We start from the raw sequence: 108,094 nt of genomic DNA, 5'->3' as shown, positions 1-108,094 counted from the left end.
GCACAAAGGAAGAGGCCTGTCACTGCTCCCGTTGCATCCAGCAAACTCAGTGCTATTGGATACTGTCACTGTTATAGTGCGACTCCAGTGAGATTCCTGGATTCACTGAATGGGCCCATGAACTTTAAGCTGTATTTGGGCCTGAAGAAAGTGGTGGGTTTTATCTAAACTCTACATAAACAAGCGCACTCATCACCCAATCATGAGAACCGTGTATTGAACCAGGAAGAGTCATAATCTAGGGCATCTTAAATATATCACAGATAAATAAATCCTAAACCACCTTATCTTTGCAAGTTACAGAAATTCCGATCTCTTAATACTTGCCACAGTTGTTTCCATATAATCTTCTACACCCGCTTATTCATGTGTATTGTCCCTGAGTATATCTAAGAGAATTACTTCGAGATTAATCTGCTAATACCAGCAACTATAAGAAAAGCAAGAAGAGAGAATCGAGAGGAAAAGAGGAGGAGAAAAATCTGATTTTTTTTCTTAATCTGGATGTGGTGGAAAGAGAGAAAATGAAGATAATTTGCTGGGATTTTCTTTGTATAGATGTTGTGCGATTATTTAGTAAGGGTGATTTCTTTTGGATGTTTCCAAAACAATGGGAAAAAAGAGAGAAGAAAAACAGGGTTGAGAGAATTAATTTTGAAAAGAATTTTCATTATAAACTTGCCCACTAAAGAAAGACATTCAAGTTCAGACACCTGGAAGCCTATTATCTCAGTATATTTATACGTATGTATTCCCTTAAAACCATCAAATTTATTCATTCATAAATTAAAATATACCGGTATTGTCTTGGTATAACTACTATCAGGATAATCTGGCATTTAAATTGTTGACCCTACTACTTCCACATAATCACTGACATGAACTTCTAATGTGTAATCTATCTATCAACACTATAACACCTGAGTTTTATTCTTTTGTTCTCGTTCTGGAGGAGAAAAAATAAAAAATAAAAGTATGTTTGTGGCTCGAGAGAGAGGGAAATGGGAGAGAAAGCCCATAATGGAAGAGTGCATGCATACTATACTGTATTACCTTATGACCGTGTGCGTTTGTAGGCGTGGCTGCGAGTGAGAGAGACGCCCATATCTTTTGTGGTGTCGTGGGACCAAGACCAGGCAGAACACAACAGCAACTGAAGAGAACAGGAGCGTTCAAGGCAAGAAGACAAGCCAACAAAACCCGGGCTTACCCCTTTTTTTCCGCGTATAAACAGACCACAACGCAGTCGCACACCCAAGTCACGTTTTCTCAATCTCAACCAACAAAAAATCACAGCACCCTACAACAACAACAATGACTGTTAATGCACCGACTCACTGCGCTCTTCCACCGATTCGCACCCTACCAACTCGCTCCTCTCTTTCTTTCTTTAAACGGAGACAGCCCATTTTCTTAAACGAAGCTCCAAACCCGAGAATCGTTTTAGTTCGCTGCGATAAGCTTAATTCGGATGGGCTAGGACCCATGAGATCCGTTGTGGAGACCGAATCTGTGTCGGGTAACTCATCAGCGTCATCGGCTATTGATTTCCTCACATTGTGCCATCGATTGAAGGTATGAACGAGAGTGGAAAAAGGGTTGCTTTTCTTTTCTCAGAATAGGCGATAAATGGAAAAGTTTTCACCTTTTTCTTGTTAGCTATGAATGGGATTTCATTTTCCAGTTTAGAGCAGATGATTGTTGTTTTTATGTGAGTAATTGATTTAACAAATTATGTTTTTAGGTTAGGAATTATTTTTGAAGGAATATAATTTGCTGAAGCTTATAGGCTTTGGAATTTGGAATGCCAAATCGCTACTAACTTTTAGAAGGAAGGTGAATAAAACAAGAATCGGATGATCTTGTTCTTGTAATCGATGCATGCTCGAATGAATTTGTCGATTTTGTTGCGGCAAAGGAGGGTAATTTTCGAGTTGCCTTCTAGTTGATGAATTTGCTAGGATTGGATTGGTTAGTGTATGAAGGTTAATGCAAATATTGGATAGCTTTGTGTTTGTTACTGTAGATAGGACTTAAATAGAAGAGGCATTTAAGGGTATCCCATTTTACTATTAACTCCATTTTCATATGTCGCACTAAGTTTTCCATCCAATGAGGTTTTGCGGATCATGCTCTGGCTAGGTCTGGAGGGTTTACCAGACCATTGTTGTGTTTAAAGGATTATAGTGAGCTTTGCATGATGCAAATTGAGTGGCCCCTGTACTTGTAATTGAAATATCGACTATAAATTCTCGGCTGTAACAATGTAATTTATCTGGTATAATTGGTGTCTCTGCTACACGTGATCATCATATATTCAAGTGGCTTATTATGGTACAGAAAAGCCCGCTGAAGCCCTGCTTGTTTCTCCTATTCACAACTCTGAACTCTGAAAGAGGTTGGAGCCTGTATTTAGTTTCCTTAGTTTTTCCAATACCATGGGTGTGTACATGCTTATATATTTATGCGTTCTATATATTATGCTTGTTCATTTTTTCCAGTGGATTTCTCTTTGCTTTGATCACGAGCAAAATATTTGGTTCTTGTTAAAAAAAACATGTTCTTTTCTTTTTCCTCCATGTAAAGCCTGATCTGATGTAGATAAAGGTCTAAATTACATTTTAGAAATGTCTAATCTTGCTCTTTACTCAGACCACAAAACGCAAGGGATGGATCAACCATGGGATAAAGGGTCCTGAATCAATTGCTGACCATATGTACCGCATGTCATTGATGGCGCTGATTGTTGGGGACCTCCCTGGTGTGAATCGAGAAAGGTTTAACTGTTTATACCATGAAGGCTTGTGCATTTCTTTCTTTTTATGAGCCTTCAGGATAGTCAATGTCTATTCTCTTTTATTATTTCCGTACATATAAAATGCAATTAGTAATATTAATTAATTTGATTGCAAAGGTGGTGGTTTGCATTTATCTAATAAGCTCATATTATTTGTTTGTCTGGTCTTCAATTGGTGTTTATTATATAAGTATTAAACTACTTCATTGTAGTCTATACCATTTGTAACTTTTGTAAAGGCATTGATCTCATGACTCACCAGCTACTTGCAAGTTCTGTTCTTTCTGCAAGCTGGAAGATCAGTAATTTAGTTTAATACAAAAGTTTGTGAACATCAATGAGCAAAAATTAATTGTTGCTCATACAGTTGACACCTCATTCTACCAGCAATTGCAAATGGAAATGGGCAAGTTTGGTTGGCCCAGATTTATTTAGCATATGAACCGTACTTCATCTTAAAAGCCTTGTAGAGCTGGTCAGCAGGCCGGCTGTAAGAAACATGCCTGTTACATAATCATGTAATCCAAATTGGTAGACAAATCAGCGGAACATACCAATCTCTAAACGATTTACTACAGAAATTTTATGATTAACCTACAAATGATTCAATGCCATACTAAGATACAGGGGGAGATTCTTAGGCTTTTGCTCAAGCAGGAAAGTGTTGGGCTATCAATCAGAAAATAGAAACCAGAAATTCAATTTTCTATTAGACTATATCATTTCTTAAGTCTGTTGAAGTGAATAAATGCAGGCTGGCGTTGTATATCTGATTAACTCTACTTGTCGATACTGTATCTAATGCTAATGTAACTTACAGGCCTTTAAAAAGGCTTTGTGGTAAATTTACCAATTAAATTTGTTTTTCGGGATAATTGGATGCCTCATTTTTCAGCCAAGTTAGAGTGGTAGAAAAAGATAGTGGAACCGCTGCACTGCCTAGATATATTGGAATTTTGGTGTCAGTGTTTCTCAATTTGTAATGTACTATTAGAAAGAATGGAGAAGGGGAAAAATAGTTATTTCAGAGTATTTTTCCTGATTATGCTTTTGGAAGTACAATTTGCTTTATTTATTTTTTATTTCATGGAAGATTAGATTTCCTTTGGTGAAAGGGGCAGAATGATTAGTTTTTCAATTGAGTTAAAATATTTATTGGGTGATATCATGATTTTTATTTGTAAAGCTGATAAAATTGGTAATTGACATATTGTTTCACTTGTCCTTTGTCTCGGGGGGTTGCTTGTGATTTTTTTCATTATCTTATTGTAACAGGTGTATAAAGATTGCGATTGTGCATGATATTGCTGAAGGTATTCTACTAAATTCTTCTAATTGACCAATATAGTTGATAAATGATATGTTATTTCCATGCGTGATTTCACATGTAGGCATGGTTACAGGTTCATTTATGCTCAAATGGAAATTTACATGCTTCTTTCGGAATGTGCAGAGCATGGATTTTTCTTCTTTTTTTTGGAGGGGGGGTGGAGTCATTAGTATCTTGCCTAAGCAAAATCATGTCTTGAATCTGTGCTGATCGTTAACCTTGAAAAATAACTCCTTCCTGCATAAATGGCTCAAGAATCTACTTGAACTGCTCCAGCCATTGCACGTCATGAATAGATTGCCAAGTCAGGAAAAAAGTGGACCAAATTTTAGAATAATAGATCTCTCACAGAGAGTAAATTTTTTGCTAAAAATTAGAAGAGCAGACTCAACGTTTGAGTTTCATGAGCACATTTAATCTAGTTCTTTTGTCACTATTTGACTCTTGTCAGGCCACAAAAGTGAAACATATAAGTTGATGCTCCAAAACCATAATAGTCCACAGAGCATAACCATGCTTACACATAATGAGTGAGAAAACAATGTGTGTCTGCAAATATTGGGTTGCAGTCAGAAATAAGAACCGTGTATCTTTTATAATTGTAGAGGGAAGAAGAACCAACAATAGGTACGACATGGATTGATCTTTGTATTCCATGTTTGTAATTGTACTCTTTTTATATATCAAATTGAGTTTATTGTGTTTTACTTTTGCTAAATATGCAAATATATTTTTTGGGGGTTTTGAATTTTGAGTTGGGGTTTGGACATAGCTATTGTTGGAGATATAACACCATCAGATGGTGTGCCTAAACAAGAAAAGAGTAGAATGGAGCAAGCGGCTTTAAATGAAATGTGCGAAGTTCTTGGTGGAGGAATGAGGGGTACACAACTAATCACCGGCTCTTGTTATCTTGACTTGTAGTTGATTCAGCTTTGAATTTTCTGGAATTAAATATTCTCATTTTTCAGCTGAAGAGATCAAAGAGTTATGGGCGGAGTATGAAAACAATGCTTCCTTGGAGGCCAACCTTGTCAAAGACTTTGACAAAGTATGTGGTGAAATTTGAATTTTTGAATGATGTTATAAAGAAACCAAAAATTTGTTATCAATTGATTTTTTTGTTATTGAAATATGCGGTGAAACTCATTGTAACACAGGACAGTTGTCAAATAAATGTGTTTGTCATGTGCGCTGTATATTCATATCTACTTTGACAATTTTTTTTGAAAAGCTGCAGGAAAGCTGTCTATGATGGCCAAGCTTTAAAGTAGTTTGGTTTCTGCCCAGGGACTTCTTCCATCCATTGACGTTGTGATCCTCATTTTGTGTTCATGTTCACTGGTTGCTGTTGAAATGTTTTTAATTCTCTTTCTATTGGTAGATATATGCTTGTACATGTATATATTCACTAGGAAAGCTACCTAATGTTAATGCTATAAAGGGCTTCTACTGTAATCATCTTCAATGCATTGAACCGACAAAGTTCTATGCTCTCCCGAAGCAAAAATCCCCTAACCACATCGATGGTTTTCTTGTAGCACTTGATTCGCATTTATACATGTATATCCTATGTTCAATAATTTGTTAATAATCAAAGGTCCCATGTCTTTTGTGCAGGTTGAGATGATTTTGCAAGCTTTGGAATATGAAATGGGTAGGTTATCTGACGAATTGATATGTTCCGCTTCCATGGCTTTTCTCATTCAAAATTATTATGTTTTTGCAGAACACGGGAAGGTGTTGGATGAGTTTTTCCTTTCGACAGCAGGTAGAATCTGCTACTTCATCTGAAACTGTGTGCAACTGGAGCTTTTTGATTATTTAGTTTTACTGTGATAAAAATTTTGTTTATAATTTTCATGCATCCCTTCTATCTGTAGGGAAATTTCAAACTGAGATAGGAAAGAACTGGGCAGCTGAGATTGCCTCAAGAAGAAAATCTACACCGGCCAAAAAGCAAAACTGATCCCTGGTCCATCCACCTTTTTCATCCCCTCTAAGGTTGAGACAGTTCCTTTGGTATCCGATGTCTCTCTTACCTTTATACGCTTTTGTTGCACTGCCTGGTTACGGTCCTTGAATATGAAAGGATAACTGATAACAAGAGGTTAACGAAGTGGTTCCTTCCCGAGTCACGGCAGGGCTCATCGTAGGCAACTAACGACCAAAGAATTATAATTCCAGGATTTAGTGTAACCACTGTTGTGTCCAGTAATGCTCAAGTGTCGAAGGAAAGTGTTATTATTATTATTATTATTATTTAGTGAACTTCAATAATGGGGTACGTTTATGTCCTCTGACCAACCAAGGCAGCGAGAAGCACTCTTCTAATGGTAGCTTGTGATACATATATGATTGTGTCCTTGAACAAACATCGGCAAGCTTCTGTGTGGTAATAAAATCATATGTATCGCATTATCAACCACGTAGTTACAGGCACTCGTGATTCTGCATTCTGCCTCGAGCTCATGGCTCATGCCCATGTTCATGTCTGCGTGGATTCCATGGCCATCATCACAATGTTATTTGGGTTTTTAGTAGGAGACCGGTCCTTGTGATGGCGGTGTTTTTAAGGTACGAGGGGGCTTGCTCGTGCAGCAAAGGTTTAGTGCTCGTTTAACATTGAGATTTAACTTGTTTTTCATTAAAATTTATTTTTTTTACTTTAGTACTTTGAATTAAAAACAATCTTTACTACACTAAGCTCTCCGAACAAGATGAACGCGTGGAAAGTCAGTCAAAAGACTCAATACCTTGTTGACTACGAGCAATAGGCCCATCATGGGTCAGTCTCTTTCTGCAGTTCATCAAGATCTGCTCTTTATTTTGGAGTTAAATGTTGGTTTATGATAGCGTTTTAATCAGAGTTTTTAAAAACTTTATTTTTTAAAATTAGTTTTTTAATATTTTTAAATTGTGCTAATATTAAAAATAAATTTAAAAAATAAAAAATATATATTATTTTAATTTATTTATAAGTAAAAAAATTACTATATATAACACCATCTAAAATAGTTAGAAAATTATTTTAGCTAGTTCTTTAAAAAATTAGATTACATTTCTTAAATATAAAAAGTTGTGAATATTTTTTTATTATTCAAATTATATATCATGAATGCACAAGTATTTTCAAAATAACAAGCACACACATGATTTTTCTTATAACTTCAAACAAATAAATTACCCAACACACATGAATCAAATAATCAAAAATAAAAAGCAACTTTGAATCATACCATCCACCGATCAAGATTGTAACCCTTTCCTAGAAACTAAAGAAACAGACAAGATTTTTATTGCAAAGTGTATGATCACATGCCCAGTCAACACAAACAAATCATTAAATCATCACTTCTAGCTATCAAAATTTGAACTTAAACAAAAAGACAAGCTTCCTCTGCCAAACACCATGCCAAGCTTCTAATACATGGCTCCGCACTGTCTCAGCAGCTTAAAAAACCAGATAGATGGCAAGTAATAAGAGTTTGGGATCAAGAGGTTTGTTTTCCTTGTGGTCTTAGGTTCGAGTTTTGTGGTTGCTAATATGATGGCCACTGGAGACTTATATGGTCGTTAATTTCAGGACCGTGAGATTAGTCAAAATACACGCAAGCTGGCTTGTAACCCATGTTAGGAAAAGAAAACCAACCCTGATAAAATATCGTCAACAAATAGGGAAAACAAAGAGAAAGAAGCAGGAAAGTAAAAAAAAATTCCTGCTCGACAACATTCTTTAGGAACCAAACAAATCAAACCCAGCAGCAGCAGCAGTTTGAGTAATTAACCTTTTAACACAAAGCAATACTTCTCTGTTACTCAACCATAGATCATCTTCCCAATCAATAAAAGAAGAAAAATCTAAAATTTTGAAAACACCCTCCCTTCCCTTTTACTTTCCATTTAGCAAGCAAAAATTAACAAAGAGCAGCATCACCATACTAACGAACCAGTAAAGAAAACTGCAAAAAGATTATAACTTTCACTTCCTCTCACTTCTCATTTCCTTTTCATCTTTGAATCACCAATCCAAAACTGATATTAAAGCAACCCAATTGATTTAAAGACATAGATATATGGTAGAGAATCAAAAGAATAGAAAACCAACCTTTGTTCATGAGGAACCAAGGGACACCAAAGACAAGAGTGATGATGGCCATGCCAGCCATGACATGCTTTGTGTCCCCACTATGCAAGTACGATTTACTCTTGACTTGAATCCTTACTGTTGGCCTTGTGTTTTTGCCTCGCTTCCCATTTTCTTCATGCTAAAACAAAGAGACAAGCTTCCTTTGCCAAGCTTCGAGGTAAGAAACGAGTGTACTAGGTACTTCCTCTTACCTTCTCCACCCCTATTTGGTCTACCAGGTACCCTGGAACTAAGCCTTCTTTTGCCCGCAAACTGCGTTGCCCAATCTTCTATCTCAGCCAAGGAGTGCTAGCTCGCTATATGTAGCGAGCACTGTTCACAAAGCTAGAATAAAAGGTGTTTTAAAGAGCATGAATGCTATGGAAAAAAACTATACTTGCTATTATAGCCAAGGAGCCATGATAAAGACTTAAAGAGTATGGTTGTGGACGCTCTAAATCGTTTTGGAGAGAGTAAGACATTTGATTATTTTGCCAATTCCATCATAGAGGCCCTAAAAAGGGAGTGGTTTTTCTAGGCAAACAGAACACACTTCGACACTATCTTCTTCTTCCTATGCACTCCAACATTAAACAGTGCTGTGATGCATCCCTTTTGGGTTGCTCCGAGGTCATCGTAGTTAAATACTTGCACCGGTTGAATTATTTCATTTCTTCTTTTCTTTTTTCTCTTGTGGGAAGCATGTGTGAGCCATTCTTGGGACCATCCAAAGTTCCAAGCCTATAAACAGATTCAATTTGGGCTCTGCACAACCAGCTTGATCAAAGTCTTTGTTAAAAGTTCATCGGGGCCAATGTAGCAGTACTTCAATCAATCCAGAATTGAATCATTCTAGAGGGTGAACCCGATAAAGATTAGGTTAACCATTCATAGGCAATAAAATCTTGAATTCCGAACAACCACTCCAGGCGAGGATTTTCATGGTTATGGAGTGTACAAGTCATTTATACAGGGAGAATTCAATACAATTGAAGCTATGAAATAAATGGACAATCAGCCATTCATGTTCATACAACACAGATTTCGAGCACATCACATGTCGTCCCTAAATTTAACCAAGCCCAATTGCTTGCAAGGATCTTTTTTTTCTCTTAATTATCAGTAACCTAGAGTGATACATTTTTGAGATTTTATTTTATTATGACCTTCTCTAAATTTGAACTCGATGCATGCTTCCTTACAGGTTAAATTCACACCAAGATTCTAGGCTACCATTCTACAAGTAGTGTTTGAGTGCATGACATGCTGTCTTAAATTTTGACCAAACCCAATTGGTTCTAACATTTGAAAACATACAAAGCTATCTTTTTCCTATGCAGGGAATCATTCAAGATGTTCACACATTTATATACGAGAAATAGAATTCATAGTTAATAATTGAGTAATTGAGATAGACTCTAGCTCTAGGCTACCAAACATTAATTACTAATATTTATGGTTCACCAACAGCGATTCAATGGCCTGACTCTCTAACTTTTACGCGTAGTTTGCTGGGTTTCTCCGTGCTGTCAAAGTGCATGCCTGGATCAAGGACCCAGTACGCGTGCAGTCAAATTTACGGTCTGCTTGCGCTTCTTTCTTCGACCTCCACCGACACCTCAAAGCATCGGTGTTTTAAAAATATTTTTGGAAAATATTATTTTTTTAATTTAAATTAAATTTTTGTATGATTTTAAATTGTTTTGATGTTAAAAATAAAATTTTAAAAGTAAAAAAATATTATTTTAAGTAAAAAAACACTTTAAAAAATATATAAAAAATAAAACCAATTCATGGATAAGTATAATATGATTGGTTCTAGTATCGTCTCACAATAATGTAGGATTTCTTCGAGAGTCAAAATGTAAAAACATTAAGAGCTGAATTAGTATTATATTTGCTGTTGTTTTTTAAATGATTATTTACTTTAAAACATATTAAAATAATAATTTTTTTAAATATTTTTTTCACTAAAAAAAACATACACAGTCTAGACAAATTGAATTTTATTTTATTTAAAAAAAAAAGAAAGATGAAACTTTGAAGTTTCACGGGTTGGCATAGATATGTCAAATATGATTGGACAAAAAAGGCCCGCCACCACCTCTTAAGATTTTTTGTCCTTTCGGTCGGGCAGTGTGTGTTTGGGAGACCCTCTTCTTCCATCCTGATGTTAGCATATTTCCTCTTCTTTATTAAAATTTCTCTGCCTTCCAGCTTCCACTCACTTCCTTTACCTACAGCTTCAGCTTGAAGTGGATAAAGCTGCCAATAGTCTCTACTGGCTATTTCACCCGTGCGCTGCATATTGAGTCATGTTTTTCAGTAATAAAAAAAAAAGTTCAACATACTCGATATTATACTCCGAGCATCTCCTCGAACTCATCAGAGGGTATTTCTAAGTTAATAAATAATATACAAGATCAATCAGTGTTGATTTGTTCCTTTAATTGGAGAAAATTAAAATGAAACAACGCTTGTCATCACCATGTTGAATCAAAGAAGCAAATAATTCAATAATTTTGTATGAGAATGTTTGTTTTTGTATTTTAAAAATATATTTTTTAATTTTTTTTATTTCAAATTATTTTTTTGAAGTGTTTTTATATCATTTAGATGCGCTATATTAAAAATAAAAAAAATATTATTTTAATATTTTTTTTTAAAAAAACTTTAAAAATCAACCGCTACTGCAATACAAATTAAAATTTAAAAGAACCTTGAGAGATAACTCAACTGGTCAGACCTTGAGTTTGCTTCCTAATAATCACGAATTCGAGCCCTCTCAAGACCACCGAAGATTTACATAATCGTTAACTTCAGGGACTGTGGGATCAGTCGAGCTATACGCAAGCTAACACAGACACCCATATTAATAATAAAAAAAAATTAAAAGAAAAGTCTAAGTAGACAACATATTACATATCATTAAGGATTAGTTTATAGGATCAAACAAGGCTTGAAGGCGAAATCATTATCTGTGGGGAAGGTGGGTTTTTTTCCTCTTCCATCTATCAAACCTGTCGTTTTAACATCAAGAACGGAATAACTTTATGATATACAAAGACCCGAAAAAAAGAGAGTCCACGGTTCGTAGAGAGCAACATTTAGCAATGAAAGAAGACCTTTCACTTCACCTTGAACAATTCTTTTTGCTTTTCTTCTCCTTCCAATGCGATGAATGAGCTCATTCCGTATGTTATCTCTCAGAATTCAGTTTTATTAGGGTTTTTAAAAATAATGGAAAACAAGATTTATAAATGTACAAGCCAAAACATAGATCATTTACTCAAGATTAATATAAAAAATCTAATTGCAGATGAATTTAAAGACAGACATCTTTATATTTTTTTAAAAATTCACGTGTTCATACGGTGTATCTTGGACTTGACGTTACCACAAAGACAGTGCTTTGCATCAATGGACCCTTAATAATAATATTATCATGACGGCGACGATAATGCTCTGATTTCCTCGCTAATAAGAAGTTAAAACTATTTTTTTTTCAATTATCTTAAGAAAATGTTTTTCATGTTATTTTAAAGAACTTAATGTTTTCTTTTTAAATATTAATATCAAAATTCGAAGCGTGTATGCACGCGCCCCCATAACAAGCAGCGCAACCACTTACGTTACGAAGATTTTAAAAATATCTTAACGTTTACTATTCATGCTAAAAAAACCTGCCTCAGTATTCTTCTGCTTTGAGGGTCTCTATCATCGCTGCTTCTTGTTCCTCATTTGAACTTCCTATGTAGGGAAGACAGAGATTAAGAGTGCTAGAGAGTTTTGCTGCAACGCAAATGACCCGAAGAAGTTGAGGAATTGTACCTTTTTTTGTTTTTTTTTTAGTTTTTCGGGCTTTTGGCACGCGGTTTCTTGTTTGTAGAAAAACCAACGGTGCAAGTGTTGCTGCATTTTCTCATTGAATGTAGAGGATCTTATTGGTGTTGCTGGAGTCAGTTTACTGATCAAAGTCTGAATCTTTTTTATTTTACACTAAATCTAGTAACATGGGCGTTGCTTAAAAGGTTGCTCTAGTGATGTGGTTTGGTTTGGTTTGTGATATATGTGATCTGGGTTTTAGCTGGAAAGAGACTGGAGTTCTGGGTTTAGCTGAATAGCCCAGGCGATCAGGTTCTGGCTCCAAAGTGGTTGTTGTGAATGTTTGGTGACTTTTCAGGCTTTAGTTGGTTAAGTTCGGTGATTTGAATCTCTCTTGGTTTTAAAGTTTGTAAATTTTGGAAGTTCTTCTTGAAATTGATCTGTGAGTTTTGTTAAAAAAACCCTTCTGTACTTGAATTGAGAAAACATAGTGAAAAATTAATGGAGGTTTAAAATTTTGTGATGTTAATTATTGCATGACTTGTAATTCAAAATCACTTGATTTGGATCTGAAGTAATGGCAACTGTATCTCCATCCCCAAATTCACCCCCCCTGGCTGTTTCATCACCTTCAAACAGTACACCACCCCCGCCATCCACTACTAGCTCATCGCCGCCAGCCTCCTCTCCTCCTCCTCCTACTTCCCCATCTTCACAGCCCAATGCCAATCCACCAAACCCAAGAAACCCTTCAACTCCACCCCCGCCACCTCAACCCGCTCCTCCCGCTCTTTCAAATCCTCCTCCTGCCACACCACTAACCCCTCCACCCACGACATCGCAATCTCCACCTTTATCCGGTAGTGCACCCAACTCCAATTCTCCTCCACCACCATCAGCAACTCCGCCTGTGAGCTCACCCCCACCCCCACCACCACCCTCATCTAATCCACCTTCAATTTCACCTCCACCACCACTGGTGAATCCACCTACAAGTTCCCCTCCACCACCATCATCAATACCACCACCTCAAAGTTTACCACCACCACCATCATCAATACCACCACCTCAAAGTTTACCACCACCATCAACACCGCCACTTCAGAGTTCACCTCCACCACCACCCTCATCAAGGCCACCTCAAAATTCACCACCACCGCCTCCTCCAACCCCATCACAACTGCCTACCAATCCTCCCCCACCACCAGCATCTGTCTCACCTCCTCGAAGATCACCTCCACCGCCAGCATCGACTCCACCTGAGAATTCACCACCTCCACCAGCATCAATAGCCCCTCTTCCCAGTAATGTGCCGCCACCTCCTATGCTTACTCCTCCAACTGCAACTGCTCCTCTACCACCACCTGTCCCATCATATTCTACTCCACCAGCATTGTCACCACCAACAATAAGATTGTCTCCACCTCCACCCTCACTTGTTTCCCCGCCATCACCCACGAACAATACTGCCCCTAATTCACCCGAGAGTTCAAACTCCACAGGTAATGGGGGCATTGGTATTGGAGGTATAGTGGCTATTGGTGCAGCAATAGGAATTATAATGCTCATCCTCGTTGGATTGGCTCTCTGGTGCATGAGGAAGCAGCGAAAAGAGATTTCTGGACTGAATGGTGTTTATGTTATGCCATCTTCTTTGGGCTCTTCTCCAAGATCAGGTATATATTTCAAACAGCATTTCGCCATTTCTTCTTTAACATGTTATGACTTTTTGCAACAGTATCACTCATATTCAATAAGTACTGCTTTTGGTAACTCTGCCAAGAGGTTTTTTCTCTGTCACGTCCAAAACTTTCATTGGTGTTTTTTCTCATAATTTGATATAACCTTTGCAATTTGTACTGCGTCTGATTTGCAATCAAATTTTTCTAGAGCATATCTTCTGGTTAATAGTCTAACAAATACAAAGGGTTATATGTAAATCATATGGTCATTTCGATCTTAAAACTTAAAAGAATACAAATAATTGGTTAATTTATTGTCAGCTCACCTATCAAGACGGTAATCTATTCCTAGCAGACTTGCATTTAATGAGATTATTGTTAAGCACTTTGAATGATATTGTTGACAAGAACTCTAAGGTTTAAATTTGTCTCCTCAGGTTCAACTTTCACAAAGACTCAGTCTACAGCTCCCCTAATAGCAAGTGGTTCTAGCAGTGATTGTTTTTCTTTGCCACCTGAATCAAGTGGGTTAGGTAATTCAGGGCCTTTGTTTGCGTTTGAAGAGCTAGTCAAGGCGACAAATGGGTTTTCATCCCAAAACCTTTTGGGAGAAGGTGGATTTGGTACTGTATATAAAGGTTACCTACCAGATGGGAGAGACGTGGCAGTGAAACAGCTGAAAATTGGTGGAGGGCAAGGTGAGCGAGAATTTAAAGCTGAAGTCGAGATTATTAGTCGTATACACCATCGCCATTTGGTTTCACTTGTGGGCTACTGCATATCTGAGACCCGAAGATTGCTCGTATATGATTATGTCCCTAACAATACCCTTCATTTCCATCTTCATGGTAAAGCTATGTCTTATAACTGAGATTTGGCATGTCAGTTCATCAAAATGGTTCATCAGTCATGCATGTTGGTCTTTCTTTCTGTAGAGGTGGGTAGGCCAGCTCTGGACTGGGCAACACGTGTTAAGATTGCTGCTGGTGCAGCTCGGGGGTTAGCTTATCTCCATGAAGATTGTAAGTATTTCAAGTCTGGATTTTAGTAGCTGGATAATGTTCACTCTCACTTCCAAAATGAGTTCAAGACATTATTCACCTGTTTTTTATTCTTTATCTACACATGGCAACTGTTTTCTTAAGCTATCCACTGGTACCTGCTCTTCATTTTCAAATGTTATGATCCAACATTCACTAATAAAAAACAAAGATCTAATAACTGAAGGATTTTACAATATTCTCATCCTAAAAGCATAAGCAAAATTTCATCTTAATCAAGATTAGTATGAGCATACCAGTTTTAGTACTAATGTTCCTAGAGTTAAGAACATGCTGATAAGAACTCATCCATGTGATCATTGATAGATGCACTGGTTTCTTACACTAAAATATTGTATGAAAACACTTAATCGACTGCAGATGGTGTAGTAGGTATTATTCATTTGATTTACTATTATATGTTTAGGTCACCCTCGGATTATTCACAGGGATATTAAGTCGTCAAACATTCTTTTAGATATCAACTTCGAAGCTAAGGTATGCATGGTTTTTAGCTTCTGATTATTCACAGTTTTCCCTTTACCATTTATTGATGATTAGTTTCAAGTAGATTGTTGTTTAAATGCTTCTAGATTTTACTTTGCAGGTTTCAGACTTTGGGCTTGCCAAATTAGCTCTCGATACAAACACTCATGTAACAACGCGTGTTATGGGAACCTTTGGGTAATAACTCATCTATTATTTGCTTAAATACCTGCCACTACAGGGCTACTTAGAGGCACCCCTACTCTCTCTCTCTTATTTTTTTCTGGAGGGAGGGCTTCAGTCAGTTGGGAGTTGATGGGAATACTGTTTTTGAAGTACAGCTGTGTGTTATTTTCTTTTCCAGTGGAATGAACATATATCAGCCATGTCTATGTGCATTGCATCTAATGTTTAATTGATTGCTCAGATACATGGCCCCTGAATACGCATCAAGTGGCAAATTAACAGATAAATCTGATGTGTTCTCTTATGGAGTTGTGCTTCTGGAGCTAATCACTGGACGGAAGCCTGTGGATGCATCGCAGCCCGTGGGAGACGAGAGTCTTGTTGAATGGGTAAATTGTTTGTGCACCCTGACTGTTCAGCTGATGAAAGAAAGTCTCATTCAGTTTTCATGAATTGTTGATTGTTCATTGAAGCATGCATTATAGATACATCCAATAACCTAGTTACAAGTATTAAGGGCTTGAATGACAATTTTATTGACAGATCAATTACTCTCTGTATTGACCTTGTGCTTAGCTTTCTTTGTCTGCTGAGCAGATCTATCCTATAGATGTGCCTTTTATTTCAGCATGCATAAATGATAAACTCAATCAGATCATTTTTCCTGAAGTTGCTACTTATCTGTGATATGTTGATATGGCTTAGTTTGAGTAAAAAGTTTTTATGGTTTCTGACTGCTTAGCTTTGATACCAGTAGATGTTGCTGAAACTGTCACATTTTTTAGAACATTAGTTACAAGAGTAATAGAAACAGGGCTACTAGATCTGTTTCGAAGAGAGTTTGTTTTAAACTTCTTATATATACCCGTAGTGGTTTAATTTAAGGAACAGGTGTGCTTATTTTAGAATTAGGTTGTTTGGAAGATTTGCTTGATGAGTGGATGCTGTTCCTTAGTATATGCACGGTGGGGGGGAGGGGTTCTGTGGACTGTGGCCTCTAATCATGTATAGATTTTTAACTGATGAAAATAACTCAGTACATCGAAAATTGAAAGCCATCCCAGATCTAGGACTAATTTTTCTGAACCTTGAATTAAATTCAGTACATGATCATGATATTCCTCAGTGCATGAATGATAAAAAATGGGTAACTGATAAAACAAATGCACAGAGTTGAAACAATGGTATGTCTTTAAAAATTGTCTTGACGTCGTTTCGTCTTCTCTGTTCTTTTTGGTGGAGAATACATAATCCTGCTTTTTGTAGTTTTCTTTTGTTCTCTTTTCAATAATGTAATCTCCTTTTGTATCTACATAAAGAAAAAGAAAGGGAAAAAAAATGCACGTGTTCAAAGAAATAGATCTATATGTTAAGCTAGTATTTGATCCTCCACAATTTTGTTCTCGAAATCTTCTCACCCAAAGCGTACCTTTTCTTTCAGGCTCGACCTTTGCTAAATCATGCACTAGAAAATGAGGAATTTGAAAGCTTGGCAGATCCACGGCTTGAAAAGAATTACATTGAAAGTGAAATGTTCCAGATGATTGAGGCTGCTGCAGTCTGTGTGCGGCATTCAGCTACTAAGAGGCCACGGATGGGACAGGTAATTGCAATTTGATCGCAGAACTAGATGAAAAATCTTGCTTTTATCATTAAATGTTCAGATTTGGAGATGGTGGGATGCATTTCTTTAAGCCTGCATATGCTTCTCAGGTTGTTAGAGCTTTCCATACCTTGGCAAATGCTGATCTAACCAATGGAATGAGAGTAGGAGAAAGTGAGTTATTTAACTCTGCACAACAATCTGAAGAAATCAGACTATTTCGAAGGATGGCATTTGGTAGTCAAAATTACAGTACAGATTTTTTTAGCCCGGATACTTAAAGAGCACATGGTAAATAGTGTTAGAGATGAATTCTTCGACAAACAGCAGCAGGACTCATGAATTTCGAGATGGAGCCTATACAAGCTCAAGATGTACAGGATGGTCTCTGAAATTAACTCTCTGCTGTAGGGATTGGATTTCAAGCCCTTAATACTGGTAGCTGGGTTAAATTGGTTTTCCCACATCATAGCTGGGTTAAAAAAATATATCATAGTGCTGAACAGTAAAACTAAGTTTTTTTAGAGTGTTCAGGTAATTCGTTTTAGAAGAATAAATGCACACCCATAATTTCTTAGCGGAAAAGGAAATGTTACATACTTCTTACATACAACCATCCAAGATAAAGGACCACAAAAAAATTCCGACAGAGAGATAATGTTAAACTTACGAACCATGTAAAGTGAATGGAACCAAGTTCGGATAACTCGAGGGAAAAGCTTGTGAAGAAAGCCATCGCATAGACAGTGACTAATTTTTGTTAATTTCAATTCTTGAGTAGGGGAGAGAATCTTGAAGACACTTCAAAACACTCAAGGCAAGGCTTGAGGTCATACAAGCAACCATCTAATTCCCAAGAAAAGTATGTTTCAAGCAACAACATCTGGACGCCCTATGTTTCCCTTTACGTCCAATATTCTATTGTATGCAATGACCCAAACTAAAAGCTATGGCTGCATTTCAGGAAATGCAGCATGTAATCTTTTAATTCATGACTAATTGCCTCCCTTTTTTTAGCTTTGCCACATATCATTCTGTTTGCTTTACCCTTTCTGATTACCCTCCAATGAGGACAAGGAACGTATTCCTTATCAAGACATACCTTCATCAACCATTCTTCTTCATCAACATCATCCCCTTCCTTCTCCCATCTTTGACATCCATGGAAGATCTGAACATGCTGGCCGCAGATTGTGTAGTCATATCTTGTTGCTGCCAATGCTTGATACTACAATCGATCATATTCGTCTTGCTCAAACTTCCCCGCAAAGTCATTCAGAAGACCAGAGCATATGCTAAGAAGAAGCTTTGGCACAGAAAGAAAGAGAAGATATTAGAATCGGTCAGGGGTAGGTTCCAGGATAGTTTTGATAAATTTCTAGAAGGGTCTATAGAAATCCAAGTAGATGACTTCCATGGAGGGCATGATTGTGAGAGCTGCATTGAGGAAGTTGAGGAAGTCTTAGAAGGTTTTTCTCAGAAGGGGGAGTTTGCTTTCGGAAGCTTTTGGGGTAGGGTTGGATCAGGGACCTCTCCAGCATGTATAGTAGCTGTGCAGGAATTTGATTTAAGTTTTGCACAGTTTGAAGTGGTTGAAACAATCAGTACATCTTTCAGGCATTCATATTAATCAAGCAAAAAAGTAAGTTCCATTTCCAATTTATTGTATATATCCGTAGTAGTTCCACTTGATTAGAAATTTACATCCAAGTCATTCTTTACTCATCATTAGGCTATTTTGCTCTTACATGAACAATGAGACTAGAATGCCAATATCGGCAAAATACAATTTCAGTACCCTTAATCATAAAGGATAAATGTGGTGATTTTCTAAGAAGGTTCCAAGCTGCATTGGGCATATGCAATAATTTTCCACAATTAATGTCGTGGGGGTGTATTGGAATGAGAATCATTTCAGATGGGGTTTGATTAATTGTTGGTTTTAAGAACTGGCTTGATTTCCTGAATAGTTTTTGCTTGTCAACTACTGACCACAAAATGCTCTGAATTCTCTCAGAAATATGAACATTCAACGGGAGAAATAAGTTTCAACCCATGCTACCCAGGACAGTCCATTCAATAAAACAACGAGGATATATTTAATCTAGTTTCTGCACACTAAGATTAAATCTTTCTTTCTGTTGAATTTTAAGCAAGCCATATCCATAGTCGTTGTCATTTTTCTTTCATCTTCAATCTTAAATGACAACATGGAGAACAAATATAGTTAGCAAGTGCTAGAATAAACATTTTAACAAGCAGGCTAAATCAGAAAGGGATGCCAAAGGCTAATAAGCCCAATGAAAAGGTACGAGGCTAATAAGGAATAATGCAGAGGGAATATTCACATATATGGATTTGGAAAAAGATAAATAAAAAGGCTATACTTATAAGATGGGATATTACGTTTTTTTAAGATCTATTTTTCTACCTGGGCTACAGCCCACCTCAGTCTTCTATGCTCCTCCGCCCCTGATGAAAATAGTCTTGTTAATACATGGACATAGACATTGGGAACTGCAATGTCCATTAATGTGTCGTTAGCATCATTGATGGTTTGAGATGATCCTATGACCTTTTCTTTTATTTATTTCTTTTTTTTCCATTTGATTTTTCTTGTAATTTCTTGTATGTGTAAATGTAATATTTTTTAAGGTCTGGTCATGGGATTCCTGTGAACAAGATGGAAGGAGGAGAAGAGACCTGAATCCCACTTGAAACAACTATCAACACAACTTGTGGATTGTATGATGTTATATTTATTGTAGTGGTTGGTATTATTTGCAAAACGAAATAACATGAAAATAACATTTTATCTACTAGTTTCCAAGATTTTCTTCACTAATTTTTCTGCTACACATGACATTAATGGCGGCATCACCAATCCATCAAAGTACGGAAACCGGATGCGATATCATTCGAGGTCCAGGGTCCGCAATTGAGAAAGCAATTCGGCCTCTGAATGCACGAAACTAGATCCAATGATCCACGGGCAAAAGGGTAGTTGTTAGTCTGTAAATGGATTGCTATGAATAAGACCATGGGATACAAACTCTACAACTGAAAATATATAGAACTATGTTTATGGCAATGTACGATGTTTTTTTTAAAAAAATCCATGTTGGATAAGAGAACAATATCTCACTTCTATATGCTTCTTATGGATCTGGATTATCTTCTCCTCTAGAAATTCAAGTGGAGATAATTGGTTTTTATCAAAAGTTGCTGGGTGATATGGATAATGCAGTTTCCGGTGAAAGTGTGGCTTTTTTTTAATGCATCTTGAATAAGAGGCTTTCTTATCATTTGAAGCAATAAATGATTGCTGATGTTACTCCTGAATTTAAGAAAGTCATGTTTTCTCTAAAAAGTAACAAGGCACCTGGCCCTGATGCATTCTCAGCTGATTTATTTAAGAAATCTTGGAATATTGTCGGTGAAGACGTTGTTGCAGCTGTATCTAATATCTTTCAACAAAGAAAGTTGCTTAAAGCAGTAAATTCCACAGTTATTACTCTTGTGCCAAAAAGGCCTATATCTTGCTGCACAGTTTTTTATAAATGCATCACTAAGATACTAGCCAATAGGCTAAGAGTTTTCCTTCCTTATCTTTTTAGTTTAAACCAGTCTGCATTTATATATGGCAGGAGAATAGGAGATAACATATTGATTGCTCAGGAAGTGGTGAAAGGCTATCTTAGGAAAAATAGGCCTCCCAGTTGTGCTCTCAAATTGACTTGATGAAAGCTTTTGACTCCGTACATTGGGATTTTCTGTTTAATTTCGTAGAAGCTATTAATATCCCTGCTAAATTCATTGCTCGGATCAAGGCTGTGTTACAACTCCATCTTTCTCTATTGTGGTTAATGGAAGCTTGCACAGATATTTTTTCTGGCAGTAAAGGATTGAGGCAAGGAGATCCATTGTCTCCGTACTTGTTAGTATTTGCCATGGAGATTCTTTCTTGCCTACTAAATAGATCAGCTATGGGAGGCCAACTGTCTAACCATCCCAAATGTAAAAAGAACAATCTTACTTATTTGTGTTTTGCATATGATTTAATGATCTTTACAACAGGAACAGTGGATTCTCTTGAAAAAGTTGCAGACATACTTCATCAATTCTATTGTTTGTCTAGATTAAAGCGCAATCCTTTGAAGAGTGAATTTTCTGTGCTGAGGTAGATGCTTCTCTTTCTCATTCTATGCTGGTTGTTACTGGGTTCAAGATTGGTAAACTGCCTGTAAAATATTTGGGGTGTTCCGTTAATTACGAAAAAGCTGGCTTACACAGATTGCAAGCCTTTACTGGACAGAATATCTTCAAGACTTCAGAAATGGGCAAAAAAAAAATCTTTCATTTGCTGGAAGATTACAGTTAATATCATCTGTCATCTTTAGCATTCAGAACTATCGGTGTTGTTGCCAGCATGAGTAATGAAGGTTACAGAGCAGCAGTGTAATGCTTTTCTATGGAAGGTTAAAGAGGGGCCTGCCAGAGGAGCTAAAGTTGCTTGAAGCAAAGTTACGTTGCCCAAGCACGAGGGTGGATTGGGGGTAAAAAAGATCAAAGAATGGAATGTTGCCTTCATTTTTAGATGTATTTGGATTTGTTTATGAAGGCAGGATCTCTATGGTAGCGCGGGTGACTGTTAATAGATTGAAAGGGAGAAGCTTTTGGGGTTTGAAAATAACAGGGGACTCCACTTGGTATTGGAAAAGGCTTCTCAAGTTCAGAAAGTTTGTTTGGGATCAAAGTCACTACATTGTGGGAGATGGAAAAACTACTCAACTGTGGTGGCATCCAGATGGTGTGCTTGTTAAATCCTATGGATAGAGGATACTGTTCGAATCTGGAATTCTATTTAATGCTAAGTTGTTAGCAGTCTTGAGAGATGGCAATTGGGTATGGCCTAGTTTCTTTTCTGAAGCTTTGCTTAGACTACAAATGGCTATATGTGGGTGCTATTTATCCTGATCGTTTGTCTGAGGATAAGGTGCTTTGGGGAACTATACAAGGCACAGATACTTGAGGAAGCTCATCTGAATCCTAGTTTTTCTTATATTTGTAATCAGTGGATGTTGTTATAGCTAGTTGACATAAAAGATGTACATGCTGATGGCCTAAACTTTGTAGTAGGATGAATTCCTACTTGTCTCTTTTTGGATAAATTAAATCTTCATTTATCATATAAAAAAAAAAGGCATGGTGTTTTATTTTCTCCTTTTTTTGAGATATTGATGTCGGTTTCTTGCACATACTGATGATGGCCGATGGCATGCATTTATCCGTATAACTTACATCCACAGCAGCCACTCGATCCTGGTTTTGTATATTTTTTCAGTAACAAAACAACCGTATGATGTAAATTATGCCCGTTAATCGATATTCTGTTCTGATGATCCCTGCTTTCTGCAGAAATTGACTGAACGGGCTCTCAAGAGTTGAATACAAAATGCTAATCAAATGCGAGAGATGGAAAGAGAATCTACAGTAACGGTTTAAATTGATAAAGAAAACATAATATGGATCAAATTGACTCATTTAAAACTCAAACCTGAACCACTGAGACTAGGGCCAAAACTTTTGTGCTCCTAACTCATCTTGAAATCAAACCAGGGAGATAAGAAAGTTCATTTACAAGCTCCGCTCCCGCTGTGGTGTTTCATAGGGAAAGAACAGGCAATTTTATTGCCATATTTTTTGCCAAGGAAACAACATTATGCCCAAGAGCACCAAGATGGAGAAGAGAAATGGCAATATTTCCGAGAATTTCAAGCTCCGATCACTGATTATTGCAAATGTTCAACCAAGAATAAGAGGGTGTTTGGCCGCCTGCTGTTTTAACTTTCTGACTGCAATTAAAAGCAAGACATCCGCTGTGTGCTTCAGGAGATTCAACAAATTTACCAAGCCCAGAGAAACAGAGACGGGAAAATAAAAACCTACTCCATGAGTTGTAGTCAATTAAAAAGAATCCATGTTTATTAAGAAGCACCAACAAATAATGAACTGAATAGAGCTACAAATTACAATAACAGAGAAAGTTTATTCTTATAAACAGCAATACATTCCAAATCTACTACGAATTCCCTTGTTTCCTACATACATTGTAAAATAATACAAGTCGGTATAAACATTATATTTCTTTTAAAAAGTACAACAAACAAAATTTAAATTCCTTTTGGCATAATTTTCCTGTTCCACGTATGGTACAGCTGAAAGATGCTTCCAGAAAAAAAGTCACCAAAAATTCCTAATTTGCAGGGCAAACCTTCTGGTCAAGTAGAAGCCTCAGAAGTCATAGACAGCGGGGACTCGGATTTTGAGCAGATGACCACAACCCAGAAACATTGACAGATACCCTCCAAGAATAATTAGCCATTATCGTGGCTGATTCTTGTTCTTGCGTCTTAACTTATTCGCTCGTGCTGCCAAGCGTGCTGAGAAACCTACTGATGTTGGTGGCCGCAATAACCTTTGTCGCATCATATCACAGTACTCAGGATCATCTTCGTGTTTCCCACTCTCTAACCTTTGTATCATCTGGTGGTACATGGGAAAGAACCTTGTTTCAATTGCTGAATATGCATAGAAAGGCAACAGTGCTGCGATTATCACAAATATGATTGTAAACCAGTACGAAGCAGCTGGGGCGAGGGCTTCTGTGAAGAGTTTGTAAGCAGTTTTTGACATTGATGGAGACAGGGACCCAAATGCCAAGAAGAAAATGTACAACATACAAAGACAATATATAATTAGGCCACGCTGTATTTTGGTGAAGTAACAAACAGACAGTGCCATCTGCAAGTTCACAGCCCACACAATGCAAGTATACATAGTGCCTCCTAAAACTTCCATCCCAACAGTTTTTCCATCACGGGTGAAGGCTTGGTGCTGCAGTGCACTTGTGCAGAAGAAGAAAACGACCATTGCAGTGTAGAACCCATTACCCAGCCAATGAAGTACTCGGCGCCAGCCAAAGAGGAGATTTTTCACACCTTCTTGGTATAGTAGAGGATACTGAAATATGAAAGAAGTCAAAAAATGACCAAAATTTGACCAAGATGTTTACTTCTACTTTACTAACCATTTAATGACCATAATTGAGTCTGCAAAGTAAGTGAGCGAGATACCTTGAGACAGCTTGCAGCAGATACATCCTGTTCAAAGATACCCAAAGCAGCAACTGGAAGAGCCGTGAAGAAGACATTATAAAATGACAAAAACCAATCGCTGTATACAGACTGTGCGGAAAATGATGTATATGCCTCATATAGCCAAATGGAGAAACCAAAGGCAATGTTCTTGTAGAAGAAGTAGCATATCTGCGTATGGAAAAAAAAATCAGTGATAATCATGAAAAGGAATAAACTCATGATCGCATGCGACGTGCATCAATAATCATTAAAGTTATATAAGGCTACTACTGAAAATGTTGAAGCCAAGTCCAATTCCAAATGTACAAATGGCCTTACCATTGATGAGAGCCTCCTGTAACACCAGTGCCCATGTACGAGTAGCAAACGCTCCAAATACCGAAACTGAGCAATTGCGACATCACTTGCCATGGCAGCCTGAGTTGAAAACAGGCATAAAATAGGGTTAAAAGTCAGTAAATTACAAGCAGGTAGAGAAATATTTACAACAATTAAAATGGATGTAAGCTTTTCTGTGGAGAGGACCTGCATGCCTTCAACACCACTGATTCCAACTCCAATATCTGCTTCTTGAAGCATACCCACGTCATTGGCACCATCACCAATTGCTAATGTTGTTTTCCTGGTTCCAATTTTGACTAGTCTCGTAACCTGTATTTTACAATTTAAAACAATTATTCCTTCAAGAAAAGCATATAGAAGGTCTTCAGTATCTAATAACAAATGCGCCTACAGAAGAGAAAAACTACAGAAAGAATGATAACCCACCAGTGCTTTCTGTTTTGGTGATGAACGGCAACAAATCACAGAAGCACAACTCATAGCAAGATCTAGAAACAAATGCTTCATATCATCCTCCAATGCGTAAGCAAGTGATTTTCCATCAATTATCAATGCAAATATCTCAGCGGTTCCACTTGGTCCAGTAAGCAGAGCCTTTCCATCAGTTATTTGACGAAGAACATTTTCCCTTGATGCCTGGAAAATGAACATGTATCCCATCAATATCACATATAGATTCATAATAATTTAAGGTGCATCTTCAACTTCAACATCCCCTTGTTCCCACCAAGATGACACCCAGAGAAAAGGAAAATAAATCCCTATCACAAGTAAGTAATCTGAAGTGGATTGAAATCCATGATGAATTAAAGCAGTCTTTACCTTAGCAATGGTATCCTTGTCTCCTGTTTTTTCCAATGATAGGATCTCTGGATTCTCCAAATTGATTATGATCTGCTTCATTCCTTGTCTAAGCAAACAACAGGAGAAGCTGCATGTTCAAATTTTGAAGTCAGACACCTCCACGTATGATACAAACTGTAAAGTCCATCTTAAAAGCATCAAAACAAACACCCGTTTCAAAATAACATACCCAATATTGATGGCAGTCTCCATTTTGTCTCCAGTCAAAACCCAGATCTTAATTCCAGCTTGAGCAAGTTTGTCTATGCAGGCAGGAACCTAATGGGTACAATAGAAAAATAAATTCAAAATCTCTAAAGAGGCTAGTTTATTTCAAAACATTTTAGGTTTTCTTACTCACCCCTTCTTGGAGTTTGTCCTCAACAGCAGTTGCACCAAGAAGAATTAGATTCCTCTCAACCTTCTCTGCCACTTCATCAATCAATGATTCCCGATCTGCATTAACTGAATTCTTAGCCTCGGTGAATTTCTGGTTAAAAATTCTGTACTCTTCTTCATCAAGTTCACGATAGGCAAGTATGAGGGTCCTCAGGCCAGAATCAGCATAGTCATTCACGTGATTCCTGGTTTCCTCTTCAAACTTCCTACCACTCTTAGCAAGCCTTTCAAACATGACACTGCATAGGATAAAGGTTAATTTAATTAATAAGCAATAGATTAAAAGATAAGGAATTTGCCAGTGTGAAGGGTATCAAGGTAGTTGATCACAAACCTGTCAGCTCCTTTACTAAGTAATAGTAATTTTCCCTCCTCATTTCTTACTATCACAGACATTCGCTTTCTTGCACTGTTAAACTCCAAAACATTCAAAACTGTATACACCCTTTCAACTTTCCTACCAGTCTCTGGATTGTACTCACGCACTGCAACGCTTGTTTGTGTCCTTTTGTAGAATTCAAAACCAATTTCTCTTGCAGCAATCACAAATGCTGCCTCATCTGGTGATTCAGCTTCGTATGAAATCTTCCCTGTTTCTTCATCCACATCAGGTATGGCGGTGTGACAGATTGCCAACAAGCGGAAGAATTTTTCGATGATGTGAGCTTGGGGTTCATGGACCCACTTCCCATCCATAATCCTTTCATCTTTAAAATTAAAGCCTTTAACATGTGGTTTTGTACTGGAAGAATCCTTGCTCTGATCCCAACCATTCACACTTTCACCTTCTCTCATAGCCATTCCCCGTTCAGCCTCTGTAACCCCATGGCCATAAGCAGTCCCCGCAACAGAACACTTGATGAACTCCATGGAATTGCATGTCAATGTTCCGGTCTTATCAGAAAGTATTGTGTCCACTTGCCCAAGTTCCTCATTCAAATTTGAGGTGCGAGAATGTGCTGGCCTGTCAGATGGCTCATAGTACAAATTGATATCGTTGTTGATGAAACTGCTCTGAAAAACTTTGACGACTTCTATTGACACGTACAAGGAGATTGGGATGAAGTAATTGTACAACATGAGAGCAGTCAGAAAGTGATAAAGTGATGCCATGACCACTCTTTTAGGGTCAAAGTAAATCGTAGACTCATCTGGTTTGAGATACCACCTTTTCATCCTCTGGCCATCCAAGTCATTGTCAGTTGCAACTCCAAAAACAAGAGATCCAATAAATGCCATCATAAATAGAACAAAGAACAAGAAGTAAACAATTTTATCCATCTGCTTCTCAAATTTGCTTCTCTTCGAAGGGGGGGCTGTAGAATTTTGCATAACCTTAGTGTCATGTCCAGTGAAGATAACTGCCCCATATATATACTCCGTATTTCTGAGTTTTGAGTCTCTGAGGAGAAGCCGTTGAGGAGACAGGGGATACAGGTTCTGTTCAAAGTCCAGAGTTCCAACGAATGAGTACAAATTTGTATTTGGATCCTCACATTTGATAAGAGCCTTGAAATCCCGATAGTAAGAGTCCTCGTGCATGAATGCAGTTGACTCCAATGCCTGTTTCAGTTTCAAATTTGTCTCTCCATCTAGATTCATGGTCTCAACATAGCAGATTCCATCATCATAAGTTGATGAGAGCAAGAGGAGATCTGCTGGGAAGTATTCATCCTTCTTCACCTTCACTATATCTCCCACCCTCAGATTTTTCCATCCAGTGGATTTGAAAGTACCATCACCCTGGTGCAGTCTAGTTTTTCTACTGTTCATCTCAATATCCTGAGAAGGCATTCCGAAAGCAAAAGTATAGATCAGATATGAGAAATTTCAATAGAAGATGGATGATCAGCATAATTATCATTTTCGATATAGACATCTCTAATAACATGCATGAGAACATGGAAGCATTTAAAAAGTTGCAGGTAAAACATATACAATATAAACAGGACTGCTATTTGGGAAAAGGAGTTTCGATGCTAAACAGTGTAGCACAAATTACCCTGTGAGAGAGCAGAAGGCTCATCCTGTATGTGATGTTTCACTACTTTTACAAATTACACAAAGTCTGGGAAAAGATGACATGAATCTTTAAAAATGAGCTAAAGTTCCGGTCCATCTCTCCCCAGACATATTGAAGATATAATTTATCAACTATCTCCAATTCTTAATTTTTTGAAAAAGAAAGGTCTTTTTTTTTTCTCTAAAGACTCCGTCAGTAACATGTCAAAACTTTCATTTAGTTTATCACTGTCATCTAAAACCTTATTAAACTTCTAGGCAAAAGATTTCCCAGATATGTCAAGCAAAGAAAACTAAAAATTCCAAATGAAGTATCAAAATTATCCCAAAATTTCATCATCAAATCATACAAATACCATTCAACCAGTACAGTAATTTGAAACAAATGAAAATTTCCAGTAGTAGTATCAAAATTATCCCAAGATTTCATCATCAAATCATACAAATACCATTCAACCAGTACAGTAATTTGAAACAAATGAAAATTTCCAGTAGTAGTATCAAAATTATCCCAAGATTTCATCATCAAATCATACAAATACCATTCAATCAGTACAGTAATCTGAAACTTCTCTCTATGAGAACAAGTCAAGAAGACATTACTGAAACACATCAAACCATAATCAATAAACATATCAAACTTAGAAAACAGATGAAATATAAAAATCATACCTGCTGAGCTCTCTTCCAATCTTCAATACCTTCTTTAACCATGGTAGCTCCAACAACAACAATAAGGGGGAAGATAGCACTGACAGCTGTGTAAGGTGCAAGAGGAGTGAAGGCCAGGACACCCACAACCAAGAAATAGAAGTTAGCCACTCTTCTGAACTGCTCAAACAATGATTTGGGCAAGAAAGTAGCAACATTATACTTGGTAGTACTAACATAGTTGCTACTATATTTCCTAATCTTTGCCTCAAAACAGTCTGGTTCATTGCAGTGAACTACCCTTGAAAATCCAGGTGACCCCATCTGGGACTGATCACCCTTTAAAGATGTCTTTCCACATGCAAACGAGTACAGTTTGCTCAATCTCAACCTCTTCCTTTTCCCACCACCAGCCATTTCTCTCCTCCTCTAACAAAGAACAGAACTTTTTGGTTCTATAGTTAGGAGTGCTAAAAATGCCGCTCCTTTGAATGAAAACTGGAATGCCCAGAAGCAGAAATCACACCAAAATCAAAATCCCAGTTGGAATTCGAGCCTAAAAGCTCAAAAATTCAATAACCCAATAACACAAAGATGAAAATTGAACAAGAAAAGAAAGAAAAGGCAAGGAACTTTGAGAGATTGACGCGGCTAAAAACAGAGGATTGGACAAAAGTAGAGACACCTTTAAAAGCTATGATCACATGGATTCTTGGATGTGATCTCCACCCTTGAAGAAGAACACAAAGGTAAGACAGTACAAGGGTAGTTTGTTTTGAAGGACACAGAGGTATATCAGATTGAGTGCGTCCTAAAACAAACCACTCTCTTTAATATAGATAGAGAAAAAATTGTCGAGGTGGATGGTGGCGGTCTTACATTGAATTAGTATTTATTATAAAAAAAAAATTATTGCATTGGATTGTTTTCTTCTTCTTTTTTCTTGGAAAGGGAAAGCAACAAGAAGCAGGAGATGAGAGATGGCGCATCCTGTACGCTTTGAACGTAGACTTTGATTAAAATGGATGACCCCCTTTTTTTTTTTCTTTTTTCTTTTTTGACTTCGTTTTTTTGCTGTTGCCTTTCCTTCTTCTTTTTTAACATTAATTGTTTTGTTACCCAGTTGCTTTGATTGTTGTTCATTTACTTTCATTTAAAGTGTGTTTGAAAATTATGTTTTTTTATTGTGTTTTTTTATATATTAATTGATATTTTTTAATAATTTTTATGGTTTTGATACATTTTCAAATAAAAAATAAATTTAAAAGACTCACTGCATAATAATATCAAAAACAATATTAATACAGAAAGTATTTGTATACATGATAGTATTTGTGAATACTTCAAAAATATAAATAGTTTAAATAAAACTTTTTTGAAAGATTTAGCATCCACCCTTGTTTAACTTTAAAAAAATAATAATCCTTTTTATTATGTAAGAAACGCGCATTAGACCTCCTTCTAGATGAATGAAGTTGGTCAAAATGCTCAGCTTGGAAATTTAGTGCCGGAGAGTGACAAACCGTTAAAGAATATAATAAACGAGAGGAGTAGTGGCTCTGAGATTTGAAGACCTGACCTGGGGCATTGTTTTTTATTTTATTTTATTTTTTTGTCCTTTGTTGTAGAAGACCATGGATTTTTAAAATTCGTGGTAAATCCTTGCGCTGACTCGAGAAATTCTAGAAGGGAAGCTTTACATGTTAGTGTAAGATTAATAATTGCATCTTTTGAACTGTGGAGGTGATGGCGAGCTAGTGCTGAGAATAGCGATTTCCGCGAAACACGTTTTTTCTGATTTGGCATTTTTGCCCTTTTTCCCTCTCTCCTTCCTTTGCCCTTTGCATAAAAGACAGTTTAGAAACATGATGTCTAAAAATTTAATTATTTTTGTTAAAAATTAATTTTTTTATATTTTTTAAATCGTTTTAATGCGCTGATTTTAAAAATAATTTTTAAAAAATAAAAAAAACATCATTTTAATACATTTTATCATGAAAAACATTTTAAAAAATAATTGCAACCACACTCTCAAACAACCCAATTCAATACTCAATATTTCATGTGTAAGTCAACGTGACTCACACAAAAGAAAAGAAAAAAGATTTTACATTATCCAATTCAATACTCAATAATTTTATTTTATGGGAGCTGGCATAATAATTCTCTAACCACTAAATTAGAAAAAAAAAACACAAGATAATAGTGGTGATTATTTTTTGTTCGGTTCGGTTTTTATAAAAAAAAAAGCAATCAAACCAAATTTTTTATTAAAAAAAACCGAAACCGGTTCAAACCGACCGGTTTCGGTTCGGTTCAGTTTTTTAGGACAAAAACCAGTTCAAACCGGATTGGCTCGGTTTTTTCCGGTTTGGATTCGGTTCGGTTTTTTTGGTTTTAGGCTTATAAAACCGGACCGGACCGGCCGGTTTTTTTAAAATTTTAATCGGTTTTTTTTCACAGTTCGGCTTTTTTTATTATTTTTTTCCTGTTTTCTTGATTTTTTGATTTTTTTGTTCACTCTTACTAGACAAATTGTTAAATTTGTTTTTGGATAGACGATCTTTCGAGTGCTATTTTATATAGTAGTATTAAATTAATTTATGAGATAATGGGAGTAAATCAGGGAAGGAAGAAAAGAACGAAGAAAGAAAATCGGAAATGAGATCTTCAAATGAATTTTGGTTATCTGTCTAATATGAGAGGAAAAGGAAAACATATCATATCAGAAAAAAATAAATTAATCAAATAGGGACGGTTTTTCAATGAGGTTAAGGTGTTATTTAGCATTTCAATCCAGCTGTAATTTTAAAATATTTTAATATTTTAATTTTAAATTATTATTTTTAATATTTTTTAATCATTTTGATTTATTGATTTCAAAAATAAATTTTAAAAATATTTATTACACTCTCCAACATATATTCATAATTAATTGTGTACTTGTTTGATGTTTATTTTGTTGTTTTGTTGGATTACCGTTGGCATCGTCATGGTGGCGACAAAAACAGGCGTGAAAAAAAGACAGAAAAATATTTCAAATCAATTGCCATGGATTTTTTTACTAAGGAATTGGTGCCATGAATTATTTTTTTTCTATATAATTTGGTTTATTTTCCTATTACCGTTCTGAATTCTTGCCAATATTTTATTTATCTCTGTTAGCTGTAATTAAAAAAAAAAATGCTAGTGGGGATTCTATAGTTAAAAACAGATCATGAAGTGACCAACAACTATGACGATTAAAGGTTCTTGTGTTATTGAAAATGAAAAGCAACAATTCATTTGTTTAAGAAACCCACAGTAAAAAAAGTGAATACTAACCCATCATCTCATTCATGCATTTGATAGATTGACGAGCTCAGATCTTATTTATTTTTAAATTTAATATTTTTTAGTCCAGCTGCATACTAAATTTAAATATCCATAAATATGGTATTTTATTTTACCTAATACCTTTAAGTTTATCTACGCACTCAACACAAGTGTATGTGGGGTTGACATATTGCCAACCCAACATATTTACATTCAGCTATACGTTAGATCCAAGTACATATAGGTTTTGATAAAGTGCTACACTCAACACCTTTCGACTTAAGTCTAAATACCTGTGAGTCTAGTAAGGTATAAATAATTGATTATAGAATTATAATAAATATTTTGATTTTTATATTAAGATAATTGATTTTTAAATATTTAAAATTTATATTATTTTTTTAATTACTTTCTATTCATGTTTAATATTTTATATATATATATATAGATTATTACTGACGAGATTACAGATAGACCGAGTCCATCGATATATTTTAAAAAATTAAAAAAAAAATTATTGTAAATGTTATTGTAACTCACAAACAGAATTATATACAATTATCCTATTGGTGATATGATAAACAATAGTACCAAGGAAATTCCTAACAGATTAAAGCGAGTAATTATGTTTTAGAGTGTGTTTGGTATTGCGGTTGCTGTTGTGGTTGTGGTTTGAAAAAAGTTATTTTATAAAAAGTACTTTTAATTGAGGTTGGTTTGAAAAAATAGGTGTTTGGTTAAAACTGTGGTTGAAATTGAGGTTGAACAAAAAGTAGTTTAATGTGTTTGGTTAAAAAAATGCTTTTCAAATTGAGGTTATAAAATAATTAAAAAAATATTTTTAATTTAAATATTGAAGATTTAACTATTATTATTACATCATGAAATAAATAATATTGATATCAAATATTTTTTTATTATTCCATTAAACTATATGCAATGTCATCACATACAAAATCTATCCAACAATGACTATATTTTTCATGGTTTCTTAAGCATGCAACAACAAAAACTGAATTTTTTGTTACGTCATCAAACGATATCCTTCTAATTTTTTGAATAAAACACAATTAAAATAAAAATAAAAACTGAATTTTTTTAACTGGGTCGGACCCGGCAAGAACATAATTGGAATTGCGATCAAATTTCACAAATGCTATGTTATCATGCGATATCCTTCTAATTTATGTAGTGTTATAAATAATATTAAATACTAGTTTTTCAAGTAAAACTCAATTTTTTTTAAAAAAAATTTACAATTTCATTACGTACAAAATTCATTCGACAAGAACGATAGTTTTCATGATTTTTTGAGCGTGCAATAAAATTAGGTAAAATATTATCAGGAATAAAATTGAGATTACAATACGAGTAAATTTAATTCACCTTAAACTATTTTTTTTAACAAACAAAAAAATATATTGTTCACGTTCACGTGAATAGTGCGAGTGAAATCAATTAATTACACTGGTTTTTTTTTTTAAAAAAATTTCATGTGAACAATGCGAGTGAATTAATTTGCATTGTTTTTCGAAATTAAAAAAAAAAATACTGTTCACGTTAATACGTGAACAGTGTTACAGTGGAGCATGGCTCCACTGTTGGTGTTAATGTTTAGACGAGAAGCAGCAAAATGCTGCTTCTCAAAAACCTGTGGCACACCACAGTTATCAGTGGATCCCATGATAAAAAAACTGCTCTTTTAATTTTACCAAACACTAAAAGTTGTGGTTGCGGATGAACCTCACCCGCAACCACAATAAGAAACACCCACTTAGTATGCATAGTCTGTCTGTTAAGCTATCGGTCAATTTAGTAATGATGAGATCAAAAATTACCGATGAATTTTTTTTAACAGATGGTTTTTATTTATGATTCTATTAGTAAAATAATTATTAATATAAATATCAACAAAAATTTTATTGATAAAATTATTAGATTTGATAGCAAGATATTCGCATTAAAAAGTATTTATTATTTATTCGGCGAGATGATCGCTAATGCAGAGTGAATCTAGAAACCTTTTTTTCTTTTTGCAATATCCACACCCTTTTCCTCCTTTTTTTTCCCCGTGTCTTCGTGATGTCGTCATTTTGCATAATCATGTCAGGCCACGAATAAAGTAGTTTTGTCAATCGCTCATGGAATATTGTACTGCATAAAGAGTTCAGGCTAAATCCAAGTAAATTCAACACGGATTCACGGGCAGGTTCTTCGATCGCTTTGAATTTACATCACTTGAATTAAAACCTCTCTGTGTTATCTATAATTAATTTTTCTGGGGTGAAGTCTATTGTACATGTAGACACACCAAATCATGCAATCATTGACTCACATGGACAAGTTTGTATACATACATCTTGCTGATATAGTCGTTAAGCGTCTAAATTGACCGTGCCGATGATTAATTTCGATGAAAGTTGCTGTTCGTGGAGCCCCACCTTAACCCTTGACTTGCAATCGAGTCTGGACTTGTTAAATGCTATAGAATGCTCTGTACGGCATGCAAGAGTCTACATACAAATCCCGCTCAACAGTATCTCCTGGGCATGATTTTCTACAGCCGTCTCATTTGGCAACCTGTCAAGATTATCTAGAAAGGAAATGACGAGCCATGGAAATATAAAATGCCATGATAAAATGGGCAATTTATTAATTTATAACTCAAATGTCTATGATGCTAATACACCGTGCCGAGGGCATTCGTGCCGGCCTCCATCTATCCATCGCTTTTGTGGAAGTTCAAGCATCATCTGACTTTCGAGCAAGGAAATATCTTAAAATTACGTGACCCTTGGGTTTCGAACCATATAATAGCCTTCCATGTTTGAAAACTTATAATTTAATCCCTCAGCTACTGTACACCGTTTATCTTACTGAGTAAACCTAAAGATTTAAAGATGGTTTGGAAACAGGGTTTAATTTATATTTTTTTAAAATTTTATTTTTTAATTTAAAATTAATTTTTAAAATGTTAAAATTATTTTTACAAAATATAAAAATTATTTTGATATATTTCTAGATAAAAAATACTTTAAACTATAATCATTATAATATTTCTAAACTACCCTTAACGGGCAGAGAATTGATCACTAGCATGACTGGGTTTAGGGAAAGATGGATCGATGTGTTTTACTATGATGCAAGGAACTAGACTATAGTTCTGCAGACATGGAAGGCAAGGTTATTTTCACGTCTAGAAGCCTAGTACTTCAGAAATAAATTACCCGACACATTTCCATTTGCGCAGTGGTAAGAGCTCGGAGTGGCAGGGTTTTTGTTTACTGGGGATGCATCTTCAGAAACATTTTGTTTTCTTCAACTGGGTTTTTTTTATTATATTTTTTAAGACAAACGCCAGCTTAATCATGTTCACTGGGAAAAGAAAATAGAAAGCTCAATGGTGAGATTAAGATATTAAAGAAAGCGATTCTAAACGACAACTGGGTTCCGTAAATACAATTGTCAAATTTGTTTTAGTTTGAATTTGAATCGTGATTGCTTCTTGCAGGATGGAGGTGTTTGCCCTATTTGAAAATGAGTTTTCATTATTAATTAATAAATAATATTTTATGAGCTGGTTTCTGCGATGGAAATAGGATTAAAATGAATTTATAATACATAGATTAAAAGTTCGGCCATAGCCGTACTAACCAGGGCGTTGTGCAGGCGGTATCCCAGGCTTATATATCTGGTGAGTGGTCCATTGCCGGTTCTTCTGCTGTCCCTGTTAGCTTTTGACCCAGGAGGAGTCACTCCAAAGTTTAGTGCCCGTATTTTCAGTGAATAATTTCAAATTTGAACGATTAATTATAGGCAGACATTGGTTTTACCTCCAGAATATTTGCACCGAGGGACTTTCATGTATATCGAGAATATCGATCAGCCAAATGTTGTAAATATATTTTGTTATCGAATGAAAATTAACAAGAACAGTACATGTGTATAATATTTGAATTGTTTTACCAATGTGCATGTTCAGAATTTTCAACATAGATGGGTGCAGTTGCTATTTTTTTTAATTAAATATATATTAAAATGATTTTTTTTAGTTTTTTTTAATATTAACACATCAAAATTATTCATACATATCTAAAAAAATCAACTTAATTTAAAAAACAAGTTATAAATATGAATTGAATATTCTCTTTTCTTTCTCAACTTTTTTTTGCCCGAAGCTATCTTTTTATGGTGCGTTTATCTCGCAATAATATATGTTTTTAATTTTTTTAATGTTTTTGTATTGTTTTAATATAATGATATAAAAAAATATTATTTTAATATATTTTTATGTAAAAATACTTTAAAAAACAACCACTATAATAATTACAAGCATAACTTATATAGATAAAAAAAAATGTGGGTAATTGGCAACACTTGGAGAAAAAATTCCAATCACAGATCCAGATTGCTTAGGAAAAACTGATCCTGCTTTCACTACGATCAAGGTTAATTTAAAAAATACGAAATATTAAAACTCTGTTGATGGGTTTATATTATAGCAGTTAAATACTCTGCTTTTATATATACATACATACATGTGTGAGTGTCCTAATAAAAAAAAATTCGATCGGCCGCCATCCTGAAACACATGCATCAAACAATTCGGTGTATTAATAAAAATTTCAGGCCTAGGAGTAAGGGATGCTCATAAACATGTGCATACCCCTCCTTGTTTATATAAAAAAAGATTTCTGTAAATTATGAGTTTCATTATTGTAGATCAATGCTGACCAAGGAACAAGGGAGACGTCAAAGAGGACTGAAGGGTTTTTTGAGGACTATATATATATTCAATTAATATTCATACGGACATGTCAACGCCCGAGATTTCAAGCCATCATAACCCTGATCCTTCAATTAATTTATTTTACCATTCAAATATATATATATATATATATATATATATCACTAGCTAGCATTTGCTGCTGTTACTTGAAATATTGTCTTCGAAGAGCTGGCTCGAGCAAGAAGAAACAAGTTCATTCAGCACGAAGCAAGAACAAACCAATCTCTCCACTACAAAACTTACAGTAATCCATGATGTGTAGACGGTGTTCTGACATATTTTGAGCCAAAATAAATGTTCTTAGCATACAATCAGTCAGGAGAGATTCTTCGACCTAATTAACTAATTAATTTGAACCTCATTAATGAGTCTTCGAGTGTAGAAATCAACCCGTGAAGTTATATATATTACCGAAAGTGTTATGCTGCTGAGAGTGAGCTGATCAATGGTCTAGTAATTGACGTGATTGTTCATGCTAGGGCTTCACGGGGAGTAGCAAATTAATTGATCTTCTTTTGACCAGGATGCATGGCATGGAACAGCACTTCTCCGAATTGATGTGGCTTCCTTTTCTACTCGGCTGACTCAGAGAATGACAAATGCATATGTAGAGCTTGTTTGGCAGTATGATTGTGGATACTTTTTAAATAACTTTTCATGTCAAAATGCATGTCAATGATGTTTTTTTATTTTTTAAAAATCATTTTTAACATCAGTACATCAAAACGATCCAAAACATACAAACCATATTAAATTTTAACAAAAAAAATTTCAAATTTTTTAAAAATACAAATTAAACCGCGTTCCCAAATACTTCCGTACTTTATTCCCTTAGTTTTGGGCTACATGTACTTTTTTTTGAAACATGGATTGTGGGCTGGAAAAAAATAAAAATAACAAGTCGCTACTTTGGTATGCTTTAGGCGACAACACGTTTTAAGATTCCAATAATATGTCAGCTTAGGTTTCATATTATGAAAAGTGATTTCCGATTTTGAGTGCTTAATAAAACATAAAGTTACCTTTTCCCTAAATAATTTGTAACAGAAACTAAAAATATATTTAGTAAAAAATACTTAAAACAACTATTTGATTAGAAAAAAAGATGGTATAAATTAATCTTAGCTGTAAATAAAATATTAATTCAGTTTTATAGTTAATGATGTTCTAAAATTCAAGATATATAAATAAAAAAGTTATTTAGTGTTTTGGATAATGGTTAATTAATATCTTAATGTGCTTGAATTTCTTCTTCTTAATCTAAAGAATTTCAGACTTATGATAAAAGCTTTAGTACATGCACAGCTTAAAGGACTTAAAAACCCTTCGATTATAAAGTTAATATATTCATGAGAAAGATATTAAATGACCTAAGACAATAAATAACTTGAAATAGTATTAAATTCAAGGAACAAATATATTTATTTTTGAGTTTTAAGTTGGTTAATGCTCTGAAAAAGTTCTGAACTTGTTACCTTGATGGTTCATAGGGTAAAACTATCCTCTAAACCTTATCTTTTTCACAGAAAAGAATGACTAAAAAGTTCTTTGTTTTCAACCAAATTAATGAGGGACAAATATCTCTTGCGTATCGTTAATGAGATAGTAAGTATGATAGATTCCTTAAGAAACTTTATATATATATCTATGAGTATAGGCATAACGATTTATCATATCTTTAATACTTTTATTGTAGAGGATTGTCCATAATTAGACATATAGCTTTGGAGCTTGTTAATATCTAAGTCCTTTGGGTCTCCCATATTGATCAGACCCATGTTACCTTAAGTTTATCTTATTTTCAAATCTAAGTACTTTGGATATGATATGCTTGACAAACCTATTTTATTAAAGATGATTTTTATTTACAAAAATCCCAACCAAAAAGTTAATTCATCAAAATTACTTTTAAACAAGTCAGAATAATTTATGCATAACATATTTATTGAATATTCTTTAAATAAAAAATTTAAATCTTAAATCAATTTTTTAAAAAATATGATAAACATAATCAAATCATTGTAACAAAGACTTGCAACTAGGTGATCATGCTACAAAGTCATAGATACAGTGAGTCTTGTTTGGCAGCGAATGTCGAGCAGCAAATCATGCTTGTTGTGCCCCGCAAACAAATGAATAATAATTAATGAATTGTGTCAATTTGAATGCTCTAAGTTTGAATTTACTTTGAAGGTTCTTATTAGCCACAGCCACCATGCTTTTTTTTTAAAATATTTTGTACGGATACCATACGTGATTTGAAATCACCAAACAGAATTTCTGACTTAGTATTAGTCATTAATGAATAAATAAACAGATTTTTGGTTAATTTGTATCTAGAGTTCCGTTAGTATATTTACTCACACTACATATTGGGCTGGAGTATTGGACTTTTAAAGCCCAATTTTATAGATCAGATCCCAATTAACTTATATATGAAGCCCACTAATGTTTGCTTAAGTGCACCCACCTGGAAAGCCAGCAGCCCACAGCCCACTTTGTGTCAATCTCTAAAGGCGACCGAGTTAAACCAGCACAGAGAGAGTCAACTCATCCGATTTGAAAAATGAAACCACTAGCTCTTTCTCTCTCTCATCCTAAATTCTGGTCCAAATCTTGTCAAGCAAAAGTACAAATCACCAAACCAGTTCCAACAGAACATCCCACATGATTTCACCACCAGTTTTAGCTTCAAAAACCTAACAAAATCCATCAAGGTAAGCCCCCTCCCTCTCTCTATAACAGTGGACCAAAGATATGCATAACACTTACATTAGCTCAACTTTGTTGTCCGTGGGAACAAAAGGGTCACTTTCCTTTTCTTTCAATGACTACTCTAACTTATTAAGTGAAAGATTTGAAAGAAACCCATTTTTATTACAATCTTGTTCATCATCATGTAATAAATCTTGTTGTTGTTGTTGTTGTTGTTCTTGTTCTTGTTCTGCATCATCATCATCATTTTCTACTACCACTACTATACGTAGAGTGCCAATAAACCCAGGTTTGTTTTTTGGATTTAGACAATCTACTATTATTCAATGTCCGCCTTCTAGAAGGTTGATCTTGGGCGGGAGGGATAGGTATTATTACCGGTCTCCGGCTTATGGTCTTGATCATGGTTGTTATGAGGATTCTTGCTCTTTTAAGGAGAAGAATGGGAGTGAGAGGGTTACTAGGAGAAGGGTGGGTGGGTCTGGGGGGGTAAGGTTGCACGGAAGGCGATGTTTTAGCGGGGTTGATGATGTGGAGGCCGTAATTAGTTTGCTGAGTGAGGAAATGAGTGAAGAGTGTTTACGTGATGGGGAGAGAAATCAGGGCCTGTCAAAGAGAGTGGGAACGGAGAAGAGAGGAAATTACAGTGGTGGAGATCATAAGGGGAGGAGGAGGAAGAATGTTGGGCGTAGGTCTTTGGAGAGTGATACGAAATGTAAATTTGGGTTGGCTAATGTTGAGTTGAGGAAGGAAGAGTTTACAAGGAAGGAAGGGAGTGAAGACAGGGAAGAAAAGAAAATAGTTTTAGAGGGGGAGAATTGCAGGGGAAAGAGAGGGAGCTCTAGTGTTTCATCATATTACTCACTTTCTTCTGCTGAAGATTTTGAGAGTGACATGGAAGCTCAGGATGAACATGTTGATTGTCTCAAAGAATCATCGCATGGATACAAGGAGTTAAGAAGTGGAGAGGGTAGATTAAAGGGGCAAGTTGTAGAAGAGTTTAAGAGGCATAGAGATGGCACAGAGTGGAAGGGGGAGGTTTTGGAAGCAAGAACTAGTTCAAGAAGGACTGGTGTTGAGTGGGATTTGAGGAAGAAATCTGAGAAGAAACTTACTGAGATTGAAGAAACACGATCAGGAAGAGAATCCTTACAAATGCAATCAAGAATGGCAAGAACCACTGAAAGTGATTACAAGAATGTATCAGGTTCTCATAAGCAAATTGATGACGAGGAAGAGAAAAGCTTGGCAGTTAATTTGGAGAAAGGAACAAGAAAGCAATATGGTCAGATGGGTGATCCCGTGAAAGAGCAATCTGAATTCAGAAGAAATTACCAGGAAATTACTAATAAACAGGAGAGCAGTGGAACAAATGTCGAAACAACTTCCCAATCCCAAAAGCGGTTCAGTGGTAGAGAAGAAAACCTAGTGGATGTAAATTTGGTTTGGGAAGGAAGGGATGAGCGTTATGAAGTAGGTGAAACTGCTGCAGAAAACAATATAAAAAGAAACACTCACCAACTCATTGACACATCAACCCTTGAGAATGTCAGAACTGAAAGAGTTTCAAATTTGCAGAGGCAATCCGAGCCTAGAATGAAGATTCTGGAAGAAGATAGAGCTCTGGGGTCATTTTATGAGACAAATGAGCAACAATTCCAAATGGGTGGGCAGACAAGAAGACAAGTTCAATCAAGATGTTTACAACAGTTATCTAAAATACCAGAAGTTCATGACAGTAGTAGCAAAAACACTTTGCTTTTACAATCAGAAACTAGAATGAAGAAGCAGGAGGGACGTGAGAGTGTTGTTTCTAGTTCAGGTACAGAAGCAAAAGAGCACCAGCCTCGAACAAATCAAAAAGCTCTTCAGGGAACTGAAACCAGAAAAGGATCTGGAGATGTCACCAATATCTCTCTGAATGTCACTGGTGCATCACTGGTCCATGCAAGTGATGTGAAAACAGTCACCAATTTTGGTGGAACTTCTGGAAAGAGAATCGTTGATCAGGAAAGTGAATCGACATCAGCTGTGGAACCCATTCGAGAAACAAGAGAGAGGACTGATAAAATTGAGGAAAATGTCACTCAATTCAAATCTAGAAATGAGGTTTGGAGGCCTACTTACGAATCAAGGCATAATGAAAGAACTTCACAGGAGGCTGCCTTAGATTCTCAAGCATCTGCTAATATGGTTTCTCAAGTGGGAATTCAAGAGGTTGATGTGGGGGAGGGCAATCAAAGAACTTCACAGGCAATAATGATGCCTCCCCCACCTCAATTGTTAGCTCGAGGTACAGCATGTGTTAATCCGCCAAGTAAGAATGCAGACCAAGAGATTTCCAGAGGAACTTCAGAAAGTGGTGCAAGTGCTCTGTATATAATTTCTGGAGGGGGAACTCCAGTTTTCCAGCAGGAAACATATGGTAAAAATGAGAAAGATGAGATTTACAGGGAGCCTTCAAATCTTATCTTAACTGGAGATGCTCTTGGTTCAACTCATCGTTTAGAGGAATCATCAATGCAGTTTGTTGGGGAGTTTGTTGAGAAGGCTAGGCATGAAGTATTGGCTTCTGAAATCCAAAAGGAGAAGACAGTTTCTGATACAAAGTTGGCATATGAAGCTGAGAAGCAGAGGCAAAAGAGTTCAGGTCAATATGATTCTGAAGACTTACAGTTTAAGAGGCAGGACTCAAGGCAATCATCTAGGGGCTCCAGAGAGAAGGGTCCCTCAGATGAAATGTGGCATGTGACAGATCCATCCATTCAGGAACCTACAGAGACTGAAGCACCAGCAGGTAGCACAGAAACTGAGAGTGGTGTTGTTAGGAGAACTGGAAGGTCCTTGTGGAGCATCATTTCGAATGTAGTACTATTGCGCTGGGGTTCACATGCTGAAACTCCTAAATCAGCTTGGAGATCAGGTGGAAAGAGTTCGTCAAATGATTCTGTTACTAGTGAGGCATGGTTTTCTGGCCACGAACCTGATGAAAACAGTGATGAGAACATGAAAAGGGAAAGGGAAAGCATGCCTAAGGAAGCTGCCTCTTCTCACCAGCTGCAACCAACAAACACTTTTAGTCAAGATCAGGCAAAAGCATCTGACACATTTGTATCAAAGAACATAATAAGACAGCTTGAAGGATACACTTCATCCCGGCCAATTATGCTAAAAAGCAAGTCCACATCAAAAGGCATTTCCACACCTTCTGAAGAGGAGAATCTTGGCTGGAGTCAAGATGGGAACGATTTTCAAGTTGCTACATCTAGCACGGAAGTAGACGAATCATTACTAGTTTTATTGCCTTCTACTAGCACAAGTGATCCCATTGTGGAAGAAAGTTCTGGTACTGCTAAAACTAATGTCTCTGTTAGTGGTTCAATGGAGCAACCTGATAGTGAAATGTTAATTGGAGTATCAGGCTCTGAGGGGAAGGGTGTGGAGTCAAAACAAAGGAGGCTTCAGCGAAACAAGCAAGTTGAGAGAGACAGATTTGATGAATGGGAAGAGGCCTATTTACGTGAAAGTGAGCTGCGGAAAACTGATGAAATGTTTATGAGAGAAGCGCTGCTAGAAGCCAAGAAGGCTGCTGATTCTTGGGAGGTGCCTGTTGGGGCCGTGTTGGTGCATCATGGGAGGATTATTGCTCGTGGCCACAACCTGTAAGTTGTATGCACTAGTGAATAAAACCTTTTATTGCGCTTACTCTTTTTTGGGTTTTTTATGTGGAGATTTATATTTCAGAGTGGAGGAGTTACGAGACTCCACTGCCCATGCAGAAATGATTTGTATACGGGAAGCATCAAACAAACTCCGGACATGGAGGCTTTCGGTACTTTCTCCATTTTTTGAGAACTTTATATATTCCCTTCATTCTTTTTGAAATATTCAACATCTTACGGAGACAATAATTGATAGTTAATGGATTCACTCTCAACTAGTTTAATCGTTATCAAACCATTTTAACTTATTCATTGACTAGCTTTTACATATGAAAGGAACAGATAAAAAGGCAATCATAACTATATCAATTGAAAGCCGAGTTTCAAAGTGCAAATCACTTCTCAAGGAACTGTCTCTAAGTTGGCTGATATGCACAGCAGGTGCTTAATGATGTTTAATGATTTGATTCGCAGGAGACTACACTTTATATAACACTTGAACCATGTCCTATGTGTGCTGGAGCAATACTTCAAGCAAGAATAAAAACTCTTGTATGGGGAGCTCCCAATAAGCTTCTTGGAGCTGATGGAAGCTGGATTAGGTAAGCACATCTTCCATGAAGTCTCATTATAAAGGGAGACTGGTCTTTTGTACAGCAATTATTATTCAAGGAAAAAAACCAAAGCCATTTCTTTAAATTGTTCTTGTTAAATATCAATAGTGCCATATTCATTCCATAAAAAAAATGCATTATTTGGTCCTTTCCTGCTGAGATACTTGTTATTAAAGTGATCTGACCATGCATTATGCACCCCAATGGGAAAAGTGTTCAAATTGCCTTGCCATTACAATGTACTAAGATTGAGATACACGGGCCACGTTTTCTTCCTTGTGAATGGTTTCCCCTTTTCTGTATTAATGTCATCAATGCTAATAGCGTCATATTGCGTCTGTGGATCAAAACATGATTAATAGAGCACAAGCTTTGCCCTTACTAAAATCAGTCTTTTATTTCTTATTGCTGTAGCTATTTTTTTTTATTGGAAAGAAAATGATTAATTGGTTTCTATGGCCATTCTCCCAGTTTAACTGAAATGGCTGCTGATATTATATGAAGTTTACTTGTTCCAGTTACCAAGCAAAGCATACAATCTCTGCTAGAATGGGATTTAGGGCCAAGAGACTTGGAACAAACCACCATTCGCAAACCAGTTATTCAACTTTATTAGGCCTTCATCCGACTCAACCAAAAATTTTCATGCGTGACAATTTTTGCAGGCTTTTTCCTGATGCGGGAGAAGAAAATGGCTCAGAACTATCTAACAAGCCATCGGCTCCAGTCCATCCTTTCCATCGAAAGATGACAATTCGGCGAGGAATATTGGAATCTGAGTGTGCAGATGTAATGCAGCAGTTCTTCCAGCTTAGGAGAAGGAAAAAGGAGAAGAAAGAAGATTCCCCTCCTCAGCCTTCGTGTCTTCCCATAACAAATCCTCAATTGAAAATCCTTGGTAAGATGCATGGTTTCTTCCATGCCATGTTCTGTTTGTAAGAGATGATAGAACACCAAGTCCTTGTACGTTAAATAAAAACTTTGCAAAAAAAACAGTAGTATCTTTTCGATCAAATTGAATAGATTATTGACGTCTTTATGAGAATATGAAATCCACGAACTTCATATTGCCTTTGTCTGAAGGTGAAAAATACGACTTGGAATAAAACCTTGTATTAGCATAGAGAGATCATGATATCGTTGGAAAGATTGGAAGATACCCTAGTTTCCCAAATACCTTGTTTCCACGTGGGCCTGCAGTAGCAATTGTCATGCAACGCCTGTCACCATGGAAAACCACTGTAATCTCACGAGTTTTTATTTTTTGCAACTGCAGCATCCAGTCGAAATTCTGAATTTGCAGATTCTCTTTTTTTTTTCTTTTTTATAATGGAAAAATGGGGGGTTCATTGCCGAAGACTGGTGAATTTCACCAGGTTTGCAGCAAAACTATCCGTTCAAGATTTAGCCCCAATTCGTGAAAGTTGTTTGCGATTTACTTTTAGCCTTATTGTTAGATCCCCACAGGGTCACTAGAATCTTGCAACAAGTAGCCTGAACTTGTGGATATAACAAGTTCAGCTCTCGCATTGTGCATTGGATTATAATTTTACAAATTCTAACGGATAACAGAATATGCAATGCCTTGATATAACCTAATTTTTGAATTTTCAAAAATAATATATATATAAAAATATGAAATAAATAAATTGATTGAAGATTGGGTTAAAATAAGTGAATTATAATTCACTAGTTTCTTGTTTCTGTAGTAGGTGTGTGGCCCAGCCGGGTCACTAGTTTAGGCTAATGACCAGGCTGGACCGGCTGGATTAGCTGAGCTAGATCCAGTCCTAAAAAAATTAAAAAAAAAAAAGTTGGGTTGGGCCTCAGGCTCAACATGCATAAAAAAAATATGCATGCATAGATTTAAATTTATTTTATTGGTTTATTCACTAACACCAGAATAAAGAATACTATTCGTTTTTTGTTTTTTTTTGCTATGTAATATGTACCAACGTCAGAGTTGAAAATATCCGTAGTTGAATATTCACTGATGTCTGAGTCAAGAATATTACAAGTAGACCATCATAGCATAAGCCAACAAGCTTCTAACAATTTAAAACAAATCCAACAATACAATCTACCTCAGGCAAGACGCTTCAAGGGTGATAATATCTTTACTTTTGCGTAACCAGACTCGTACCATAGAATCTCTGTTGACTAGTTAGAATTTCTAGTGACCATAATATTAGGTGGCGACTCCTTAAACAATACTTTTTTCCCATAAAAAAACAAGATGTCAGAAACTTGTTCTTTTCATTAAATTTTTTAAGGTCGTCGCGATGTCAGGTGCGCCCAATTGTCACCAGCATTTTTTGTCCTTAAACAGCAAGATGTCCTCAGCTGAGTGAAACAAAAAAGAAATCAGAAAAAGGCACCCTACCTTGCCCTCTTTACTTGAACTGGACAGGGACTGCTTACCAATGTAAAGATTGTGTTAGGATCGACATCATGGTCCGTCCTAAGTAGGTGAAAGGTTAGCCCAGTTTGCCGTCTGCATCTTCTCCCTCTCATTTCCACTCCATCATTTGTCTAGACATTTCTGGCACAACAAATAAAAGATTGTGGTAATAATTTATGATCATAAAAACTCGTGATTCGAATTTCTGTTAGGTTCAAGATTCTATTGAAGCAAACACATATTACCTAATTACGAGATCCCACCGTGAAGAAAAAGAAACTTCAGCCTTCCCTCTTTGTGCTAAGGTTCTAAATGAGTTCAAACTGCATAACAGATCGAGTACATGGGTCTCTCTAGCTGCTGATTGATGCAATATCCAAAAATCCAATACAGCACAACTATTGACAATCATATCAGCAGCAGCGTTACCAATATACCTAAAACTTAAAGCAGTGAATCTTTCTTCAGATTACTAAATTTTTGGCCCCAAATCTGACTGATGCGACCAACTAAATGCAGACCTGGCCGTAAAAGACATCATTCCCAATCATTGGAAGGGATGTAGCATTCAAATAAAGACTGCATCTCCCCCTCTTGACATTCCACCAAACATTTATTAAAATTAAAAACCTATTTCCCACAACTCTATATAACATATTACTTCTTCCTGTTACTTCTCATTACAACAAAATGGCTTTGGTGCTTTGGGCTCTCATCGTGGCTTGTCTGAGTTTCCCATTAGCTATTACCGATGCCCAAACACCAGCAGCATCGCCATCAACAACTTCACCCGCTACACCTGCACCTACAACCACTACGCCTCCACCTTCAACCACACCAGCACAATCACCAATAAGTGCAATGACACTCCCACCTGCAACCACTCCTATATCACCACCGTCTCCTAAAGTAGCACCAGCTACCAGCCCAATAGTTCCACCTCCACAACCACTGCAAAGTCCTCCAACTGCAGCTCCAATACAAACACCAGCACTGCCACCACCACCAGCTACACCACCGCCTTCTTTACCACCAGCTACACCACCGCCTTCCTTACCACCACCACGAGTGTCTCCAGCTCCAGCACCAGCCCCTGCAAAAGAGACACCATCACCATCACCAGCTAAGGAAGTACCTGCACCTGCACCAGCACCAGCAACACCAGAGCCAACACCAGCACCAGCACCAGCCACTCCAGCACCAGCACCAGCTATTCCACCACCAGCCCCATCACCAGCATTAGTGCTTTCCCCAGCTCCAGCTCCTGGCAAGCACAAGAAGAAAAGAAAACACAAGCACAAGCACAAGAGGCATCATCATGCACCAGCTCCAGCACCAAATCCCCCCAGCCCCCCAGCCCCACCTACAGTGACAACAGTATCTGAGGACACAGCTCCTGCACCATCCCCAAATCCAGTATGTTTTCAAACAATTAATTTTTTTCATTCTAAACCACTAACTGAATTCGCTAATATTTCCATTCCAGAAATGATAGAAATTTGTCTCAAATTGTTCTAAATTATGTACCCTGCCTTTTCTGACCTGCAGAATGGAGGAAATTCATTGTATCACCATGAAGGATGGGCTGGAATGTTAGCAAGGACTGTTTTAGCTATTGCCTATTTGCTGGTAGTTACAGGCTACAGTTTCTAGAAATGTTACCAAGCCATGAAATTATATTTATGATGAAAAGAGATTACTTTATATGTACAAACAAGACCGGTGTGAAATTCAGATTACAGGTATTATAAAGGCAAGCCAAGAAATTGTCAACATTTTTGGATTTTTTAAGTTCATTGGAGTACACAATAAAGATGAACCTTATAACCATGAACAAAACTATCCAAGAGAAGAAAACATAATAGAAATTTACTTCATAGTTCTAAAAAAACGAAAACAGTAACAATACGAGGAGCATACAAAAATTTCCATGGACAAAACTGTTGTAACTCTTCAACATAAAAACACAAAAGCAATCAATTTCAGTTGCACAGTTTTGCATCAGAAACTGTTCTTCCCTGAAGAGTATCTATCATGTTCTAGGGCAAATTAAGGTTCAGCAAACTTCCCCAAAAGCGAGTAAGAAGAAAGTAGCACTCCTGAAAAAAAATTCCCTAGGCAGAAAGGAACTTGTGAATCAACCATGTTCAATCCCATGAACAAATAAATATAGTTATTTGGGAAACAACCTCATGCAAAATACTAAATAAGTTGCCTGGCAATTACATATGCTCCAATTATTCCAACAGTTATTGAGAAACATCTTATGGATATTTAAGTTAATTTTTATTAAGAAAATTTTGAAAACATGTTGATCATTAATAACATTGACAACATTTCCTTATGGAAAAGTGATGGGCTTCTATTTTCTTCTAGTACTTCATATTACTTTTGAGGTCCTCTATATTTCTATATTAACTCGTATCATTTCTTTAGGGAGCATTCAGTTTGAACATAAAACATTAAAGGCTTGTTATTGGAAGTTTTAGACTATACTTTCCCAAGAAAAATCAGTTCTGAATACTCTTTTTTCCTTTTCCTTTTCCTTTTTAAGTCAAAAGGACAGTGCATTGCTGGCCTTTAATATAACAGGATAAATGCTTACTGGTAAGAAACATATAGCAAAAAATTGTCATTCTAACAGCCCATTAGAACAGATGAGTACCTGCACAAAAACAAGCCCCTGTTCATAGGCTAAACGATTAATGAGCCTCTGAGACCTCTCGCCACATTCATTACAAGTAAATTGCACAAGCAAACTCCTCCTTGGCAGTTTTATGTCAGTGGCTGCACCCTCCTAAAAGAATATGCAGGGGAGAACAAAAACACAGCTAAGAAATTTCTGTTTCCTCTTCGTTTTTGGTTAAAGCATCAAACTAATGAAGATTACTTGTAAGTAAAATCGATTCCCTCTTAACATGAATTTACAGAAAGAACCAAGTTTTTTTAAAAAGAAAATGAAGCTAAAATCAAATAACCAAAAACCACATACCTCATTCAAATCACTTGATCCTGCTTCTGGGTATGTCTCAGAATTGCCATCCACTAACCCAGAAACCACAACTAACCAATGCGACAGTTTAGGTAATGCTGCTTTTGTTTGAGAAATTCTCAACCCGCCCAAAAAGGAAAGCAGACAAAAAAACAAGTTAGAGTTAAGATAGATTTGATTTTTAAGAGTTTAATAGTAGTAAAGTTCGAACATTTAGAGAGACTTTAGTAAGAGAGTGTGACCTGGCATTTGTGTTGGAGAAACAAATGGGTTTGTAAAATGTCAGGGCAGAGAAGTGAATTAATGGGTTTGAGTTTGGGATTTGATTTCAGACAAGTTATGGCGGGAGAGAAACTGCATTGCGAGAGGGTAGCAGCAGCCATGGCGGTTTGATATTTTGAATTCTGATACGATGTTGCGCATGTGGCTTGTTTCTCTGTTTTTATTTCAAAATATATTAAAATAATAATTTTTTTATTTTATTTTAAAATTATCATATTAAAACAATAAAAATAAATAATTTAAAACTAAAAAAATTATTCGAAAACTTTTAAAAATATTGCTGCACCGCGATTCCCCGTTTATACATTTTTACCGGGAGCGGATAATTCGTGTATGACATGTCGGTTTGAAGTATTAAAGGAGAGAGCAATGAATAGATAGCGCGTAGTTAATTTGTTTATTTCCCTTCAAGCTTTCGGGATTCGGAGTTATAAACCTTGAATCTTATTTGTCGGAATGATGTTTGCTAAGTCCCAAGAGATTTAAATATAAATGAAATCAATCTATAGTCCCTCTCATTCCATAATGATCTTATTCTGTAATTGAATTCACCAGTCTCAGTGTAATGTTATAATTTCATATGCTAAACATGTCTTATTTTAGCTCAAGGTTTTGCAGAATTACTGATTCTTCATGAGCACATCGCAAGGAGAATATTTGAATGCATTCATGTGATGAACAGTGGAAAGCACCCCAGATGACTTTGTGGAGTATCCATCAGTTACTCCAAAAACAAAAGAAAGAAAGAAAGATATATTGAACAAGAAATTACTTCAGTTTTGGATATAAAAAATTCCTTCTCAACACAGTCCAGTGTTTTGCAGGACCTAGATAGAAGGCGAGGAAAGTATTGACAAGAAAGAGTAACAAGAAATTCTGGTAGGTGATCTGTGCATGATTTTCTTTTCCTCGAAGAAAATTCTGTACACAAGTATGAACTTTCTCTATCCCTGGAACAATTATGACCAAGTTGATGTCTTGCTACAACTGGTACAAGGACAATAATTCTGAAAGCAACTGCCGCCAATGAGCATCGTCAGACATTAGCCATCAGTCTTCTTCATCCACTTCATGAAAAGGAAGTGGCACCGTCTTGACTGCTCTATACTTGCCAGCATTATTTAGATGCTCATTCTCCAACCTGGACCATTAAAACAAATTCGCACTTTATAAGGCCTAATGAAATGTCAGGACAAATTTAAAATGAGTTTATCATGATCATATTCACAAATGGCTATATCCAATTTCAGACAACGTATTACCTGTAAAAATTCCACTGTCCTCTCCTAATGACTTCAAGGGAAGCTAAAAACAGTCCAGTTACTCTATAATCAACATGTTCAAAATTTGAATGGAGAACAGTTTGTAGCCAAGCAAGCCTGAGAACAAGGTTCAATCCCTGCAAGAAACATCCAAAGTTTGATTTAGAATTTACTTTAAAATTGAAATGACTTAAACCTGCAACTTGAAAAGAAATCAAGTCTGTGTCTGTTATGTGCTTATTTCAGAACTCTAATTCTCTTTACTTGCCTAACTAGTACTAGCCTAGATGATATTGGATAGGAATCGTACTTTCTTAGTAAAATGCTACTATCAGTACTTGCGATATGAATATGTTCGTTGTGCTCTTTCTAAGAACATCTTATCTTGATCATCTTACAACTAAAATGAAAATGGGCAAGTTGGATGTCTAATCAGAAATCAGAATAACTTCTTTGGTACCAATATCCATGAAAGATTTTGGCTTTGCTGGCAGTTAAATTCCTAATCGGAACTTGTGTCATTCCACTTAAAAAGAGAGTGATTAAGGGGATTTTAACATGTACCATGGAGAAGTAGTAAATGAACTTTCGACGAAGCACTAATTCATTCCTTAGCCAGGGATTCTTGGAATTCATTTGGAGTAAACCCCAATCCTTTACGAAGTCCCAATACAATTGGTAAATTGTTGCAGCGCTTGAGATAACTACAAGAAGGCACAGCCATCCAACACTCTTTTCTCTCTCATAGGCCACTTTGGCTCCTGCTGCTAACATTGCTGATACATATTTGCCTAGATTGACAAGGTGATTTATCTGTCCTTCGTCAAACCATCGCCTAGCACACTGCACCGACGAATTAAAATAAGAAAATATCAATCAGATACAGTTATATTGTTTAAAAATGATAAACTGAACTATAAGTAAGCAAGTGATTGGCACTTAATCAAGGGGCTGTAGAGCTTTTCTTTTCTTTTCTTTTCTTTTTCTTTTTTGACGAGGCCGAGCAGATTTATTAATACTGTACCTGCATTGCTCTCCAGTAATAGGGTATAAAGGACACTGCATAAGCAAGATCACGGTAATGCTTGGCCCTCATGCAGTAGCCAAAGTCCTGAGTTTTGTAGCTCCCGGTTAAATAATAGCATGCCACATACTCAAGGTTCCGAAGCATTGGCACCTGTTCAATTACAAATTACATCAGTGAAGCAGTCAGTACATTTTGACTTCCAGCACTGAAATGTTAATTAAGGTTCAATATTCTTTTGCAACAAGGAGCCTTTATTTAGCACGGAAACCAACCTGACTACAAAGCTGGTCAGCCATGAAGAAGTCCAGCATGACAACCTGCGGAGATAAAAATTAGAAGCAGTTAAATAGATGATTTGGTTAAAATTCCTTTCAGCACAGGAACCAAATGAAACTTTCAAGTGAAGGCTTAGCCTTCGAAACAAAATGCTTGAGACTTTCACAGAATGTTTACCTTGTAGAGAGGTGATAGAACGATGTTCCTTATCACACAAAGGAAGCTGTAACGACTTGATCGGTAGCAAATGTTGAAGGGGCACACAAGCAATAACAGGAAGCTCTGCGCATAAAGCAGTGACAAATTTTAGTAATTGACAAAACGAAGAATTGGACTCAAAACAAAAGAATTTACTTAAAGTGGATAAACTCTATCAGATTTTCAATCAACAAATTACCAATAACAGAAGGCCTGGGATGGCTTGAACTTGGGAATACGAATGTCGTTTCGTAAGAAGTGACAAATGAATAAACATGACTCCCACCACAGCAGTCATAGATGTGGTGCATATCAAGAATACATCTCTGTACTTTAGCTCCTTTGTGGGGTCCAGCTCAAAGATGAAGCTATAATTTATCCTGGATTTCCTCCACATTAAAATGTTGCAACCATACAAAAAGAAGTGCAGGAACATCAAGCTGAACATGCTGCAAATGACAAAGTCCCTTTTTTCTGTAAGCTACCATTCTTTAGGAATTTCAAACATGGTATTGAGAGTAAGTTGAGGAAACTTGCCTAAGCACAGGATAGACAGTTTCCATGTATGCTGTATCTGGATGCTGTCTGTACATCCCCGTGATACGAGCCATTATTACATAACCAACAAGGAGGGCTATGAAGCTCCCGGTGAACAGTCCTGAATATTTTCACTCACATGAGGTTAATTTTCATCTATTTAAAACTAATTGAACATGGGATTCTCATTATTATCTGTCGAAGAAGTTGCAGTAATATGTGAATTAGATTCAGTAAATTCATTTAAATTTGCATTCAAGGTATGTTGGAAGGTATCGCGTAAAAGCTGTGCAAACTAGTTTAAAAGACGAGAGTAACATTATGCTTGTACGCACAGAAAACCAGTATCTGATATATTATGCAATGCAAGGATCGTAATTTCTTATTTTTTCAGATCAAAGAAGGAAATTTAATCATCCAATAGAAGATCAAGGGAGTCATAATGTCTGATATGCGTGTTGGGTGCTCATTCAAAAGTGTCCACGCAACATACTCCATAGCTTTTATTGCTCAAGGAAAAATAGTGGTCTTTTTTAGGAGCTAATAGTATTCCTAATATTCGATACTTGTACGGGTCAAATTTGTATCTAAGATGATAATGCTATGACATGGGACCTATGCTTTATCATCCACCCAAATAAAGTGAACCAGGCACTGCCCTTCATTTGAAATCCCAGTGGCCTGATGGTGATGGGTCCATATTTATGTTTCTTTAAGCCCTGTATCATGTCACAAAGTGAACAAGAACAGAGCTCTTTACCCATATGATTGATCAAAAAAGGAAGGTAACTTAAAAAAATGTTATCCCGTAATTTTAGTTTTAGACTAATTCAGTCAAACGTACTATTAAGAAACTCACCGATGAAAAAGGTCACAGAGTGTGATTCTTTACGCTGATGTGGTTTGAGGTATTTTCTGGCCTTTCTTCGGTCTTCTTCAGCGAAATGTTTGATAAATAGATCCTCAACTTCATCTGCTAAGTTCATTACCTGTCGTTTCTGAGACTAATGAGCAAGTCTGACAGATTCACAAAAACAATTTTCACAAATCTAAGGACTACCCGTCAGTGCAGACATGAGAAGCAAGATCATTAGCCACTTGACATTGTCGGAAAACATCCTATAATAATTTTTTCTGCAACTTGGCTATACATAACGGGACCAGATATTTTACTTTAATTAGTTTTTAAGATTCAGAATTTACCTTGTCTGAACTGTTAAAATAGGAGCTTTCGACAACTTTTAGATAGATGGGAAGTACTTGTTTTTCAGTTACCTATAAAAAAGAAAAAAGAAAACCAAGAAAAACTCTTTTCCATTAGATATGTATGCACGCCAAAATAAAATGTTAAAAGATGTTTAAAAGGTAACCTATTTACTTTATCGAATTTCTTCAAAATCTTTACAAAAGCAAGCATGTTCAAGTTCCTGAAACCACATCATTAATTGCAGACCAGTAAGCTTCTCCATATCCAAATGAAATATCAACAACGCAGTAGATTTTTTTTTTTTGCTTTTTCTTAAAAAAAAGAGTAATCCTTCAATTAAATACCTGTAAGTTTCAAGATATCCCAACCCTTTGTAGAGCTCTATGAAAGCTCCTTTGATCATCTTCTCTGCATGATTCAACTTTGTTTTGTTGATACGCAGCTTGCTTCCTTCAGGGTTGCAATTATTGGAGGACTGATTAATCAAATCTCCCCAAACTAGATAACTGATCGCCGAGAAAGTACGAGAAGGTGTTGTTAGAGGAATGTTTATCCTTAAATTCTTCCCTTGGCAATTGAAAACACGGCCCGAAAGTGTCCTCAGTTTCCTATCCTCTCTTTTCATGATCCTTGTTGATTTTCCCATCTCTTCTGATCTTGGGGAGTCTAGGACTTCATTTTTCTCCAAGTCATCTGTGCTGTCGTCCTGAATCTGTTCTTGTTCTATTCTGTCTGTCACTGAATCTTCCTCTGCAGCCAAGAAAAAAAATGATACAGAATAGAGTTCATGATTTTGCTGATATCAGATTATTTGAAGTTAAAGAAATAAAATAAACTCTTGCACATTAATGCTAATACCAGTCCCACTTAATAAAGCTATTTCTATTTGTTTTTCTCTGCTACAGTTTTACAAGTTTAACAATTCCTATATGCTAAATTTTGATTATGATGCCTGAGCGTACTTTTCTTCTAGTACTGATCTTTTATGGCCCATATTTCAAACAGCATAGGAATTGAAACATTAAGTGTCAAATGTACTTGTGTTGTGCGTGAACTATCATGTTCCGAGTCACGAGAGCAAAAATATGGATACGAGTCCTAATGGTAAGTGCATATGCAGATTTAAATGAGGATAAGAAAAGGTGACATTATATTAAATCTTTAATTAAATGACGTAAATTTGGAAAATCGGCTATCCTCACAAGCCAGAGTTGGAATTGTCATTATACCACAAGAGATTCTGCAATCAATAGAGGCATCCTCAGTGGAATCCTGAGCAGAATTAGCAACTTTGTCGCGCTGTTGTTTGAATGCAGCTTTGAGCTCTACAAGAATATCCATTTGTTTCTTCAAGCAATCCCCTCTATCCAAGAACTCTTTCTCCTTAGTCTTGTAAAACTGGTTAACTTTGTTAAGTTGCAAGTCCAGACATGAGAAAAACTCTTTGGCAGCATCACTATCCTCAAATTGCTCAACCAGTTCTGTCTCGTACACATCACCTTTACTAGCTGAAGATGCAAGTTTCTTATGAACCTGTTAGACACCAATATTCATCACATTAATTCTTGCCAAGTATATCAAAGAAGTAATGCATATGTTAGGGGTAGCGAGCACTACATGAATGGCTTCATGGTCCTTGTGTTGATGACCAAATAAAGAGAACCCCCCCTTAAGAGAGGAAAGGAAGTTGCTAGACAAAGAGTTATGATGACTGTGCTTGATGAGGGTGTTCTTCTTGTTGTTATTAAGGAGATGGATTTTCTTCAGGTCTTTCTTGAGTTGCCAGTAATCAACAAAAGCCTCTTTCCACTCAGGCACAAGCTGACCCTCAAACTGCTTAGAAAACTTCACCATCCTTAACAACTCACCCGAGCCTGTCACTGACGTTTGAAAGAGGGCGTAACTAGGTGAAGTTTTTTTGTGCAGCTAGTTTTGTTGAGACTTGAGAATGTGTTCGAAGGCAGCCCGTGATCACATTATTTATGGGATGGGAAAAAAAAGGAATATGATTGATGTGCTCGTACCGATGCTCGACAGCACATTCTAAAATATCCTTTGCACTTGTACTAACAATTCTATGCTTCGTCCACTTGAAAGTTATAGTGGCCAAGATTCGCCGGAAAATCATCAAACCGCCACCGGATGTGATGGCTTCTCTGCCAACATGTTCTTATGAAGGTTTTGAAAGGCTTGGGAATTTAAAGTGGATGAGAGTGGGGACGTTCACATTTCAAAAATAAAAGGGGAGCTTCCTGCAATTTCATGATCGAGTAATGTTTTGGACAGTTAGTATATTTATGTTTATTTTTTAGCTTTTAAGTATGGTGGAGTCTTCCTAAATATACATGTACATGTACGCTGCCGGTGTGTACGTGGATCGATGTATACGATATTCTCGGTTTTTATTCTATCTATTTATTTATAGACTCATTCGCCTTTATTTATTAATTATTTTAAAAGACAAATACAGGTACTTGGTGCTTCATTAATTTTTAAAAAGAGTGAATTTGACTGGCTAATCATATACAAGCACACGAATGTTGCTTCTAATTAGACCAGCCTGATTTCCACTAATTCGAGATCAAGTAAAAGTTCCACCTGTTTCCGATCACCGCCGCTAAGATAAGAAAGGTTATATAATATTTGTATCCTCTCTGATGTGCTAGGCTTACACGACGGCAGAACCATCATATAAAGTGTCCCACACATCGGCCATCGATCGACTATATGTTTATTCGTCAGCAGAATAATTTGATGCCGAGTCCCTCATCAGCAACATTTTGTACCGCCATTGCCAACCAAAGAAAGCAATCCACCATTACTGTATATATATATAAGAAATGAAAATGAAAAAACTCCATTAAATGGACAAGTTACAACTTGCTATCTTTCTAGACATGAATTACAATAACATCAGAAATTATAATTGTGGAAATTATATATATTTCTTTTTTACATAATATAATTAATTAATATTCATTGCTTAAGAGAATATAGCAATACACCTCTTAATTACATTATTTCTCTGCACTACCATGCATTCAACGTGTGAGTCTAAAATTAGAAGAATGTAATTAAGAGGATAATTTCTTTATAAATAAAAATAATGATGGCTTTTTAAAAATATTTATGTATTTTGAAGTAAAACACTGGAGATTGTATATATGTATATATTTCATAATCATTTTTAATAACTCCTTATTCTACAAATAATGTATCTTTTTTTTTTTCAAGCATTTTAAGTTAGATAAAAAAAATTTAAAAACAAACAAAGTCTAAAACCCTCAACATGGAGCTTTGGTCCTTTTTTGTATTATAGAGTTCGTATATTCTGTATAAATATATCCAAAAAACATTGTTTGATATGAAATACATTAGTAATTGATTTTCTTTCGTAATTATAGAAGTTTCTTATAGTAACATGCCAGAAGCAGCGCCATTGTACTTATCTTGTTAAAGAAGGATCGACGAATAGAGAGCGAGAATCATTACAGACAGACATGGAAATAAGAAAAACAGAACACGGATCAAAATATATATGAGATCCAACTGGAAGCTGGCGCACGATCGACCATAACATCCAAGCTTATAGGAGTCGCAGCCCCACACCTGCAAGAGAGACGCCCAAGGAGATGATCGCAGCAGCAAAGGCATTCAATGCACGCTGATGGAGGCGTGGCGAATGTCCAAAAATAAGAAAAAAAATAGTTCAACGTCACAGCTCAGAAGGGAGGATGACACAAAATAGTAAAACACAGAAGATTGAAGAATTAATGCACATATAGCGCCCTAAGTTAGCGAGGAGAAGAAAAAAAGGAAAGGGCAGGAGAAAGCCACTCAGTGACAACTTAATTGTTTGTTAACAGTTGAGTCCACAGTGTATTTGTGAGACAATCAACAAGGCCAAACAGTGAATGGCTCAGCTGTTCTTGTTTTTTTTTTTTTTATGATATGATTATTTATAATATGGTTGTTGAATTACGTACATGGTCTAATATTTATTAACGTTTATAAAAATATTGGCAAGATGTTCTGATATTAGGATCAAATCAAATCAATATTGATTCAATCAGGAGTTAATTTACTCTTTGTAGGACTTCCAAAAATAAGAAACTATAAGTGAGTGTATGAAATCAGTACAGTCAAGAAAAAAGAACAGAAAGGAAGAAGACATGCACTTAAACCAAAAAGAAAGGGCACCCACGAAATCTAAATAACTTTCTGTTTTTATGTTTTTAAAAATTTTAATTTTTTTATTTTAAATTAATATTTTTTTAGTATTTCTAATTATTTTGATATACTAATATCAAGAATATTTTTTTAAAAATAAAAAATATTATTTTTATATATATTTTTAAATAAATAACATTTAAATAAAAAATTATTATCATCCTCGTAACTTCCAGTACTAGAAGTGTGTTGAACCAATTACAGGACATGAAAATGATAGTCTGATTCGGATGGCATGATATGTTTTGGTGCGCTCTTTTCACTGTCTCTCCTTTTCTTCTTCTCGTTACTAACGTTATCATCTCGCATACATATATATTCTACTCTATGTTGTGATACAAATGTTTGACCCAACAATATCAGGTGTTTTTTTAAAAAAATATTTGACAAGTTAATGATTAAATATATCATTTATTAAAAAAATTTAAAGGATATAACTTAACTGATCATATTCTAAATTTGTTTTCTAGAGATCACTAATTCAAGTTTCATAAACTTTATGGCCACTAAAGGTTTACATGGTCGTTAGTTTCAAGACCCGTGAGATTAGTCGAGATGCGTGCAAACTGGCCCGGACACCCACGTTAATAAAAAAAATCAATCATCAAATGATATATTTTTTTATTAAATATAACACATGTTTTTAACAACATTCATTAAATACTCTTTTTTAACGATCTTATAGCTCATCCATCACCTGTAATGTGATAAATTATAGAGATTGATAAATTCTTTTAGATGCTAGCTTTATAATTTAACATAAATTTTTTAAAAAAAGAACATTTTTTGTAATCACCAATTAACTCTTATAAAAGGTCAAACAAATATTAAAATAAAAGTACATTAATTGGAACCGACGTCGTGAAGCCACTAATACACCTTTTAAATATTTAACAATCTATTATAAAATGGGATTTTAACTTTTGAAAAATGATTGCAAGCCACTGATAAAAATATTGATTTGTGGCTTCATAGACTGATGCTTTTGTCCAAGCAGTCTTAAGATGAAAACTTGAAAACATAATTATCATCGAAACTTATGCCTCTTTGAGTTTAATTTAATCATTGTTAATGGTTACTAACATATATAATACTTGTATTCTTGGATATCTTTAACATAATTCCATGGATATACGCATATCATATTCTAATACAAATATAAATTAAAAAAAAATCATGTTTTATCGTCGTGTGTCATTTGAAAAAAAATATGTTGTCCAAATATCTTTATATTAAGTTTAAAATAAAAAAAAATAACATGATGGGAGAGGAAAAGATTCGTAGAATAAAAAGGAAAAGGAAAAAAAACCTATTGGTAAGAGAGCCGTAGAATTAAAGAAAAAAATAAACTACGAAAAGAAAAGAAAAGAAAACTCAAACTTTAAAGTTCAAAGTCCAAAGAGACACTTCAAACCCAAATAAAGCAAAAACAAAGTAGTACCAAATGAATTGTGATATTATTATTGTTAAATAATATATTTATCTTATTTTATTTATTAAGGATATATCAGTATTTTTGTCACGACCCGAATCCCGGATCCATGACCAGCACATAGGCAAGGTTCCCCTCCAAGGTTCCATACCTATGCGAACCCAAACTTACACACAAACTTATCCTAACTAAATCAGAGTTCAACGCAGCATTAATAACAAAATCAACTTCATAATATAATTGAATTGTCTTAATACAAGAGTTAATATAATTTCATAGTTTTGGAGCACTAACTAGACATAAAGGAAAATATACAAAGTACAACCAAGAGCAGGTTCTGAAGCTCCAATAAAATGACCTGCTATCAAGCTATAAGCCTGAAAAGGATAAATAATGAGATGGTGAGTTCAACAACTCAGTGAGTAGATAACGTTCAATATACACACACGAGGTAATACAGCAATGAGAAATATATATACAAGTATGGTTTTAGGTTCTTATGGAAGTGTTCTCAAATTGGCCATAACAAGAATGTCATATGGTAAAACTCGTCAGAAAATCAAAATGCAATGAGCATGAGACTCCGTACTGTGGGATGATCAGTCCACACAGGTTGGTGACTCCCCCGACCAACTAGGGTTCAGATACGATGTGCACAAAGACTAACACTACCCTGTTAGCATGGGTATTCTGACTGACATACCATAGGTTCATAATCATAATCAAACATACATATTCATATCTCAAGGCTCAACTCATGACATCAATCAAATGAGGAGCTATCAATTCAGAAGTCAATTCAGAATATATATACTGGTTCATATCAATAATTTGAATTCAACAATTGATCATGCTTATCATAACAAGGATAATAATCAACATATATATTATCAAGAAGCATGATCCAATTCATATTAACAAATCAAGTATTTATAATATTTCTCATGCATATGGAAAATTATTCACTCACCTGACTCGAAAGCAACAAAACTCAAAGTTGATATCGAAGAAAATCCTACTGACGTCCCGCCGGTAGAATATCAGGATTATCTGAATATAAAAGAGACATATTCAAGAACGACTCAAAAGAACATTTAACCTATTTAATAAACTTAACTAATGGTGTATTCCATAACCCTATATGTTTTTGAACTAACTAGTCAATTTTCTCAAAAACCCAAAATTTAACGGTTTTCCCGAAATCTAATCCATAATAAAACAACTAATAAAATTGGTAATAATTCACTAAATAACCCTTAATTATTCATCAAACTAATCTGCAAAAGCTAATATTACAGCTAGGGACTAATCTGTAATTTATCCTATTTTTAAGGGTCAAATTGCAACTTTTGTCTAATTGGAGGACCAAACTGAAATTTATCATAAATCCATGAATATACTGAAATTCTGACCATAATTAGTCCTCATTTCTGTCCAGATCATCTCATTATACTCCAAGGACCATTCTAGAATTTTACCAAATTTTTAGGGTCAAATTGGAGGACTAAATTGAAAGTGTTAAATTCTCTTATCTATACAGTAATTCTGTCCATAATTCATATGTTATTCTGTTCAGAATCTCGGAATATGCTCCAGGGACCAATTTGTAATTTTCCAAAGTTCGGGGACTAAACTGTAATTTTTCAAAATTGAGGGACCGAATTGAATTTTCGTCATCTTCAACCTCCAATCCAGAATTTTAACAGATTACCTACTGTTCTTGCCAAATTTATAACTCAACATTCACCATTTACACAATTCATAACTCAAAATCATCACAATCTTCCATAATCAACTAATTAATCAATTACCCATAACAATCAACCTTATAACATTCAATTTAATTCATCAATTAAACCCAAAACACAAATTTTCAAAACCCTAACATTTATCAAAACCAAAATTAAAAGCTCAATAATACAAATTTATACATTTAACAACCTAAATCTTACCTTTTTACTTATTTCCTCCAACTCCTTTCTATTTCCTTTCTAATTTCCCTCTTTTCTCTTCTTCTTCTTTCTCCCTTCTCCCTTCTCTCTCACGGTTTTTCACTCAAAATATTCAGATCTCTTCTTTTGTTTTTTTTTTCCTTCTATTTATATATATCATCTCTTTATACAATTACTACAATACCCCTCATTTAATTATACTTGTTGTATTTTCCTAACTCTTTATATTCAAAACATTACAATTTTTAACTTAATTTATATATAAGCTTTTTGTATTTAGATTAAAGTAAAAATAAATAATACAAATCAATTTATAAGAATTTTAATCTCTTTTTTTTATGTTAGTATTTATTTTTGTGTTAATTAAATTATTTTAACAATTATTACTGTTTAATAGCTGGGATTGTAACATTGCTCTTCAGGAGAAGACCTCTGCGTGCATTCGATAAATTGCAAAATCTTCGTCAGGCTTTATTTTTTTAATGATTTCATTACAATTTGGCTAAGTCAGAAACTATTAATTAGTTGCTAATTATTTGCTCCTGAAAAAAATATATAATGTGAATTTTTCAATAAATATACGTATATATAGTTTGCACTTTTAGCAATCAAGAAAGATTCACATTTCGATGAGGTTTTAAAATTATGCCCTTAAAAAGGGCTCTAGCTCTTGACCCCGCACGTGACCATCACCTGCAAAATTAATCATGATCGTTCAAAGATTCATTAATAGACAAGAAAAACAATCGAATGCGCTCGTTCAACCCAGTCTTTATTACAAAATAAAATAAAATGGCTCGGTTTTTGTCTGTAGCATGCGAGGATAAATATTATGAATTCAGATTATTTTGTTCTTCTATGCAATGAACAACTACCTTGGTTTCGAGAATAGAGATATCTTTTTCGTATATCAAAATATTATTTATCAATTGATATAGGTTAATTTAGTAAATTTATGTATTTTATATATAATAAAATTACTTGATCATTCTTGAAAGCTAAAAATATAAACCTTTTGTTTAGAAATTTTTAATTTTATTTGCATAATTAAAGAACAACAATATTTTTAAAAACTCAAAAAAATCAGGTTGGCCCGCGGTAAAGTACAAGCTAGCTATCTAGTCATGACTAGGCCTTGATGCATAATTGGAGATATGTGCTTTTAGGATAAATATTCATCCCACAATATTTACAGTGTACGTGCTTGTTAAGTCCAGAATTAATGAGATGCCACTCTTCAAGTATACACCTTCAAGATGCATGAAGTGCTCCAACCAAAATAAGGAAAGCAAGAATTTTGAAGTGTAATGTGTTAGGTTCAGATTTCCATAGCATGGAAGATGATCCTGTGGGCATATGATTCTTGAATTGTTAATTTTTTTTTCCAGAAAATGCCCTGAAATTAGTGGCAGAGCACATTTCACTAGGAGGAATATATATCCCACTTTAGTGAAAATTATTACACCCCATTTAACAATATCTTTGCATCCTTCGAAAGCTCTCTTCATTTTCCTCTTTTCCACAGGTTTGACGATTCAGACTGAGCATATACTTCAATATTTAAGGTTCCATACTTCGAATAATATTGTATAGGGCCGGAAAGAGGTCATATTTGTACAACGTTAGATTATAGCCACCTAGGATGTTTTCCATGTAAATGCTCTAACTTGCATCTTTCACGTGTGATTTAATGATCTCAAAGTATTTGGGTTCTTAGTCTTGTGAAGATCAAGTGTTAGAAACCACAATCTTCTGGAGTTGGGGAGAATAGAAGATTGGGAAGAAAAAAAATTAAATTTATATCTCTCTCCTATCAAATGAATTAATAATCTTACGTTGCCCGATTTCAAGATAAAAATTAATTAGTTTAGGTTGCTCTTTTTAGTAAAAATTCTATGAGAGAAAAAGAGAGGGAATTATTCATGACTTCATTTATTCTAATATAATAGATCAGAGATTCTCCAATTTGTTCTTGTATATATAATTACATCAATCCAGCATATGCTTGAAAGATCTTTCTCCAATATATGCTTACCTAGACTTTTTTTCATTTAAACTAAAAAAAAAGAGAATTATGTTACTTGCGAACCATATAAAAAAAATCTCTTATTCTAAATATTGCAGGTAACTCCCCAAGTCTTTATATTTTAAAGGTTGTATGTATCCTATAAATACATAATTAATTAAATGTATAATGTGCCTGTTACATGTTTAACTTTTAGTTAGATCTATAAATGGTTTTTTATTATAATATATATTATTCAAATTGTTAGAGAATAATATAAATTATATATTAAAATTTTATTTAATAATTTAAATTTTTGAATTGAAATAATTTTTTTACACACATATTAACAAATTTATAGCTACTATGAACCCATCATTAAATTTGTGTTTAAATTTTTTATCAAACGATTGTAAATTATGATTAAAATAAAATACAATTCCAACAACAATACCAAACAGCCACAAATGGCTACTATATACCAAGAATCATGTTGCTTGCATGGCATGTTCCCAAGTGGAGAAATATTGAGAAATGTAAATTATATATTCAGGAATAAACCATAGCGTCCACGTGTACTGGGTTAATTTTGATGACAATATTGTACTTTTGCGAATCAGAATAACCTTTTCTATAATTTTGTGACTGTCCTGGCATCCATGATTTGGATTTTTTAAAAAAATAAAAAATATAATAAATCGGTGTCAATTCAAGTCAAGATAACGATAGACCTAAATTTGAGAAAAGATTGTCCTATTTCTGGAATGTATTAATTAGGGAATAAGTTTATAATACGTACGTAAGCTCATATGTTGTTTTTCCAAAACTTGATGCTCCTAGTTGCTCTAATGAATTAATTAGGCAAAACAATACATTCTTTGTATACTCTTGATGATTATTAAAAAAGAAAAATACGCTCTCCGTATAAATTATAGGCTTTCTCAATTACTTGTTTAGTTTCAACCTCTTAAATATTATTATTATTATTTTATTTTATTTTGGCAGTCACGTTTCATCCAAAGCATCCGTCAACCATTCCATGCAAGTCACGTGTGCAGGGGTGGCGCTCCGCCTTGCCCCGAGCGGGGCCGTGGCCCTCCGTCGACGTTTTTGAAAAATCAATTCCAGCCCTTATATTGAAGAGTTATTTTTAAGGCCTTTGAAGAGTTAATTGTGATCCTTATAGTTAAGAGTTATTTTAATTAGTCCCATCCAATGGTTTGGTTATTCTACTTATGACCTTATTTGTTACCGTTTAATTCTAAATTCATCCATATATTTTTTACCTTAATTTTCACATTAACTCCTCATTTATTTTATCCTAGCTAGCTCTGCCGATGAATGTGAGTATTTGTTTTATTAAATAATTCATTAAGATAATCAAGAAAACCAGATCAAACCGTTCTATCACTTTTTGTGATATTAATTATATTTTAGAGAAATACTTTGCATCACGGATTCTTGGGATGACAGTGAGAAGCTTGAGAACTTCAATGGCAAAATCTTAATTGAGGGGATGTCTAATTAATTAAAGTCCTGGGGTTTGAGAACTTCAATGACCTCTTTTCAAATCAATGAAAAAAATCATGATCACCTAATAATTTCCTCTCTGTATGCGTAATTATGAAAATAATAATAATAAGTGAAATTGAAATTGATTTTTTTTATATTTAAAAACAAACTGCCTAAAACAATAACAGAAACTAACTTTCAATGATAATCGGTTCTTTTATTAGTTTGAATGACCAACTTAATTTTAACGTAACTTGTTCATTTGTTTTTGTGTTTTAAAAATATTTTAAAAAAAAATTAATTTTTATTTTATTTTTTTATTTTAAATTAATTTTTAATATTTTCAAATTGTTTTAATATGCTAATATTAAAAATAATTTTTTAAAAGTAAAAGAAATTTTTTTAACATAAAAAATATTTTAAAAAATAAATGTTATCATTTTATATGTTGGCAATGAAAAGCTGACACCCATCAACTTGTACCAAAACCCTTCAATCAATAAGAAACAATTATCGAACCTTTATTTAAAAAATCAAAACTCTAACAAGTAGAAAGCTAGGCTCCACAAAAGAGAATAGACTTACAAAACATTCATAGAACATAAATCTAGATACTGATTTTTAGATGGACACACAAACAAAAACAAAGGATTCGATCTAAAATTAAATTAGATCAATCAAGAGAAAAGATAAAACATAGATTTAGAAAAGTCTCAGACTTCAAAAAAACAAGAGAAGAAGGGGGAAAAGGAGAATCAAACAAAAAGAAGTGGATGTCGAGGCGTTTTTTAGAGAAAAAAGTGAGTGTTTGCTTGCAGCTTTTTAAATAACTTCTTTTATTCCCTTTCCTTATGACATATTTTTTAGAATTTCTGTAGAAAAGAGCAAGTTAAAGATAAGATTAATGATCATCTTGCACAATAATCTTATACAAAGAACTTTTCTGAAAAATATCATCCAAGTGATATCCATATTTTTAACAAATATTTTTTTTTCATTATTTCATTAGATAAATACCACATGCATTACATGCATGAATTTTATAAATGAATCTCATAAATTTAAAATTGATATAGTTTAAAAATAGATTTTGATACTATCAATTGATGATATTCTATTAAATGGTTTGGTCTGATAAATTAACTTTGGAATTTAATGATTAAGATCTAATCTATCAAAACTAGTTAATTTAGTCAACTCAGTTTAATTCAATTGACATCTCAATTATGAAATATATACAATAATTCAAAACAATATTATTTTAATTTTTTATTAAAAAAAAAGTGTTGAACTAGTTATTCAAGAATCGCCCAATAATTTAATTTAATGATTTGAATATTTTTTCAAATAAAATCTTTGTTGGAGTTTCAAAACTATTTTTCTTTTCCCTTTTCTATCATGAAACCTCATGTAGATAATGACGTTACACCATAAGAGAAATGATTTGGTCATTTCTCGCTCATCAACTAGATCATAATAGATCAAGGAATTTTTATTATTATTATTGATGTGGATGTCTAAGCTAGTTTATGCATATCTTGATTAATTTTACGGGTCTTGAAATTAACGACCGTGTAAGTCTCCAATAGTCTGAAAAAAAACTTTATACATACGTGTATATGTGTGTATGTGTATATAAATATTTCAAGAAAACCCAGTTTGTCTTCTCCTTATTGCAAGTATGATGAGATTTATTAGCACAGGCGCAATTAAATTGGACTTGCCTTTTTGTATGTATCAGCCATAATATTTTTGACCAGGCGAACGATCAGAGTCCACTCGAAATATGTTAGTGGTGATTTACCCTCTCTCCTTTTTCACTCACGCACGAAATTTGTTCCGTGTACGAATCATTGGACGTTATAATCTTGGACAGGATTCTCTGAATCAACTAAATGTTAAGAATTGCAATTATCCGGGGCAGGAAATCCTGATGCATTAGCCAGTACAAAAGCAGCAATGGCTCTGTAAAAGTGGCAATTCCCTTTTTTTATGATTATAACAAGTAATTTGAGTTCATATCCTTGTAGATAAATTTCAAAAGTTCATATCCCGTTGGATGATGGGTTACATGAATGAGAAAACCACATGCATGCAAGAGAAACGAAAAGTTATATTATTATTCTGTAAACTTAATGGCTTGCATGGTAAGCACCCATTAGAAAATCAATGATAAATTATCTTTGATGCGTGTTATGATTGTAGATAACCCTTGTCATATATGGCTTAAACTATTCATTAATCATCTTCTGTCATCCACCCACTTTCCAATGCGAAAACAACTTAATTTCCCAGGAGGTTGCATGGGCTGCTTAATTCGTTAATTTTAATCCAGAATCTTTACATATAGATTGTGTTTTGATTAAAAAAGATTAGATTTATCAATCACGGATAAGCATATCTGTAAGAATTCTGTGATGATAAACAAAGTAAAGCTCAAGGTTAATATTTTATGAATCAATTAACATATTCTTCTGAGAGCCATCTCTGATAATAAAAACCAGGCAACCTAATAGATAAGTCAGATGTTTAAGAAAGTTTGCTTTCTCTTTTGATTTTACAAGTTTGGATTTAAATACATTGAATCTGTTAAGAACTTACGTCCTTAAAATCATTTGTAAGAAATTAATAGTAATCAATATGGAAACTGATCCTAGTATTACTTTTGTCATAGAACCACGATGATGATGATGATAATGCTCTGCTGCAAAGTTACTGTCAACGTGCAATCCCAAGGAAAAGTTGCATGGTACTCCTAGCTTGCTAGCTACGACCATTCCCTGCGGCCCTACCAAGAAAAAAGAAAGAAAGAAAGAAAGAGAAGCACCGGAAAAAAGAAAGGTAGGATATCTGAAAGGATATTCCTACACAGGAAATCTTCTTGTCTCGTTGCCATAGTAGAAACTTAAAATTAATGAAGTAAAGGTGAAGGTCAACATTCCACGCTATCAAACAAATTGGGCTAAATCTTTTCTTCTCCAACAAAAGTAGAAGCAAATCTTAGCCCATATATACGAATGCAGAACTCCCATAATCATTGGAGTCCAATCATGCATATATTTTTAATCACTAAGCAGCAGCACTAGCTTATATTAGGGTAAACAACATTTTCTAAAGTCAATTTTTAAAAACGTGGGAGCAGGAAATCAAAGAGATTAAGGAAGCTGAGTTGTGACAAAATCAACTTAGTGAAAAAGATAAAAGAAAAAAAAACCGAAATCTAAATGCTTCTGGAGATTGCTAAAAGAAGTGCTCTCTGGTTTGAGTATTCAAATTCAATATTTTCAAGCAGCGCATCTTCAGATTCTCAATTATAATTCAAATACGGTAACATCTCCGAATGGCTCTGAAGAACTAAACGAGAGACAGAAAATGACCGTCATCCCAAGTGTTTAATATTTTTTTAGTATTTTTTTAATGATTTTTTATGTGTTGAAATCAAAAATGAAAAAAAATAAAACTAAAAAAATTCATTTTAATGTATTTTTAAATAAAAAATTATTTTGTATTATAATTCTTAGGATGTGTTTAGACGTTTGATGTTATCAGGTGCAGTAGTTTTTTTTAATGTATAACCCATTTAATGAACAAAACCCCACCATCAAAAGTAAATTTGTTTTTCTTGTTTTTTTATGTATGTGGGCTCTGCATAAAAAAAATTATAACACTTAACTATACTGCACTCTAAAAGCACATTCTTAGCCTGCAAGTCTAACCGTGAGCCCAATTTTCATAAAAATAACCCACCGGCCCACGAGGATCGCCCTCAATAGAGCAAAGCAACTGGCGGGCGTGAGACTTAGCCTGAAGGCCTCACAGTGAGGCCCTATGCCCTCAAGAATGGCCCATCAACCCACAAGGATCGCCCCCTGATAAAGCAGGCCCAAGTTATTCAGGAGTCACGTGTCAAATCGTTGATAGTCTTGGAAATCGGGTCATTTCACACACCTCCCTCCCAAACTCTCTAATATTGCTGTTAGCTCGGTAAAATCTTGGTACTTTTTTTCACAAGATTTGTTTATTTTTATATTTTAAAAATAATTTAAATATTATTTTTATTTTAAATTAATATTTTTAAATTATTTTAATGCACTAATATCAAAAATAATTTTAAAAATAAAAAAAAAATTATTTTAATACATTTTCAAATAAAAAATAATCGCAATCAAACTTTCAAACACGTTTTTAAAGACACTATGTGCACCGTGCAAGAGATTAGTTCTTTTTATTTTTTTATTTAAATTGACTTAAATAACTACTTAATTGACCTAATATTTCCTATGTTTCAACCCACAGTAGCTTTGGAAAAATCATTTTTAAGAAAAATGTCAGCAACCTCTTCGCTGTTCTTCCTTCTTCGTGGCTTGTATAAAAAGAAAGAGAAATCTCTGCTATTTCTTATCCTCTTGTTTATGCATTGAACCGTTACAATTTGCAACGAATGCTCTTGCACGGATGATTTCATTGGACCAATTACTAGCTCAGCAGCCATACGCCGCAGCCATCCTCTCAAGTCTCACCATGCTATGCAAATTTGAGAGGTAGCCATTGCTCAAATATCCAATAAGTGTTTGGGATTGGAGTTGTTTTTGTTTTTTTATTATATTTTACTTGAAAAAAATATTAAAAAATATTTTTATAATGTTTTTTAATAATTTTGGTTAGTTAATCTAAGAAAATTAAAAATATTTTAATATATTTTTAAACAATAATTTCAAAAAACAATTTGTATCACAGTACCAGACATACAATGAATCGGCTTATAAGTTTTTTACGACGGACATTAATTAAAGGTTGGCTACACCCAACTTGAGTTGTGGTTGTCTTTTTTTTTTATGTATATTTGTTTTTAATGTTGTGTTTATTTTTAGTGATGAGGTTCACCACTAATAGAAATAAAACATAGCAGCAAAAGCATGAGTTTATTGTTTTTGCTTTTATTTTTTTTATTTTTTTGTTATGAAGGATTGTATCCCATAATAAATACAAAATATAAAAACAAAAATAAACACACTTGGGTTTGGTTTGGTTTTTAAATTGTTTATGTATATGGCATGTTTTGAACGATGGTGTACTTGAACTTAATATGCACCATATTACAACTGAATAAATTCAATTGTAATTTAATTCAATTTGGATTTCTTTTTTTATGTACCGGTACCAAATAAGTATGAAATTTAATTCAATTTCATTGGATTGATTGAGTTGTAGAGAGGATGGAACATCAACAACCTTTTATTATGAAGTGGGCCTTATTTCTAATTGGGCCTTTCAGAAATTGATTGACCCCACCATAGTCTGTGGGGGACTATAGAATTACGGGCCTTGCGTGCACTATACGCGCTCTCCTTAGTTATATAATGGAGGCCCGTCAGGCCCACTTTTGAATTGTGAATTGAACGTTTAAATTCTCGATAGCAACTCTTGATTTTGAAATGCTCGTGAAATGAATAAAACAGTTCTCAACTCCTACTTTTGCAATGTTAGAACTGTTGTTTCAGTTTTCTTTTCTTTTACAATTTTTCATGCTTGTAATTGTTATTTTCATTTAGTCTTGTCAATTTCTTTTTGTTTTTTCTTTTATTAAGCCAATCATGTGGTATTGCTAACAGGTAAGATCCTCTCTGGGTTCTTGCCCCCTTTCTAAATGAATGCACCATGATTGAAATCAATAGTAGTGCTTACTGCCAAAACTTACAAATTATTGTGGAATACACCCTTTTGATTGTGGGTTATGTCTATCTTGGAGTATGCTTTCTACAAATGGTTTTTTTCTTGAGGTAGAGAAAAGAATGTTCAAGTGCAAAGATGATTAAAATGAAAGAGCTCTCCAACCCCTGCATATCCACTGCAGGGGCAGCTTGAAGGCTCGTGGAACATATGCATTGTAGTGAAGCCAAAAAACCTGATTTAGCCGAGTAAGAAGGAATGGTAATTGCTTATCCTGAACGGTTTGGCAGGTATGCTTTACCCAAGTTTTTGAGCTGTCATTCTCAAAGCCATTTTCCTTCAGCCTGTTTTTCCTACCATTATTGTTTTCTCTAGGTGTTCGGTGCTCGGAAGAAAGCTCATGGCTTGTTGAATGCCATCGTGGATCTCTGCCATATGTTTGAGACTTTAGGCTGCGTTATAGTAGTTTGGAGTATAAGACTAGAACTTTCACAGCCACGGTGATTTCTGCCTCAAGGTCAATCACGTCTGTATATTCAAGTACTTAATGCAATATTCCTTTAATGCAAAATCAAAGCTTGTTATCGTTATTTAATATCTTTTTATAGTTCATTTTAGCTCATGTATTTTAAAAAAATTCATTGAAAGTTATTCAAATCTTCTAGCTCTAAATCTTGTCACCGACCAACTGGAATCTCTAACGACTTTTAGTGTTACTTGGATCACATCACCCCCTTTTAGCTATCTTCAAGTTGATTCTATTCTTTTTTTCTTTTTCTTTTTCTTTTTTGTAAATGGCGACCTCCCCATTCTTTTTATAGATGGCTGTTTTTTTTTAAGCGTGCATTTTAGCTACAGTAATCATGAAACATTTTGTGTTGTGCTGGGATGACTTTAAGTTTGTTTGAGGTTTGATTGAGACTTTTTCACATCTGCGGCATTTGTCTTCCTTTGCCAGTTATGCATGCTCTCCATGGGATGCTGGCTGCTATGTTGGATTCTGGACTTTCATAAGTTTCTTTTGTGCTTTTTGACGATGTTTGCTATACTTACATCCTTCCTATTCATTTAGTTTGTCATTCATGTGATGGACAAGATGGAACATCTTTTTCCTGCTTTGAATTTTGATGTGGAAAGGAAATTTAGCAGCTGAGTTTCAACCATTGTACCCTGCCTTTTTTCTCATGCTTTTTGCCCTTCCTTATGGTTTCTTAGGGGGTGTTGCTTATGTTTTTTTCTCCATTGACATTGGATGCATATCTGCCCTTCCATGCATTTACTACTCTTGCTATATTTTGCTGTCTTAAAGTTAGCTCTTTCGTGTTCAAATTGCTGTTGTCACTAGACAAATTGGTTAAGTTTATTGGGCATCTTGAAGAATCAGGGAGGTCGGAAACAAATTATCACTGTCATTGATAGTGGATGGATGGAGAGAGAATATTCTCTTAACAATAATTATGTTTGGGGCTAGAATTGAGAAAATCAAAAGATTTAGGACTCAATTGTCGGTGAGGTAAATAGATTAGGGACTAATTTGGGGTTTCCAAAAAGGCTGTTATAAGTTCTAATTCAAGCTTGGGCAAGAAGAAACTACCAAATAATAACAGGAGAGTCGTAATACTTTGTGTGAACTACAAGACAGACAGTGAAAGCAAGTGGTTTAACGGTCTGATCAGCATTCTCTGCCTCCTTGTCGACATCGTTCTTAGGTGCGCTTTATTGCCCTTGTCTTTCTTCCCGATCTTCTTCTCCTTCTTCTTCATAGTCAGTAACTTTTTTTTTTCGATTATCGGGCTAGTGATTGTATTATATGGATGCAAGAATTTCAATTATTTTGGTTTAGAGCTTCTTTTTCCTATGAGACTCATAATGGGTATCGGCAATTAGCTTTAGATCGTTTTTTTTTTATCTGGGTTTGGACGAATAGCAATTTCAAGTTCGTCAATTTTTGTGCTACTAAATAGTAATTGAAAAGTAATTACTTTCTCTTAGTATTATGGCCTATTTATATTAAAGGGCATGTGTTTTTATGGAATTCTTATTTTTATATCTGCAGTAATTTGAGTATTACTTCTTTCTCTGAGAATGTTAGGATTTTTTGCCCAAAGGAGGTTGAGGCTCCTTATTTTTGGCGTTATTAAATCCAAAAAATTGCATATCTGAAAAATTTACTAGTACTAAGTCGGACGGTTATTTTCACTCGGAAATGTTAACGTCGGCCCACCCTTAGGAAAAGGGCGATTTAAGGATCTTTTAGTGAAACATGCTCCATTGTTTGTGTGATTTATTTACTAATAACATGTTGTTAAGGTAATTAGTTTTTTTGTCAGTACAGTCATTGTTATGTTCTATATTTACTCTTCGGTAAGAAAGATTGAATCTTTAGCTGTGAGGATGAAGATCTACTTAATATCCTCTCCGTATCGGGGAGGTTATTATTGGAGTGTTGCTACAGATTAACCTTATATTTATGCTTATAAGAAAGGATTGCTGGTCCTATGCGAGAGAATTATCTTCATCAATCGCATTGTGGCTGCTATAAAATACTTTTAAGTCAGTACAATTGTGCTTGTTTCAATTTGTGCACTTATTTTCAAATGTGATAATGTAGCAACTTAGCATAGTTGTTTTTTTTTTTTGCAAGCATGAGGCCCAAAATTATCACGTACATTAACCTACTATGAGAAAGAGTAATATTTGCTACTTGTATTTGATTTCCTGTTAAATCTGATAGACTTGTGAACGAAGTAGCAAAAGCGATCCATTTACATCTGTAATCAAACTACACTGATCGTGTATATACTTCCATTAACAGGTTGTTTGATTTGCTGCAAAGGAAGAGATGGGAGATGTACTTACAGAGCTTCCGCCCTCTTCAAGGTTCTTTCAGGAAGATCTGGACAACTTCGCAACTTCATCACCACCGCTTTCGTCTCCTTCCCTTCTGTTAACTAATCTTAAACCTGATAAGCCTCTACATCCTTCTCTGCTCATCATTGCATTATCTTCCCCTTCTCTTTATGTTTTCCACCATATATCCTCAAAGACCCTAATCGGCAGTCTCGTACTACCTGAGATCCCTTTCTCAGCAAACTTGATCGGGCCCTCTCTTGGTGATAAGTCTTGCAATATTTATGCTCTCAATGGTGCTGACAATTTAACACTCGTTGTCTCAGTACAGTGCTCTGTCAGTGCTGAGAGATCCATTGCAGTTGCTAAATTGCTTATTGGTGATCAAATAATTCCTGAGAGGGTTCTAATATTGGATTCAGTTCAGAACCAGAATTTCCGGGGTAGGCTGGCACCAGACGAGATAAATGTTTTCAAGCTGGAGACATCAGCAGAGAGGAAAGGACTGAGCGATGATGGTCGTGGAGGTTCATCCTTACTGAAAGGTTTAGACTATTTTCCTTCAGGGAGTGTACTGGATGGCTTAGCAGCTGCTCTGTTGGCAAGATGTCAGATGAGAAAAATCAGAGGAACTCTTTGTGTTTCATGGCCTCGACATGGTGTTTCTGTGGTGGCTATGGTCATGTCTCTGCTGCAGAGGAACGTGTTGCATGGCTTTGACTTGAGCTCAATTGGAGATTCCATGGATGAATCTTCAAGGTTCAGTTCAATTAAGAATTATCCTTTTGATTCTGATATGTATACATGATGCGTTTTAGGTTTATAGTGCTTCTTTAGTTCCTAGCAATACTTTACTCTTACAAGATGCAAGACACGAGCTGTAAGATTGTATGATTTCCTCCTTATATGCTCTCTTCTCTTACATTGGTTTTTTATCATTCCAATTTCAACAATGACGGAACGACTTGTATTTTTGATCTTGCACTGAAACTACATGTTGGTTTTCTGCTGGACATTTTGCTGTGGTATAGCCAGTGCATGTCGGGAATTTATTAAACCACAACTCCATAATTATACATGGACAGACTGATCATCCAGGGCGTCTCATGGTAACTTAGGCCCCGGGCATCGTTGCTAGGTGCTCTTGCTGTTCCCATGTTGTCCTATCCAAAAGTACAGCTATTCAAAATAAATCTTCGCCGGACCCGATTCAACTTTTTTTTATCAGTGCTTCCATAGTTCGCATATTGTGATCACCAATCCGTGCCAACGCAGGAAAACTAAACCATAAAAACAAAACACTCCCAGGTCGCGCTAGCTGGCTTTAGCCATTGTTGAAAACTTGAATTCACAGTTCACGGCCCAAGATGTTTCATCCTTCTATTCTATCACAAGGTCAATAACTCCGCGACAACGATGGAATTGATTTTCCTGGTTGGCTCTCTTAAAAAAGCAAGATAACATGAAGAAAGGTAGAATAGGTAGGTATTCTTGTTCTGAAAGAATGATTGAAATGGATGTTTGTGTGCTGACCTAGATGGAGTGGAAACTAACACCTCCATGTGCTAGTTTCAAAGTTATGAAAATCAAATTACCAGAATCACATCAATCATCTTAGAATAACCCCACATGTTAAAATCAGACCATCCAACCAAATAAGTCCACACCAAATAAAAATGTTCAAGTAGATTACGACAAGTTTTTAAATAATAGATGGATGGCACATTTTCTTGAGGATTTAGTCATGCACAATTGCCTTGACTTGTTCAGGAAGAGAAGGAAACAGGGATGAATATGAAGATTGTTTTGAAAGTTGAATGGGTAAATGAGGGGTAATAAGCCGTTCAGTTTTAGGTTTGTTGACTTGCCCAAATCATTCATGTAATTTGAAGGGCAAATACAGACTTTTCCAAGTCCCTTCTTTCGGTTTGTCTCGAGTATCTATTTGGTGATTTTGGTATGGGAGTACCCACCAACCAGGCCAACATTAGTTGCATCCTCTCTTGACTATAGATATCTTTATGCAAAATACTCAGAACTGCTATGCAAAAAGCAAAGTGCAAAAATCTACTTTCTTTTCACTTAAATATCTCACTCAGTCCAATCCATCTCCCCCACTCTTTCCTACTTTCATTCAAGAAAAGCAAAAGGAGCAACAATGGCGTTTCCTCTTCAAGAAATAAAGCTTCCCATATTACCATTTTCTATGTTGATTATCATCTCCATCCTCGGCAGAAGCTTGCATGCAAGCGACCCTCCTCTAACTTTAGACTACTATGCTCCCACCTGCCCCAGTGTGTTTGAGATTGTCAAGAAAGAGATGGAATGTGAAGTTATTTCTGATCCACGCAGTGCAGCTTTGATAGTTAGATTACATTTCCATGACTGTTTTGTTCAGGTTCACAACTCTCAACTTTTGGCATTATCATTGAGTTTCTGCAACTCTAATATCCTTCCCTGTATATACAATAGTACTCCAAGTTATAAATCCTATCTAGCCAACTGATAGGGTATGTTCCAATTATTGGTGCAGGGATGTGATGGTTCAGTTTTGCTAGATGACACAATCACCCTGCAAGGGGAAAAGAAAGCTTCAACAAACATAAACTCTCTAGAAGGATTTAAAATCATTGATAGAATTAAGAACAAGATCGAGTCCGAGTGCCCCGGAATAGTGTCTTGTGCAGATATTCTCACCATTGCAGCAAGAGATGCAGTCCTTCTGGTACTAAACTGTTCAGCATTACTAGCTAGTAGTAGTAGTAGAATAGATTCATACTTTTGCTAGTTTGAGAAAATTCGGTCTCTTCCTCTCCTTTTCAACCAGTTATAATATTGGCAGGTTGGTGGACCATATTGGGATGTTCCTGTTGGAAGAAAAGATTCTAAAACTGCAAGTTTCGAGCTCGCGGCATCAAATATTCCAACAGCAGATGAGGGTCTGCTATCTATCATTACCAAGTTTCTTTACCAAGGCCTTTCTGTTACTGATTTGGTAGCTCTTTCAGGTAGGATGCTCCTATGGTGGGAGGGACATTGACCCTGCATATAACTACTACTTGAAAAATCATAAGAACATTGCATTTCTAATATTTAAAATCCATTCCTGTCTGTGAAATCTGCAGGGGCGCACACTATTGGCATGGCACACTGTGCAAATTTTCGGGCGAGGATTTACGGGGACTTTGAAACAACTTCGGATAGAAGTCCAGTGTCTGAGACATATCTTAACAACTTGAAATCTATGTGCCCAGCTACAGGAGGAGGGGACAATAACATATCAGCAATGGACTATGTCACGCCTAATCTTTTCGACAACTCTTTCTATCATTTACTATTGAAAGGAGATGGCCTGCTAAACTCAGACCAAGAACTGTACTCGAGCATACTCGGACTTGAAACAAAGAATCTTGTGATAAAGTATGCCCATGATCCAATTGCTTTCTTTTACCAATTCTCAGATTCCATGGTGAAAATGGGAAACATTACAAATCCTGATAGCTTTGTCGATGGAGAAATTAGGACGAACTGCAGATTTGTGAACACATGAGCTGGCAAATTGTGGGCTCGCGGATAGTGATTTGGTTTTATGTTGTTTATTTGTTATGACAAGTGGTGGAAAACACAGATTATTTATGTAATAATATTAGCCATTGGTTAATATTAAGGCTCAATTTCTCTTCGATTTATTTTATGTAAGCTATATTATTTCTCTTTTTCTCATGCCCGGCCATTGTTTCCCTATTGAAGTGGATTCTGCAAAAGCTCATAGCCAGCAATTTAATTCATAAAACTAGTTATTATATATCTGTAATAGCACATACAAATTTTATCTGAACTTCGGATTGTGACTATATGAGAATGTATCCTTAAAACATAGCATAAAAAAAAAAAAAACAGAATATAATCTTGTCCAGACTTGAATAGAGGATCAAGAAACTCCGACGGAAAAAATATGGCTCTCGTGCAAAGCAGCATTTGGATAGAAATACACCACACGTAGGAGCCGAGTTGCCAAAAACTATTAAAATCTGGTTGTATCAAATGTTCACATAGTAAAAATCCCTGTCATATTTTGCTGCCCACATTCTTTGGTTGCCACCATGGCACCATCTCACCATGAGAGTGTTGTATTGTGAAGAAAGAAAGAAATTATCAGGCAGGTTCATTCTTCAAGGTAATGTTCAGGCTGCCAAATCCAGAGAGAATGACGTTTTGAACCCAAGCCCAGGCTATCTAAGCTCTTAGAGAATTGGACTGGGCATGTTAAAACATGAAGGCTTACTGAGTGATTGAGCTTTGAGCTGCTTCTCCTTGGAAATATATATTCCCTGATTTTACAAAAGGTTGACAGTTCGGCCATTCCCATTGGATATCCAGTCCAGCCATCCCCGATACCACTATATATGGTTCTGGTATGGTTGGGATGACTCTAGGTTTTTGGAGTTCATTCTCAATACGGCATAAGTTTGAAAGAAAAAAATATATAAGAATTATTTAGTATTATTATTAAACAAGATCTAGTGGATCAGTTTTAAATTTTCCCAATCTAATTTATTGATTTAAAATTAATTATGTAAAAATTGTTTTTGCATCACTCAATTATTTTAATGGTTTCATGACCGATGAAAAACATAATTTAGTTTAAATTTTTTTTAGATAATATATTTTTTTTAATATTAAAATGATAACATATTAAATTATTCTGAATTTCAAAACTTAATTCATTAAGCTCACGGCTGAAGCATGAACTCTGTTGAGTTTAAGATAGTAACTTTCTTATTCTCACTCTTTTATAATTATTTTTTCTACGTGGCTTATATGATTCCAGGGCTGTTTGTTTTTGCTATATGGCCGCACTTCTCAAAAGTTTTGATTTATTTTTGTTTTGAATTTTTTTTATTATTTTAATGTGATAATATCAAGAATAAATTTTAAAAAATAAAAAATATATTATTTTGATAATTTTTCAAATAAAAAATATTTTTAAAAACAATTCTTACCTCTCAATACCAAACACTACCTAATAAATTAGAATTTTTTTTTGTGGTTTTCAAAATTATGACTTAGCTATCTGATTTAAGTTGACTATTAACATTTTTAGAATGCCCACACTGCCCTTTCAAAGTGCTGTGTCGGTTTTGCCTAAGGTAGGTAAGATTATAAAAATTTACCAAAAAAAAACATCTGGAGAACAAAGAATAATCTATATTGAATAATAAATGAAAATACTGTTATGAATGAATATAAAAATACAAAACTCATTATGTGTTTTAAAAAACAAAAGCAAACTAGTTTTACTTTTTTATTTTTCTTGCGTGAACAGTCCCTTCAAGGTCTGTGACGACTTGGCACCGAGATGAAAATCTGGAAGAGAAACTCTTCGATGGTGATATTTTTCTTCTCTCTTGCAAGCTATAAATCTGTTCCCATCGTTTCCCTCGACCTTTTCTAAGATGTAAAGGGTTGATTTTTCAAATAAAAAATATTTTATAACCGTTACTGCAATCTTAAACACCACCACCGTAGTGTTTAGAAATGTAGTACTAATTGTTTTTCAAGATGTTTTTTATTTGAAAATACATGAAAATATTTTTTTTTTATTTTTAAAAAATTATTTTTGATATCATCACATCAGAATAATACAAAAAAACCAAAAATAAAATTAATTTTAAATAAAAAAAATCTAAAAAAATAAAAACACACGATTTCTACATAAAAAACAAACAGCCGCTACCTTCAAGTTTTCGAGCTAGAACGTTTTAGAATTAAAAAGCGATGAAAGGTGGAGATAATTGCAGTGAAAGAATTTTTTTATTTTTTTAAAAATATTTTTAATATTATCATATTAAAATAATACAAAAACATTAAAAATAAAATTAATTTCAAGTAAAAAAATAAAAAAAATTAAAAAAAAAATAATAAAATGCGGTTTCTACATAAAAAAACAAACAAACAGCCGCTGCCTTCAAGTCCCCGTGTGAGAACGTTTTAGATTTAAAAAGCGACCAAAGGTGGAGATATTCACAGCAAAAAAATATTTTATTTTTAAAAAAATATTTTTTAAATAATTACATTAAGATAATACAAAAATATCAAAAATAAAATTAATTTCAAATGAAAAAAAAATCAAAAACTAATAAAACGCAGTTTCTGGAAGATGAACGTTTTAGAATTAAAAAGCTACGAAATTAATTTTATTTTTTGATATTTTTATATTATCTAATGTAATGATATGAAAAATAAATTTTTAGAATTATTATAAAAAAAAATAAAAACAAACAAAAACGACCAACAGCCGCTGCCTTCAAGTACCCGTGTTAGAACGTTTTAGAATTAAAAAGCGACAAGGTGGAGATAATTGCAGCGAAAGCTCTCCCTCGACAGTTGATATCTCTTTTCTGGAAGATGAACTTAATTTTATCGGGGAAAAGCAAGCTTAAATTTTCCAGGACTCATGACAGAGCTAGAGGTCGCGTCTTCCTCCTGTGACCCAATCATGCCTTTCATGCACTCAGATACATCCAGACAGAAAACGTAATCCAGTCTAAGGATATATACCCTAATTACAAAACCAAACGAAGTATATGTCTCTGCACTAGAATGACACGTATTTCTCGTTAAAAAACCGTCTCAATCCAATAGTTTAAAATGTTAGGTAAGGTTTCAGGATATGATTATTTATATTATTCTCTAACACATCCCCTCAAGTAAAAAACCCTTTGAACTTGAAATTTACACAGGACCACATTACTTTATGCTTAATTTTTATTAAATAAATAGGGATGGTAAGATTTAAACTCGTGACCGCTTGATCATCAAGACTCTGATACCATATCAAAAAATCATTTCAACGCAGTAATTTAAATTAGTAGGTAAATTCTCAAAATATAATTATTTATATTATTTTTCAAGATGCTTAATCATATTTCACAGTGAAGATGAACAGTTTTCCTCTGCATCTACATTGATTGATTCAGAAAATATGATCATCTCAGTTAATGGTCGTCTCAGCTAGTTTTAGACAAGTATGATTATCTTTGACCGAACTCTAAAATTACAGCATCAACACATTTTTTGATATAAAATTGTAAATACCGTGCTTCATGCCTAAGAAATTTCCTCAATTTTAATATTTACGTTGTTTAGACTTTTAAGAAATATCCAAACGCAAAAACGAGTTAAAATAGATCAAGTTTGACAAAGGGCTGTTCTTCGTCAAGAGTTTGAATGGTGTTTCTTGGGAGATATGATTCAATGCATGCATTGATGGAGGAGATGACATAGTCCACTACATCACATCTACTGGTTAACTGGCTTGCACAAGAGTAAATTTTATTAAAAAAAAATAATTCGAGTTAATAATAGTAAAATCACATATTTATTTTTGTTTCGTATTCAAATTTTTTTTTTGAATTTCGTCAAGAGTTAATAACAAGTAATGATATTTTTGCAATCAAACCAATTAAATCTTTTCAAATGGATTTTCTATATGTATAGAGTATTTGGAGTCTTAAGTTTTTATTTTAATTTTCTACCATGACGGTTTATTATATCACAAAATACTATTTATTTTAATCGTGTTTTTTTTCTGAATATATATTTATTTTTCTAATTTTATACTTTAATATTTAGTTTATCATTAAGTTTCATAATTTATTATGACTTGCTTTATACGAAGTTATTATGGTCTCATAACATATGTCATGGGTTTGATGGGTTAAATCGAGTGTTTTTTTTAATTGACATTTTTCTTTTTAATTTTATCATTTAACATTTGATTGATTGAGAATTAGACTTTATAATTTATTTTAGTTTACTTATATGAGGTTATCATGGTTTTATGAATCGGATCATATGTTTTGTGAATTAACTCGTGTAAAATGAGGTTGTTTTATTGTATTTTGTTTATAGATTGATTTTTTTTTTAATTTCAACCTTCATAATAATTTATTGAAAATTAAATTTTATAATTTATTTTGATTTATTTTTTATTAGATTATCATAATTTTAATCACGCACAACAACTCTCAAAAGATAAAAACACAAATGATAATATCTATATATTTTTTTCAATTTAGATACCTAAACATGTAATATTTGTAGATACCAGCATGCACTATACACTTTTGCTCCTATTTCACTATATTATATATTATTATGATATAATATAACTGCGATGATTACTTCATTGATCCGTGGCATGTGATTTTAGAAAATTAAAAAGATCACGATGTTCAAAGTAGGGCATCATTTGCTGCTCTATACGTGAAAGCAAACACGCAAACGAAAGAGATTCAAGAAGCGTGAAGCAAACGTCACGAACATTAAGTACGATTAATTATATGATTAGATCTATTGATCTCCTTTTAGTCAAACAATTAATCAATATATGTATTGTCAAAGCTAGCCGCTGTCTCATCAGTAGTTTGCGTTTACTTTGATCTAATCAACTGGCACACAGATAGAACAAAAAAAAAAAGAAAAAAAAAAGAGAGAGGAAGAAATAAACTAATTTAAAGACGATAACTAAGCTTCCGAAACAACCCGATATTATTGTCTAACTTTGACATTATTAATATTGTAAACTTAAATTTCCGCTAACCAACAATTAAAAAAAGGCAGTCAGTTGAAATTTGAACTTGCGTTGAAGAACAATCATTGTCACAGTACGTATCACCAGATAGGAAGAGGATTAATCCATTTAATTATATGTATGATATTCAAGGAAATACATGCTTGTACAAATTTTGATTTTTTTTACTTTCAAATTATCTTTTTAATGTTTTTGAATTGATTTATGTGATATTATCAATAATAAATTTTAAAAAATAATAAAAAACAATTTTAATATATTTTTAAATAAAAATTATATATTTTTGAAAACAATATATATCTGCTTTACTCTGAAAAACAATATATATGACTCTGGTCCTTCGGTTTTTAATCCTTTTTCACAATGATCATGTGTTCGGCTCCAGAATATAACATGTCCTTTCTACGATCTTTCTTTAATCTGCAGAGTCGCTTGTACAATACTCGGATATCGATAATTTGATTGGAATGTAAATATTCTGGTATCGGTCCCGAAAGTTGGTCTTAATTAGAATATTACTGGAAAGAATTGAGGAGGTTAAAGCATCTCAATCCAATAACTTAAGCTGTTATGTGAGGTTTCAGGATATAATTTATATTATTCTCTAACACCCCCTTCAAGTGAAAGCCATTTGGACTTGAAACTTACACAGACCTACTTTACCTTGTGCTTAATTTTTATCAAATAAATAGGGATGGTGAGATTCGAACTCGTGACCACTTGGTCATCAAGGCTCTAATACCATGTCAAAGAACCATCTCAACCTAAAAACTTAAATTGTTAGGTGAGGTACCAGGATATGATTTATATTATTCTCTAACAGAGAAAATTATTAATTTTTCTGATCATTAACGTGGTGAGTTGAATATCATCAAGTAATTAACACACTTGTTTGTAAATAAGTAAAAAATGTCACGTTACTTGATTTCTCTAAAAGAATTGGGTATCGCTCATCCCTTCACGGTCACGTAAACAGTGAATTTTTGTTGTTATTTTTTCAATTTAATTATTTAATATTTATTTTTTATAAATAATTTTGATTTATTTTTAATCAAGTTATCATAATATCAAATAAACATTTATTGTTTGTATTAAGTAAAAAATAATATTAAAAAATTCTTAAATTCAAAAAGAGACTATAACCGGATCATAAATTTATATAAGTGAAGCCACAAAACTCAAATTATATCACAATATTAATATTTCAAAAAATGCCAAGTTTTTTTTTTTTAAAGTTGAACCATATATTTTACTATTTATTTGAGTTGTTTTAGAATCTATTAAGTTGATTGTGTTATATTAAAAAAAAATATTTATATAATTTAATTTTAAATTTAAATTAAACAAGAAGTTATTGAGAAATTTTAAAATTAATATGCTACACTGAGTGTATTAACAAAACCAAATAATTTTTTTGCCACCTAAATGTTTTCTTTTACGTTCATTTTTTTTATTCGAATTGCAACGAAGTGCAGTTCTTTAAACTAATTAATTTTCTCAAATGAAGGCGCGTTGTCAGCTTTTAATGTCAGCAATGAGCAGATATGAATTTTCGTACGTAGCCAAAATAAATAAAAAATCAAGATTTTCCTCGATCCAGTATTATTTTCTTGATTGATGTCTATATATATACATATATCTTTTTTATATTTCTTTCTCAGCATAACGCCAAACAATTTTCTCCATCAAAGAAAAAAAGACTAATTTATCTGATCTCCGAACTCGATTTATTTCCTCTGCTAAAACTTCCAAACCGTGTACATGGAGGTGATTATTTTTTATTTGATTTGGTTCTTATACAAAAAAAAATTCAAACTAAGTTTTTTTTTTTAAAAAAATCAAAATCGAACCGAAACAGGTTTAAACTGACCGGTTTTAGTTCAATTTTTTAGGATAAAAACCGGTTTAAACCAGTTTGGCTCGATTTTTTTCAGTTTTAGTTCGGTTTTTTCGGTTTCAGGCTTATAAAACCGAACCGAACTGAACCGGTCAGTTTTTTTAAAATTTTAATCGGTTTTATTGATTTTTTTTACGGTTTGATTTTTTTTATTATTTTATTTTTGGTTTTTTTGGTTTTTTCTCACCCAAAAGCAAAAAAGAACTATAATAATCACTGCGTTTTTCTTGGAAAATGTTTTGAGAGGCACCTTTACATATTCTTCATAGAAAGTGTCCCTGATTCGATTCCATCCAGTCAGGAATGCTGGCTTTACGTTGCCATCAAAAGGGTAGGTCGAGGCCAATAATAGTCTTTGAATTTGTGGATCAATGCAGGGGAGAGAAAGAGGCGGGAGGGACCTCAGATCACGCCATGTTGACAAAGATTCTTCTTGAATCTCCAAAGTCAACTCCCATGTCAACCGGAATCATTACGTGTCGCTCAAGCACATCACATCAAAAGCAAAGGCAGTTTCTAGCCTATATCGAGGCAATTTTGTTTTTTTGGGCATTTTAACGCTACGGGCTCCATTTGGCTGTAGAATTCACACCTGGAAATCTGTGCCCTCTTAAATATTTTGAAAGCGATTTTCTGGAGTGGAAAATAAGCTATACGGTTTTCTCTATTTCACTTTTTTCTCTCCATGGGTGTATTAATATTAATATTATTAATAATAAAAAACCAGAGGCATGCAATACACATCTCGCTTTCCCAATTCAGGAAATGAAATTATTGTTCGCACAACATAGGAATAAAGGACTCCTAGTCGTCAGCGCATGGGTATACATGTTGAACACAACATCAGCAAATCGAGGCCTCAGATAGGATAAATTGGATAATCACCACACAAAATAATAAAAATAATAATATGGTTTTATCATGTTACATTTTTAAAATGTAATATTTATTAAATATTATTATATTTAAACATAACAAGATAATTATCAGGCATATACTAAATACGACGGCCAATTGATTCCTCGCGATGAAGGGAACGGCATGAAATTTAATTGCCCATTGACGTTTTCAGTCCTTGTTCGCTCACAGGGAGAGAGTAAAAGGGCATGCATCGCACGCTCCTGCCATGCCGACCACTCTAAATGTATCGTGCGCTACCTAAAATTAATGATACTGGGAGGATAACGTTGTACAGTCCTAATTCAGGACCACTTGGGCTTCTCCAGCTAGTGCTGATAGCATAATCCTCGGTACGGAAAATTAATGTTGAGGCGAGACACAGACAGGTGGGTGATTGTGAAGGAAACAAATCAGATGAAATTAGAAAACTATCTACAGTTTCTTCAATACTATATAATATAATATAGAACATAGAGTAGTGGACCCATGATGTTATAATGCCCATCCAAAATGCACCATTATGTTAAGATTAGCACATCAACATATTGATTTTCCTCATTTTTTGTTGGGATTGAATTTTTTTTTTTTTTTGACAAACGGAGTTTATTGAATGACGTGGTTTCACATTGGACTCGGAACATTATAGAATATTTCTTATAATCCGAACCAACTAACACCTTGGAGGACCATTTTATAAATGTGAACTATATAATATAATATAATAATACAAAATCTTTTCCAAACCGTCCCTGATATTTCTCTCTCCTCCTCGGGGGTCTTTCTCGAAGTGAAGTAGCAGATTCTCTAGAACTATAACCTCCCTATTTTTTTTATTTTAAAAAATCAAAAAAGTAAAATCCTGGAAATATCTGCTCTTTTTTAATAAATCAAGGAAAATATTTTATTTCACTCTATTTATAGAGAGAAACCGTCATAACTCCCCCTGCAAGCTGCCCAAAACCACTCGCCCTCCCAAAAAGGACGGAAAGCTCACTCTCATTCGGTTAGTCCTCTCTTCTTGATTCTTTTTGATCGATTTTGCAATCTGGGTTTTGCTGTTCTTGCCATTTTCTTATCAAATTTTGCTTCTTCATATGGCGGTTGCTCTAGGATGGGGTTATGTTGGATCCGTACAGATTGCTGGGGCTGAGGTTTCAGCACTGTTTGGTGGTGTATGGCTTGTCTGGATTTGTTTTTGTATTGTTTTTCATATCTGGGCGCTTTTTTTTTTGTTTTGTTTGTGATTGATTTTGCAAATGATTTTGTTTTGGTTTTTGGATCAACATTCTCGTATTTTGTTTTTAGTATTATTAGCTTTGGTTTTGTTGGGATCTTTAGAATAGTAAATTTTGGTGTGATTCTTGAGAAATCGTATGCTGACAAATTTCATTATTGAATATTTTGAATTGGAGGGACCTTTTTTCTTGCACCTTTTCTTTTGTTAATGCTAAACGCGGTAGTTTTATCATATATGATTGTAATGCCAAATTACAATGTTATAGCTATCTGATGCCAAATTACAATTTGCACTAGGACATGAACTTATTGTTTAATGATGAATTGTTTTAGCTATCTAGTGAGAAATTAATTTGAATTGCCATGTTTCACTTGTTTAAATAAATTCGAATATAGCTCCATTGTTCTTTCATTCGTAACTTGTTATTATGGACATGTAGCTCTTTTTTGGATTTTTTCAGTGGAACTGTCATTTCCACATCATATATGAACGAAGATGGGCGAATAATATTGTAGTACTAGAGGTTCAGAATTGAGCCTGCTATGCTGGAGGTCTGAATTAGTTCTTAATTCCGATAGCTAAGTCCTATAGGTTAAAGTAGGGGTGCTCTAAACTTATAATTATTCTTTTGAACACTTTATGAGCAACCAATTTGGATGAGAAGATGATCTTTACCCTTTTGAATTAACATCTTTTATTTACTGCGATGTCTTGGAGGCTTGCCCTTCTGTTAAGCGCATTTAGTTTTGTGTGGAAATTCTCTCCTTTTTTTTTACAATGCATAATTTTTTTCTTTGGTTCTTATACTGTAATTTGTCTTACTTGCAGTGGTTTGAACCAACATATTCCTTTCAATGGCTAAAGATACTTCTGGTGCCGAATCACACCCAAAACGGCAGGGACTCTTGAAAGATCAAGCCAGATTAACTAAGAAAAAGGACTGTGATCGCTTTGAGATAGTCCCAATCCAAAATCCTTTGTCATTCGAGAAAGGATTCTTTATTGTTATCCGTGCCTGCCAATTGTTAGCACAAAATAATGATGGAATGATACTGGTAGGTATAGCAGGCCCTTCAGGAGCTGGGAAAACCATTTTCACTGAAAAAATTCTCAACTTCATGCCCAGTGTTGCCACCATATCGATGGACAACTACAATGATTCAAGCCGAATTGTTGATGGCAATTTTGACGGTAATTTTGGTTTTTGCACACAACCAGTGTTGCCCCATTGTTTGCAGTAGTTTGATTGTTTTGAAGTTGAGATAAATCATGCATTTGTATGCTATTGGTTCTAATGCTGTTTTGCAACAGACCCGCGCTTGACGGACTATGACATGTTGCTCAAGAATGTTCTTGACTTAAAGGATGGGAAACCAGTTGAGGTTCCAATCTATGATTTCAAGTCGAGCACCCGAACAGGATACAGGTTGAGCTTTGCTCCGTTTTTTAGTTATCATACTTTCCAGTATCTTTTGCATTATTATAAAAATGTGAAAGTCTTTGTAACACTCCTTATGGCTTAGCATTTATCATTATATCTGGTTCTTTTTTACATTACACTCTCACTTCTCTATATAACCAGTTCTTTTGTACAATACACTCTGTATTCTCCTTGACCAATTTTTAATCATCCTTGCTTGGATTCATCCTCATCAAACAACTCTTCTTCATCCTCCTAAATCTATAACTAAATATCCCCGATTCTCCTCCTCCACCCTCATGGCTGGCCACAAAAGTGGTCGAAATCTGGCCTCACTATATCTTGCTCTACCCCAAAATTAGCAGCACTCGTGCTTGGACGCATTTCATATTAAATCCAACTTGAAAGTGAAATAAATACCAAGAACCATTTGAAATCATTAGAAAGGGAAAAGCACAAACTCAATTTTGAAAACCCCTTTTCACCGTGTAAAAATATAAAGGGGAGGAATAAAAAACTCGAGTGATATTCATTGGTGGAACTCCCAGCAAAAGTATACCATTGATGAAACAACAAGGGAAAGATCATGCACTGATCTGGTGGTGATATGTATCAATATAATGCACTAGGAAACAGGAGTGTGCTGTTTAAGAGTCATGAATAGCAAGGGCCAAGCTCTCCTAATCATGGAAAAGCAGGACCCCAAAAGTATTAGAAAAGAATAAAATTGAATTTGTATCTTTGGTTTTGTATGTGCAGGCTGTGGAACAATGAAACCTTGACCTTCAACTTTAACCTAATTTAAGTATGTAACTGTGACAGGACACTCGAAGTACCATCTTCTCGTATAGTGATTATTGAAGGAATCTATGCACTGAGTGAAAAGTTGCGACCTTTGTTAGACCTACGAGTATCTGTAACTGGGGGAGTTCATTTTGATCTTGTAAAACGGGTTTTAAGGGACATCCAACGAGCTGGCCAAGAACCAGAGGAAATAATCCAGCAGATATCTGAAACGGTGATTGTGTTATTTTATTCTCTCTGAACATGCTTTTACTTTATCATGATGTTGATTTTTAAAGTACCCACTTCTCTATTTGCAGGTATATCCGATGTACAAGGCCTTTATTGAGCCAGATCTCAAAACAGCCCATATAAAAATTACAAACAAGTTCAACCCCTTCTCTGGATTTCAAAGTCCTACTTATATATTAAAGGTTATTTTTCACTCTGTTTTCATATACTCTTTATTTATTTTTTTTATTTTTTATTTTTCAATTCTCACACAACCATTGGTTCAGGTTACTGCAGTTTATGCTTTACAGAAGTGGATTCTCCTTATCTTGCTATTGTTCAAATCAGTAGTTGTTCCAGTGACTGTATTTTTAACTTTGATTTCTGAGCATGTATTTTTATTGTAGTCAGCAAGGAAGGTAACAGTGGACCAGATCAAGCCTGTTCTCTCTGAAGATTATAAAGAGACAATGGAGCAGATTTATGACATATATCTTTTACCACCTGGTGAAGATCCAGAATCATGCCAATCATATTTGAGGATGCGAAATAAAGATGGAAAATACAATCTCATGTTTGAGGTTTGTCCTGAAACATAGTTTCCTTCTAATTAATGTTCTGCAAAATTAACTATGTGCATTGGTAAATGGTAACATAATATTATGAACTTGTGGCCAAAGAATGTAGGAGGGGTATGCTTAGATATGTTTTGAGCAGGGAAGTACAATGTGGCCAGCCTTGCCCCATCTCCCCTTGTTGGAATTTGTTATTTTTCTTACTTGAAGAGTTTCTGGGCTTCTCTTAAAAATTTTAGCTTGTCTTTTGTATACCATGTCTTTCCGCCCCTGGTCCAGCATATGCATCAGGTATACAGTATGCTATAGTTGACTTCTGAAGAAAAATGTGCATGTCCTGAAGGCTTACATTACCTCTCAAAATTTTTGTTGCAATCCTAGTAGGATGGTGATATGTTGGGTGTTATATATGGGTCTGTTGATTTTAAGACGCTGTTTTATTATGAAAAAAAATCTGCAATTGTTATCTGGTTAATTAATGATAATTCATCTTCAGGAATGGGTTGCAGATGCTCCATTTATCATATCACCAAGGATCACTTTTGAAGTCACTGTTAAACTCCTCAGTGGGCTGATGGCCTTGGGATACACAATAGCTGCTATCCTTCAAAGAAGTAGCCATTCATTCTCTGATGATAGGGTGTGTGTGAAAATTGATTGGCTAGGACAACTAAATCGTCAATATGTTCAGGTATTTATTTAATTTCATACTTTCCATCTGTTTAGTAGGTTAGCTAGTGCTTCCATGTAAATTTAAAGTATGTCGAGGTTGAAAGCACAAGTAATTAAGTACTTAAATGGCATCTCTCTCAGCTGCAGTCAAAGTTTATTGTACTTCCATAATTTTCTCACAATACCATTGAAAAACTTTCATAGTATAAATAGAGAGACTTCTTATGATAATTTGTTTTCAACCACGTGTTTTTAAGCAGTTAAACTTTATTGCATTCTTTTAGAACTAATATGGTAGCCATTATTGAGCATCTTTCAGCAAGGAAGGAGCGCGAGGTTTAGAGTTTTGGTCTCTCATGAAAATCAATGGTTATATTGTCAGTTTTAGAAACACAAAGTTAATGTAAAATTGCACTAAAATCTACAAGATTTAAATAATAAATTATTTAAATTCCTCAAATGTAGTTAATGCTTACTGATTGTGCTGAATACTTTGATCTTCGGATAATATTGGCTCGGCATTTTTCTTTTCTTGTCGAGGTTTTTTTTTGCTAGTTTCAAATGGTTTCATTCTACTCCGAACATTTACTCTTTATTGAGCTTTATATTTTGTTCTTGGACAAGGCCCATGTTATCCAATGCCAACGACAGTTATTGTCATCAACCTCTATGTATTGACGAGGAATTAGAAATACTGGATTTATGTAAGTGCGATGGTTTAGTGTTTTATTGTAGTGATTGAAACAGATGTTGCTAATCTTTTGTCCTCTTTATAGTCTCATTGTTAGTCAGTTATGTGAGCTATAAAAAAACTCACTGTGTTGATTGTAGGTGCAAGGAAGAGATCGCTTGGTTGTAAAATACATTGCAGAGCAGCTAGGTTTGGAAGGCTCATACACTCCACGTACCTATATAGAACAGATTCAACTAGAAAGGCTTGTAAATGAGGTCATGGTATGGGAATATCCAACACTTGTGATTACTTCTCCTGCAAAAGCGGTCCTGATCTGATCATTCTGCAGGCCTTGCCAGATGACTTGAAGACAAAGCTCAGCTTAGATGAGGATCTGGTTTCAAGCCCCAAAGAAGCACTTTTGCGAGCCTCTGCTGATAGGGTTGCCAGGAGATTTAAGAATGGCAAAAGGTTCTTTACCAATTCAACTCTGTTATGATTCTTTGCATCCGACACTATTTTGTCACGTTGCTAATATCCCTTTATTGTCCTTAATGTGTTGTAGTATTATTTGAAATGGCAGCTTATATACACTGATCATATTTTACATCAAACAGCGGTATGTCACACTCATATTCCTCTCAAAGGGACAAGAACTTATCTAAGCTTACTGGGCCTGCTGCAACCTCTAATAGGTTTGATGATAGCAATCTAGAGTCACCAGCTGCGCTAGCCAATCAGGTGCTCCTTTTAGCTTCTCAGTTGTTATGCTTCATTTGCCAGCATATAGTTGTTGAATTCAAGTCTTTATAGCTGTTATCTTGTTTTTATAGTTATATTATGAAGCGGTATAACTGAAGTCTTCTTGTATTATTTTATTCATTTTCTCTCATGCCACATGCATTCTTGTGTAGGGAGCCATGACTCAACTTTCAGAACAGATTTCTTCACTAAATGATAGAATGGATGAGTTCACAACCTGTATTGAAGAGTTAAATTCCAAGTTAATCATCAATAAGAACCCTCCTAGCCAACAAAATATGGCTCTCCAAGCTGAAGTGCACAATGGTTCTGCTCCAACTTCTTACTTCGTATCTGGTTTAGGCAACGGTTCCTTGACTGGATCCAGAATGTCCAATTCCTCATCTTCATCTCTGTTGGCTAAGGAGTCACCTTTAATGGAGGAGGTACCATGGCTGGTCCCTTTAAACCATCTCATAAATCTTTTCTCTACTTATGCTTATAGGTCAATACCAGACACCTGACAGGGTTCCTTTAGTCAATGATTTGAATTAAGAGGTTGACTGCTTTGATTCTAAAATACGCTTGTACTGATAGGGTGTTGAAAGTTTTTCAGAAGGGTGTTGAAAGTTTTTCAGAAGCTCTTCACAAAAGTAGGAAAAAATAATTTAATCGACTTCCAGGGATGTCACTAGTATAGTAAGATAGGATGTTTGCATAGAATGAATCTGGGTATTGAGTTGTACTGTTAACTATGTGTTTAGAACATGTCAATACTATCCAGTTGGTGGAAGTCGCATCCAATCCTTCTCATTGATTGCTCTATATTGACAGATATCAGGAATTGCCCGGGCACAGCGTCAAGTCACGCTTCAGTTGGATACGTTGAGCAATCTTCTTCGTGATAGCTTGGGAGAGAGGTTTCAGGGAGTAAGAAAAAACAGGAATATCTTGGCTGTCCGTGATGGCCAAGCTCCCCTTATTGTAGCATTGGCGATTGGTTGTGTCGGACTATGTTGGTTTATTCGAGCCCAGAATTGACTCTATTAGATTCAAATTTTTGTTTCCTGCTCCAGATATCTTTCTTTTCTTTCGATATTATTCGTAGAAGTTTTCCGCATAGGCCTCCTCTTGGTCGGGAAAACCAGATATCAATCATCCAGTTTACTATGTTTGGAGTTAGAAGCCTTCAGTTTCTCTGGTAGTCTGTACTCTGTAGGAGAGGGGTTATCAGAATTTTGTATTTGATGTCATGTTGGCAACTCTTTTTATCATATTCTGAAATAGGAAATTAATAGCAATAAGGTATTTTACCTACCTTATTACCTTTGTCTGGTTTTGTTACTACCTTTGTCTGGTTTTGTTATGCCAGGAAGTTTTTAAAATGTTTTTCGTTTAAAAATATATTATAATAATATTTTTTATTTAAAAAATTATTTTTAATATTAATACATCAAAACAATCTAAAAATCAATTTTTTTGAAAATACTGATTTAAACACATGCCGAATAGCTTCCCATCTCCCCAAAATTCTTCAATGATTACCTTTTTCCTTTTGTTCTTATGAAGGGAGTCTGATCAGAATATTTTGGAGGCTTTACCTTTGCCAAACCGATTGAAAAAATTCATTGATAAAGAAAAGTCGTTACATGAATTCATGGATTTATCAACAACAATTCTCCGGGAGAGAGAAACACGAGGTCTAGATGTATTCTGGGGACATCAACCCACAAGGAGCTCTCTCTGGACAAAAATTATTTTTCCAGTGATCGCATGATTAAAACTCCGCAAGGGCCGTTACCTCGAACCAGATGATCCATGGCACCGTGGCAACTGTTTCACCAAGCATTTCGATTTTCAAAATGGGTGGAAGTTACTTTGAAAATTTCTTGTTCTTCTACAAAAATAAACTCTTGATGATTAAATCCCTAGTTCCAGTCCATTTACACCAATACTAAAGTTTTCTCTCTTCATCTCTAAGACAGAAACTTGCTGTGAGCTTTCATTAAAAATGGATCATTAACTTCACCAGGAAAGATAGACTTGCGAACTAAACGACATGTCAACCAAATTAGCTTCCTCTCGAAGAGAAAATGGCGTGTCGTTGTGAAACCTTACGCCCAAAGACGCAAGTCACGTTACACGTGCTGTGTGCCGCTAAAATAAAAAACGAGAGGTTAAAAAATGACTAGTCAGGAGCAACAACAGCAAAGACGGACGGACGACAACAAAGAAAAATCGAAACATGTTGCTCTCAAAGTCCCGACCAATTCCTACTTCAGTCCTTGTATTTCCGATCTATCTAGGTACTTTTCTGCTCTTATTTGTGCTCCTTTTTGCCTGTCACTGACCGGGAATTTTGTGCATGTATCATTTTGTATCTCTTATATCACGAATTTGTTTAGCTCAATTTTGTAATTGAGATGTATTGCTGACGGTAGTGATTATTTGAGCCAGTTGTCAAATCTTGGATTTTAAGTCATAACAGTCCGTTTGTAGGCTCAGTAAACTGGGTTTCTTTCTGTTAAGTACCAGGTGATGAAAGTCTCAATCTTGAATCGTTATCATTTCTTTTATAGATTTCGTCAAATTTTGAGGGAAATATCATGACTTTCTTTAATTTTTTTATTTTTTATTGTTTGGTTGTTACATTTGATTGACTATAAGAGTTGGGTTTCCGTTGTTTTGGTTTGTTTCTTTAAGCTGAGAGGTTGCCAATGGGAGATGGATTCGATAAGTGATCGGCCTCAGAGCATTAGAGAAAGCATTCTCACTCGATTACCAGTACGAGATGCTGTAAGAACAATCGTCTTGTCAAGCAAATGGGGGTACCGATGGGCTACTCTTACCTTGTTCTCGAAGACAAATGTGTTAGGATGTACAGTGATAGACCTGTGGTTGAGAATCGCATCGTAAAATTCATCACTCATGCACTCTTTCTTCACCAAGGACCTGTTCACAAGTTCCAGCTTTCTACTTCGTATTTGCATTGCTTCCCGGATATTGATCAGTGGATGCTTTTCCTTTCAAGGAGTGATATTAAAGAGTTGGTACTTGAATTAGGAGAAGGCGAGTGGTTTAGGGTACCATCATGTCTTTTCAATTGTAAAAGTTAATCTGTTTGGAGCTTTTTCGTTGTAAATTTGATCCACCTCCTGCTTTTAAAGGATTCTTGTGTTTGAGGAGCCCTAGTCTTCATCAAGTTTTGGTTGCTCCTGAGGTAATTGAAAGTCTGATTTCCAGTTGTCCGCTTCTTGAAAGTCTTGCATTGTCATATTTTGATAGCTTAGCTCTTAATATCTGTGCTCCAAATCTCAAGTGCCTGTGCTTGGAAGGTGAATTTACAGATATTTGTCTTGAAAATACCCCACTTTTAGTTGTCATGTCTGTTTCTATGTATATGAATGATGATATTGCTGAATACTTTGAGCAAAGTTGGAGCTGCAATTTTATCAAGTTTCTAGGCGGTGTGCCTCTTCTTGAGAGACTTGTTGTGCACATCTACTTCGCAAAAGTAATACCTTGTCGAATTTATATTTGGTCCATAAAGTGGCAATGTAGTTTGTCTTTTTTTTTCCTTCTCTCTTAATTTAATTCTGCGTTGTTGGTGATAGTATTTGAGCATAGGTGATTATCCGGGAACACTTGCAATTACTTACAGCCGCCTAAAAATAATTGAATTGTATCAAGTTAGTTTTGAAGATACAAAAGAGATTCGTGTTGTTCTTTGCTTGATTACAAACTCTCCTCATTTGAAGGAATTTCGTATCTCAGTAAGTTGTGTTGCACATGTTGGCATCTTATTTTGTGATTTTTGGTGGAAGCATTGCTTTGTATATTAATTTACTCAAGATTGGTGCAAACCTTTTTGTCTTTGGTTTTTTTGTAGGGCTCATCAACCACAGTGGCTGCTGTGGAAGTACCGGATTTGGGATTTTGGGCAGAAGAGTGCCCTGAAGATTGTACTTTTAAACAACTTAAAGTTGTAAAGATGACAGATATGTCCGGTGTGCCACATGAAATGGAATTTTTGAAATTTTTGCTTGCGAATTCCCCAGTGCTTGAGACATTGTGTATCACACCTTGTGTATATGTCATGGATGGGATATTGAATATGCTGGTTCAGTTGGTCAGGTTTCGAAGCGCTTCTGCTGAAGCTGAAATTACATTTACCCAAGATGAAACTCCGTGTACTTCACGAAATGCCTCTTTTCTCGTGGATGTTTGTGATATTATAACATCAATGAAGTACATAATATTGACGTTGTGCACAAAATCTTGTCAGATCTTGTATCTCTTCCCTTCAGGGGTGCTGCATAATAATATTGACTTCTCTAGCTCAAAGCAGAACAAAGAACTATACATTTCTATGTACTGATCTTTTATTTTTATGAAGTACGTTATAGAAACTGACTTTTCTGGGGTTTCCTAAATGTTTTAGGAACATGCTTTGCATGGTATAAGTACCCTGCACACCTATTATTTTCCACTCAGGAACTCCGTTTATTCTCCGATCCTCTGCACCCTTGTTAATTATCATTCAGAAACTTTGTTTATTCTCTGATCCTCTACATCACTTGAGTTCTTATAAATCAATTGATGGCCATCATTGGTAGTCCGCATCTTTGAATTTTTGTTGCCATGAAATTTCCTGTAGCTGAAGAGGGAGGGTGGCCCCTTCTACCATTTGATGAAAGATCATTCTGCAAGACAGTCTTTCTAGCCACCCGTTTGACCATGAATTTGTGCCCCCAGAAACTATCAACTTTCAGGAGCAATCATAATGCTCATGTATTGACCAAGACAAATCTTTCTTCAGGGCTCGAAAGGATAAAATATTAAGTTCAGGAGGAACAAACTTTATTTGATTGTTATCATTACAATAAACCCCAGCAGAACATCTCCAAAAAAATTCTTCACTCGACCAACAAGCAGAAAAAGACATTAACACTCAACTATGTCATTTTTTCGGATCCCGGTTCTGTACAGCTAGAAATTGAGAGACAGCTTTAGAGCTCCAATATGTGGCTACTATACAACAAGCATGTTTTCATACGCTGTATCACATCCTTTTGAAAGTTCATAAATGCTCTCTGTTTGAAAATCATGTCACCTGGGTCCAGAGAGCTCCATTGCCTGGACAAGCAGCGAGGAGTCATCAGTCAGATCAGAATATCTTTCCGAAGACGAGAACTCGTTGGCTCTTGATCTAGTTTCTTCAGCTCTCTGAGAAGCTTCCCACTTTTCAGCGAGCCCGTCTCCTTCTAACATCCGAACCACTTCTGACATTTTAGGTCTATGACTTGGAAGGTATTGGGTACATAACAGAGCTACTTGAACTATTTCTTCAAGCTCAATTCGGTCGTAGTTGTTTTTCAGATCCTTGTCAACTAACAATTCCAGCTTCTTTTCCTGATGAATCTTCTTCACCTGTAATTAAGATCATAAATTCATTCTTGTCCAGAAATGGGACTTGGATTAGCCTGAAAAGTATCTGAAGGCGTGTTTGTTTAGCTTACCCAGTCAAGCAATGCTCCTTTCTGGTTCGTTGACTTCCCGAATTCCAGAGCTCTTAAGCCAGATATTAATTCTAGCAGAAGTATTCCAAATCCAAAAACATCTGTTTTCTCAGAGGACTGGCCTGTTGATAGATACTCAGGGGCTATGTGCCCCACAGTGCCCCTCACAGCAGTTGTCACATGTGAGTCCTGGTGATCCAACAGCTTTGCCAATCCAAAATCTCCTACAACAGCCTCGCAATAATCATCAAGTAATATATTTGCAGCCTTCACATCCCTGTGAATTATCTTGGGATCGCATTGTTCATGCAAGTATAATAAACCTCTAGCTGCTCCTAAGGCAATTCTCTTCCTCGTACCCCAATCCAGGGCTGGTTTGGCTGCAAGAGAAACAAAAGGCACAATTTTCATATCTTGATCAAAGAATGGTCAATCATATGTTATGAGACTCGCAGGTTCTAGGCATCCTGTGTGGAAATCAGAGGTATATCAGAATAGAGTTAGCTATCTTGATGGATGCATTACCCTTGAGACGAGTAGCAACACTCCCATTAGACATGTACGGGTAAACCAATAGCCTTTCAGTCGTTGTCATGCAAAATCCATAGAGACGAAGTAGATTTCGATGCACTGCTAGGCTGATCATCTCAACTTCAGTCTGGAATTGGATCTCTCCACCTATGGCATTTCCATCTTTGAGCCTCTTCACTGCTACAACAGTTCCATCTTGGAGATACCCTTTGTAGACGTTCCCAAAGCCACCTTTTCCTATCAAGTTCTTGCTGCTGAAGTTGTTTGTAGCAACCTGAAGTTCTTTGAATTGAAAGCTCCTCAAGTTTCCGAGGTTGAGTTCTTCATTATGTTGTTCTGATGTTTTTGAAAAGAGAAAATGTTAGAACTATTGACATGTCCGTTGCTATCAACCACCCGATGCTGTCAACAGCTTTATATTTTTCAAGTCTATTTATGCCACACTAACCATTAACATCAAAGAATATTTGCTGGTTGTGTCTTTGTCTCCACCAAAGAATGAAGCCAAATCCAAGAACCAACAGGCAGATGCAGCCTAGGCTTGAACCAAAGGCCAGGGCAATTTTGTGGCTCTTGTTATTTCCAGAAGGCTGAGAATCTTAGGAAACAAAGAAAGACATTTGAGCATAATTTAAAGGGAGTAATATAGGATTTAAGATTTGAAATTCGAAACTCGAAACGCATAATGAAAGTACAACAATCTCAAAAAGCATTTGATAGCCTAGAAAGGATAAAACAATCATGATCTTCAAATTGAAGTCAAAAGCAAAATAATTGCAAATTAAAAGAAAGCAAAAGGGAAGCGCAACAACAGCAACTTTTAGAGCAGAAGAAGTTAAAACTTGAAATTAAGTAGGTAACTTTGTAACAGGCGGGAAAGACAATTACTTTGTGAATTATTCAGGGCCACAGATTGGGGAACTGGTGTGGTTCCAGCACAGCCTTGCTCAGTTCCACATATCAGAGGATTTCCTACAATGCTGTGTCAATAAAAGCAACGTCAATTATTTTGCTTGCTGTTCTGATCAAGCGAAAGAGAAATATAGAAGGACAGATAGGTTTTAGGATTGACTTACTTGAATGTTTTAGCATGAACAGGTGGTACAGGAGTGCTCAAATCATTGTAAGACAAGTCCCTGGGACATTAAACAAAATTCAAACAAATCATATAGATCTTTTACCAAGGAAAAATGACATACAGCAATAGCAGAAGGATAAGGGTTTGAAGAAAATTACAGAAAGGTAAGTTGAGTCATGTTAACCAAAGAGGCGGGAATTGCTCCATCAAGACTGTTATTGTTCAGCCTCCTGATCCAAACTCAAAAACCCTCTGTCAGTTTTCAGACTCTTTGGAAACTTTTAAAATTAATGATCACCTCCTAATTCTAAAATTGTTATGAAAAAAAGAAAAAAGTGCATGTATACACTTTGTGCTTACAGGTATTGGAGGCTATTAAGATTGGACAGAGCACTTGGAATTTGGCCACTGAAGTTGTTACTGGAAAGATCAATTGTTTTAAGCTTGGAGAGCCTTCCAAGCTCAGAGGGTATATGTCCCGAAATATTGTTATCCTGTAGAAGCCTGCAAAACACCATATTGTGAATAGAAATACAAAAGTAAAAATAAAAATCATATTTTCTGGAATATTAATTGATTGAATACTCACAGAGACTGGAGATTCGTTAAGTTTCCAATAGATGGGGAAAGAGTGCCAGATAAACGTTGGCTTGGAGCTCCTCTGCAAAAAAAAAAAAATTAACCACTTCAAATGCTCTTTCTTACTTGAACTTTCATTAATCTTGGGTTCTTTCGATGTATTTGTTTCTCTATTCAGCTAAGTTTTGGTTAGTTTAGTAATTAGTGCTACTTACAGGCTAGTGACAAAATTATCAGGAGAACAAGTGACCATCGCCCAACTGCATGGATCCACAGCATGCTCATCCCAGTTAAGAATATTATGAGGATCGTGCAATGAGTTCTTAATGCCCATCAAAGCCTCCACTGAGAGGAAAAGGAAAAGGTAAATATGACTTCAAGCTCTTAACTTCTCAAAAGATTTAGAAAGACAAATAGGATTCTCCGTAGCTGAGTAAAACTCCAGTTACCTTCATAGTTAACACCTGCAGCTGTTAGCTCTCCATAAGCAGTAGTCCATAAACAGATTAACGAAGCCACACAACAGAAAAGAGCATTCTTTTTGCCTGCCTCCATTGAAACGAAGGTATAAAACCAGATGGTATAGTTGCCAAAACCAGTTTCTGCTGAGGTAAGGGGGTTAAGAATGGTGTGAAAAAAAATGAAAGATTCAATAAAAACAGTGCTGATGTGGGCTTTGTTTTGTCTCGGTATTACACCAAGAACCAGGCAGTACTACAACTGCTCATGCTTATCTATAATTGCACTTGATCGCACCTTATGTCAAAGAGGCCAGGAGTCAAGAAAACCAGAGGTTTTGATAGGGACACTAGAATTCTGAAAGAGAAGTAACATGCCTGCCACTGGCTACGCAAAGTTGCAAGAAAAGAATATATAAAGCAAGAAGCTACACTCACCAAATCTAGATAATATCAAAAGATGATTGATAAAGAAGAATTCCTCTTTCAATCATGCATTAGTGCATAGAAAAAGGACTGTTGTAGAATTTCTGTATTCTATTCCAAGATTAGGGAGAGAAAAAAGGTGGAAAAAGCAAGTGAAGTATTAACTGTTAAGCATTGTACATCAAATAATTAAGAGCATTTTAACGATAATCACTGTGGGTCAAGGTAAAAAGAGACGATGACAATGAGAGTGGACAAGTGTTGGGATTTGCTTTGGTTTGCTACGCTTCTGCTGTGGCCTGTGGGAATCCAACATTCCCTGAAGCACTTGGCCATTTTCTTAAAAAAATTACGTCTCAAAATTCCGTTCTTCTTCTCTTACTTTAGCTTTAATTATTATAAGAGAAAAAATGACAATCTCGAGGGAATTAAACTTGGAGATTCGTGATGTGGTGATTTGCCCCTCGTAAGATCTTTGCTGTGTGAATTATTTCTCACATTTGCTATTATTTTCTTTCATTTTTTATTCTCCTTTGAATTTCCCTCATACCCCAGTTGGGTTTTGCTTTATTGATTCCAAAACAATTCCATTGTCTCCACAGTCAACAGACAGTCCCATTAAATTATCCCAAAAGCAGCCAGCTTAGAGGTAAAGGCTGCCCCTCTCTTTCTTTCTACAAGTTATATGTATTTATACACTCATGAAGGGTCCTACAGAACTATGTGCATTTACTGCCATCTGGCATCAACTCAACACCTGGTAATGCTTGTTTATAACCGAATATTGTGTTTAATGCATCTAGACCCTCTCTTTTATGCTTTTAATATAAAAATTATTGGAAAAATATATAAAAAAAATTGAATCAGATTAATAACTTAAATGTATTCTTACAAAGACACTCAGCACGCGCGTACACACACAGGTAGAGTTAGGGTCCAATTACAAACAAAATACTTGTAGTAACAGATTAATTATTGATAGCACTTGTAGTAGATAGGAGCACGTGCAAAGCAGACTCAATAATGGCCGTTGACTTGATGTTCAAACATATTTCATGATCATCATGGAATGGAAGTAGTATATCATTATTGTTAATGATTCGACATAAAGCTTACAATTAAGATAAGGGTTAGGACTTGGTATGGACACTAGCTAGCTAATTAACTTCGAACGCAGTTTAGGTCTTGATAGAGACATTTAACTCTTTTCGAATGCAATTTCAGTTCCCATGTCATGGATATTGGCTAATGCCTCTGCATGATTTCCTATGGTCAGAAGGAACCAGCATTTGACAGAGACTTCACCTTAAATGCCTCTCAACTGAGCGATTCTTGTTCCTGGCTCTTGCCCTGGCCTCGCTACAGGAGTTGACTTTCGGTACGCAAAGCGTCAGCTAAAGCATGGTTGTTTCTTTTCTTTTCCTTTTTATTATTATTATTTTGGTCAATATTTATAGCCAATTGGAGGAGCTTGTGGGAAATATGAGCATCTTATATATGCAGGTGGAGACTAGCATATGCATAGAAGCCACAAAAATAAAAATGGATATTCTGCTGAAGATATATATCAGGCAGGAAATTTGGATGCATCCAAAAAACTCTGTATCTTTATTTGGTGGTTGATTGATAAAGGATTTAACACCAACAAATCACAATCTCTCTAAAAGAAAGTTGGATACTGTAGCCAAAAAAAAAACAGTCGGATATAAATTAGCTCCATGCACCGCCTTTTAAAAGGCATGAAAATTGCATTGCAACGACTGAGAAGAAAGAACTCCTGTAAGGTAGGATTCAGATCAGGAAAGTTAGGGCCCGCCTACCACTTATCTCTCTTGTGAATGGGACATGGCACACTAAGAATATAAAATTATGGGAGAGAAAGAGTGTGGTAGGACCAATTATGCCGGTGGATTTGCCCTTGGGTTAACGTTAGCTGTAAATTATTAAGCAGCAAAGTCGCTTTGTATATGCTGTCGTTCCCTTCACCCCCATCGACCAATTAGTACTCCATTTAGTGGATCCATGGTGCGTGTCCCCCCCCTGAGATTTTGATAAAGATTTGATGTCTATTTCAGCCAAGGAAATCCCTGCTTTGCTCAAGCTCCAACGCCTTAAATTTAACTCTTCCCCTTCCTGGTTTAACATAGCTGAACTTGCCAGTCGATACCGAAGGACGTATTGAGCAATGGCTACCGAGGGCTTGGGGTCAAAAGAGGAGTCAAAACAAGAGAAGTTGATGACTAGTAACCCTAATGAAGATATGCACCATGGACATCCAACAAATGAGTAGGAAATAATTGCTCTTTCTTACCACTTGGCTTGTTTGAATTGCATAAAGAGAAAAGAGAGTACCATTATTCTTTCAAAGCAAACAAAATACGTACCAATTCACACGACTCGGATCAGACGTTGTCCCTTAAAAATTAAAAAGAAGACATTACAAAGCATCCAAAATAGTCGACACTCTCTAACCCCACCTTGTGCCCCAATTACCTCACACACATTTCTTCCATCTCCCACTTCGGTCATGCACCCACTACCTCTCACGGGTCCGCTGCACTGTCATGTACTCCTTGATAGCTTTAGTTCCATGGTGACTTATTGCAAGGGCAGAAAAATACTGATAAAATGCTTTTTTCATGTCATTTATAGAATGGTTAAAGCCTGCTTTAAAGCAATGATTCATACAAGTTTTTCGGTCGGTGGGAAAATCAAAAGAAAAAAAAATCAAGGAACAAGGTAAGATGACAGTACTTAGGATTATAGGATAGTGCTGGTGAAGTCTACAAAACTGTATCTCTGGCAACAAATTTACCTCCTTCCAACGGCCTTGCTAATTCATTATTGATTTATTGTCATTTCCCTTTTCGTTTTGAAGTTCTCTAAAGCAAAAACTCAAGGTAAGGATCTGATAAGCAGTTGTCAAAGGATTTCAAAACCAAACGGAATGGTAAATTGCGATGGTGGCTGTTGATAATAGAAAAATCTAAAACAAACAAGTTTTCATTTTTTATTTCCAAGGATTTCAAGAACAGGGGAAGAAAAATACCAAACAACCACTGAATTGTTGTTCCACGAATGATTTTGACCTAATCAGAAACCAAGAGGTGTGTTCAAATACTAGCAAGGCTCCCTCTATAGAAAGGCCAAGGCAGAATAAATTCTGTTCCAGAAGGGGGCACTTTAAAAGCTTAGGATACCTCACACGCAAGCCATACCTTTTAAGACTTCCCTTTTGTAGTGCGTGCACGGCCTTTACTCTCTCCCTGAATTCCTGATACCACCCAATAAAAAAGAGGGCGAGGAAAGCAACAGTCACCTGATGCTCTTTTTCCTCCCTGTAAAACTCTTCTCATTGGCTATATTTGGAATGTTATTAGTACCAAAGGCAGCCATAAGGAAAGGGGAGAGAATAGTTCAAATGCGTATCAGTGAGTGTACATGAGCGCATATGGAGCCAAATGATCTAAAAGGAAACAGTACTTAAATAGCTTTTTGTTGAATAATCTTGGTCCCATGAAGACAGACCCACATGCACCAATTACACTGTTCGAGTCTAAGAACAATTTTCTTTACTCATTTTGTCACTTGGTCCAAATCTTTATTGCTGGGAGTCACTTAAGCCTAATCAGTGATTAAAGAAGAGAATCTAACAGTAATTCAGCTTTTCCTATCTTAAGAATTTTTTAGGTGGTCTTTAATCAGTCACTAAAGCAGGATCCTGGCATGTTAAAGTGAAGATCACAGTTCAAATCTGTCTTCTTAGCGTCCCTGTTAATAATAAGATTTTTATTTTGAAGCATTAGAAAAAGCAAAGTGGAACAAACAATGCCAAGACAAGAAATCATGCAACTTTATACATTGAAGTCTAATGCTATAGCAACAGAATTCTATACCCATGCTTGCATACATCAGACAATGATAATAAAGAGAGGCTTAACTGGTAGCTGTTGATCCACGAAATTTAAGAAAAAAATGTAGATAAACCATGGTTGTAGGCAAGGAAAACATTGGAGAACAAACAAGCATGGCACAGAAAATGGCGTTAAGGTATAAACTAGATGAAGTCTATCTAAGATATCCTGAACTTAGTTACGACTTTAGAGACGACAATTTACAGCTCTGATTTGGATTCTCAACAGGGGCATGTGTATCCGCAAATCAAAATTAAGACGCTCTTCAAAGTTCAACTTTGCAGGGGCAAGTGGCTTTGGCTAGTGACCTTGTTCAATAAAACTGGCGAGGAGCTACAAAAACAAAATAAATTCCCTACAAGCTCCTTTTTGAACTCTCAACTTTCCTGCTTTCTAATAAAAGTAGAAAGATCTGTGAGCAAATTGATACAAGACAACGGCCAAAAAAAAGGAGCAGCTTTGAGCGGCTCGTGATGCCCTAAGCTAGGCACATTTAGAACCAACTTCAGAAGGAATTTTCAGCACATCATGTTGGAATAAACTTTCCATAATGATATTTCCTTTCCGTGCAAAGTTCTTTGAACCTAGATCCATCTGCTAACGAGCCTCAATCTCACCCCTTTCACATGCTCTGCTAGAACACATAGTCGCTACAAGGGGATTTTGGTTTCCAAAACTGAGGATTTTGCATCTCATTGGACTGACTTTCAGTTACAAATCCGAGGATTTTTCGAGTATAAAGTTTCGAGTATAAAGTTTTTGCCAAGATCCTAAGGAGAGGAAACCCTTTCCTCCCGTGATATCCTCCGACATCACCCAGGTATCTGCAATTAACCACGTAGACCCAGAGTGGTAGGAGATTAAACCTTTTTCTAGAGATGTCAACTACATTTTAGCTCCTTATTGCAATATCTCGTGCTAAGTTGTTAGATGTCACAGGACATCAAGCTTTGGCAGATTTTGCGACAGCAAGCATGAACGTTACCTCATATCACGCCAAATCTTAAGAAACACATGCCATCCAACAATATACACTTGTATTTGAGCATGCGTGCGTTCTAGCTGCTGTTCAGTTTTCACCATCGCAATATGCTTAAAGCAATGAAGCTGATATTGAGTTCAATCATTTAAAATATATCAAGCATTTCAATAGGAAAGTAGTCGTCAGTCAGCTAAATAGGATTCTACTCCATATCAAAGAAAATAACACCAATAGATTCTTGTCCCATTTCAAAGGCAAGTAAATTTAATCAGACCATAAGAAATAGAAACCACGAAGGCGAGTGTACTGTGGTAGCATTAGTTAGCAAAAGAAAACACACCACAGCTGCGTTTGTCTTTCAAAAAAGTGAGGAAGTAAGTTCAGATACATCAGAAACAACTTGATCATAATCTGCCTTCAATTTTTCTTGATCCTCCTTGCCTATCTCCCCCTTGGTAGGCTTGGTTAACACTAGAACACAACAAGTAGGCCTTTTGGTGGCTCCAGCACTAGCGAGGTCCTGAAAAATAATGCCACAAAATGACCATGAAATTATTGACAAAGAATTGTAAGCCCAAAGAAAGGATTCTTCCACTTCAATAAGCATCTTGAAGCGTTCCACCTCCATGAATTTACTAATAAGATACCAGAATATTAAAGGGTCGTACAGATGTAAATCTCTGGAATAATTTCATAGGCTTTGGGCCCAAACATGTTGAAGATTGGGATCGCTTCCCAAGTAACATGCACAATTATGATGTTGATTGGTTCCATAACAAGCCAGATGTATAGGTAAATGTTTGATGACAATTGAACCGTCCAAACAAGAACAAAAAATAGTACATAGCTGTAATTCTGATTCAAAATGATAAAAAAGAAAAAACTAAAATATAAACATTACAACAACTAAATGGTCTGTCTTTCTTTTAATCAAGCGTGATGAACATTATTACAGAAATAGCATTCTAAGAAAAAAAAATCTAAGATTAAACAACACTTAATAGAAAACGAAAAGGTCCCAACAGAAGAAATAAACTTGCAGGGTACTAGGGTTACTTGGCACGCATTTTTTAGCTATGATTTGCCCGTCAAATGGAAAAAAAATATTAAAGAAATATTACGTAGCTGAGAACTTACTTCTTTAGAAGTAACATAAACATAAGGAATGTCAGACTCTTCACATAAGATGGGAACATGAGTAATGACATCGATTGGTGAAATGTTTCCAGCTATTATGCATAATCTGTCACAGAAACGAAAATTTCAATTAGTTTAAGCTATTTATTCATCACAGCTTACAGTCAAATAAAAATTTTCAGAAGTAACAAGACAGACCCTTTATGGCCACGACGAATGCTCTTCACTACTTCCTTCACTCCTCTCTTCAAGCATTTTGATTCAGATGCTATACATACACAAGCAAGTAAAGAAAAACAAAACCCAAAAATAAGGACCCCAAAAAATAATTGCAAACCATCAATGAAGTTGCTAGTTAATAGTTAAAAATCAGTACCTTTACGAACGAGCTTCAGAGTTCGTTTGCAGAGTTTTTTGCCAGCTAAGGGTTTGGCAATGGGAGCCAAGCTTGTTATCTTCTTCTTCTCTTTTATGTTTGATCTCTCTGTTTCGCTATCACTTCCCATCTCTGTCTGTCTCTCTCTCTCTCTCTCTGCAGCTGGAAATCAACAGGCGAAGGTGGGTGGCGGGGAATGGTAGAGTTTAGGGTTTTATTTTGTTTTCTAGGGTTTTAACATTTGTTAGACCTGTTGATCTGGACCTTTCGTTGTGAAGAAATTTAGAACGAAAAAATCAACGGCTAGGGATTCTTTAATTAGTGAAGCATAAAATTAAACAAGAAGGGTAAAAAAACGAAAAAGTAACTGTTGGCAATCGAGCCCAGGTCTCTGCCGCCGCATTTAGAGGGTGTTTTGTATTGGGCCAAAAACGCTGTTTAAAATTTGAAAAAACAATTTAAAATTAAAATTATTTTTTTAATTATTTTAACTTACTGATATGAAAAATAATTTTTAAAAAATAAAAAATATTATTTTAATGTATTTTTAATTAAATAATTAAAATATTATTTTAATTGTTGAAGTATCATCACATATACAACTTAGATATCAAACTTGTTTATTTTTATTTTGCTATAAAAAAGTTAAATGCAATGGAATTCTGGCTTTTCCTGGGCATCATATTCACTCGAGATTAGGAAATAAATCTCTTTTCTTGGACATCATATTTCCTAGTGAATGGGAGTGCTAGTCAGATCTTCTTCTTCTTTTTTCCCTTGATATACATTATTAGAAATTTTGCAATGTTTGAAAAATAAATCAATATTGTTTCATTAATGTGTATAGCTAACTTAAAATGGTGATTTTTTCACTGGTCGAAAATATTTTATAATTACGGTAAAAAAGATAATTTATTAAAAAAACAATATGTTTAAATTGTGATTACCAGGTCATTTGTCATTTATTCAAAAATATTTGGAAATAAAATATATAATTAAACCAATCATATATCAAATAATTTTTTTCACCAATGCAAAGTTAAAATATAACATGAAAACATAAGATAATAATTTCATCATGAAATGCATTTTTTTTTTGTTTGTTATCATCCAATCTTCACCTTTCATCATTAAATCCAATTTCTTTCAAAATACGATCAACTTTCAATTCTTTATATATTTTATACGTTTTAGTTATTATATTAATTTTCAATGGTGATATTCATTTTCCTTCACAATGTCAAAAACTCGGTAAAAAAAACTTCCCTGCATAGTTTTTAATAGAAAAAATATATATTGTTTGGTTGATTATTTTTATTCAATTCGTAAAAAATTAATTTACTCCAATTCATTATTTTTTTAATTGTTAGAAATTATAAAATTGGATAGAATAATTTATTTATTTATTATGAATAATTGATTTTTCATATCAATTTGATGAAATAAAATAAATTAAAAATGAAAAAGGTGTGAAATTAAATGATTGTATAACTGTCCGAAACAAGAGAGCTGTACTTAGCCGAATGACAATTTTTTATTTTATGTTTATATGACAACTTTTCTCACAAGGTTTAAACGACATTGACAAATAAAATTGTGACGTGTGAGAAAATTGCTGAGTTTGCGACCCCTGACAAAAAAAAAAAAAAAAAAAAGAGAGAAAAGAAGAGGATATAAAAATAAAGCCCTCTCGGTTCGAGGAGCTAAGAATCCAAGATGCCCTCGCCCTTGGTCGTCAGGCGCAAAGCTTCGGCCCAAATCAACGAGCTATTCGACTATCATGACTCATGAGAACCAGGGGCTAGTTTAATGAGCTGAAACCTACACTGTTTTAGCCCAAGTATGAACGAAGAGATAGCAAGAGGGATCAGTGGCTGCTTTTTAAATTATTTTTATTTAATATTTTTTTTTCAAAAAAACAAAAAGTCACACCACTTATTTTTTTA

The 108,094-nt window shown here is 35.0% G+C and overlaps 12 protein-coding genes, 3 long non-coding RNA genes and 1 pseudogene across 24 annotated transcripts; 9 read left to right on the top strand and 7 right to left on the bottom strand.

Annotated features, from left to right (window-relative positions):
• The first annotated feature begins 1,074 nt into the window (after positions 1-1,074).
• On the top strand, positions 1,075-6,552 carry LOC7485934 (uncharacterized). Its single transcript, XM_024607903.2, has 8 exons — positions 1,075-1,575; positions 2,653-2,777; positions 4,073-4,110; positions 4,900-5,010; positions 5,099-5,178; positions 5,748-5,784; positions 5,857-5,898; positions 6,011-6,552. Exons 1-8 carry the CDS (start codon positions 1,315-1,317, stop codon positions 6,094-6,096), a joined length of 780 nt encoding a protein of 259 aa, XP_024463671.2. The 5' UTR covers positions 1,075-1,314; the 3' UTR covers positions 6,097-6,552.
• A 5,325-nt stretch (positions 6,553-11,877) lies between these two features.
• Positions 11,878-18,708, top strand: LOC7485933 (proline-rich receptor-like protein kinase PERK9). 2 transcript variants are annotated; one of them, XM_052455462.1, is made up of 9 exons: positions 11,879-13,109; positions 13,149-13,757; positions 14,201-14,611; positions 14,699-14,785; positions 15,231-15,301; positions 15,411-15,487; positions 15,717-15,864; positions 16,917-17,078; positions 17,189-18,708. In XM_052455462.1, exons 1-9 carry the CDS (start codon positions 12,659-12,661, stop codon positions 17,357-17,359), a joined length of 2,187 nt encoding a protein of 728 aa, XP_052311422.1. In that variant the 5' UTR covers positions 11,879-12,658; the 3' UTR covers positions 17,360-18,708. The 2 variants fall into 2 exon arrangements, with proteins under 2 accessions (XP_024462921.2, XP_052311422.1); XM_024607153.2 differs by having other exon boundaries at positions 11,878-13,757.
• On the top strand, positions 18,070-22,297 carry LOC7483905 (uncharacterized). Of its 3 annotated transcripts, none has more exons than XM_052455463.1 (2): positions 18,070-18,720; positions 20,726-22,297. In XM_052455463.1, exon 1 carries the CDS (start codon positions 18,070-18,072, stop codon positions 18,706-18,708), a length of 639 nt encoding a protein of 212 aa, XP_052311423.1. In that variant the 3' UTR covers positions 18,709-18,720; positions 20,726-22,297. The 3 variants fall into 3 exon arrangements, with proteins under 3 accessions (XP_052311423.1, XP_024462923.2, XP_024462924.2); XM_024607155.2 differs by lacking the exon at positions 20,726-22,297 and adding an exon at positions 19,973-20,215; XM_024607156.2 differs by lacking the exon at positions 20,726-22,297 and adding an exon at positions 19,734-19,848.
• A 738-nt stretch (positions 22,298-23,035) lies between these two features.
• LOC7485932 (putative phospholipid-transporting ATPase 9) lies at positions 23,036-29,436 on the bottom strand. Its single transcript, XM_002311375.4, has 10 exons — positions 28,517-29,436; positions 26,157-27,604; positions 25,785-26,061; positions 25,614-25,702; positions 25,403-25,511; positions 25,007-25,216; positions 24,764-24,889; positions 24,557-24,655; positions 24,215-24,406; positions 23,036-24,101 (listed from the first exon to the last, which is right to left on the bottom strand). Exons 1-10 carry the CDS (start codon positions 28,910-28,912, stop codon positions 23,463-23,465), a joined length of 3,585 nt encoding a protein of 1,194 aa, XP_002311411.1. The 5' UTR covers positions 28,913-29,436; the 3' UTR covers positions 23,036-23,462.
• A 9,553-nt stretch (positions 29,437-38,989) lies between these two features.
• On the top strand, positions 38,990-44,642 carry LOC7483904 (tRNA(adenine(34)) deaminase, chloroplastic). Of its 2 annotated transcripts, XM_024606673.2 has the most exons (5): positions 38,990-39,316; positions 39,623-42,976; positions 43,059-43,146; positions 43,451-43,578; positions 44,256-44,642. In XM_024606673.2, the coding sequence occupies exons 2-5, from the start codon at positions 39,879-39,881 to the stop codon at positions 44,527-44,529; spliced, it is 3,588 nt and encodes a 1,195-aa protein (XP_024462441.2). In that variant the 5' UTR covers positions 38,990-39,316; positions 39,623-39,878; the 3' UTR covers positions 44,530-44,642. The 2 variants fall into 2 exon arrangements, with proteins under 2 accessions (XP_024462441.2, XP_002312358.4); XM_002312322.4 differs by having other exon boundaries at positions 38,990-42,976.
• A 911-nt stretch (positions 44,643-45,553) lies between these two features.
• LOC112328391 (uncharacterized) lies at positions 45,554-46,413 on the bottom strand. Its single transcript, XR_008059999.1, has 2 exons — positions 46,237-46,413; positions 45,554-46,132 (listed from the first exon to the last, which is right to left on the bottom strand). It is a non-coding gene; the product is annotated as an uncharacterized LOC112328391 (long non-coding RNA).
• Positions 46,414-46,540: 127 nt separating this feature from the next.
• On the top strand, positions 46,541-47,766 carry LOC18101484 (lysine-rich arabinogalactan protein 19). Its single transcript, XM_006379655.3, has 2 exons — positions 46,541-47,407; positions 47,540-47,766. Exons 1-2 carry the CDS (start codon positions 46,682-46,684, stop codon positions 47,642-47,644), a joined length of 831 nt encoding a protein of 276 aa, XP_006379717.3. The 5' UTR covers positions 46,541-46,681; the 3' UTR covers positions 47,645-47,766.
• On the bottom strand, positions 47,598-49,432 carry LOC7483903 (uncharacterized). Its single transcript, XR_008059998.1, has 2 exons — positions 48,984-49,432; positions 47,598-48,788 (listed from the first exon to the last, which is right to left on the bottom strand). It is a non-coding gene; the product is annotated as an uncharacterized LOC7483903 (long non-coding RNA).
• A 589-nt stretch (positions 49,433-50,021) lies between these two features.
• LOC7485931 (phosphate transporter PHO1 homolog 1) lies at positions 50,022-56,035 on the bottom strand. Its single transcript, XM_024606613.2, has 14 exons — positions 55,390-56,035; positions 55,002-55,305; positions 54,117-54,522; positions 53,944-53,992; positions 53,769-53,840; positions 53,425-53,554; positions 52,566-52,686; positions 52,228-52,477; positions 52,008-52,112; positions 51,827-51,871; positions 51,552-51,704; positions 51,092-51,370; positions 50,528-50,664; positions 50,022-50,406 (listed from the first exon to the last, which is right to left on the bottom strand). The coding sequence occupies exons 1-14, from the start codon at positions 55,624-55,626 to the stop codon at positions 50,316-50,318; spliced, it is 2,379 nt and encodes a 792-aa protein (XP_024462381.2). The 5' UTR covers positions 55,627-56,035; the 3' UTR covers positions 50,022-50,315.
• A 3,591-nt stretch (positions 56,036-59,626) lies between these two features.
• Positions 59,627-61,576, bottom strand: LOC127905691 (uncharacterized). Its single transcript, XR_008059986.1, has 3 exons — positions 61,387-61,576; positions 60,405-60,484; positions 59,627-59,811 (listed from the first exon to the last, which is right to left on the bottom strand). It is a non-coding gene; the product is annotated as an uncharacterized LOC127905691 (long non-coding RNA).
• Positions 61,577-72,138: 10,562 nt separating this feature from the next.
• On the top strand, positions 72,139-74,376 carry LOC7485930 (uncharacterized). 4 transcript variants are annotated; one of them, XM_002312321.4, is made up of 2 exons: positions 72,139-72,282; positions 73,389-74,376. In XM_002312321.4, exon 2 carries the CDS (start codon positions 73,416-73,418, stop codon positions 74,229-74,231), a length of 816 nt encoding a protein of 271 aa, XP_002312357.1. In that variant the 5' UTR covers positions 72,139-72,282; positions 73,389-73,415; the 3' UTR covers positions 74,232-74,376. The 4 variants fall into 4 exon arrangements, with proteins under 4 accessions (XP_002312357.1, XP_024462241.1, XP_024462242.1 ...); XM_024606473.2 differs by having other exon boundaries at positions 72,156-72,337; XM_024606474.2 differs by lacking the exon at positions 72,139-72,282 and adding an exon at positions 72,313-72,446.
• Positions 74,377-75,122: 746 nt separating this feature from the next.
• On the top strand, positions 75,123-77,146 carry LOC7485929 (peroxidase 11). The gene is made up of 4 exons (XM_024606471.2): positions 75,123-75,821; positions 75,957-76,148; positions 76,266-76,431; positions 76,549-77,146. The coding sequence occupies exons 1-4, from the start codon at positions 75,582-75,584 to the stop codon at positions 76,971-76,973; spliced, it is 1,023 nt and encodes a 340-aa protein (XP_024462239.2). The 5' UTR covers positions 75,123-75,581; the 3' UTR covers positions 76,974-77,146.
• An 8,462-nt stretch (positions 77,147-85,608) lies between these two features.
• Positions 85,609-92,477, top strand: LOC7485928 (inorganic pyrophosphatase TTM2). 3 transcript variants are annotated; one of them, XM_024606386.2, is made up of 13 exons: positions 85,617-85,819; positions 85,927-85,988; positions 86,882-87,244; positions 87,365-87,479; positions 88,296-88,491; positions 88,577-88,690; positions 88,895-89,068; positions 89,559-89,753; positions 90,566-90,688; positions 90,757-90,878; positions 91,025-91,148; positions 91,322-91,594; positions 91,983-92,477. In XM_024606386.2, exons 3-13 carry the CDS (start codon positions 86,908-86,910, stop codon positions 92,187-92,189), a joined length of 1,980 nt encoding a protein of 659 aa, XP_024462154.2. In that variant the 5' UTR covers positions 85,617-85,819; positions 85,927-85,988; positions 86,882-86,907; the 3' UTR covers positions 92,190-92,477. The 3 variants fall into 3 exon arrangements, 2 of the variants coding, with proteins under 2 accessions (XP_024462154.2, XP_002312355.3); XM_002312319.4 differs by lacking the exon at positions 85,927-85,988; XR_002983178.2 differs by lacking the exons at positions 85,927-85,988; positions 91,983-92,477 and having other exon boundaries at positions 85,609-85,819; positions 90,991-91,148; positions 91,322-91,471.
• Positions 92,478-92,957: 480 nt separating this feature from the next.
• On the top strand, positions 92,958-95,707 carry LOC7483902 (F-box/FBD/LRR-repeat protein At1g13570-like; annotated as a pseudogene).
• A 272-nt stretch (positions 95,708-95,979) lies between these two features.
• On the bottom strand, positions 95,980-99,747 carry LOC7483901 (protein NSP-INTERACTING KINASE 2). The gene is made up of 11 exons (XM_002311372.4): positions 99,305-99,747; positions 99,071-99,200; positions 98,866-98,937; positions 98,637-98,780; positions 98,435-98,506; positions 98,275-98,334; positions 98,087-98,178; positions 97,647-97,796; positions 97,193-97,534; positions 96,668-97,047; positions 95,980-96,578 (listed from the first exon to the last, which is right to left on the bottom strand). The coding sequence occupies exons 1-11, from the start codon at positions 99,408-99,410 to the stop codon at positions 96,258-96,260; spliced, it is 1,869 nt and encodes a 622-aa protein (XP_002311408.3). The 5' UTR covers positions 99,411-99,747; the 3' UTR covers positions 95,980-96,257.
• A 5,074-nt stretch (positions 99,748-104,821) lies between these two features.
• On the bottom strand, positions 104,822-106,375 carry LOC7485927 (H/ACA ribonucleoprotein complex subunit 2-like protein). Its single transcript, XM_002311371.4, has 4 exons — positions 106,149-106,375; positions 105,971-106,040; positions 105,773-105,878; positions 104,822-105,155 (listed from the first exon to the last, which is right to left on the bottom strand). Exons 1-4 carry the CDS (start codon positions 106,276-106,278, stop codon positions 104,994-104,996), a joined length of 468 nt encoding a protein of 155 aa, XP_002311407.1. The 5' UTR covers positions 106,279-106,375; the 3' UTR covers positions 104,822-104,993.
• Between the last annotated feature and the right edge of the window lie 1,719 nt (positions 106,376-108,094).

This window comes from Populus trichocarpa, chromosome 8 (assembly GCF_000002775.5).
Source record: "Populus trichocarpa isolate Nisqually-1 chromosome 8, P.trichocarpa_v4.1, whole genome shotgun sequence".
NCBI lineage: Eukaryota > Viridiplantae > Streptophyta > Magnoliopsida > Malpighiales > Salicaceae > Populus > Populus trichocarpa.
Note: the sequence above shows the minus strand (reverse complement) of the source record. Positions and strands in the feature narration are given on the sequence as shown.

What these genes read in the sequence shown, in the direction of transcription:
- LOC7485927 (XM_002311371.4), bottom strand. Translation starts at nt 106,278, where the DNA reads ATGGGAAGTGATAGCGAAACAGAGAGATCAAACATAAAAGAGAAGAAG. An exon ending in ATTCGTCGTGGCCATAAAGG is followed by an intron (nt 105,879 to 105,970) that starts GTCTGTCTTGTT and finishes TTTCTGTGACAG; the next exon opens with ATTATGCATAATAGCTGGAA. An exon ending in TTTATGTTACTTCTAAAGAA is followed by an intron (nt 105,156 to 105,772) that starts GTAAGTTCTCAG and finishes ATTATTTTTCAG; the next exon opens with GACCTCGCTAGTGCTGGAGC.
- LOC7485934 (XM_024607903.2), top strand. Translation starts at nt 1,315, where the DNA reads ATGACTGTTAATGCACCGACTCACTGCGCTCTTCCACCGATTCGCACC. An exon ending in CCTGGTGTGAATCGAGAAAG is followed by an intron (nt 2,778 to 4,072) that starts GTTTAACTGTTT and finishes TTATTGTAACAG; the next exon opens with GTGTATAAAGATTGCGATTG. An exon ending in AGCTTTGGAATATGAAATGG is followed by an intron (nt 5,785 to 5,856) that starts GTAGGTTATCTG and finishes ATGTTTTTGCAG; the next exon opens with AACACGGGAAGGTGTTGGAT.
- LOC7483905 (XM_052455463.1), top strand. Translation starts at nt 18,070, where the DNA reads ATGACTAATTGCCTCCCTTTTTTTAGCTTTGCCACATATCATTCTGTT.
- LOC7485932 (XM_002311375.4), bottom strand. Translation starts at nt 28,912, where the DNA reads ATGGCTGGTGGTGGGAAAAGGAAGAGGTTGAGATTGAGCAAACTGTAC. An exon ending in AGGACAAACTCCAAGAAGGG is followed by an intron (nt 25,703 to 25,784) that starts GTGAGTAAGAAA and finishes TGTACCCATTAG; the next exon opens with GTTCCTGCCTGCATAGACAA. An exon ending in ACAAGGATACCATTGCTAAG is followed by an intron (nt 25,217 to 25,402) that starts GTAAAGACTGCT and finishes TTCATTTTCCAG; the next exon opens with GCATCAAGGGAAAATGTTCT.
- LOC7483901 (XM_002311372.4), bottom strand. Translation starts at nt 99,410, where the DNA reads ATGGAGGCAGGCAAAAAGAATGCTCTTTTCTGTTGTGTGGCTTCGTTA. An exon ending in ATGACTCAACTTACCTTTCT is followed by an intron (nt 98,335 to 98,434) that starts GTAATTTTCTTC and finishes TTAATGTCCCAG; the next exon opens with GGACTTGTCTTACAATGATT. An exon ending in TGTTGCTACTCGTCTCAAGG is followed by an intron (nt 97,048 to 97,192) that starts GTAATGCATCCA and finishes TTTCTCTTGCAG; the next exon opens with CCAAACCAGCCCTGGATTGG.
- LOC7485930 (XM_002312321.4), top strand. Translation starts at nt 73,416, where the DNA reads ATGGGAGATGTACTTACAGAGCTTCCGCCCTCTTCAAGGTTCTTTCAG.
- LOC7485929 (XM_024606471.2), top strand. Translation starts at nt 75,582, where the DNA reads ATGGCGTTTCCTCTTCAAGAAATAAAGCTTCCCATATTACCATTTTCT. An exon ending in CAAGAGATGCAGTCCTTCTG is followed by an intron (nt 76,149 to 76,265) that starts GTACTAAACTGT and finishes TAATATTGGCAG; the next exon opens with GTTGGTGGACCATATTGGGA. An exon ending in TGATTTGGTAGCTCTTTCAG is followed by an intron (nt 76,432 to 76,548) that starts GTAGGATGCTCC and finishes TGAAATCTGCAG; the next exon opens with GGGCGCACACTATTGGCATG.
- LOC7485933 (XM_024607153.2), top strand. Translation starts at nt 12,659, where the DNA reads ATGGCAACTGTATCTCCATCCCCAAATTCACCCCCCCTGGCTGTTTCA. An exon ending in AGCTTATCTCCATGAAGATT is followed by an intron (nt 14,786 to 15,230) that starts GTAAGTATTTCA and finishes TTATATGTTTAG; the next exon opens with GTCACCCTCGGATTATTCAC. An exon ending in CGTGTTATGGGAACCTTTGG is followed by an intron (nt 15,488 to 15,716) that starts GTAATAACTCAT and finishes TTGATTGCTCAG; the next exon opens with ATACATGGCCCCTGAATACG.
- LOC7485928 (XM_002312319.4), top strand. Translation starts at nt 86,908, where the DNA reads ATGGCTAAAGATACTTCTGGTGCCGAATCACACCCAAAACGGCAGGGA. An exon ending in TAAATCGTCAATATGTTCAG is followed by an intron (nt 89,754 to 90,565) that starts GTATTTATTTAA and finishes TGTTGATTGTAG; the next exon opens with GTGCAAGGAAGAGATCGCTT. An exon ending in GGCTTGTAAATGAGGTCATG is followed by an intron (nt 90,689 to 90,756) that starts GTATGGGAATAT and finishes ATCATTCTGCAG; the next exon opens with GCCTTGCCAGATGACTTGAA.
- LOC7485931 (XM_024606613.2), bottom strand. Translation starts at nt 55,626, where the DNA reads ATGGTGAAGTTTTCTAAGCAGTTTGAGGGTCAGCTTGTGCCTGAGTGG. An exon ending in ATTTTAACAGTTCAGACAAG is followed by an intron (nt 53,555 to 53,768) that starts GTAAATTCTGAA and finishes CAGAAACGACAG; the next exon opens with GTAATGAACTTAGCAGATGA. An exon ending in GGACAGTGGAATTTTTACAG is followed by an intron (nt 50,407 to 50,527) that starts GTAATACGTTGT and finishes TTAATGGTCCAG; the next exon opens with GTTGGAGAATGAGCATCTAA.
- LOC7483904 (XM_002312322.4), top strand. Translation starts at nt 39,357, where the DNA reads ATGCATAACACTTACATTAGCTCAACTTTGTTGTCCGTGGGAACAAAA. An exon ending in ATTGCTCGTGGCCACAACCT is followed by an intron (nt 42,977 to 43,058) that starts GTAAGTTGTATG and finishes TTTATATTTCAG; the next exon opens with AGTGGAGGAGTTACGAGACT. An exon ending in GCTGATGGAAGCTGGATTAG is followed by an intron (nt 43,579 to 44,255) that starts GTAAGCACATCT and finishes CAATTTTTGCAG; the next exon opens with GCTTTTTCCTGATGCGGGAG.
- LOC18101484 (XM_006379655.3), top strand. Translation starts at nt 46,682, where the DNA reads ATGGCTTTGGTGCTTTGGGCTCTCATCGTGGCTTGTCTGAGTTTCCCA. An exon ending in CTGCACCATCCCCAAATCCA is followed by an intron (nt 47,408 to 47,539) that starts GTATGTTTTCAA and finishes TCTGACCTGCAG; the next exon opens with AATGGAGGAAATTCATTGTA.